Source organism: Natrix helvetica (assembly GCF_964273705.1).
Source record: "Natrix helvetica genome assembly, chromosome: 4".
Classification (NCBI taxonomy): domain Eukaryota; kingdom Metazoa; phylum Chordata; class Lepidosauria; order Squamata; family Natricidae; genus Natrix; species Natrix helvetica.
The window spans coordinates 95993478-96137656 of NC_138550.1; the positions used below are offsets into that span (position 1 = coordinate 95993478).

The 144179-nt window shown below is 39.4% G+C and overlaps 4 protein-coding genes across 12 annotated transcripts; 2 read left to right on the forward strand and 2 right to left on the reverse strand.

Annotated features, from left to right (window-relative positions):
• Positions 1-11845: 11845 nt before the first annotated feature.
• On the forward strand, positions 11846-39564 carry PRP4K (pre-mRNA processing factor kinase PRP4K). 7 transcript variants are annotated; one of them, XM_081952089.1, is made up of 20 exons: positions 11846-12015; positions 15078-16274; positions 21569-21739; positions 22382-22534; positions 23761-23842; positions 25142-25352; positions 27019-27092; positions 27482-27572; positions 28033-28180; positions 29337-29474; positions 32631-32784; positions 33630-33744; positions 34552-34703; positions 34972-35058; positions 35757-35852; positions 36402-36536; positions 37092-37137; positions 37635-37719; positions 38477-38522; positions 39383-39564. In XM_081952089.1, exons 1-16 carry the CDS (start codon positions 11903-11905, stop codon positions 36501-36503), a joined length of 3084 nt encoding a protein of 1027 aa, XP_081808215.1. In that variant the 5' UTR covers positions 11846-11902; the 3' UTR covers positions 36504-36536; positions 37092-37137; positions 37635-37719; positions 38477-38522; positions 39383-39564. The 7 variants fall into 7 exon arrangements, with proteins under 7 accessions (XP_081808215.1, XP_081808214.1, XP_081808213.1 ...); XM_081952088.1 differs by having other exon boundaries at positions 37092-37719; XM_081952087.1 differs by having other exon boundaries at positions 36402-37719.
• Positions 39565-41850: 2286 nt separating this feature from the next.
• Positions 41851-56064, reverse strand: FAM217A (family with sequence similarity 217 member A). 3 transcript variants are annotated; one of them, XM_081952379.1, is made up of 7 exons: positions 55590-56064; positions 53256-53364; positions 48758-48821; positions 48630-48655; positions 44226-44294; positions 44029-44108; positions 41851-43282 (listed from the first exon to the last, which is right to left on the reverse strand). In XM_081952379.1, exons 1-7 carry the CDS (start codon positions 55754-55756, stop codon positions 42451-42453), a joined length of 1347 nt encoding a protein of 448 aa, XP_081808505.1. In that variant the 5' UTR covers positions 55757-56064; the 3' UTR covers positions 41851-42450. The 3 variants fall into 3 exon arrangements, with proteins under 3 accessions (XP_081808505.1, XP_081808506.1, XP_081808507.1); XM_081952380.1 differs by lacking the exon at positions 44226-44294; XM_081952381.1 differs by lacking the exons at positions 44226-44294; positions 48630-48655; positions 48758-48821.
• Positions 56065-62766: 6702 nt separating this feature from the next.
• On the forward strand, positions 62767-78360 carry LOC309392186 (testis expressed protein 56-like; the record flags this gene model as incomplete). The annotated part of the gene is made up of 3 exons (XM_081953187.1): positions 62767-62875; positions 74150-74330; positions 77927-78360. 3 exons carry the CDS (start codon positions 62767-62769, stop codon positions 78225-78227), a joined length of 591 nt encoding a protein of 196 aa, XP_081809313.1. The 3' UTR covers positions 78228-78360.
• ECI2 (enoyl-CoA delta isomerase 2) lies at positions 78259-100689 on the reverse strand. Its single transcript, XM_081950921.1, has 10 exons — positions 100496-100689; positions 92086-92248; positions 91588-91686; positions 88880-89062; positions 86879-86948; positions 85266-85368; positions 84102-84222; positions 82021-82110; positions 81428-81571; positions 78259-78504 (listed from the first exon to the last, which is right to left on the reverse strand). Exons 1-10 carry the CDS (start codon positions 100567-100569, stop codon positions 78349-78351), a joined length of 1203 nt encoding a protein of 400 aa, XP_081807047.1. The 5' UTR covers positions 100570-100689; the 3' UTR covers positions 78259-78348.
• Between the last annotated feature and the right edge of the window lie 43490 nt (positions 100690-144179).

Below are 144179 nucleotides of genomic sequence, written 5' to 3' on the forward strand. Positions count from 1 at the left end.
ACAGAATCATAGGTAGGTGTTCCAATTGCTTTCTTGTCACCCAGCTTGGCAAGATACTTTAGACACACACATAGAGCGCGCGCGCGTGCGCACACACACACACACAACTTTTGAACAAGAAATGGGAATGGAAACAAATAAGCTTCTGTATTCATACTACGTAAACAACCCATGGGAAATAAAGGCAGAACTGAAAGTAGATCTTTGTTCCACTGTGGACACATTCGGGCAGGCATTCCAAAGCAGAGCAGCTTTCCGTTATGTAGCCCAACCACTCCTAAGTGAAAGTCACAGCGTCTATGGATATTCTCTTTCATCCAGGTTATGGTTGTCCCAAAGGTGATTTTTCAAGAGGCAACTGAACTTTCTTGTTTTTCTTTGAAGACGTTTCGCTTCTCATCCAAGAAGCTTCTTCAGCTCTTCTTCAGTTAAAGTCACAGCACTCTTTGCTCTGTAGCTCATTTGCCGTATGAGCTGGTAACTCCGGTCTTTCCTTTTGCTCTGATGCACCCTCTGCACTTTGACTCTATGATCCAAATGGAACATGTGAGTCTGATGAGGGAGATGCTGCACCGTGTGCTATCAGTTACATCCTAGGTTGTAGTGCCTTATGAGATGAATACATATGTTTAACTAGAGACAGGGTGGCAGCCTGGAGTTTTAGAATGGTGGACATTTAATTCTTTCTCCTCAATTCTGACCACGGATAGTCCAAACAAATCCGCTTGTCTGGTCATATCATTTTCCTTTTTCGTAGAAAGCCCCTCTTGGTGTGGATGGATTTCCCTTGAAATACAAATAGCAAATTCAAAAGAAGCCATTTTTTACATGGTTATATGAAAAAAGCTTCCAGGGTCATGAGGAAGCTCAGGCAACCCCACAACTGTTATTTTTAGAACAACAACAAAAAAAAAAACCCTCCACATTATATTTACACAATTAAGAATTCCTCTCCTTTAGCCATGGGAAGGCTTTGCACCATCTGGATGCACACTGCCACCCAGTGTTAAGTGTTTAATGTGCAGCTTTTGAGCATGTGGGAATTGCTAGGAAAAGAGCGTTTTTTAAGCTGCGCTGGAAATAAATTATGAGTGTGTCAGTGGCTGCACATAATCTGTTCTCTGTAGGTTGGTGGCAATACAATAGGCAAGATTTGTTTTTATTTTGCAGTCACAAAAAAACAAATGGTGACACAGTCAAAGCTGTATCACAGGAGGCTTTTGCAATTAATTTACATTTTGGGGTTGTTTTTTTAAAGAATGCCTAAAGAAAAGTACACACCAAAGTATACATTTTTAGAATATCTTCCCACGCTAATATACATACATATGGTCCTAGAATATATGATTTTAAAAATGTATGTTTGCTGAACTGCACCTCAATGTTCTTAAATGCAACTATTAAAAGACTACTGAAATTAATTCAGGGGTATTGATAGCAATTTCACTTAGACTTATATTCCACTTCACAGTGCTTTACTGGCCACTCTAAGAGGTTTACAGAGTCAGCATATTGCCGTCAACAATCTGGGTCCTTATTTTACCGACCTCGGAAAGATGGAAGGTCGAGTTAACCGTGAGCTGGCCAGGGTCGAATTGCTGGCAGTTGGCTGAATTAGCCTGCAATACCACATTCTAACCACTGCGGTGCCACATGGTACTGATCAGGTGTATACGTCAGCAAGTCAAGACAACCCATGTACCCACATGATACTCAGCCCTTTTTGTACATGCTAGTGCACACAGAGACAGGATTTTGACTGTATTGCGCATACAAGTTAGTAACACCCTTTGCACCTCTAAATATATTGAATCAGCAAATCGTATTTACTTTAGAAGTGGGGAACTCCTTATCCTATATTTCATTTGCTCAAAAAATCAGATTCCCTTCTTGTTTTATACATAAATGACTGTACAAATAAGGTTTTCATGGGGGTCTAGTTCTATGAACCTTTAGTAGTTTATATTCTGCCAAATTGATCTGGATGAACCCTAACATTAGACCAAGCTGAGCATTTACTTCAGCCAGTTGAAACTGGGAGATAGTAGAGAGAGTAGTGTGTTGTTTATCTGTTCAGCACTCTTAAATATTTAGGTTAAATAAGGTAGAACTAGAACAAGGTCAGTTTTCAAGAAAGATTCTACCACTAGTTCCATTAGATTTTGTTTGGCAAAGAAGAGGTCACACCTTCTTCTCTCTCACCTATCAAAATATTTGGAGATGGCTGTTTCTGTGGATTTCTGCCATGCAGAACTAAGCTACTATGAGCAGATTTGGGGGAAACTTAGATTTTGTCCTATTTTTTTCACTGAAAAGTTTGGGAACAGGGTGACTGTGTGTTGTAGTATACAGCTGATATTTCTTTGTAAGCTATCTGGTCAAGGACTTAAACAACCTTCAGAAGGAAGAAAAGGACCTTAAAGTTGGTCATTAAGGCAGGTAAAACTTAGACACAGGTTATCTGATCATTAGAATATGTATGGCATTTCTATTTAAATCAGGGTATTTATTATATTGGGTTTATATCTAGCCATTTGTTTTCTTCTTGAGTTATGTAACATATCCCCAAAACATATCTTCTGTACTTGGGGTGATGTAGTTCTTCTCCTTTTTTTGTTTCTGATAGAATTTTCAGTCACCATTCCAACTAAGGAAAGATATAAACATTCTCAGGATCTTAACATTTTAACCGTTTTATTTATTTAACTGAAGAATATGCTGCACCTCATTTTCAACTAAGAGCATAGTTTAAAATCTCACTTTATTACATTTGTAATAATCTTGAAGTACAGAGCCACAAATGGAAATGTTCCCACTCTCTCCCCAACCAGGGCAGACAATGGCTTTCCAAGGTTTTGTCCTCACTTTCCCCGGAATCAGCTTCTTATGTCAACTAAAGCTTGGTTTTCTGTTTCCTATATTACTAAACAAAGATAACTTTTCTCTGAGGTACTGAACACTTATTGATATACAGTGGTACTTTGGGGCTCAACTGCTTTGAAACTGATGGAATTTGGCACTCAATATATTTTAACATGAACATTTGGTGCCGGTACGCATTGTTTATTTGGCACTCAATGCACAAACTAGAACTTGTCAGTGCCAGCTGCCGCGTGATTGCATTATCAACTGCATTATTCCTTATGGGAAAAATTTGTTTGGTATTCATCATTTTTGCACCTCCCGGAACCAATTAACATTGAGTACCGAGCAGGAGTAGGATTCTGGTTCTCTACCCAGTTGATGGGTGGATGTGACCATGGTGGGAGTGGCCTACTTGGCCTCCTGCACCACGGTGGGGGGTGTTTTCAGGCTCTGGAGGCTTTCCTTAAGCCTCCAGGAGGGCGAAAACGGCTCCCCCGGGGCTCTAGAGGCCCTCTGAAGGCCGGAAATGGGCCGGTTTTTGACCTCCCAGAGCCTCCACATGGGCCCTGCACTTACCTGGCATCCAAAACGGACTGTGTGGAGACTCCTGGGAGAGGCGGGGTGGGTGGGGCCAGCCAGTCCTTGCAACTACCAGTTCGGTGAACCAGATATAAAATTAACATCCGGATTGCCCGAACCAGTCCGAATCAGCTGAATCCCACCCCTGTTACTGAGGTACCATTGCACAGTTAAGAGACTGCCAACAGAAAAAAAGGATAATTTTAAAAAATCAATATTGTATCAATGGCTAGTGCATTCAAATAGGACCTTTAAGTTCAAGTCCACCCTCAGCCAAGAGTGTTCAATAAGAGACTTTCGATAAATCACCCTCTCTCAGTCCAGCCTACTTTACTGGGTTATTGTTGGAAGGAATTTGTAAAGGGGGTGTTATATTAGTCATTAGAGGAAAGGTAGTATATAAATTTAGCGTCCAAATATTAACTACCTATTTTTTTTTAAAAAAAATGTATTTTAGCGCCATCAAATTGATAGTATTAATACTGAGATTTTAAATAAAGATTTACTATCGTAACTTTTGTCTTATGGAATCAACATCTGTTGATTTATTTATTCAGGCATACCCACCCACCCCCATCAAATAAAGGCCAAAAGCAACCTTAAGGAATTTCCCTAAAGTGTTTTTTTTTCCCATTAAACATAGAGGATCCTGCTTCTGAGTAAGCTACTTAGGGCTGAATGGAAAGCCACAGGTAATAAGGCAATGCAAAGTTTTCAGTTCGGTTTGGAAGAGGTGACTTGGAATGTATGGGATGGTGCGCCTGGTATTATGAACTCCTGAGGATGGATCTAACAAGGTGCCAACCTCAGGAACTAAAGGGGTAATCAACCAACTGAGGCAGACTCAGTGGGTACAGGAGAAATCGGCTACTGGCAAAGTGCCATGCCCCAGGACATGTCGGCAGCATCTGACAGCTGAGCAGAGACATCAGCAACCAGAACTGAGACACACTTGCATCTGGCCTAATTTAAGAAGAAGCCACCAGTGACAGGCCCTTTATTAGCAAGAACTCGCCAATCTCAAACCTGTGTCCCTGTATTCCTACTCTGTTCCTTGACTATTCTTTAAAGCACCTCAAGGCGGGACAAGAAGCAATAGATGGAAACTAATTAAGAGGAGAAGCTACCTAGAACTAAGGAGAAATTTCTTGACAGTGAGAACAATTAGTCAGTGGAACAGAAGTTGCCTCCAGAAGTTGTGGTTGCTCCATCATTGGAGGTTTTCAAGAAGAGACTTGACAGCCATTGGTCCAGAATGGTATAGGGCTGTGATGGCAAACCTATGGCACACATATCACAGATGGCACGGGGAGCCATATTTGGTGGCATGTCAACCATTAGCATGTGTGCGCCGGCCGGCTGATTTTTCGCCTTTCCAGAGGGCCGCTTTCGCCCTCCCCAGGGTTCAGGAAAGTCTGCATGCACAGGTGGCCTTGCACACATGCTCAGGTGGGTGGGGAGATTGAGTGGGCATGTGCATGGGTAATTGAGTGGGTAATGCATACACATGCAATTTTGGCACACTGTAAGAAAAAGGGTCGCCATCACTAGTGTTAGGGATGTAACCCTAGGCTTGGCTTGGCAATGTATATAAGCTATGATTACTTTACTGTTACTTTAAATGATTCAGAGATGTAATTGGTTTGTTACCTCAAGCAGCTATAAGAGGGAGCCAGAATGGCTGTTAGCTCTCTGTTTTGTTAGAAGCTGATCAGGTGTATACTGAGGTATTGTGGTTTGCTACTGTTTAGCTATACTTTGTGTGTTAGACTGACTATTTTGATAGCTGAATTACTGAACCGCGTATGACTTGGACTGTTAACCGGACTCTGAATACCTCTATATTTCTACATAGTAAATTACTATATTTTTATACTATTCAGTGTCTCTGTATGCTGGTTTGTGCGTGTTATTCCATACCATTCTCATTACGCTTCTCTGCATAATCGCTCTTCTAACGGGGAGCTTAATTACTTAACAACTGGTATAGGGTGTCCTGTTTGAGCAGGGGGGCTGGACTAGAAGACTTCCAAGGTCCCTCCTAACTCTGTTATTCTGCTACTCTTCTGTTCTGACATTCGACTTTTCAACTTGGACCGTGTTCCAGTGGGTGGGGCACGCACGCACAAGTTTGGCACGCCTTTAGAAAAACGTTAGCTATCACTGTCCTAGACTATTGTGGACCTCATTCCTTTTCTGCTGCTGCTGTGACCCGTTTTCCTCAACCTGAGCTCTATTTGTCTCTTACAGCTAGACTCTGAACGTACAGTAGAGCGGTAAAGTCAAGCTGACTCCCTTGCAAAGTCTTAAGCAGAGACATCACTCTTCGTAATGGCAAATAACATTCTAATCTAGCAAATCCAAATTAAATTATTGCACGAGATTCCAGGCGTTGAACTCTCTTCCATGCCACCCTTTCCTTGTCCCACAACATGATAGATTATATTCTTAGTTAAGGGGATTATTCCTGTCTTCAGTTTATTTGTATCACTGCCTTGCGGGATCAGGTTTATTGGTTAAGTACAGCATGACATTTTTTAAAAGAATAAACCAATGCTTGTAAGAACTTAAAGCTTCAATATTTGCAATCACTGCAACACTTAAAGGTACCATTTATAACAAAATCATTTTTTTTCTGCACATACCAGGCAGTTTTTACTAGAACGAATTAAACAGTGCAAGACAAAACATGTTTTCTTAATAAATGATTCTGAGTTAATTAATCCTGTCATTTCTCATTACAGTCAGCTATGTACATGCTAGAAAAGCACAGCAGTACTTATGGCCAAATTCATATGACAGCAGACCAGATACATCATACATATAATTTGTCTAATATTTTAAGATTATTGCAAGCCTCTGTCCAGGATTGCACAGATGGCTCCTAAAATCCCACTAATTTCTTAGGAGCCACAGATGGCTCCTAAAATCCCACTGATTTCAACTAAATTTAAGCAGCCCAATCATACAAATAGAATAAAGTGGAGTGGAGTGGAATGGAATTCTTGAGATATTGGAGCACTACTGTCATTATCACCCCTAATCCTCCTTTTCATTAAATTAGATATATACAATTCCAGCAATCGTTCTTTATGTTTTAGCCTCCAGTCCCCTAAACATCTTTGTTGTTCTTCTCCGCTCTCTTTCTAGTCTCAACATCTTTTTTTACATTGTGACAAGCAAAACTGGATGCAGTATTCCAATTGTGGCCTTACTAAAGGCATTATAAGCTGGTATTAACACATCACGTGATATTGATTCTATCCCTCTGTTGATTCAGCCTAGCAATGTGTTGGCTTTTTTGGCAGCCACAGCACTCTGCTGGCTCATATTTAAGTGATTGTCCAGTAGGACTCCACGATCCCTTTCACAGTAACTACTATTGAAAAAGATACCATCTATATACTGTATCCGTGCATTTGGTTTTTCTTGCCTAAAAGTAGAACCTTACTTTTTTCACTATTGAATTCCATTTTGTTAGATAGTGCCCAATGTTCAAGTCTATGAACAAAGATCCTTCTGTATCTTAAGTCTTTGTAAGCATCATACCCGTTGCATCTGAACCAACTCCAGACCTATGCAATCACATGACATTACTGTATTTTTCGGAGTACAAGACGAACCTTCCCCCCCCCCCAAAAAAGAGGGTAAAAATCTGGGTGCGTCTTATACACTGAATAAAGCATTTTTGGCTTACCGAAACCCCACCCCCTTTGCAAAAATGGACATGCAGAGGGTTTGGGCAACTTGCAAATTGCTCCTGGGGACTAGGGAGGGCAATAGCGAGCAAAAAACAGACCGTTTTTGCCCCGCCCCCCCAAGCATTCTACAAGCCTTCCAAAGCTCTGCATGCCCCCCCCTTTTTTTTTTTTTGCAAAAAATGAGGCGTATGGAAGGTTTGGGAGCCCTGCAGAGTGCAAAAACTTTTTTAAAAATTTATTTACCTCTTCAAAATCATGGTGCGTTTTATACTCTGGTGCATCTTATAGTCCGAAAAATACATTAGTTGGTTTTGAGAGTGAAATTTTTATTTTTTTATCTTCTGCTAGTTTATAACCTTGCAAAAAGAACACTAGTTGGGCTCTCATGTAAATATTATTTACATGAGAGCCCAACTAGTGTTCTTTTTGCAAGGTTATAACACTGCTAATTTTGCGAGAATTTCATTCTCTCATCAGCAAGAATATAGGATGGAACCTGTTGCCCTTCTACTGGGAATAAATGGAGCAAAACAATGAATACTAACTTCTTCCCTTTAAAAAAAAAAAAATCCAAACTTACTTTTAAAGAATGGATGAACTCTAGGTGTGTGTCTAGGAAAGGATCTGAAGCTTTGCCATCTGGGAAATTTCTCATTGTTTTGGAACTTATTTCTTTATTACAAAGGAAGTTATGTATGTATGTATACATACTGTATTTATGTAGTGATGCGTGTTTATATAATGGAAGACAATCCCAAAGAAAAACTGGATCTAATTGACAGAAAGGCTAAAATATATTACATTTATTAAAAGTGGAAAATTAGAAACAATTGAAATACACTATTTCAGCAGAGGTAGCATAAAAACCATGCAGTTACTGTGTACTGTATTGTTCCACACTTACACGAACTCCGATCAAATTCCCAGGCTTCTCTGTACATCTTCACTAGTCATATCCCGTGTGTGAGTGCATGTGTGTGTGTGTCTGTCCGTCTGTCAGCCTATATTCAGCTAAACCTTGTGAAGAAGCTGCTTGGATAGGTGTGGGTTGAAAAGGAAGTATAAAATATGTTGTGTTATCCAGGGCTGTCTTTCCTCAAAATCAGCTACGCTTTCAACAATGGTGGGGGTGAAGCTTTGACATATAGAAATACATGCTTCAGTTACCTGATGAAACTTGCAAATCAAAGGATGGCTGGAAAAAAAATCCATTTTCTTTAAAAAAAAAACCCTCCAATTTCACTTAAGGACTTTGTGGCTCATAAAAGAGCTGTTGACTCAAAGCTGGGGGAGGAAATGATGGAACCATCTCTTTTTGCACAACATTATTATCGATCTGCCTGAAAATCCAGATGAATTTTTTTTTAGCACTGAACTGCAATGTTTTGCAAATCATGAGAAAGACAAAACCATTACTATCCATTAAATAGACAGCCCTTCTCCGAGTAAATGTGTGTTGTAGCCAAGGGCTCAAGTGTGGTGACTGAATCAGCAGAAAGAGGATGGAGACTAATTCTCCATGATCATTTTTCCCCGCTGTGAGATTGCTCAGAAGTCTCCACTCCAGTGGTGGGTCCCGGTTGCAACGGGCCCAGCATCCTCCACATGAATGTACGTGGTGTGCACACACACGTGTGCAACACGCACGTGCATCGTACCTGCCAGCAACACCTCTGCAAGCCTCCGCGACTCTCCATCTGCTCGGCAGAGCGTCGCGCAGGTGCTCTATGCACCATGCGCATGCAGGGAAGCGCCAAAGGCTTTAAAGGGCAGGTAAGGAGCTCGGGCAGGCGGGTGGGCCCTCCGGAGCACCGTACCGGAATGGTACCCAGTGTTCTGGGCAGGCTCCATAACGCCTGTACTGGGGTGTACCGCTTGCAACCCACCACTGCTCTACTCTTAAGTGCAATTTCATGAGAATAAGAAAATGTGCATTGAAATGTCATTCCCAAAGGTGCTCTTTCAAGAAGCAACTGGACTTCCTTGTTTTTCTTGGAAGACATTTCGCTTCTCATCCAAGAAGCTTCTTCAGCTCTGACTGGATGGTGGGGAATGGAAGGATTTATATTCCTTGCAGACAGCTGGCCAAGGACCTGTCTACAAGGAGTAATAAATCCCTGACCAGCTGTCTGCAAGGAGTATAAATCTTTCCATTCCCCACCACCTAGTCAGAGCTGAAGAAACTTTTTGATGAGAAATGAAACATCTTCAAAGAAAAACCACAAAGTCCAGTTGCCACTTGAAAAAACCTGTTTGGGACAACCATGACCTGGATGAGTGAGAATCTCCGTAAACATTGAAATGTCATGATGTAAACAGAACTTTCCACAGACACATAAAACATTGCACAATGAATTTACAAAAAGGGAATTAGATAACAATGTTGCAATGCAAGTTTTGTCATTTGATCCCTTGTGCCAACAAGGGTATACCCAGAGGGTCAGAATTTCTTTATCACAGAAAATCTAATTATGAAAAAGCAGAGACATAGAATATTGCTGAATATGGTAATTATGGAATATTTATCAGAGTTGGCATTGCATTGAATAGAATGGGATGCTAGCATGTGGGGGAATAAATGCACAAAATTCCTTTCCTTCTGTTATGCAATTTATGTTATGTTATTTCTTTATCTCTCAATTCTTCCAAATCCTTTGGAATATGATCCATTTTTAAATATATATATACCCTTCGAAAGGAATGCCTGAAATTTCCAAGTAGAATTGTTGCCCAGATGAGAAACCTATTTTGATTTTTTTTGCATCTGTATTTCCAGAGAACATCCTATGCCCATTCAAAAGTGCCACGCAACACAGACTAAACCTTTTGTAGTTTTGCTCCACCTTTCAGTGTTTGTGTGAGTCTATCTTTGCTTATGATTCTCCTGCAGCAGAAGTTCCTGTGCCTCCTTTCCCATTGCAAAATTTCTCAGCAGTTTTGGTTCCCAAGCAAATAGCAAAGTTTGTGTTTCTTCTTTCTGACATGAAGGGAACTGATCAGGGAGGGCTTTATAGGAGCTACATTTTGAGCACAGGAAGTTACCCTTGGTAACTTACTTTATTACTTGGTAATTTACTTTATTTAAAATTACTTGGTAATTTACTTTATTTAAAAAAAATTGGTGATGCAGATTATTGAAGAAAGATTGCTTTTAGCTGCATACGAAATGTAGTCATTTCAATGGGGAGTTTGTTTGTGCTTAATTTACATTCTTAATTTACATTCTTAAGAATGAAGTGGGCAGACTGAATATAAGCAAGATTAGACTGAAAACAAAAACATTGATTTAACAGTTCTCTAATTTCCACTATGTAATCCCTTTACCGCCATTCAGAAGGGGTATCAGGACTAGATCACCTGCAAGGTCCCTTCCAACTCTGTTAACGTTAATGACATGCATATTGGTAGAGAGGGGAAGGAGGAAGGAACAAGAAGGCAGTCACAATTGTGTGGTTGAGCCTTTGACTTTTTTGAAACCTACTCCTCCCACCCTGCAGAACTCTTATTTTTGGTACAAAGAGGTTTGTACTTCATGATTGTATTGATTGTATCAGCTGTTAAGTGCACTGATCACTTTGTCTGTGAGGCAATAAAATGAGATTTCCATGTAGAAAAGTAAACCACCATTTTACTTCAGAAAAATCTTGCAACTAGAAAGACATGCCTAAAACAGGTTTTAAGAAAAGCAATGCCTTGTTTTGAAGTTTCGTTTGGGGAAAGGCACCCAGTCTTTCTGAATGGATTACCAAATCTGCATTTCTAAAAGCTGGCCTCCTCCTCAGTTTCTATTTGGGGGAGATTTGTTTCTGTCTCCCTTAAGATTTTTTTCCTTTAGGGGAAATATTCTTTCCTGCCTTTTTAATACTCCCCAAAAGGAGAGTGGGTGGGTGCTGACTTTCTACAGCTTCACCACTGGAGGTTTTTAAGAAGAGGATGGACAGTCACTTGTCTGAAATGGTACAGGCCAGGGTCTCCTGTTTGAGCAAGGGGCTGGACTAGAAGACCTCTAAGGTTGTTCCACCTACCTGTCCATGACTTCAGCTTCAACCACAACAATAAACGAGCACACAATACACTTAAGGTAAACCGCTCCAAACTTGACTGCAGAAAATACGACTTCAGCAACAGAGTGGTCAATGCCTGGAATGCACTATCTGACTCTGTGGTTTCTTCCCCAAACCCCCACACCTTTAACCTAAGACTATCTATTGTTGACCTCACCCCATTCCTAAGAGGCCTGTAATAGGCGTGCATATGCGCACCGAAGTGCCTACCGTCCCTGTCCTAATGTCCCCATGTATTCCCATCCATTTCACGTATTCATAATCATGTTTATACTTGTATCTGTTATCTTATGCATGCTTGACAAATAAATAATTTAAAAAATCCTATTCTGTTCTGATTCCTATCCCTATTTCTTTCCCATTCCTATTCCTGTCCTGATTCCTATTGCATTCTGCCATATCCGGGGCAAGAACATTCATAATTATGTGCGAAATGGAAAAAAAAAGGCTCATTCTTGCTCAAGGTATTTTGTTGCATCGGACATGCCTCGCTTTACCCAGCTCAACAAAGAGCCGGAAGCAGAGTCACCCATCCAGCCTTTTAGTCGTCCGAGGATCTCCGATTCGTCGGGAGTTATCGCCCTTCTCCAGGCTCGCGATATTTACCTCATTTCCGGTTTGCTTGGAGCAAACCAGCCAGTTTTTACGTCTTCGCCTCGCTGTCGCTTCGGGGGTTATGCATCCCTAGTGCGCATGCGCTACTCGCCAACCTGCTCACCGGCCCTCAGCGGTGGCGGCGAAGAAGGAGTTTGGGAGTTCAAAATGGCTGCCCCGACGTTGGTGGAGTTGGCAATACGGGGACACGGGTAAGGTTGCTTTTTTTAAAATTTAAAGATGGTAACTATGTTAGCCGCGTTTCATTTAGCTAGGAAATGGGAGGGAACGGAGGGGGGAGGGAAGCGAGCGGAGGGCCTAGAACGCGCCATCGACGAGCTGTTATAACGGTCGCGGAGAGGCCTTGGTCAGGCCTGACCCCGGAGTTCTGGCTTCTCCTCAAGTACGGAGGCAGGGATTTCCCCTTGCCCGAGCCGCCGTATTTAATCTTACGGTCCTGACCTTCCTGTCGCTTTATCGCTTCGCCGCTCAGTTGGGGGAGAAAGACAACACAAACACTTGGAAGCTCGTCCGAGGCTTTGCCTTCGCCTAACGGCTGTTAACTTCTAATGCCCTCCGCACGATCCTCTGATGAAGGAGGACGGGGGGGGGGTTAGGGGGGGAAAAACCCGACTCTTTGAAAAGAAAGTCGTCTTTGTCCTCATTAAACCGTGTGTGGAAGGATTGGAGCGCGTGTGTTTCCTTTCTAAATATATTCCTCAAATAACGTCTGTACACATGCCCTGAAGGAATAACCGTACCAGTGATCAGGTTTTTTTAAAAAATAGAAAAACCATATAACAAAAAAAAGAGAGCAAGTTAAGTGTTCGTGTGCACGCTTATTTCAAAATGAATTAAAAATGATTTTTTTTGAGGTAAATGAGACTTAGGTAAAATGGGAATGTGTGCCTCCATTTTTTTGGCAACAGTTAAGGTTGATACATTGTATCTCTATTTTTGTTCGTTAATCAATTTTTCCTTTTCACTGTTTATTCTAATGTGTTTCAGGTAACAGTCAGATTGCTTGTAAAGTGAGAGATATTGCTCTTTATGAAGGTTTGACACAAATTGTACTCCCCCATAAACTATGGTGGACTCCAGTAGCATTACGTAAGGTTAGAACAGGGGTTGGCAACCTTAAACTCTCAAAGAGCCATTTGGACTCATTTCCCACAGAAAGGAAAACACCGGGAGCCACAAAACCCTTCCTGTGCCTGACTATTTCCTGAGAGGCCACAGAACTAGCATATGTAGTTGAATTAAATGTTCTGTTTTCTTCTGAAACTTTTCTTTTCTTGGATTTATCTATGGTTGGGCTACCGAGGGTCGAAAAGCTCAATAAATCTTGTTCCGGCGGGTATCACACATTGGTGGTTGTGATGCATACTTTGAGCAAGAGGGAGCCGCAGCAGAGGGCTGAAAGAACCACGTGCGGCTCCAGAGCCACGGGTTGCTGATCCCTGGGTTAGAAGAATTTGATCCTTCTCCTTAACTGATTTAACAACTTGCACTGAGATGCAAGTGTGTTAGAGACCAGTCTGCATTATCCCACTGACTCTTTGCTATAATGTTGAAGACCAATGGAGGTGACCTCCAACAGCATAATAAATTGGCTAGTATTAGATTCCAAGGTGCTTTGTACACAATATTATAGAAGAAAATTTGCCAAATTCATTGAAATTGGCTGGGTTTCAATAGCTATAAACAATTTTAGATATTAAAATGACATACTAAATAAGTTTTTGACAGTGAGACAGTAAAGTACAGTGTCTAAATGTTAAACATCTTCTTTAAAGGTCTATTCCATTTGATTAAACAGTTTTTTAAATACAGTGAAACAATTGCAATGACTTCATCCCCCAAATAATGAATAATGATCAGTTTCTGAGCTGTCTTAGAGTTGTTCATTCTGCACATGCTTTGGTGTTTTTCCTTCTTTGCACATATTGCCATTCTTGTTCATTGTCCTTGAATCACTACCCATCTAATGTTTCAAGATGGAGCAGGAAGGGTAGACGAGATCCTGAGCTAAGCAACATTTTTTAGTGCTCCTTCTCCACCACCTCAATGATACGAAGGTGATATTTTGCTCCTTACCATTCTCCACTTCATTTCCCCCCTATTCCTTTGTCTACTGCCCTCTGTATTCCTGTCCAGCCCATCCTATAGCACCCCATTTGGATTTTTTTAAAAAAAAAATCAAGCTAGACTGATTTTTGTATTAGACATTAGTAATTTATGCATTAATAGTGCAAGCTGAATTGGACATGTTTACACTTACGAAATTAATTGCTACTTTATCATTCAAAGCTAGATTCTTACTATTGTTTTTATAAATCATGCCCATCATTTGGTCAGACAAAACTGTGAGGGCAGGATGGCATAAATATAATATTTGGTAGAGGTGGTGCCTATTCATTTCCCTCATTGTCTCCAGGGGTAAATATATTGATAAGGGGAGATTTCCGATTTAAAAGGGTAATCCACATATGTACTCTAGTCCTGCCTTAGGCTTGAAAGCCAGCTGGATGACTTTGGGCCAGTCACTTTCTCTCAGCCCTCACAGGATTGCTGTGGGAAAATAGGAAGAGGAAGGAGTGTTAGATATATTCACTGTCTTTAATTGTTTATAAAAATAATAAAGGCAAGTTGTAAATTAAATGCAAAAAATAAAAATTCTGATGTGGAGAAAAAATGTTATAAGAATTTTGTAAACCATGTTTCAGTATTGGAATCAACAGATTAATAAGCAGTTAAATAATATGCAGTTGCAAAGTATTTTAAATGTCAGGTTTTTTTGGAACAATCACCTGTAAAGCAAGCACCATATATCCTAATTGCCGGAGTTCTCTGTAATAGAACATATGGATCCCAGAAAATTTCCCATTCACATTTGTTAAAGACAAGTCAAAGGGAGAATGTTTTATACTGTCATAAGATGGCAAACCTAGTTCCCTGGCATTTCATTTACTCTTTTCTTCGTCATTTCTACTTTTTGGGTGAAATTCTAAATATTACACTTATATAACTGGAAACTATTTAATCCACTCATTTTCTAGATAGTTTGCCACTTGAATTCTATCATGTGATATTTGTTTATCTAAACAGTAGAAGTAAATATATGTACACCCAGTAGATCATTTTGCTATTTCTCTGCCTGAAAATGATTTAAATTTTGTAAATATCTTAGAATTGTCTGATTAGAAAATATAGCATAAAAATATTTTGTTGACTTAAATTTATTTAGATTCTGCTTTTTGAAATATATTTACAGAATTGAAGAAGCTGATATATCTGAGCGAAGTGCAAATGAAGAAAATGGAGATATTTCAGAAGCAGACCAACCACAAATTAAACATAGTCGACATAAAAAAAAGAAACACAAACATCGAGGCAAACATAAGAAACACAAACATTCTTCAGAAGAAGATAAGGACAAAAAGCATAAACATAGGCACAAACATAAGAAACATAAACGAAAGGAGGTTGCTGAGATCTCTGATAAAGAAGATGGGCCCGCAAAAAGAACTAAAATTGACTTCTTAGCTCCTCTAGAAGATTTAGAGAAACAAAGAGCATTATTAAAAGCTGAACTTGAAAATGAGCTAATGGAAGGAAAGGTTCAATCTGGAATGGGATTAATATTACAAGGATATGAGTCAGGTTCAGAAGAAGAAGGAGAAATCAATGATAAGGGGAGAAATGGAACTAGATCTGCAAATAAATCATCAAATGTTAAGGGAAAGCTTGAGATTGTAGACAATAAAAGTTCAAAGAAACGCAGTAAGAGCAGATCAAAAGAACGGACTCGACACAGGGCTGATAAAAAGAAAAGCAAGTCAGGAATTGATGGTATAAAAGAGAAAGCTACTAGAAGTAAATCAAAAGAAAGAAAAAAATCTAAAAGCCCATCTAAAAGAACGAAGTCTCAAGATCAAATAGGAAAGTCAAAATCTCCAACCCTTAAAAGGCGCTCTCAAGAAAAAAATAGGAAGTCACGGTCTCCTCCTGAAGATAAAACTAAAGTAGAAGATAAGATCAAATCAAGAGATCGTAAAAAATCTCCGGTTATTAATGAAAATAAAATTAGAGATCGTAGCAAAAGATCCAGATCTCCAATAGAACAAAGAAGCAAATCCAAAGATAGACAATCAAGATCGAAAGATCGAAAATCCAGGAGATCTGAGACTGAAAAAGAAAAGAAGCTCATCAAATCACCTTCAAAAGATATGTCATCAGGGAAAGAAAACAGGTCTCCTAGTAAAAGACCTGGTCGTAGTCCTAAAGGAAGAAGTTTATCCCCAAAACCACGAGATAAACTAAGACGCAGCAGATCACCCCTGCTTAATGATCGCAGATCTAAACAGAGTAAATCACCATCTCGCAATCGGTCTCCTGGTAGGAGAGCAAAGAGCAGATCAGCAGATAGAAGAAGAAGAGAATCAGAAAGGAGACGTTTTTCTTCTCCCAGGTAATGCTGATCGAAAAAAATAATGATTTTGGTTTAGACATTATTCACAATTGTGAAAGTGGGAGTGGGTGGAGGATAATTTTTGCCAATATTCCTCCTTGCATGCTCCAAAAATCTGCCTTTGGGATGGTATGTATTATTATGATATATTGGGGATGTAAGAAATCAGCAAAATTCATGTCACTTCCTGCCTGTTAGTTATATTACAAGCCGTCCATGAATAATGGATCCTGTTTTAGAATATGAAGTCTGGAGGGACCTAAAGAATGTGCAATAAAAAAATAAATGTTTATATAGGATGCAATAGAATGGGTGAGTTGGCAATGAATAGAAAAACCGTAGAATGTGTAAGCACATGATTTGTTTGTTTATTTATTTATTTTTGTAGTGCCAGTCTGTGACTTGTATTATTATGAATTGATTCATTTTCATTGGTTTCCTCTACAGTACTGTTATTTTCAGTAGAAACTACCTTCTTCTAATGACTACTATACAAAATAATCAACAGACTAAAGATAGTTTTACATAAGAATATATTCTACCAGTAATCAAATTCAAGGAGAAACATATCTATGGCAAGAGTCAGTTTACCTTGAAGGGATTAGAACAATGTATATCATATAACCGTTTTGGGGGTTTGTTTAAGATATCTGTATTTTTTGGGTTCAGTGAATGCAAATGGTTATAAGGGAGCCTTATTATCTCTTTGATAATAAGGGCAAGTTGCAGATGCAGTGCAATTCAGAGATTAACAAGAGAGGTATCAGGTGGATATCTAATTGGCAGATAAATTGCTGGGTTGTATGACAATCTGAGGTGTGGTTGTATTGTTCATAACGAAAAACACGTTGAATATAGTAATAAATATATTTGTATTTTGAGAATTCTAATTTGACTAACATATCTTTTGTTAAAGAAGGCTTGTTCTCTTTATTTCTCTGTACTTGTAGTTCATCAGCCAAATGTAAACAGGGATTAAATAACTTTAATTTAAATTAAAATATTTTTAGTAAACAATCCTCAGGTTGCTTAATATATTGGAATATAATTAGTGTTTGTGTTGCTATAGTTTTATAGTTTCAGTTCAGTGATAGCTGTCATGCTTTAATTAGTGTGCAGTCATTGAATATATTAATATGTCTTTTGCATTTTAAAATACAGCATATTTTAAAAGAATTTCAAATTCAGTAGAATTTATTTCTGTATAAAATTGTTATAAAATAAAATTCACAAATTATATGAAAAGTGAAAACCTGTTGAAGCAACAGATTCTTCGATTTTGAACCTCTTGACAGTGAATTTTGGTGATGTATGTTTCAGTTTTGGGTGACAGGCATAGGTAGAGAATCAAATCTAAAATACTGAGTTGACTCAAAACTTCCACATTTAACATAGAAATAATATCAGTAATCTTTTAATTATGATTTAATGTAAGATTTTCATTAGTTTGGATGGATTATAAGTAACCAAAAGAAATGTATTTTTATCAATATACTGTTTGTATACTTTTTCTGATAACTTTTAAATGTGATATTTTATTATTTCGTTATTAAATCATTAAACTGGGAAAACTTGTGACACTTAGGGATTTACAGAAAGGAGATAAACAAGGAGGGATATGATTGAGATATACAGAATTATAGATAGTGTAAATAAAATAGACAAGGAGAATTTCCAAATTTCTAGAATTAGAATCATGAAATTGAATACTGAAAGTATCAGCACAGAGAAAAGGATTTTTAAAAAACTCAGACCAATTCATTGAAGTTATAGGAAACAATAGCTATTAACCTTGATGGCTGGGTGACTGCCTCTGAAGGCCATCTGTTGCGTGGGGGACTATTAAGGTTCTTTGCTCAATTGGTTGGCTACTGTAAGAAGAAACCGCTGGATTAGATCTGTCAATGTCTGATTTAGTAGGGCATCTCTGTTCTTATGTTGAAGTCCATTTCACCATGACAAGAAGTCTGTATCCAATTCATCAAGTTTAACTTACCGTAGATCTAAGATACAGTAATGAAAAGAAAAACCTTTTCAGTGATGAGAAGCTTTTGAAAGTTGGGGAAAACAAAATTTTCAGGCTTTCCTTATGCACATTTTATATAGTATGATTAAGCTTAAGTATAGTGAATGTGAGAAAGCAAACTAATGTCTGTTGAATTAGTTGCAGAATTGCTAGAGGCAATAAAATAGGTGAGGATTAAGTGTACCCTGTTTCCCTGAAAATAAGACCTCGCTGGATAATAAGCCCAATTGGACTTTTGAGCACATGTGCTAAAATAAGCCCTCCACCCCAAATAAGCCCTCCCCAAAAATATTGCAACACAGCAGCAGCCATAAGTTGATCACACTCGCCGCTCTTGCACCTCAAAAATAAGACCTCCCCGAAAATAAGGCCAAGTGCTTATTTTGGAGGTCAAAAGAAAATAAGACCCTGTCTTATTTTGGTGGAAACACGGTAGACAGCAGCTAATATACTTTGCTAAAACCTAAAACTGCTGTAATATGTTGGATAATATGAAAGAATTATTATCTGATCAGGAGATTAAATTTGCTCATAATAATACACTTTGGTTATTGCAAGAATCTGTTTAGTAATTCTGTAAGTAAAATCACATTATTTTTACATTGTCTAGTGTACTACATTTCAAATATACGTGCTACCTTTGTCCCATAAAGTAGTGGATTAGAGGTCACCCTTTTTTGCTTACATAGATATGCTTATACTATAGCTTCAGTTTTGTAGTTCAGAATCATTATATTTCTGAAATGCAAGGCAGTATATTGAAAAGAAAAGAACTGATTTTTTTGCTGCTTTCTTAAATCATTTTTCTAGATTAAGCATTTCAGTTTTTATCTGCCACGCACCCAAATTATCGTAATAATTGTAAAGCTATCATTACAGATTCTGGCTTTACTTTCATACCTTTAAAGAAAAATCTTATCCGTAACATTTTAAAATATTTTTCTACAACCATTTGGATAACAGTGGAGCCTATTGTGAATTTTCACTTTATTATTTCCAGACTAGTTTTACAACTGTAAGTAATTAAATGGTAATTAGGTAAACTAATCCCTTCTGTTGCCCATTTTCACCAATAGCCAGCAGGTTAGGAATACAATCACAGTTGGAAATTTAAAATGTACTACCATGTTTCCCTGAAAATACGACCTGTCCTGAAACTAATGCCTTGCCACCTTTTTCGCGTGGGCAAAAATATAAGCCCACCCCTGAAAATAAGCCCCCTGGACAACCCCCCCTTCCGGCCAGGCAGAGCACCGCTCACTGACCTAGCGGTATCCCGAAGGCGCCAAGCCGCGGGAGCCGAGAGGGAAAGCGCTCACGTTGCTTGCTGCTTTCAGGATACCGCTAGGTTGGGGAGTGGTGTTCTGCCTGGCCGGAGGGGGGAGTTGCAGGCGGCTGCTCCCTTGTGAGCGGGCTCCCGAAGAGCCGAGCACAGCCTCAGGGGCGAAGCAGCCATGAGGTGACCATGCTCACAAGCAGCCGCCCGGCAACCTCCCTCTCCAGCCGGGCAGAGCACCATGCACTGACCTAGGGGGTATCCCTAAGGTGCCAAGCCACGTGGCGCTCTGCCCGCTCCCCAGCTCCCGCAGCTTGGTACATTCGGGATACCCGCTAGGTCAGTGCGTGGAACTCTCCCCGGCTGGAGAGGGGGGTTGCGCGAGCGCTTGTTCTGCCCCCACCGCACTCCAAGCATAACTACTTCTCCGGCTTCCAAACTCCAAAACTCGGCTGCCGAGTCTTCCAGCAGTGGCCGCTCTAGGAGTGTGCTCTATGGTTGTGGGCTGGCTACTGGAAGACACTCTGTCCGGCTGGAGGGGGTTTGCCGGGCGGTTGCTCGTGAGCGTGGCCATGGCTGCTTCGTCCCTGAGGCTGTGCCTGGCTCTTCAGGAGCCAGTTCGTAAGGGAGCAGCTGCCCGGGAACCCCAAAACAATAAGCCCTCTTCCTATAATAAGCCCAAGGCCATATTTCGTGGGGCAAAAGAAAATAAGACCATGTCTTATTTTTGGGGAAACAAGGTATGAGTAGTGATGGAATAAAGCCACCGCTTGAGATTTAAAATACATGTTAAAGGGAACTTTCTAGTGAATTGTATGTATCTTAGTCAATAATTACATTTTTGCTTAGGCTCTGGTTGGTAGAACTAGGTTTTTCTCTACCTGGACCGTCTCTGCAGGTAGATTCTAGTCCCCAGTCTAGGTTTCTGGATTGTACATGGTCCATTTGAGGAGCTACTCTTAAAATAAAACTGGTGACATTGATCCAGCCTCTCCAGTCCATCTCAGGATCAGCCAACATTGCCAGGCTTTCTAGATCCATTTTAGATTGTTAGTCACAAGTGTCCTCTATCAGAGTCCTGTTTCTTTTTACGGAGTTTTGTTTTTTCTTTATCTGTTCAGCAGCCCCCATTTGTTTTGGGAAGCTAACTAACATCTATTCTCAGGTTCTGCTTATCAGCTCACTAGAACAAAGTGATTGTGAGTTGTCTGGGCTCTTCGTGATAGATTCACAAAGAGACATGCCGCCTCTAGCCTATCATGCACATTAATAATTTTAGGATTGTTGGCATCACTGAAAACTTCAAAGAAAGAATCTATACAGTAGTGATATTTTTGCTTTGTTACGTTTTTTTTAAAAAATGTTCTTAATAACTACCTAAACACAAGTGCAGGAGTTCAAATTAATGTATATGAAGATACAGTTTAAACATTTCATGTAAATTTAGATGCTGATAAATCATGATGTTTCATTCTTTAGAAATAACACAGTCTTTAGTACTATTTAAGTTTCTGTTTTCTAGATTCTTGGTTTTAGAATGTAAACTAGGAAATAAGTCTTGAGTTATATTTCATTCCTTGTCAGCTATAAACTTACTTCAAAGATTGTGAAAATCTTTCCAGCCTAATATCCTCTAAAGCAGGGATGTCAAACTCGGGCCAGATGCGTCACATGCTGGCTTCAACCCCACCCGGTTTAGCAAAGGAGGGGAAAGTCCTGATACGTCACGTGACGCCACCGTGACTGCACAAGTTTGACACCCCTGCTCTAAAGCTTCTGAACTAGTTTTGTCAAATCTCAGTTAGATTGGTGATCCATCAGAAGATGCGATCCTAAGTCTGAGTTAGGTAACAACGTCATCCTTTTGTTTAACATTTTTCTTCTGTTTAAATTTATCTGTTAAATATTCTTTTCTAGTTTAATTTCAGATTGAACTTTTAAAGTGACTTTCATCTAAAATGAAATTCCTTTTTCTTTTTTACTTGCTTCAAGAACACGAACTAGAGATGACATCCTCTCAAGAAGGGAGCGATCAAAAGATGCCAGTCCACCTAGATGGTCTCCTTCAAGAAGAAGATCCAGGTCTCCAATTCGACGAAGATCTCGCTCTCCACTTCGACGTAGCCGATCTCCAAGAAGGAGAAGTAGATCTCCTCGGAGGAGGTATATAAGCTGTATAGTTTGTAAGCAAAATAAACATTGTACAAGTGGTATTTTCCATTAGCATGAGGGGGTTGATTTTCTCCATCTGGCTTCCACCTGCCAGCAAACTACATTGGTATCCTGAAATCTCTTGTCCCTCTGAAGTAGATTGTGAGAATGTGAAATGCTCTGCAATAGGGAAGATTGTGTTATCTTTTGTTACATGATGCAGTGCAATCATATCTGTATGCTAAAAAATAATGATTCTTTTCAAGATGAGTTTACTTTTTCCAATTTTGTAGCTGAAACTTTGTTTCAGATTATTCTATATTCCTTTTTTGTCAGTAAATATTTGAGTAAAAGTATGTTATCCTAATACCATGGCTGGTAAAATAGATATGGTTATTAATTTAGATGTTTTAAATTACAGATTCTGCAATTTCTGATTGCCTGCTACACTGGCTGTACTTGAAAAGTTTTGAAAGACATTACGATACCATGGTGTTAACTGCTATATCAGAAAAACTTTACTCTGGTATCTTTTCAGTGCTGTATGTGTGCCCCCTTTTAAACAATTTTAGTCTTTGAATTGTAAAATAATAGTTTCAAACAAAATGAATATGGTTGTTATAAAAGTACATATTTTGTTAAATCCATTTTCAGAGACCGGGGTAGGCGTAGTAGATCTCGTTTGAGAAGGCGATCCAGATCACGAGGTGGCCGTAGACGACGGAGCAGGAGCAAAATAGAAGATAAATTTAAGGGAAGCCTTTCAGAAGGAATGAAGATTGAGCAAGAATCTTCATCTGATGAAAAGTAAGTGTTGTATTTCAGTACCTCATATAGTGAGGTACCCTGGAATGATAAGAAGCCTTAAATTGTGAGTTTAAGCTAGTAAGTAAAGTATGTTGCAATGGATTTGCTTTTGTTGCTTTGGTCATTATGCAGTTCCAGTGCTTCTTTCATTAAGATGGGATAGAAACAGGTAAGGAAAATGATTTTTTTCAGTTGCTTTAAAAATCTAGAAACTGGATTGGGATTGAAGCGGTTTAATAATATAACTGAATATTTACATATTAACTATGAAAAATCCTGGGAACAGATGAAGAACTGGATGATTGTTGGATGCTAGATATCTGTATTAATACTTTGGGAAACTTTATAGTAAATCATAAGGAGAGCTCTTTTGTAAGCACCTTAAAAGGAGCACAGTGATCAGCATGGATTTGCCAAGAACAATTATTGCTGGACTAATCTTATCTTATATTGACCCCCTCCCCAACTAGATTTTTTTAAAAAATGATACAAACCGAATTTATCTTGATTGTATCAAAGGTTTATCAAAATATTAATAACAGCTTAGTTTGCTTAATGACTGCCCTACAAAAAAAACCACATAAAATAGGGTTTCTCGTTTACCATCACCATTTACAACCATAGTTCCAGGGTAAATTACCGTTGTAAATTGAGGACTACCTGTACCAGGGATACTAGTCTTCCCTATACGATAACTGAAATAAATATGTTAGGTCATGTAATTTTTATTTATTGTAATTTTTTTTAATCCTACCTTCATTATTTTTATAAATAACTCAGGGAAAACATATTCCTTCTTCCATTTCCCCAACAACAACAATCCTATGAGATGAGTTGACTGAGAGTGTGACTACCCAAAGTCGCCCAGGCAGCTTCATTTCATTATGAAAGAGAGAAAGTGTTTTCAGTTCCGTGGAATTCCTTAAAATGAAACAATTCTTGTCCATAAAAGTGTAGAACTTCCTGATAGTGATGGAGTTGAGAACTATCAAATGGACATGCATCCCAACATGAGAGAAAATCCACTTTTCCCTCTAACCAGCTTTCTTCAGCAAGACTTTCTAATTAAGAAGCTTGTAAGATAAGGTAAAGAAAATAGCTGCTGCCTAAGGACAGAGATGAAATTTTCTGTGAACTTCAGGCCAAGAATGTTGAATGTTATTTTGGAAATACGTGTTCTTGTCTCAGTACATACAGTACTAAGATGTCAAATGGTTAATTTATAGCCTTGAAGACTTCGATGTTGAAGAAGAAGATGAGGAAGCTCTAATTGAGCAAAGAAGATTACAGAGGCAAGCAATTGTGCAGGTTTGTTATGTTGCTAATTCTATTCAGACCAGACTAAAATTTTAAGTAGACTTATTGGAAGAAATGTCATTTACTTGTAACATCTGGGAGCTGTCCAGAGTTTTCTGTAAGATGGCTATATAAATGTTTTAAATAAAAAGTTTGGTAAATTCCAGATGTCGTGTACACAAAGTTGTAATTGTCAGGTGTTAAAATAGTCCTACTATTCAAAGTTGTAATGGCTCTGAATGGCATTTGTTAAAACATTTATAATGTAGGGTCTTTTTTTTAAAGGTTGCACCTTTATGGGTTGCACAAAAGAAATCTTTGCAATTTATGAAAACTGAGGAAACTTCTGTAACTATTGTATGTAGTTCATACTCGCTAGAGTGTGTTCAGATGTTAAAATAGCCTTGCATTTCCAAACATTTTCTGGCATAATTGGATGCTACTGTGTATCTTCCCACATATGTGGCAGCTGAAAGAAGAAAATGGTTAAGAAGAAATAAACTGAAAAAAGGGCTTGCATAGTAAATGCCAGGCTATTGCAGTTTGGAATGTACAGTATGAAACAGATTTCTCAGTCTAGAATTGACTGAATGCATAATATTTATAAATCAAATTTATGGACTGTCCATCTCACAGAGCAGCTCTGGGCAGTGTACAATTAAAAACATAAAATAGTATATTTCAATAAGAGGAGGCAATTACAACAAGAATAGAAAAAAGTTAAAAGGTGGAGGGGGGGCTTTTAAGGTACTTAAAAACTTCAAGATTGTGTGCTCTAAGGGAGTTGGCAGAGCCATGTATTCAAACTCTTCCAGAAGAGTTTGTGCCATGTAGTGGTTTAAAGCATATAACCAACTCCTTGAATTGGACTTGGAAGCAAACTGGCAACCAGTGCAACTTACATAACAAAACATTACATGCATCACCCTTGGGGCAACCAAATTTGCTTTTGCAGCCACATTCTATACCAGCTGAAGCTTCCAGATACTTTTCAAGAGTAAGCTCCATGTAAAGTGTATTGCAATAGTTCATGTGGGAGATGACCAGGGCATGAGTGGCTTTGAGAAAGGCCTCCATATCCAAGAAGGGACGTAACTTGTACACAACAGGAAGTTGATTTGCTTTTATAGCAGAATCTTAATTCTTGGGCTTCAGGAACTAAGCAAAAACATAGAGATATAAAATGCAGATATATAGTCCAGAAGGGGCAGTAAATAGATTCTTTAATAATGCTGGAGGAAGTGTAAGTAGCATTTTTATTTATCTCATTATCAAGTCCAATATAAATTATGGCTTTTTTCCCTTTTTTAGAAATATAAGTACTTAACAGAGGATAGTAACATGTCAGTGCCATCTGAACCAAGCAGCCCTCAAAGCAGTACTCGCAGTCGTTCCAACTCACCAGAAGGCATTCTTGAACGAGTCACAGCTGATGTTAAAGAGTATGAACGAGAAAATATGGACACTTTTGAAGCCTCAGTGAAGGCAAAACACAACCTCATGGCAGTTGAACAAAATAATGGTAACAATTACAGAGTTTTTAATACATTCAGCAAGATATTTACATTAGGACAGCTAGGTGAAGCAATTTATGTCTTTAATTTATAATTGAATATAATGTTGTTACTTGTAGCTAAATAGAAAATTAGCTAGATTATGACTGAAGTCACTGATGGACTTGAGACACTGAAGACACAAATATATTCATCTTGATAGACTTAGGTTTATACACTTTACAAATTCCTGTTAAGTCTTTAGCACAGTAGGTGAAGTGTACTGTGGTGCTGGGCAGACTTCTCTTCCTGCAATGTGATTTTCTCCTTTCATTCCTCTCCCCTTCCTGCAATATTCTTTTGTCCTCAAAAATGTTCTGTCTGGGAACCTTCTGAAGTGCATTTTCATGGCATATAGAGTTGCAAACGATAAGAGAAACTACTTCTTGTTTCTCTTTGCAAATCTTTTTATAGAACTAAATGAAGGAATTTCACCTACCAGTAGTTTAATTCACTTAATACAATATATCAGACAAGGACACAGTGTACATATTTCTAAACAGCACCATGTATTAGCATTTCAAAGTTTATTTAATACTGTAATAATAAATATAGTGGCATGTATTTAATATTAAGATTTCTTACAAACGAAAAGTAGAAAATTGAATTAAATGCTAATCTCTCTTAGCTAGTATGAGTATTTCCGCTCACTGTCATCCTTATATTCTTAAAAAGCAGAAAAACTGCCCATATGCAATGATCAATTGATGTACATTACCTAGTTTTACTGACCAGAGCTATAAAACATCCTTCTAGTTTAAAAATTAAGATGTACTAGAAAACCCATGCTCCGTTGGGTCACATTTCAGATATATTTCCTTTCCTAAACAGAACCCAAATGACCAAAAGCACTGGGAGCAGGAGCAACAACTTTCTGCTGGCTTGCCCATTGAGTTTTCTTGTGGGAATCTGGCAGAGAGTGTTGAAAACCTCCCCTCCCTTTTTCTTCCCAGCAAGGAAGGAGTAAGTGTCTGCTGCTGAGTAAGGCGGGATTGTGAGACTGGCTGGGAAACTATCATAGAACATTGAAAATGATTATGTGACCACAGCACAATGCAGCAGCAGCCAGAAACACTGAAGTAGTCATAGCTTTTCCAAGTTTCATTCCCTTAGGAGTCATTTATACTGAATTTTAGACACATTCTGTAAATTAGCCCATTAGAGAGACCTTGGTTCAAAAATTGTTAGCCTATGATGCACCATTACACCCAGTTCAAGATCATGTTGAGAGCTTTAGTAGTATATAGGTTGCAGGTTTTAATTTTGGAATCTCTAAAAATTGAAATGAGTGTATTCTGTAGTTTAAACTGTTAAGAAAAGCTGTTTTGGGATATTCAAGTCTTAATTCCTATTTTCTCTTGAATTGAGGTAGCACAGCTTTCTCCATTCAGAATTTTAAAATTAACCATCTTAACTGGTGCTAAATGAAAACCTTATTTTTCAGTCATTTCAAGCCCATAGATTTTAATTGACCATTTTGTTTATTGATTGTTGGTTTATTTATGGATTGTAATTATGTGTATGTCATCCAAAATGATCTCAGATTAATAACATTGTGTGTGTGTATGTGTATAAACTTGTTTATCATTTCATTTTCTTTTGTTCTAAGTCTAATTATTTAAATATTTGCTTAAGGTTCATCTCAGAAGAAAATCACAGCTCCTGATATGTTTACAGAATCAGATGATATGTTTGCTGCATATTTTGACGTAGGTGCACTAATAGATATATTTTATCATGCTTGTTGAAATGCAGCACTGTTTTAATGAAAGAAATATATAAAAACCTCTTAAAACTCACTGAATTATTTTAAGAAACAGTTTAGAATATGATTTTAAATATGATTCTTCAACCATTTTTACAATCTTGAAGGAGTGATTGTGCAATTTTTCAGTGGGATATAAATGGGTAAACATTAAAATATTTTTAACTTTAGTTAAATATGCACTAGTATCTTACTCTTAGGTTAGTAGAAGGTACTGTAGTATAGGTTGCTTAATACTACTTATCACAAATTATTGTATGCTGATGGATGGACGGATGGATAGATATGCTGTAGATATTTAAAACGTGCTGAAAAAGCTTGTCTTTATTTCAGAGTGCACGTCTTAGAGCTGCTGGCTTTGGAAAAGATTTCAAAGAAAATCCAAATCTCAGGGATAACTGGACAGATGCTGAAGGATATTACCGTGAGTACAGTTGCTAAATTTCTTTTGCGTTATCTGCTGAATAAAACTGGTAAATTAATGTGTTTTACTATTTTTTTCCCAAAAATTTTATTGGTTTTTATACATTTATGGGGAAAGGTAAGGGGGATATATAAAATTTTTTGGCAGCTCCCACACTAGTGATAGAAATCCATCCAAAACTCACAATTTTTACAATCTTAAAAACAAAAGATAAAAGATAAGCAGAAAACAAAGTCTTATTTATATTGTCAACCATGTGTTCATTCATTTTCCTTTGTCACTTTCTAGAATATCACCAATTTTATTTCAAATACTTTTATTTTTGTGACCTGTTTTACTATTAAAGTGTCTTCATTCTGCATAACTAATTTGTATGTAGCCATGCTCTCACTAGTTCTTGTGCTTTGTTTTGAATATACAGGGCATCTTACATGCTTTTCTTTTCCATTCCCTGTTCCAGGTGTTAACATAGGTGAAGTGCTAGATAAACGCTACAATGTGTATGGTTACACTGGCCAAGGAGTTTTCAGTAATGTGGTTAGAGCCAGAGATGTGGCGAGAGCAAACCAAGAAGTGGCTGTGAAGATCATTAGAAACAATGAACTTATGTAAGTGAGAAAGTTTAAATGCCTTTGATTGTATTGGATCATTCAGTAATAATAGCAAATAACAAATATGTATAATTAACTGAAATTAATGGACTTCAGCAGTTAATTCTAGTCACTAGAGAACAGGGTTTTTTCATATGTCATATTGCTTAAATCATTAATATATTTAAATCAGATGTTTTCCGTAATTTAACGAATAGCATGTGGGAAAATGCAAATTGTTTGGCCTCGTGTAAATATTTATTAGTGACTTAGCCATGTTACAGAAAATTTGAAATGTTGTCTATTTCCTTAACTTTAGTTGTTCTTCACAGAACGGAAATTATGTTTTGTTCCAAGCTTGGAACAAACAATCACTTAGAAGCTTGTTTGAGCCATATTGGGTCAATTGCAGTTTGGCAAATTGAAAATTTGTTGACTTTTAGGGTTATTATTATTTTTTTCCAGAGCAGGTTGCAGTGGAATCCTGGCTTAAATGTGCAGGGCAAGTGGGGCAACACTAGTACACATCTCCCATGCTACTCTCAGCAGCTTCTACCCTGCCAGATCCCACTGATCTGCTTCCTTTACCTTCCAGTGTCTTCTTTCCCTGCACTCCCATAGCTATTGCCTAGTGATATCCCCAGTAAAGAGCAGATTCTCATCATGGCATATCTCATTGGTTTTCTTAACTTTTGCAACCTCTACCAGGAACAGCCTCTTCTCAATGACATCCAGAATAAGGCAATCCTATTCTGTTTTATGGACCAAAATATGTGCAATGCATTTTTCCTCTTCCGTTCCTATGCTTGGAACACTGTATGCCTAAACAGTTTACATATCCCCAGATTTTGCTATATTTAATAGGAAAGGAATAAGTAAGAATTAAAATGCTATTTTTCATAGTTCTTCTCTCTCCCCCCCTCTCCCTCCCTCCCTGCCTCCCCCCCTCTCTTTTACACACACACACATTTCAGGATTTTAAAAAAAACCAAGTGTGCCCAGAATTTGCATTTTTATTAATTGATTTGGTTTTGAATGGATATGCACTTTAAATTGGAACGTTTTTGAAATGTTGATGGAAAACTATAACATTGAAAATTACATGATTGAATATACATGGAAGTAGACTTTGGTTTTTGTGTTCTGCTACTGTAATAAATACATATTTTTTCAGGCAAAAAACTGGTTTAAAAGAACTTGAATTCTTGAAGAAACTTAATGATGCAGACCCTGATGACAAATTTCATTGTCTACGTTTGTTCCGACATTTTTACCATAAGCAGCACCTTTGTCTAGTATTTGAACCTCTGAGGTATGTATCAAAAAGTAAATTTAAGCCCCTTTAAAAATAAGTTTTATCATAACATACTGATTTATGAAGTTTTACATTGTTATTATGCTTCTGAAATAGTTATTCCACCAGGTTAATGTCATTTTTCATATTTCATGAACATATTTGAGGATTAATATAAATCTGTTCATGTATTTACAGTTTAAGGGTACACATACACTTTCCTGTTCCAATCAGCAAATTTAAGACAATTCTGTCATATATTAGTAGTTTTTATCCAATAGTTGTAACATATAATTCTTGATTAAGTAATAAAATATTAACGTTGTGAATTCTGACAAAGAAGAAACAGTATAAAATCAATAAGTGGAGGACATAATTTTTTAAATGTGTATTTGAAACACTTAACATAACATCCTTTAATTTCTGTGCAAATATTGAAGCAGTTTGTTAGCTTGAAAAGATAATTTGTTTTCTTAGCATTAAATTTCTGTCAGTTTTATTTGAAGTGGACATTGAAAAATAACACTGCAGTTTCTAAGAAACATCCATACTGTAATTAACGCAAATAAGTTTTCACAATCACCCATCTGTTGCTTAGCTGCTTGGTTTTCATACAAATCTAGTTAATGAACTTAGCACATCTGCTCTTTTCAATAGTCTTTTACAAGTAATTTGAAGAATAAAAAATACTATGTAAACATTTTTAACATATATTTATAATGAGTCATTTTTAAAATATTATTCTACAGTTTTTTGTAAAAATGCATTTTGTGTGTTAAGTTTTGTTCTAGTTTCAAAGAAGATAAAGAATCTTATCTACTACACTTATGCAGCCACCCATCTCACGTAGCATCCATTCATTTATTACACTCCATCATGCCTATCACAAATTCCTCTTGTGGATTAATTGACCTAGCAGAGCAGCATGAAATGAGTCCAGAGTAGAGAAAGTTTTAACAGAACTACATATGGAAAATTTCCTGAAAGTTTGAAGCAGTTGGGAGAAATGTTTTTGTCTGACAAAAATAAAGTGAAAAAAAATCAAAATGCGACAATCCCTTTTAATATAGGTAGTCCTTAAGACCACAATTGAGACCCAAATTTATGTTGCTAAGTGAGAAATTTGTTAAGTGAGTTTGCCTCATTTTACGACCTTTCCACTGTTGTTAAGTGAATCACTACAGTAACACAGATGTTAAGTGAATCTTGCTTCCCCATTGACTTTGCTTGTCAGAAGGTCGCAAAAGGGGCTCACATAAGCCCAGGACACTGCAACTGTCATAAATCACGTGACCAAGGGGGATATAAATCATGTGACCATGGGGGATGCTGCAATGGTTGTAAGTGTGAAAAATGGTCCTAAGTCACTTTTTCAGTGCCGTTGTAACTTCAAAGAGTCACTAAATGAACTGTTGTAAGTCGAGGAATCTGTTTTTGCTTCAGTTATAAATCAATAAACACCATTGGCGTTGTCTATCCCATTCCCAGAAGAGTGGAGCCATTTTGAATAGCATCATTTTATGCATTCTGAGTTCTTACAAGTGCTGTGATTTAAGAGAAACTTCTCATATACCCAAGTGCAAGATAGTTCATGTTCCCAAAATTACAGATTGAGTATGGTGATTTGGAATTGGGGGGGGGGGGGGGTTATTAGGATAAAACAGCAGTTACTTAAGCAGTTACTTAGTCTTGAAGGTTCACAGTAGATAATATGCTTACTTGGTGAAACAAAGAGAATGACTGTTGCCATGAATACTAGTAACACTACTGATGTTATTATGTAAGCTGTAAATGTGAAGATTGATGCCAGTACTGTCAGGTATCATGTAGCAATCACAATTGGGACCAGCAACTGTACTTACTGTCATATTTCACCTTTGCTTTGCAGACCTGCGAAGATCATAAATGACAGACATTGGTTGCAGGGTTTTTTTCATCTCTGTCGTAACTGCAAATGGTCACTAAAGGGGGCAATTGCTAAACAAAGCCTACCTATGAACTGGCTTGTTGTGTTTCTAATGTATATGTAAAATCTGTGTAAAATTAGTCCTAGACTTAACAACCATTTGTTTAGTGAAGTTCAAAGTTATGACAGCACTGAAATAAATGGCTTATGATTGGTTTTCACCTTAACAATCTTTGCAGTATCCCCGTGGTCACATCGTAAAAATTCTGGCATTTAGCAACTGGCATGTATTCATTGTTTCATTCACCATTTGTAACCTTCCCCAGCTGGCGTCTGACAGACGAAATCAATGGGAGAAGCCAAATTTATTTAATCACTGAATGAGTCAATTAACAGCTGCAGTGATTGGCTTAACAACTGTGGCAAAAGGATTGTAAAATGGAGCAAAATTCATTTAACAACTGCCTTACTTAGCAACAGAAATGTTGGGTTTAATTTTGGTTGTAAATTGAGCACTACTTGTATTCCCTTGTGCTCTATTAATGTGCTTCCGGACGTATCTAAAACTGAAAATTTAATTATTAGTTTTGTATAGGTTTGTTGAACATGGTTTCTGGATGTGTCTCTCCTAGGTCTTAATGTTTTTAACCTTCAGGATACATTCAGAATTGCAAACCTCCATGTGTTTCTCAGTTATGATTAAAAACAAGCAATTGGGCAGTTTTTGTATGTGTCAAAAATAATATAGAAGAATTGTCACCATTTCTATACATGTGGCCCTGGGGAGGAGAAATAGAGGAACAAATAGTTTGTTCTCATTTCCTCTTTCTATGGCTGAACTTCTCAAAAGGCTTTTGGATGCAGAATACAGTATTTGAACTCTTGAATTTTGTTTCATCAAGTAATAGCCAATAGAAAATGTTCCAATGCAGACAGTCCTCAAGTTATGATATAATTGAGCCTGGCAATTACAATAAAAAGTCATGACTGTTGTAAAGTGGATCATCAAGAGACTGGACTCGATTTTATGACCTTTTTGTGGACGTTGGGCAAATGCTGCAGAAATTAAGTGAACCAATTATTCATTATGGATTTTTATGGCTTTCTAGCTCATAAGAAGGAAAGTAATTTAAGGAAACATCTTGAGCAATCTGAAGTGTTTTTCTGCTCATGCAAAATATTTATAAATCCACTATATTATAATTTTAACAAGTACTAATTCCTCTTTCCACCTCTTTTAAAAATGTCATTGTATTGGTTCTCTTTAGTATGAATTTACGAGAAGTTCTAAAGAAATATGGAAAAGATGTTGGTCTCCATATAAAAGCTGTGCGATCCTATAGTCAGCAGTTATTCCTGGCCTTGAAACTTCTGAAAAGATGCAACATTTTACATGCTGATATCAAACCAGATAACATTTTGGTAGGTAATCTCAGTTATAGTTCTATAGCATATTTCTTTGAAAGAGACAAAAGTATTATATTATTTATGTTAATTTTCAGCTTCTATGAGAATGAAAAATCTTTATCCTGCAAAATATCTAAAGATATAGAATATTTTAATGCAATAAAAGATACATTACAGTTGACTGTCTAAACTTCTTGAGTATTCTGCAAAAGTTATTTAAAATGCTTAGTATGATGGTTCTTCCTCTATCATCTGTAACATTACAGCTGAATTGCCATATCAGTTGCTCTTGTTGTCATACTGTCATTGCATTTTGTGTGTGTGTGGCCTCAACATAATCTAGGGATTACCCTGGCAGGTAAAAAAAAGGGGGGATTTCTATTGAAAGTGCAAAACATTGTTCAGATGATATGTAGAAGAGTATTTTGCCCATTATATGTCAAAAGTGGAAAAATGTGAATGGCTTATGGTTTGAATTATTGTGACTTTGTTTTTATTGAATTATCAAGTGCATAAATTCCAGATGTTTTTGACAATGTTGCTACAAACTCCTCTTTAATAGGAAATGTAGCACCTTCACAAGTAAGATCAATACATTGCAACATCATCAGCTTCTCAATATTTTGACATTTTTGCTTAGAAAGTATCCACCTGGATTATAGACCAAGGGGTTATTGTGTCCACTATTCTATTTTTAATAGCCTATAGCAGATCATTTAAGTGTAATGATTATCGTGTGTGTTTTGTGTGTATAATAAATTATCAAAAAAAGAGGGATTTCTATTGAATGTGTGTGTGCGCACACACGTATAGTAGTGCCACTTATTACTTTTATCCATAATTATTATTTTCACTTTTAGGTGAACGAATCAAAAACCATTTTAAAACTTTGTGACTTTGGATCAGCTTCACATGTTGCTGACAATGATATCACACCGTATCTTGTTAGTCGATTTTACCGTGCTCCTGAAATTAGTAAGTTAATCTACTCTGAATTTAGAATGAACTTTAATATAGAATTTTATGATTGATATCATTATTTAGTGTGATATCAGATATGTATAATCCCTAATTAATATGAAAATATTTATAGAAATTGGAATCTGAAGCTTAGATTACAGCTGAATGGAAGGTAGGGGACACTACCTCATGGTTTGGGGTTTTAACCTCTTTAATTTATTTAAGTCCTCTTTTTTTTTCCTTGTTGAGAACTATGCCACCACTTTTGCCTTTTTCTGCGATCCTTAGTTTGTTCGTCCCAATCTTTTTTTCCTTTTGGTTGATTCTCTCCTCACAACTTGGTTCATCTATCCTTTTTGGTCCTTCCTTCTGTTCACTGGAGGAGCCCCTCCATCATCTGACTACCTGCCTGACAGATAAAGAATTTAACATGGAATTTTGCATGTGTGTTATCGTATTCTTACCCACCCTGCTTTTTCCGATTGAATGGAAATCAGAGATGCACATTTGAAACAGTATAATGTGACTCCGACTTTGCTATATCATGCAGTATTATTTTACCCAATCTCTCTTCATGTCCCACTTAATAGTTGATTTTACAGAAGACAGCTAGTATTTCCATCAGTTATTTGTAAATGACAAAATAAGGAAGAAACGAGAAAAAATACAGTTAGTGGCATAGACACTTATCTGAGTGATAAAAATATAGAAATACTCCAGACATTATAATTCATTCTCTTTTCTGCTAGGCTGTTTTTAGAAAAAGTAATGATATTTATTGTAGTTTAATATGACCAAATATCTAAAATCATTCTCCTTCAGTTATAGGCAAAATCTATGACTACGGTATAGATATGTGGTCTGTAGGCTGTACATTGTATGAACTTTACACTGGGAAAATATTATTTGCTGGGAAAACCAATAATCATATGTTGAAACTTGCTATGGACCTCAAAGGAAAGATGCCAAACAAGGTAAAGAAATGAAATCCTTATAAAAATCAAGACGAGGTGGTTTTTTCCCCCTTGAAATATCCAATACTAGGTGGAAGGGTGGGGTAGACTTGTTTCAGTTTTCTGGAGTTAAACCTATAGTGTATGACAGAATGATTGAAAGTCTTTTTTCATTTAAAGAAAACATTCATTTTTGTGTTCACCAGTCATTAAATAAATGGGTTTACTGTTTTTAGGATGAACACTTAAAAGCCGCACTTTTAATATTTTTTAATGCTGTTTTTTCCAGATGATCCGAAAAGGAGTGTTCAAAGATCAGCACTTCGATCAAAACCTCAACTTTATGTACATAGAGGTAGATAAAGTAACAGAAAGGGTAAGTAATAGAATAAGCAAGATTGCTTTCTGTGGCATCCTTAATTAAAATGTTGCATGAAGGTATTACGATATGTAAGAATCTTCCACAAATCAAAGTCTTTGGTTTACAGAAAATTATGAGGTATAGTAAAGAATTCAAATATATGGGGGTGCGTATGTTATGAGTAGGATAAACCTGAGCTGACCAAAACATTTGTTTGGTTTGGTTGCATTTATTTATAAAAGATCCTTTTGTCTTTTTCATGCTATTATTCTTAAAGATCTAGGTTTTTTAACCCAAACATTATGGGAAACAGGTAGCTATGACTCTAGGCTATAAAGAAACATACTTTATGTTAAATTACGGTGACATTCCTGAAGCTCTAGCACTGCGCTTAAACTCTGAAAACATTAAGATCCAAGGAAAAAAAGATGCATTAAAGTCTTGTAATTTTGAAAGGTCACTAAAATGAACTGTTGTAAATTGAGAACTACCTGTAGTTATTATATTGTTGAGGTTTTGTTTTCCTCTTCCTGTTCTTCTAATTGACAGCACTAGGGCCATGGTGCAGTTATTATTTGGGGAAAGTATTTTGCTTTTAAAAGCCAAATTTCAATTGCATAATGTATAATCTCTTAACTGGACTGGCCATTTCATATTCTTTGTAATTTTACATTTATCTTGAAAATAAATGCTGGCTGCCCTTGTCTTGGTAGGAAAAAGTGACTGTGATGAGCACCATTAATCCAACAAAGGACCTGCTTGCAGATTTAATTGGGTGCCAACGCCTCCCCGAAGATCAGCGCAAAAAGGTTCACCAGTTGAAGGACTTGTTGGACCAGATCCTCATGTTAGACCCGGCTAAACGGATTAGTATCAACCAAGCCCTACAGCATGCCTTCATCCAGGAGAAAATTTAAATCCAGTGAAGATATTCAAAGGGTTTGAATAGTTAATATACAAAGACTGATGAAGTTTCACTGCAATTTATAAATGTACATATAACATATAAATAATTCCCCTGCAAAATTGAGGAAGAATTATATATTTCAATTAACACAAAGGTGGATTATTTCTTTTAGAAATGTTAGAGTAAATCTGTTTGTCTCTCGTGAAGATTTTTTCACTGTAGAATTATTTTAATTGCCAAGACTGCACAGGAGTACAGTGCTAAAATATATGGTTGCAGGTCCTCTCAAATAATACACACATGCGGACATGGACTATGTATATATATAAAAAAATCTGTGATGAAATATCAGTAAGACTGGGTGGTTGATTTTGGTTTTTAGCAAATTTGGCTTCATTTTTGTCTCTGAAAAATGGCCAGCATAAATGCTGTTTATATTACATTTTCCTAGGTGTGTGCGTGCAGGCCACAGCAGCATGCCCTTGGTGTAGTCAGTGCCGAAGGGGGTCTGTTCCTTCTTGAGCCTGCCCACAGGGATGGTCTCCTCTTTTAAAGCAGGTTGCGTACAACTTTCAGTACACTGAAGGTAAGCTAAACCATCAACATCACTGGTGTTTAAGATGTTAATTGTACTGGATCAACTGACAAACGAGAATCGGTCACTCTTTAGCAGAATTCCCTGCATGTTTTATAAAGGAGATATACCTATATATAAATATATATAAATATATATATATATATATTATTTTCTGGCATTACAACTGTGGCATAATTCCAGCTTGTGTTTGATCATCACATTCAAAGGAAAAAAGTGGAGGAGTGTGCACTTGATGGAGAGAGCGCCTTCAGTGTACTGTTTATATTACTTTTTTAAAAATATCAACTTGCTACATAGACTTTATACCTTTTGTTAAATACAGTTCACGATGGCATAAAACCAGTACTTAAGTCATTTTCATTTACTAACAACAAATGCTAAGCTCTGGTTCCAAAAGTCCTTATCTCCTCTTGGCCAGATAGAAAGCACCACAAATTTTTTTAGCTATTTGTATGTCATTTGAAAATGTACTGCTTTATGCTAAAGGTGTTTTCATTTGTTCATTGTTTTCATTATTTGTGATCATGTTGTCTTTCAATACAGGCATAAACCTTCCACTCTTGAACAAAGCAGCTGCTTTTTAAAAGCGGTAATTGCTTCTTTACCTTTTATTTCTTTTGTAAATGAAACTTTAAGAAATGTGACTTTAAAGTGTTGTCTCTTGCATAAAATAGTTGACATTCACTTATTGTAAAGTGAAGATTGTTCTGCTGCATGTAAAGTGGACCATGCAGATTTCTGTATGTTTTCGGTATGCATCATTAGATAATAAAGTCTTTTGTGAACAAGGCATTGGTAGCCCTTTTTAAAAGATTTTTGTCTCCCGCGTTGCCGACTCAGGTAAAGCATAAGAAGAACTTTCCTTTTTAATAGTCCTTTAATTAAAACAATTACTAAAAGAGGCGATCCCCTTTTAGACTATTAATTATTGACAATTCAATGTAAATATTGTCCCAAGCCCCCTGCAGATATTGTCTGCTTTCATTGTTAAGAAATTTATTCCTGTAGGTTATTGAATTAGATGCAGGTTTTAACTAATGTTTGTGCTGTTTTTCTTACTTTTCCTTTTTGATGGTGCTGAGAGAGACAAAGGAAAGCAAGTCACAGGCCACTCAACGCCTACTCCAGGGGGTCTGGTTTGCTGAGACACCATCTTCACCTTCCTAACAAGGTTATTTCTGACAGCATGTGTAGATAAACATTTAGCAACGACTTTAAAAATAGTTTGTTCATCATGAAGATACCCAACTGAATCAATTGTTTGCCAGCCCAATATTTTTTTATTAAAAGCAGTTCATAAAACAGATGATTCGTGTATGTTGCCTAGCTAAAACTTAGATGATTTATAATATTCCGAAGTTTATAAGGATTTTTAAAACCCATAAAGGCATGTACTTAAAACGGAATCATATTTAGTGCAGCCAAACCTATTGTTTGCTAATGGGATGCTTCCTAGGAGCTGTTCCCTACTATAATGGAATAATAAACTTCAACAATAGTTGATAATGTCTATTTTGAACCTCTACGCTGTCTCTCTAAAGTTACTTAAAAAGTAGTAAATGTGATTGTCAACTTATTTAAAATGTTTCTTGTTTGTGCAGGAAACAGAAAGCAACTTCACTGAAAGGAAGATATATATAACTTAATAATCTTTTGCACACACAGTAAAGGGGCATACTGTTTTGACAGTGCTATCAGCCTCCCTTGCACATCTAATGGCAATATGACATGTCATAAAATGTGATGGCCTTCACCATTTGTTCGTGTCCCTGCTTCCAAATAATAAAAGACAGTTGTCATGACAATTCCAGTAGCAGCTACAACCTCCCCCCCCCCTTCCCCTCCCTTACTTCACTTATGGCTACAAACATTTTAAACTTTCCTAAGAAAAAACAAAGTTGCTTGTTTACTTATTCTTTGTGTTATAGATGCCGTTCAAATGAAGATGATGGCAACCAGAAGACATGAACAAAGGTTTCTGTTCTCTAAAAGATATGCAAAACATTCTTATGTCTTTTTTTTTAAGAAAAAAATTCTTTTGTTCACAGCTCACAGATATATATTTCATTTACACTTTCTCATGCCAGCAGTTCTTAGCGTAGTACTCTTGTGGTGATGTTTTTTGGTTTTGGTTTTCTTTATAAAAATGTTTGCTTCATTTCTGGATGATAAGATTTTTATTGTAGTAAAACTGAGATAATAGGCAACTGATTATATTTTAAATCCATTAATAGAGCCTCCATGCACACCTTCAAAGTATAATCAAATGCTGTTATAGGATTGCCAACATAACTGCTTAAGACTTTATAATAGTATAGTCATAGAGGTAATATATTAAAGTATATTTGGGCTGCCAACCATTAATACTCTGTGACACTCTGTTAAAGTGACATAAATTATTCGGGCCTTTTGCATTGTTTTAAGCAACAGAGTTATGTGAATCTGGATGTCTGTATAAAAAGATCATTTGGATTCTGGTTTTGCTAAACTCTGCAATCTAATCCAATCCATACTGTACTGGTAGTTTACTTTTTGCCTTATCCAGCAATCCTATTAGATGTTATGAACAAGGTGGTTTCCCATGGAGGCCAATCTAAGTTTAACAAAAGATCCTCAAAGGGAGGTTATGAAGAAGCATGTGATGTTTGAAATTCCTAACTTCTGTAACAGTATTTCAGAGTTAGGAATATATTTTAAGTACTTTATGCTTTATTCTGTTCATTGGTGTTTTGTGCTACTGCATAGATTGTTATTAACACAAAAAAATTCTTAGGAACAATTTTGGTAAATAATATTGAATTATCTGCTAATAATATGTTTCCCTTTCTATATAGGGTAAGTGGAAAATTTGTGACAGAAATTAACATGGCTTGATGTGAGCTCAAGAAGCTGAACCAGTCTGAAAATTCAGGATGATGTCGTCTTTGCCACTGAAATTGACAAGCTGTAACACAAGAGTTTTGAATCAGCACAAAACAGAAAATTTCTTTAATAAAGCTTCATTTTCTATTTTTAACATTGCCTCTGATAAAGCTTATTTTTCAGTTTGTTTATTCTATATTGTAATAGGGTTCAGTAACTGTTTGTGCCAGCAGTCTGGTAATACAGAACCAATTTATTAATAGATGGTAAACAGAAAGATGTCACATTATTCATTTACTGTTTCTCTAGTGGTTGCTCCTCCACTCCCCAGTGAGAGAACTGAGATACTTTTTACAAACTAATCATGTTCTCCAGCTCACTATTCTTTAATCTGTGCTCCTCCAGTATTTATTTTGTTTGTATTGTATCTTTTAGTTGAGAGTTCAATTGGGGGGGTGGGGCATAGGGAATATAGGATAGGCATTCTCCCCTTTGGCTTCACAACAGCAAAAGCAACAAACTGAAATAGTTTGGAATGAGAGAATTATTGCCCTAAATTGCCCAGTGAATGAAGATGGCTTAGAATCTGAGTCTCCTTGGAGCAAGTCAACATTTTGACTATACTGCATGGGCTTACTGACCCATTGGTTGGGAAATTTGGGAGCTGAAATCCAAACACTGGGAAGACTCATGGCTGTTAACTCTCATTTATGTTCCTGTAAGTACCTGAACGAAAATGTGCCTGAAGGTCAATCTTACCTTATACAATTACATTTGTATACAGATAGCAAACCTCGGTAGAAACAAAGATGTGACTCTGGTATTGAGTCAGTTCAAAATTTCAAAAAAGCTTGGAAAAGGATGCAAGCATTATAAGGTGAACTTGTCTTTCCAAACATCTCTTCTGAATAATTTTTAAAGCATGACAACACTATCTGGTACTGGGTTCCAGTTCATGAAACATGAACATCACCATAATGTATTAAATGTGCTATAAGCCGCCTTATTTGAGTTTGAATGCAAACTATAGAAAATCATTTTACTGCTTATAAATATTTGGGAGGTGTTTTTGGTAGAAATTTGATGAGATGGCTCTTCAGAAATGTCTAAACAATTCTCCACATACCTACCAACATGGCCAGCCGCTAAGAATGCTGGTAGTTGCATCTTGGCAACATCAGATATTTTCTACTCCAGGTATAGCAGTGGAAAATGGGATAATACAATTTCTATTTAATTAAAAGGTTTAAAGCCACAGCACCTATTGTCACTTCCTGTTTTTCAGTCTTTAAAATTAACTAAAAAGACTGGGCTCAACCATTTTTTTCCCCTTGTGTAGAAATGATTACTGCCTTCCATGAAAACGGAAGCAGTGCGGTAAATTCTACAAAAATGACAAGTACTGCAGAATTCACACACGAACTCATATAGCAACTGTTCAAAGTTATGACAGCACCGAAAGAATGACACTTATGACAGGTTCTCAACCCAGTCATTGTAGCACCTCCACAATTGCGAGCATGATTTGGCAACTGGCTTGCAGTAAAATGGTTGCAGGATCCCGGGATCACGATTGCCATTTGCCATCTTCCCTGCCAGCTTCCCACAAGAAAAATGTCTAAAGTGGAAGCCAAAACAGAAGGTTGAAGTTGCTTTTGCCAACTTTTCTCCCAAGGGGACCTGCTGTGGATTACAAGATCCCAGGGTTTTGCACCCCATAGCAGGGGTCTCCAAACTTGGCAACTTTTAAGCCTGGTGGACTTCAACTCCAAGAATTTCCCAGCCAGCTCCCGAGCATTCTGCAACACTGACACACTTGCTGTAGCCTGTACTTGGTCTTTAATCCATCTATGCCTCAGCGCTGGCTCAAGTCACCCCCATAGCACAGGTTCCATCTTCTTACCCACCTCCAGCACTTCTTGCCTGGGATTCCCACCTCTTCCTGCTTAGCAAACAATGCAGTTCTGAGGTTACAACCGCAGCCAGGACTGCTGCTGGGATTGCCACCCAGCAATGCAGTCACACAAGGTTGCCCTTTACAGCTGCATTGCAAGCAATGGCGATTCTGGTCCTTGTTGAAATAGCCATATTTTATGGCTGCATGGAGTCCTCGACTTATGATCGCAATTGAGCCCAAGGTTTCTGTTGCTGAGACATTTGTTGAGTTTTGCCCCATTTTACCACCTTCCTTACCACGGTTGTTAAGGGAATCATTACGGTGGATTAGTAACCTGGTTGTTAAGTGAACGGCTTCCCCATTGACTTTGCTTGATAGGTCACAAAAGAGGGATCACATGACCTTGAGACACAGCAACAGTCATAAATATGAACCAGTTGCTAAGCATCTGAATTTTGATCATTGGGATGCTGCAAAGGTTGTAACTGAAAAACGGTCTCACATCACTTTTTTCAGTACTGTTGTAACTACACTAAATGAACAGTTGTCAAGTTGAACAATTTGCAGGTGCTTTTTAAGCATTCCTGGATGTTCTCTGCGCTCAAAGGCAGATTCAGGGTCACTTAAGGGTCATACAGATATAATTTTAAGAGTTACCACACTGGTTGTAAAATGAATCTTAAAAAGGAATAACGATATTTTGTCAGTAAAGCAACAGCACTTTTCCTCAAATATGGCAATTTTTTACTCTTCAACTTAATGTTTATTCCCTCTTTTAAACACAATGAGGTGATCGCTAAGCTGCAATATACATCTTTCAGATGGGCTGTGATTCTAGATTCAGAGTAGTCCAACACAGTAATGTCCATGAAAGCTTTGCCGGACCTGTCGTTTTATCCATACAAACCATTTAATGCCAATTTAAGGTCATCTAAGAACATAATCTTATGGAAGAAACAAGCAACTAAATCTTATTGCTACACAAATGTTTCTATTCCATATCCTAGACACCTCATTCCTACTCATCTACCATCATCCTGCGTTTGCTGAAAGTTCCCTTAAAGTTTTTTTCCCTTCCTCAGAATCCTGATGCGCTAACTCAATATTGCACTTTGCAATAACCGCAAAGTTATTGCATGATGCTCACGAGGGCTTTGAGGCTGAACGTATAGAGGTTGCAGAATTTTTGTGACCGTGACAGTGTGGACAAGTGCATTTTATAGCGTCTTTTTCTGGCCTAAACAGGCAACACAAGCAATCGAGTGGCCTTGGCGGTTTTGATTGGTGTAACTCTTTGGTAGGAATCGAACGACTGCTAGTAGCCGCAACTGCAGGAACAGCCTCTCTTTTCTTTTCTCTGGAGATAGTTAAGTGCTGTAACCTTTCCATTTCTACAAGACGCGAGACAATTTTATCAAGGGAGTCATTAAGTGGTGGATTTATAGATGATTTCCAACTGTCAGATTTGGATAACGACAATTTTTTAAAATCCAAATTATTATAGGGCGAAGGAAGAAAATCTGGGTAGGGAAACCTGTCATTTTCAAGCGAAGAGGGAGCATCTTCCTGGTACGCGAAAGGGTCTGTCTTTATGTTAAGATTTAGATCTCTGAAATATTTCAGCAAAGTTATATTTCTTTTCTCACTCTCAGTCACTTCCTTTTCTTCTACTAAATGCTTGTTTTCTGTGTTAACATTTCTTTTTCTCGATTTCCATTTACTTGCTGAATGTATGTCATCACTGCTACTATCCGTAGCAAGGTAAGAATCTGAAGTGGTAACTTCATTGGTCTTTTTGAGACAGTCTCCGTCATCTTTTCTGCAGTTCTTTTCTAATGTGGTCTTCTTAGTTTCTGGATAAGAAACAGGGTGGTATCTCTTCGTAAAAGAATGTGCCGCCGGATTAGGAGTGCCTACATTTATAAGGCCATCACTGGAGCCAGATGGCAATTCTTCATCAGGTTTACTGAAGTCTCTGAAAAGAAAAAAAGCTGAAATTGCGCTTACAGAGTTATCTTTATGAAAAGGCATCACAAAATCTGTATGAAAAACTACAGTTTCCCCTGATGTGCCTCATAGAAAACTCTGAAATAAGAGTTTACACTTATCTATTAATTTTTTCCCATAAGGGGCAAGAATCAAGCACACAAGTGACTGAAAAGATATGGCACCTCATCTACTTTATCACAGTTCACAAATCAGAAGAACTCTCAGATGAGAGGGCAGGATGTTGCTCCGGTCACCACAACAGACACCCACCCATAAAAAAATCATGACTTGGCAAATCTGTGTGACTTATCAGCAAAATGTTGTGCTCATCTGTAAGAACATCCAGGTCGGAGAGCAACTGGTTTTTCATCTTTTTAAGATAAGGTAATTGGCCTCTCAGCATTGCAGGATGACAACCTAACACATTTTCTGCTGCTTCAACTCTCTCAAAAACAGCCCCAAAATGGCCTGAAAATGGCCCAAAAAACAGCCGAAAACCAGGCATGCAAGCACCGGCCAACTGGTCCTTGGGGCTCCGCACCCTCACCTGTACGCATATGCGCACCTGTTCCAGTCTGGCCACACTGTACTACTAATCCATCCAGAAAAATAATTTCCCAAGAGTGTTTTAAAATGAATTCAATGATTGGTGGTTTATTAATGAAGATGCTTGTGCCCTTATTGTATTTCATTTCTTTTTCCAGAATGAGCAATATATATATACATATTTACCTGCTGACAGAAGTATTGCCTTGATTAGATACATGGTTCCATGAATGAAATTGCCCTTGTTTGTTGCTGTTGGAATTCAGCTGGAAAATGTAAAATGGTTTAAACAAAAGTAAGATTGGTATGCAACTTGGAAAAATCGTTGAAATGTAAGCATAAGTAAATTGTATTTTGAAAAGAGATTTGCAAACTTATACTACCTGTGCTATTCTAGAATTTTTTGACATATTAAAAGTTGTCAACTGTTCAATTGCAACTTTATAGTGGTCCTATAAAAGAACAGAGTCACTGTAATATTTATCAACAAAACATGCATTATAAAATTTAGTGACTATTTTGAGCTATGTGTTTCATCTCAAGCCTATACACAATTCCATATGTTGGGCTCAGAAATTCCACAGATGTGCAACTCATACTTAAATATTGTACAATTACTTGAAAGAAAAATCAAAGCTACCCAATGTTTCTCTGCCTCATTTTCCCCTACGGCAATTTGATAGTTTTCCTTTTAGAAAATACGGTATATCTTTTTTCAAATGATTGTATGTGATTCCAGAGTTCAATAAAATAATCTTCCTGGAAAGACTTAAGACAGATGATAGACAAATGGAGACACACATAAGAATCAAAGAGGAAGTATGAAAGTCTAGAGATCACATCCCACTTCCTAATAGTTTTTCAGAAGGGATAAAGGCTTTCTGGACTTTTGGCAAATTTAAATTTAAAAATCATTATTTTAGGATTTTAGTTAGTCAATTGCTTTTTCTCTGCTGTTTTATTTTATAATTATGTTATGATTTCATTTATGTTGTGGGTTGCTGGAAATCTCTAAAGAAGGGGGTCAACTTTGACAGGCTGGTTTATATGCTGAATGGGTAAGAATCACAGTTGACATCACAGAAATGTTTATGGGTGGGAGACATGATAAAAATACAAGAGGGACAAGGATATTCCATTTGTTCTCCCAGTTTTGGATGAGAGATTTTCAGAAAATCATTTTTTAAAGCCATATTTAACCTATTTTTAAGACTTATTCTGGGTATTTAGATCTTTGAGTCAAAATAGCATGACACTGCCATTAATTTTCAACAGTGATAGTCAGAGAAAGCTCCGGTGGTTACAAAATGGGCTTCGGCCTAGTATTAAGGTTTCAGGTTCACCACCTCTCCTAGGGAGATAAGTTGGAGATACATATTTAAAGTAAAGATGAATAAATAAAATATTCCTTGTTTGCTTGTTTGTTTGATCAGTTTGTACAGCTGCCCATCTCCACAAGTGACCCAGGAGGTGAACAACATTACAATAAGTGAAAAACAAATCCCACTACAAATACAAAACCTAAAATATACAGAAGCCAAGGAAAGTATCACAATCAACAAGAGATGGGTTCCTTCACACACTCAGGACCCCAAGCCTAGGCCCAAACCAGATCTTTTCAGCCTTATGAAAGACCAGCGAGATCAGAGCCCTCCAAAAATTACAGTTAGATCTAAGAAAAATACTTAGTGAAAAGTCCTAAGTATTCATTGGGTGGAATTCAGAGACCAATTTAATGATGGTTAAAGATGTACTATATTTCAAAAAAGAAAAGAAAAAAAAAGAAAGCATAAATGAAGAAACAAGAAAATATTTGTGTGGGTTCAACATAACAATTGTTGCTGAAATTGTTGGACTTACATGCAAACTACAATGATTGTCTATTTACTGTTAAAACAGCTTAATATACAGTAACCTTGCTACCAATACTAAAGTAATTCTACCTCTAAAGCAGAAGGTTCCAACCACAGAATGTTTTGATTGGTGTCCAATATGATTCCTTGCCAGCTGGCTAGAAATTAGGATAAAAATAAATTTGCGTCTTTCATCTTCCCTTTGCTCTAAATTCCAAACAGGATTGGGGGAAGAGGCACACAAAGACTTAAAATATATTGAACTCTTAGTGTCTGCCTGTCTCCATCCTCACTCCACATTTCGTTGGAATTTTCCAGGCTTTAAAACAGTTGGGCTCAAAAAGACAAGAGGGGCAATAAAATATTAGATTCACTAATAAGAGAGAATTGACATATGGCTCTTGGGATCCAATAAGAGGAAGCATGCCGGGGAGTCGACCGGATGTTCTTCAGCTGGACAGAAGAGGGAAGTGTGGGCTCTCAAGAGCCTCACATGAACTCTGTCTGACAAACCAATGCCGAGATCCTTTTGGATCAGAACCTCCCTGTGGGGGTGTGTGAAGAAGGGGCAGCTTCTCATCAGACCCAGAGGGAGTGCAACAGGTCCCTCATAGGTTGGAGATTTGCTCTCTGAATTGGCATTGGGGAGGCAGCATGGCAACATGGCTGCACAAGAAGCTGGCCTCTGGCCAAAGCAACTGAGTAGGAGCATGTAGGAGACGGGATGAAAAGCCTGATAAGAAGATTTAATCAACCAACAGTCATAAATCAGAATTTGGAAAAGGCAAAGACCCTTGAGAGTAGAAATAATATTGATGGACAGTTCGGGATTTTGGCAGAAAGAAAAAAAAAAGGGGGGGGGGGGAAATGGAGGGTTAAATCAAAAGCCCAAAAGGTAAGCTAAGTCAAGATATGGAAAAATGGAAGGGAAACATGAAATAAGCTTATAATGGAAAATTATTGAGATTATAAAGACAGAACTACAAATTTGGGGCGTGTAATGATGCATAACTATATAAATATAATGATGAGAATAGCTGGGAATCATAACCAGGTCTACATCCCGCCAAAAATAGGCTGGGGGGTGGGGGGGTTTAAAAATATGTATACTTTTTTATTTTAAAAAAAGGAGGAAGATATATGTTAAAATTAAATATGTATATTGAGATGGAATTATAAATACCATCAACATAAAATGGAGCTCGCTCAGTGACTGAAATACGCCAAGTAAATGAGATGAAGAATGCGGAGCAGAGGAGAAAGGTAAGGGAAGAAGAGAGGGATAGGAGAGAGGGCGGGGGGGAGGGAAGAGGAGGAGAAAAAGAAGGAGTGGAAAGGGGAGAGAGGAAGGGGAAGTAGAGGAGAGGAGAGAAGGACGACAGAGGGAAGAAAGGAGGTAGGGAGGAGGAGGAAAGAGGGAGAAGAAAGTTATGGATAGGGTATAAAAACGGTGTATGGAGAGCGAGCCAATAATCATTTTTGGGATTTGATGATAAGATGAATTGATGTAAACATTTAACAATGTAATATAATGTTGGTTATGTAATAGTATACATGTGGTTATTTGTTCTGAAAATGAAAAAAAAACGTTATAATAAAAAAGAGGAAGCAGGCCTCAGAATAAACATGCATGGGACTACAATATTGTGGATAACTAAAAGTCTAATATGTTTTGTGGATGTACTGGAAAACCAAGATTTAAATGGTTTAGAGCAGTGGTGGGCAACCCGCGGCTCGGGAGCCACATGCGGCTCTTTACACCCTTTAATGCGGCTCTTCTGTGTGCCGGGTGCCCGCTCCCCTCCCTCCTCTCGGGCTTCGGAGGGAAGCTTCTGCAAAAGCCCGGGCGAGTGACAACCAATTTTGGTCCTATGACTGCAGAATGCTGCAAAATACCATAAATGCAGGCCAGTTGTTGAGTGTTTCAAATGTGATTGGAACACTCAACAAGGTGACCACAGTGTGTGTGTGTGTGTGTGTGTGTGTGTGTGTGTGTGAGTGACACAGACAGACAGAGAGAGGAACAGAGAGAGGGAGTGAGGGAGGGAATCAGAGAGAGACTGACAGACTGACAGACAGACACACACACACACACACACACACACACAGAGAGAGAGGGGGGGGAGGGAGGGAGAGAAAGATAGACAGACAGAGAGACACACACACACACAGAGTGAGTGATTAAGTGAATGAGTGAGAGACACCCACACCCACATACACAGAGTGACAGAGAGAGAGGAAGGGAGGGGAGAGAGACAGAGGGAGAGACAGACACACACACACACACAGAGTGAGTGAGAGACAGACAGACAGACACACACACAGAGTGACAGAGATGGGGGAGGGAGGGAGAGAGAGACAAAGAGCCAGAGAGAGAGAGAGAAAGAAAAAGAAAAAAAGAAAGAAAGTGGGAGAGAGAGATGAAATTAAAAACAACAACATACAAACCTGACTTACTCAAACTATCCAAGGAAATGCAAGGCCAATGTTCACACTAGTGGTTGTGACTTTGTCAGTCAATGTCAGGATGTAATTTTCTCTACATTGTAAGGCAAATTTTACGGAATTTAACGTTATCGATAAATAATATCGTTCTAAAGTTTTTGTTTTATTTGTTGTGTTATTTGTATCCTCCCAACCTATGTGGATACTTGTATGCAGAATATTCTCAATAAAAACTTATTGAAACTAAAAACAGTGTACCATCCTATGTATTGTCGGTTTTAAAAATGTGGCTCTCAAAGTAAATTTCAATCGTGGTTTTGGCGAGATTTGGCTCAGTTGAAAAAAAAGGTTGCCCACCACTGGTTTAGAGAATACGGAAGTCAACTCATACCTGAATAATGTATGCAATACTTCCTTTGAAATAAAAATGTCAATTTAGCATAGGTTGCTATAACATTATTAAAGGAGTTCAATAATTTTTGCCTTTACCTTGTAAAATGTGCTTGTAAGAGTACCTGCAAAAGAGTAAGCGTTATCTTTATTTATATATATATATATATAAATTTCTTAACATGAAGAATATCTGCATTTGAATGCACCTCCTGTGGCAAGCTTACCTTCTGGTGAATGAAATTTCTTTTCAGGAGAACAGTCAGTTTCCAGACCATAGACGTGTGATTCCTGTAATTAAAACTCATGTTTAGTTTTGGTAACTGCATATAAATGAACTATACGTTTTACTTGTCTTATTTTGGTAATAATTGTATTACCACATGCCATCCAGAGTTATCCTGGCGTTTGTTACTCTTATAAATTAAACATTGCTACAATAGCTATGACGCAGTCTGAAAAGCATTAAACAGTAAATTTGAGACGGCATTTTAGGAAAGTAAAATAGCTACCTTATTTTAGAACGTGGCCCCTTCATGGATTACTGCCTTGTCTTGGCAAAGGGGCTTGTGTAGCTCAATGAAGCTATGAGCTATGCCATGTAAGGCCACCCAAGACGGACAGGTCATAGCAGAGAGCTCTGACAAAACCTGATCCACTGGAGAAGGAAAACCCAATCCAGTATCTTTGCCATGAAAACCCCATGCAGAATAGCAAAAGGCAAAAGGATATGATGCTGAAAGATGAGTCCCTCAGGTCGGAGGTTGTCCAATATGCTACTGAGGAAGAGCTACTGGGGAGGGCTATTACTAGTAGCGCCAGAAAGAGTGAAGCGGCTGGGCCAAAGCCGAAACGACGCTCAGCAGTGGCTGTATCTGGTGATGAAAGGAAAGTCTGATGCTGTATAGATCTATACTCCATAGGAACCTGGAATGTAAAATCCATGAATCAAGGCAACCTGGATGTGGTCAAACAAGAGATGACAAGACTGAACATTGACATCTTAGGAATCAGCGAACTAAAATGGACAGGAATAGGTGAATTAAATTCAAATGACCATCTGGTATACTACTGCGGGCAAGAATCCCTCAGAAGAAATGGAGTAGCCCTTAGTCAATAAAAGACTAGGAAAAGCAATGCTGGGATACAATCCCCAAAATGACAAAATGATCTCAGTTCGAATCCAAGGCAAACCATTCAACATTACAGTAGTCCAAGTCTATGCCCCAACCACTGGTGCTGAAGAGGATGGAATTTTTCTATGAAGCCCTACAGCACCTTATAGAATTAACACCAAAAAATGATGTTCTTATCATCATGGGGGGTTGGAATGCAAAAGTAGGAAGGCAAAAGATAACCAGAATCACAGGCAAGTTTGGACTTGGAGTACAAAATGAAGCAGGGCACAGGCTGATAGAATTTTGTCAAGAGAATACAATGGTCATAGCAAACACTCTTTTCCAACAACCCAAGAGACCTACACATGGACATCACCAGACAGTCAACACAGAAATCAGATTGACTATGTGCTCTGCAGCCAAAGATGGAGAATCTCTATACCATGGGTCGTCAACCTGGTCCCTACCGCCCACTAGTGGGCGTTTTGGGATTCCAGGTGGACGGTGGGGATTTCAGAGGTTGAAACCTCCTTTTGTGCGAGTGGGCAGGCGAGCGCAAGCACGTGCACAAGCAAACAGTGGGAAGAAGAAGGGGAGGAGTAGAAACTGATAGCAGGCACAGGCAGAAGCGGAGCAGAGCAGTTGCAAAATAGGAGAAAGAAAAGGCAGGAGAGAATTGTTATTGGCTAATAATAATAAGTGGGCTACCTAGCTCAGCCTTACTTTTGTATATAGCCCTAAGGAAGATAAAAAAGGAGATAAAAAGGAAAAGCACCGAAAGAGGAGACCTTCATTTGTTCCTTACGAAAATCGAATCAGATATCAAATATTTAGTCTCGCAGCATCAGCCTCAAAGATCTCATTAATCACTAGTAAAGCTAATTTCAATTTACTTTATTGTTTTCTAATTAAATTTTATAAAGTTAAAAACATTATAAACACGCATAAAGTAGAAATAAAAAGATAAATGTATGTACATTTCTTTCTTTTTTTAAACACCCTCCTTTCTAAAAAATATTCTGCACTTGCGCAAAAACTGGTGGGCGGTAAGGAAATTTTTCCATCAAGAAAGATCCATTAGTGGGGGTTGGTAGAAAAAGGTTGACTACCACTACTCTATACAGTCAAGAAAGTAGGGAAAAGCACTAGGCCACTCAGGTATGAACTAAATCATATCCCTGGTGAATATGCAGTAGAGGTGACAAATAAGAGTTAAGGAAATAGATCTGATAGACAGAGTGCCTGAGGTGGGCGGAGGTTCACAATATTGTATAAGAGGGTATCAACTAAAACCATCCCAAAGAAAAAGAAATGCAAGAAAGCAAAATGGCTGTTGAGGAAGCTTAGCAAATAGCTGAGGAAAGAAGGGAAGTGAAAGGCAAAGGAGAGAGTGGAAGAAACACCCAATTGAATGCAGAATTTCAGAGAATAACTAGAAGAGATAAGAATGCCTTGTTAAATGAACAGTGCAAAGAAATAGAAGAAAACAATCGAATAGGGAGGACCAGAATTCTCTTCATGAAAATTGGGAGATATGAAGGGAATGTTTCATGCAAAGATGGGCATGATATATGACCAAAATGGCAGGAAAGTAACAAAGGCAGAAGAGATTAAGAGGTGGCGGCAAAATTACACGGAACTATACAAGAATGAGCTTAATGTCCCTGACAACCGTGATGGGGTGGCCACTGACCTCGAGCCTCACATCCTAGAACCGTGCTGGCGAACCTGTGGCATGCGGAGCCATTTGTCAGGGCACGTGAGGCGTTGCCCTATCAGCTCCAGCGTGCATGCGCACACTGGCCAGCTGACTTCGGCCTTCTTTTGAGGCCATTTTTCGCGTGAAAAAACGGTCCTATGGGCAAACCGGAAGTTTGGGAAAGTACTTCCGATTTGCCTGTAGGGTTGTTTTTTGCCCTCCCGAGCCTCCAAGGAAGCCTCCTGAAGGCTCTGGAGGGCTAATACCGGCCCTATGAGCAAACCGGAAGTACGTTCCTGAACTTCCGGTTTGCCTGTAGGGCCGGTTTTTCACACTCCAGACACTTCAGGAACTTCCCTGAAGCCTCTGGAGGGCCTCTGGGAGGGCTGTTTTGGCCCTCCCTAGGCTCCTAGAAAGCTTCTGGAGCCTGGAGAGGGTGAAAAAAGCATGCCAAAAATGGGGGGGAGCGTTGGTTGCACACGCATGCGCGCTGGGCTCATGCACATAGCATTATGGGTGTGGCATGGCCGCACACGACCCCCCCTGCGCTCCCCCCGCTTTTGGCATGAGAACCAAAAAAGGTTCGCCATCACCGTCCTAGAATGTGAAGTCAAATGAGCCTTAGGAAGTCTGAGTAACAACCAAGCTACTGGAGGTGACAGTATTCCAGCTGAGCTATTCAAAATCTTAAAAGATGATGCAGTCAAAGTGCTACACTCAATTTGCCAGCAAATGTGGAAAACTCAACAGTGGGCACAGGATTGGAAAATGTCAGTTTACATTCCATTTCCAAAGAAAGCCAATGCCAAAAAATGTTGAAAACTATCACATCACTGCACTCATTTCACAGGCTAGTAAAGTTATGCTCAAAATCCTACAAGCTGGGTTCCAGCAGTATGTGGATCGAGAACTACCAGAAGTACAGGCAGGATTTTGAAGAGGCAGAGGAACTAGAGATCAAATTGCCAACATATGCTGGATCATAGAAAAAGTTAGGGAGTTCCAGAAAAAACATCTACTGCTTCATTAACTATGCTAAAGCCTTTGATTGTGTGGATCACAACAAATTGTGGCAAATTCTTAAAGAGATGGGAGTTCCAGACCGTCTTATTTGTCTCTTGAGAAACCTATATGCGGGTCAAGAAGCAACAGAGAGAACTAGACACCGAACCACTGATTGGTTCAAAATTAGGAAAAGAGTCCGGCAAGGCTGTATACTATGGGTCCTCAAACTACAGCCTGGGGGCCACATGTAGCCCACCAAAGCCATTAATCTGCCCTGCACAGGACCACAAGGCTGCCCTGCCCAAATCGCTCCGCCCACCCTTCGGCCCAAGGAGCCCCCAAAACGGGTCCAATCGGCCTGTTTTTAGCCAAAGAATGGGCCATTTTGATCTGTTTTTTGCCTACAGAATGCTTCTGGAGGAGGGTGACGTGAAGAATGGGGTGCATAGATGCTGCAGGAGGCCAAAAAACAGGCAAAAATGGCCAATTTTTGCCCCAAAAATGGGACCATTTTTGCCCATTTTGTGCCTGCATAATGCTTTTGAAGGCAAGGGAGGTGAAAAATGGGGTGCACATTTATATGCAGTTGCCAAAACTAAACATGAGTTTAATTACAGGAATCACATGTCTATGGTCTGGAAACTAACTGTTCTCCTTTTACTCTTTTGCAGGTACTCTTACAAGCACATTTTACAAGGTAAGGGCAAAAATTATTAAACTCCTTTAATAATGTTATAGCAACCTATGTGCTAAGAACGTGGAACACAGTTCCCCTGTGCTCTGAAACATCTTTCTATAGCTCTAATTATATGACAAACCATCAACTTATCATTAAACAGCAGACATGGTATTGAACGGGTTCTGCATACAAGAATAGATTAATTTACTAAGAGATTGATGTACCTGGTGAGTGAAGGTGCTGATTGGCAGAGTTGTCCCATAAATACCAGGAATGGCTTCTTTTTTTTCCTTCAAATTGGCAAGTTTGTCAACCTGGCTTTTTTCACCCAGCCTGTACGTAGATGAGAATTAGGAAAGACACAATAATATGCACATCAGGATGAACAAGTAATGAAAATAATAATATATTGTTAATATAGGACAGCGCGAAATTATATTTTACAAGGTTTAGCATGCAAAGTTAAATTTAAAAAGCCCTCTGGAGTAGTGAGAGGATGTACAGAAATTATGGTCAGGAATGACAGGCTGCAAAACAACAGCCAGAACAGTTGTTGAAGTAAAATCAGAGGAAAGGCAAAATTGAAGGTTTTGGGTTTCCTTCCCTAAAACAAAATATTCCTTACTTTAGCCCTCTGAGTCATAAATCACATTTCTTCAGGAAGCACACAAAACCTTGGCAGGTTCTGGGTTTCAGCAGAGCATTGGAGAAAGTCAGGTTTCAAGAACTAAAAGAGCATTTCTAAAGGATTATCAAAGTCTGGAAGTTCTTTTGGAGAGAAAAAGAAGCATAGTGTTTGTTCTTAAGGGCAATAGTGTATTTAGGTGGTGTGATGGATGAGCACTTGGGTTCTAAGAAACTTAAATGAAGCAAACAAATCACAATCTTAAAAATGAATCCAAAATAGTGGGAGGATCCATGCTGTCCAAAATGGAACATTTGATAATTGTTTTCCATATAGTACTAATAGTCACATTGGGCATTATGGTAAGAATTCAACTTTGTTGAAAGTGCATTAGAGGATTGGAAAATTGCAACCCTGCAACAAAATGACTTCTGCAAAGATAGGCTGTTTCTTTCTCCCACAACTGCTGAAAATAAACAGTATACTTGTTTAGTAACGAATTGGGAATAAAAGACAAGATATTGTGTGTATAGTAGACAAAAGAAATACCGGTAAATGAGATGTGATAAAAGTACAAACCCTACTTGATTTCCTTGGCTTCCTGAAAGGGTGAAAAAAAGATTATTGTATTTAGGAATGAATTAATTCAGAAAATTAGACTGCAGTGGTCATACTGACGGGAAGAGGCAGAGCTAGAAAAGAAAGGACAATATGGCATGATAAGTACCAGGATAATAAACCAGCAGTCCCAAATGTTTGGGATTATAATCCTTTATATTTGCATGCTTGTTAGAAATGAGACTATCTATACTTTCAAGTATGCAGAAAGCACTAGGTTACCTATCAGGTGGAAAGGTAAACCTTTAATTTTATAATATCTCTGTGACTATTTTTAAAACACAAATTATGAAAAAGCAGTAGATTAGGATTAAATATACTTTGTCATCAAAATACGTTTTACATTCTCATTTATGTTTGACTATATACCTGTATCTTAAAGTTTACATGCATGCCACATGTAAAAACATGAAAGTGGGCATATAGAATGGAGGAGCTGAGATTAAACCTGTTCCTCCTAACACCTGTGCCTGACTGCGCAATGTTTGAAAAAAGTAGCCCTTAGACCAGGGGTGTCCAAACTTGGGAACTTTAAGACTTGTGGACTTCAACTCCCAGAATTCCCCAGCCAGCCATGCTGGCTGGGGAATTCTGGGAGTTGAAGTCCACAAGTCTTAAAGTTCCCAAGTTTGGACACCCCTGCCTTAGACACACAACAATAAAATGTCAGTCATGTCAAGGCAATGGCTGAACTCGCCTTTCAAGCCAGAGCACTTTCAATTCCCACACATGTTGCCCTCTTCCAAGTCAAACTTGCCAGCAGAGCTTCCTAAAAAAAACCAAGATTTCATGCTCAAATAAACCTGGATTCTACACACATACACACAAAATATAATAAAGAAATACAGTTTAAACTAACTTATTTTTACCTAGTTAATCATGTTTAAATAAACCTAGATTCTCAACAAAAAAAACTCAAGATAAGGGAAAAAAGCCACATTTTTATTAGCTAGTTTTTATTAAATTTTTACCTATTTAATGTATTAATCTATTTAACCCAGATTCAATAGGAAAAAAAACCTAAATATCAAAAACACAATAACTCAGGTTTAAACTAACTAATAATATACTACTATATTACTAATATAACTACCTAATACTTTCATGTGATGTATAGAAAAACATTACATTTTAAAATGTGAAAAATAAATAGATCTTGAGACCTAGGGAGAGGCAAGCGCTAAGCCAAGGGCGGCCCGACCTGGCCATGAGGCAGGCAGGAGCAACTCTCTTTGGGGAGCGCTGATCGCTCGATGGGCGCTTTTTTTGGGGGGTGTCGGGGATTCCCACCCGGCCTTCCGCCTGGGTTCCCTACCCTGGGAAGTTTGTGAAACTTCGCGGCGTTTCTTTCTTAGGAGGAGAAGCGGAGCGCCCACTCGATGGGTACATGCTGGGGCAGGAGGCGGCGGAGCGGAATTTAGGTTTAGCGCCTTGCGCCTCCGCCTCGGCCTTCAGGGTGCGTGGCGGGCCGCTACTCGCCATGGAAATAGCCCAGTCCCCGCCGCAGCCTTGCCAGGACCTTCGGGGTTTTCTCTTAGGCGAGGCGTCGGCCTCTTCCTTTCCCCTGGCGTCGCTTTTTCCCGCGCCCCCTCGGGTCCTTTCTGGCCGCTCGCTCCCTTCCTAATCCTGATTGGGGCGCATCCAGTTGCCCTCTCTTTCTGGGGAGGAAAGAGCAACGGGAAAAGGTAAACTCTCGGGCCGAGGCAGCCCTGCTCTGGTGGTGTGAAATGCTCCCTTCGCCTGGTTAGCTGGGTCATAATGAAGGCAAGTGTAGTGGTGTTCCCTGACGCGGTATGGGGATTGTGCGGTGGAGATATATAATCCATTGCGAGGTCTTTATAGGCGCCTTCAGCTCGGGGGAACCTGTTTGCATTTGGCAGGGAAGACTGTACTCTAGTTAAAATCTATGCCATAATGATCTTTGGAGTTGGAGAGGCCAATGTTTCCTTGCTTTTTCCTAGAACAGGTTAGCTCATGCTATTCTTCCTGAAGCCGTGCAACGTTTTCCCCCCCTCTCCTCCCAACCCCTTGTTTTTTATACCAAAATGAAGAGTTTGCGGAATATTTTACGAACCTGCGATTTAGCAGAGGTGACTTTTTGAAATTCTAACTTTGGTTATAGTCGGTCAGAGTTGGAAACACGTTTTAAGTATTGTAGGCTTGATTCTGTTCCTAGATGTTTTGTGCTACTGCCTAGATTGTTGTAATGCAAAATAATTGTGATAATACAAAAAGATGTTTGGGAACAATTGGCTAAGTGATGTCGAATACTGCTAATAATATCTTTCCCTTCTTATATAGGGCAAATGGAAAATCTTGGACAGAGATTTATAAGGCTTGATGTGAAGGCCGAACCAGACAATGAAAATCCAAAATGAGGTCTTTGCCACTGCAATTTATAAGCTGTAACACAGAGCTGTGAATCAGTGTGAAAGATAAACATTCTTTAATTCTTTAATTTTTTTATTTTTAATATCGTCTCTGATAAAGCTTACTTTTCAGTTTATGTATGTATTCTATATTCGAATAGGTAGTTCAGTAACACAATATCTGTCAGTAGCTTGTTTGTAATGTTAGTTTTTCTATCACAGTGAGGAATAGGATAATCTAATTTCTATTTAATTGGAAGCCACATTTATTAACACTTCCTGTTTTTCTGTCTACTTAAAATTAACTAAAAGGAACCCTGCTCAATCATTTTTTCCAGGTGTAGAAATTATTAGGATTGCCTTCCTGTAAAAATAATGTAGCTTGTGCTGCCAAATTCATGCAAGAACTTGTATACAGGTAACAACTGTTTAAAGTTATGGTAGCACTGAATGAGTGACATTTATGACCGATCCTCAAAATTCCAAATGTTGCAGCACCCCCCACAGTCATGCGATCATAATTTTGCTGCTTGACAACTGCTTCACACTTAAGATGGTTGCAGTGGCTGTTTCACCTGCCTCTCTTATATAGGGGACATGTTTTCTTGGTCACTCCTGCCCATTTAACTGTATAGTTTTTAGCATTTTTTAATGTTTTTTTTCTCTCAAATTTAACATATATTGTTATGGATGAGACAAATGTAAAGACACAGATAAAGGACTTTTTGTGGACTTGAATATGGGAAAAATTCAAGAAAAATGTCACCAGCCTGGATTCTCCTTTTACCAAAGTTAGCTAAACAACCAATGATAGAAGAACACTGCACAAAAAGGATTTGTAAGTAAAATAAATGCTCCTTTTATTTCAAACAAAGTTGATGTCTTAGCATGACCTTCAAAGAGAATTGGAAAAACAACTCCTGTCAGATCTTTTCGTATCAGATGGGGAAGAACTAAATGGGAGTCATTATGCTTTCAAATCTAGACAGCATACTAAAAAGCAGAGGCATCACCCTGCCAATAAAAGTGTGTATAGTCAAGGCTATGGTTTTCCCAGTTGCAATGTATGGCTGTGAAAGTTGGACCATAAGAAAGGCTGAGCGCCAAAGAATTGAGGCCTTTGATCTATGGTGCTGGAGAAGACTCCTGCGATCCCTTGGACTGCAAGGTGATCAAACCGGTCAGTCCTAGAGGAGATCAACCCTGACTGCTCTTTAGAAGGCCAGATCCTGAAGATGAAATTCAAATACTTTGGCCACTAATGAGAAGGAAGGACTCACTGGAGAAGAGCCTAATGCTGGGAAAGGCTGAGGGCAAAAGAAGAAGGGGACGACAGAGAATGAGATGGCTGGATGGAGTCACTGAAGCAGTAGGCATGAGCCTAAATGGACTCCAGAGGATGGTAGAGGACAGGAAGGCCTGGAGGAATGAAGTCCATGGGGTCGCAATAGGTTGGACATGACTTCGCAACTAATAACAACAACAACAAATGCCTTCACTTGGGTGTCATTATTACAACTAATTAGTCCATCTACCAGCCTCTGGGAAATTAAAACAAGCTTAAAGACAAAAACCAAAATCAGAAGGAGAAGCTTCCTCTGTGAAAACAGAGTTCTTATTTATTTATTTATTTTTGTATTAAATGTCTATGCTACCCGTCTCACTGTTGAGCAACTCTGGGGAGCTTGCATTGGTGAAACAATGACAATTTATAGTATTAATGCATCATCAATCACCAGGTTATTATGACTCAAACTACAAAATGTGGATGCAGTCTGAGCAAAGCAAAATAAAGTGAAATGAACAGTTTTTATGACTTGAAAACTATGCTGTTACTGTATGTTTAGCAATTATACTCAATTTTAATTACATGGTAATATTTAGATAGTAATATTTAGTGCTGTAAAACACCAATCATTGCATTATTGGGAAAATAATACATACTAATTTTGAGAGAAGGCTGTGACTCTATTTCAGTAACAAGAAACTCAAAATAGCTCCTTAAATAAGAGTGTTTCTTTGAGCCAAAAAGAAGTAAAATCCCTCCCCTCATGGGAGCGATGTCCTCTAACAACAAGAAACAAAATTTCTGCATGGGCTCCCATCTAAGAACTCTACAGATCCTGGATGTTGATGGTTTATTTTTATTTCAACAACTTTTACATGCTCTTCAATTTTGCCAAAATAAGCACCAAATGGAGGCAGTGTTTGGGGGGGGGGGGGCAAAGCATTTGCCAGCAATTGGCATGAGGAAGCAGCCCCCTCCTTCATTTCTCCTGACCACATGATCAAGACGCAAACCTGCCTCAGCACACAACATTGGAAATTTGATACGGTACGTGGACCAATCGTGCTCTCCCTCAGGCCTCAGATTTGGGGAGATGAATCACCTTTCAGCTATATCTCACATCTTTTGTGAGCACCCTTGGTACCTATTGCCATGGTTGAGAAATTGTGCATTTGAACCCAATGATTAGAAGTCTTTGCAAAGGGAAATATTTTAAAAGAACTGGCACAAATTGATTTTCTGGAAAACAAGCTAGAAAAACATTTCAGTGTTCGTGTGAAACTGCATAAAAACTTCTTCCAAAAAGAACTAAGCTTTTTTAAATCAGAGCCATGACTTTGGGGAAGAGCAGAGAATGGTTTATAGGCAAGGATGTGCCCAAGGATGTTGTGATTTGCCTGTATTTTGTAAGGCTTTAAAGCTGTGATGGGAAACCTATGGCACATGTGCTGGAAGTGGCATGCAGAGCTATCTCTCCAAGCATGTCAGCCATCACCTGTTGCCCTTCGGGTTCTGGTTTGTGCATGCGCGCCGGCCAGGGGTGGGTTTCAGCCAGTACGCTCTGGTAGGGGTGTACCGGTTGGTGAAATTTAGTGTGCCTTCCCATACCCCTTCTTCCAGAGGGCCCGTACCGTAATGCTCCCTCCCCTAGCCTGCCCACCCCTGCTCGTTCCGCCTGCCCGGTCGCCGCTTGCTTGCCCCGCCCATTCACACCATGCTTGGCCCGCCCACCCACTTCCTTTGCCCGCCCAGCCGAGGCTCCAAGGCTGCAGGTGGCCATGGAGGGGGGGGAATGCTGCCCGTCCGCCTGCCCCCTCCAGAAGAAACCAGGCAGGCCCTGGAATGGTCAGCAGCCAATGCGCCACTACCATGTGACCGCTCTGGGGGTGCAGCACCTGCCCGGACACGGCTGCAGTTGGCAACAGGACGCAAAGGAGAGGCCGTCCATCAGAGTGTTCCGAGGCAGTGGGTTGGTGGGGAGATTGCACGGGCCTGGACTGGAGAGGGTAGGAAGGCCTCCGTACCTGTGAAAAAAAGAATATCCCATTCCCGCCTTCCCGGTACTGCGCCACGAGGTAAGGAAAGCAGGTATTGGGAGAGACCTTCCCTCCCCCTTCAAAGTGTCCGTGTGGGGAGATAGGAGGCCGCCTGGTTTGAATGCGGGCGGGCGGCAGTGAAGGAGGCATGCAAGAAATCACCTCCACTGCCCGAAAGTGTGAAGGAAGGAAGCAGCAGGCTCCTTTGCCCTTGAGCACCTCCTTTCATTCTCCGCCTGCCTCCTTTACTCTTTCGGGCAGGCAGAGAACAAAAGGAGGTGCACGTAGCCAAGAGGAAAGGAGCCTGCCGCTTCCTTCCTTCACATGTGCAGGTAGTGGGGCTGCTTTCTCGCACACCTTCTTCCTCCAAAGGCGTGCGAGAAAGCAGCCCCACAGTCCGAAAGTGTGAAGGAAGTGAGTGGCAGGCTCCTTTGCCTTGGCTACGCAACCTTTCGTTCTCCACCTGCCTCCTTCACTCGTTTGGGCAGGCGGAGAATGAAAGGAGGTGTGCTTAGCCGAGGGGAAAGGAGTCTGCTGCTTCCTTCACGTGTGTGGGCAGTGGGGCTGCTTTCTCGCACACCACCTTTCTACAAAGGCGTGCAAGAAAGCAGCCCCACTGCCTGAATGTGTGAAGGAAGCAAGCGGCAGGCTCCTTTGCCTCGGCTACGCAACCTCCTTTCGTTCTCCGCCTGCTCGAACTGAAGGAGGCACTCACTGGCTACTAAACCATCCGTTAGCCATCTTTCAAACCAGCCGGCTTCCTCTCTCCCGGCATGGGCTCTCTGGAGGGGGAGGGAAAGTCTCTCCCAAAGCCTCGCTTGTCCTGGTGGCACCCCGGCAATAGCAGGGAAGCGGGAATTCTGGGAGTTGAAGTCCACAAGTCTGTTAAGTTTGAACATCCCTGGGGGTTTTTTTTCCTAAAGGGTTAGGGGTACAAGAGTCTCGTAACTTGACAGCTTTAAGACTTGCACACTTCAGTGCCAGAGTTCCTGAGCCAAAATAACCGGAGGAGGAATACTGGGAGTTGAAGTGCATAAGTCTTAAAGCTGTGAACTTTGAACATCCCTGGGGGTTCTTTTCTAAAGGGTAAGGGGTGCAAGGGTCTTGTAACTTGACAGCTTTAAGACTTGCACACTTCAGTGCTAGAGTTCCTGAGCCAAAATGACCAAAGGAGGAATTCTGGGAGTTGAAGTGCATAAGTCTTAAAGCTGTGAAGTTTGAACACCCCTGGGGGTTCTTTTCTAAAGGGTAAGGGGTGCAAGGGTCTTGTAACTTGACAGCTTTAAGACTTGCACACTTCAGTGCTAGAGTTCCTGAGCCAAAATGACCAAAGGAGGAATTCTGGGAGTTGAAGTGCATAAGTCTTAAAGCTGTGAAGTTTGAACACCCCTGGGGGTTCTTTTCTAAAGGGTAGGGGTGCAAGGGTCTTGTAACTTGATAGCTTTAAGACTTGCACACTTCAATGCCAGAGTTCCTGAGCCAACATTTTGGTTGCTAAGCAAGAGCATTGTTAAGTGAGTTTCACCACATTTTACAAGTTGGCCACTCCCACCCAGTCACATGACTGCCAAGCCACTCCCACAAAACAGGCCACACCTACAGAATAGGTTCTAAAAAAATTTTGAAACCACCACTAGCGCTGGCCAGCTAATCTTCGCATGTGTGGGAGCACCACAAAATATAAGAGCAGCTTCCTGGCATACATGTGCGCACTGGGAAGTTGAGCTTCCAGTTTTTGGCCTGTGCATGCACACTAGCTGGCTAGTCTTTGCACGCACATGCTTGCCAGAAACAAAGACCAAGTGACCGGCACATATGCGCACACCGGAAACCGGAAGCTCAACTTCCCAGTGCATGCATGCACGCTGGAAAGCTGCTCTTCTGGTTTCTGATGCGCCCGTGCCCCCACGCTCCCGTTTTGGCACTCGGTGCCAAAAAGGTTCACCAACTCTGCTTTAAAGACTTAGTTTCTAGGTTTTCACTTCATCTCCCTTCCTTTTACCCCATGTTTTTATTTTTGTTACTTTAGGGAGGGGAATCAGTGATATGATCAGTGTTTACATCACTGTGGAAGGTTCAAAGGACCATATCCACTTCTCTATTGCCCTTATTTAATCTCCTTCCGGTGTAGCTATATATGTCAACTAAAAATTGAGGTAGCTGCACAATTCAAACAAGGCCCTATTTTTATGGAGACATTATAGAATATCTCTATGATCATGGAAAGGAAAGATCTTTATTTGAATGATATGTCTCACTGGAGGAAGTTAATTTAACTTCAAATAGGATGGGGGTCTGGGAATACAGCTAATCCTCTCCTAATTAATAGGCTTATTCATTTGATCGTACTTACTCTTTGAAACTTCATCCTAATTCTTGCAAATCCAGTTAATCATGTCAAGTCAGCAGTGCCATTAAATACATTTTGATAGTATAGTTTCTGTCTCATTATTGCCTGTGACATCACATTGCTGTTATGACACTTGGTTTACATAGTGATAGGGGCAGGGAAAATGGCTTTTCACCACCAATATAAAGAGTTTGCTTGATAGGTAGAGAAAGTCAGAAGGCCGTTGTGTTCTGTATTGATAACAACTCCTTTCCTTAAAAAGAAAAAAAAACCCAATACTTTTCAGAATGTTTTTTGGGAAAAGATCATGTCTTCACTTCCCACGACCACCCACAAATCAGCAAACAGTAAAGAAAGGAAGCTTTCTCTCAAGGATCAGGCCTGTAACAAAATCTAGTTTGAATTTACCATCGCTGGTCAAGTCTCAGAAGGTGAAACGCTGTGATAAGATGGATGAGATAAATGAAGTATTCCTAAAGCTTTCTATGCTTCACAACAATTTGCCTGATCCACTGAGAGATATATTGCTTCAAAATGCATGTGAAGATCAAAAAAAGCGTAAGTTGTTATCACACACACACATATATCCATTTTAGATAATATTTCTATATGAAAATATGATTGCTGATATTTTTACAGATTGCAGTTCCTCAATTTTAATGAAACTGACCCTCCGTGAACGTATTTGCTTCTTGGGATGGGGAAGGGATGGGTGAGGTAGAAAATCTAGCAGGTACAAAGTTTATTTTAAAAAAAAATGTATTTAATGGAATCTAAAACAAACCTGGAGGACTCTGTGTGGTGCAACAGCAGTGAATAAAAACAGAAAACATCACAATAAAAACACAAAATCAGAGTTAAACTGAAGGATACATGCCACAACCAGTCAAATGGATCCAGATTCTTAAAACTGCTTTGTTTCCAAAATATCTGCAAAGTGGTAGCTCAGCCTGAACTCAAGGTTGACTCAGCCTTCTAAGGTCGTAAAATGAGGACCCAGATTGTTGGGGGCAATATGCTGACTCTGTAAACCGCTTAGAGAGGGATGTAAAGGACTGTGAAGTGGTATATAAGTCTAAGTGCTATTGCTATTTATATATCGGAGGGGTAGAATGGTAATGTAATTCAATGGGATGGAAACTACCATAGGGGCACTGTCTCTCCCACATATTCCCATGTGCCTTGAATGTGAAGCAGTGGGGAGAAGGATGACTGCACCAGATAAGTGGTTTTAGCACTGGTATAAGTGGTGCCTGATATATCCTCCCAATACTGCACCACTTAGGACTTAAAGATACAGCAGGTTGGGTTCAGAAGCCTACTATGTCCCAATGCATGTCAGGGTTCCAAATAGCATCCAAAAGTAAATCAGAATCTGGGGCAAAGGATTCCTTAAAGTTCCAATTTATTAAGCGAGCCATGTTGGCACATCTGGGAAAACCCGAATCTGAAAGCTTCCCAGTTTTCCCACCCAGTTGAAAGTTCAAGATCTTGCCCCCTCACCCACAAGTCCATCGCATGGTCCAATCTTCCACTGCAATGCTGGCAGCTTCCACCCATCCAGTTCCGGCCAGGTGCAGAGACAAAGGATGATGTTGGCTTTCTAGAAAGTATTTTGTTATGGCTGCATATTATCCAACTCTGTATAATCCCCCCGCCCATTATCCCACCATAGAAAATGCATAGTAGAATAATAGAAAGTATGGCAGGCCAAAGATCCAAAAGAAAAGATGGCTGCAGGCCTGACAATGCAACAGTTTTAATAGAGGCACAATTCTACACTGGCATCTCAAGAAATATGTGTGTTCCTTGTGTGTTGAAGTTTCAGAAGCAATTCAAAATTCTGCTCTAAGAAACTTTGGACCTCACTTAACTGGTTGTGAGATGCCTATCTTGAGGTAACGTTTGCCTTTTACAATACAATACAATAGTAGAGTTGGAAGGGACCTTGGAGGTCTTCTAGTCCAACCCCCTGCCTAGGCAGGAAACCCTATACCGTTTCAGACAAATAGCTATCCAACATCTTCTTAAAGACTTCCAGTGTTGGGGCATTCACAACTTCTGGAGGCAAGCTGTTCCACTGATTAATTGTTCTCACTGTCAGGAAATTCCTCCTCAGTTCTAAATTGCTTCTCTCCTTGATTAGTTTCCACCCATTGCTTCTTGTTCTACCCTCAGGTGCTTTGGAGAATAGTTTGACTCCCTCTTCTTTGTGGCAACCTCTGAGATATTGGAATAATGCTATCATGTCTCCCCTAGTCCTTCTTTCTCTTAAGCTAAACATACCCAGTTCCTGCAACCGTTCTTCATATGTTTTAGTCTCCAGTCCCCTAATCATCTTTGTTGCTCTTCTCTGCACTCTTTCTAGAGTCTCCACATCTTTTTTACATCGTGGCGACCAGAACTGAATGCAGTATTCCAAGTGTGGCCTTACCAAGGCATTATAAAGTGGTATTAACACTTCACGTGATCTTGATTCTATCCCTCTGTTGATGCAGCCTAGAACTGTGTTGGCTTTTTTGGCAGCTGCTGCACACTGCTGGCTCATATTTAAATGGTTGTCCACTAGGACTCCAAGATCCCTTTCACAGTTACTACTACTGAGTATGGTATCACCTATACTGTACCTGTGCATTCCGTTTTTGTTGCCTAAATGTAGAACCTTACTCTTTTCACCATTGAATTTCATTTTATTAGATAGTGCCCAATGTTCAAGTTTGTCAAGATCCTTCTGTATCTTAAGCCTATCTTCTGGAGTGTTGGCTATTCCTGCCAGCTTGGTATCATCTGCAAATTTGATGAGTTCCCCATTTATTCCCTCATCCAAATCATTGATGAAGATGTTGAAGAGTACTGGGCCTAAAACAGAGCCTTGGGGTACTCCACTGCATACTTCCCTCCATGTAGATGCAGTTCCATTGAGAACTACACGTTGAGTGCGGTTGGTCAGCCAGTTACCAATCCATCTGGTGGTGATGCTGTCTAACCCACATTCTTCTACTTTATCTAGTAGTAGGTTATGGTCTACCTTATCAAAAGCCTTACTGAAGTCCAAGTAAACTATATCAACGGCATTCCTCTGGTCCACTAATTTTGTCACATTATCAAAGAATGCAATAAGATTAGTCTGGCATGATCTGTTTTTGACAAATCCATGTTGGCTTTTGGCTATTACTTTGTTTGCTTCTAGGTGTTCGCAAATTCGTTGCTTGATTATTTTTTCCAGAATCTTTCCTGGTATTGAGGTTAGGCTGATAGGTCTGTAGTTTCCTGGATCTAATTTTTTCCCTTTTTTGAAGATGGGAACCACATCAGCTCTTTTCCAGTCCTCTGGTAGTTCCCTGGTGTTCCAGGATCTCTGAAAGATATAATTCAGTGGTTCTGAGATCTCGTCTGCTAGTTCCTTCAGAACTCTGGGGTGTAATCCATCCGGTCCTGGTGATTTGAACTCATCTAGGGTAGACAGGTGCTCACTTACCATTTTCTTCCCTATTTCAATTTGTGTTCCTAATTTTGTGGTGCTGCTTTTGATAGGTTGGACTGTTTTATCCCTTTGTGTAAAGACAGATGCAAAACATGAGTTAAATAGTTCTGCTTTCTCCCTGTTGCTTGTCACCTTCTTGCCACTTTCTCCTAGCAATGGACCAATTGTTTCCTTAACTTTTTTCTTGTTTTTAACATGTTGGAAGAAGCTTTTTTTGTTAATTTTTACTTTTGTGGCAAGCCTTTCTTCATTGTGAGCCTTAGCTTTCCTCACTTCATCTTTACAGGCTCGGGCTATTTGCTGATATTCTGCCTTAGTTATGTCCCCCTCCTTCCACTTTTTATACTTACTTTTTTTGTCTTTCAGTTTGTCAGATAGTTGTTTATGCAGCCATGCTGGTTTCTTTTGGGAGCTGTTGTTTTTCTTCTTCATTGGTATTGTGTTAGACTGGGCTTTTCTAATCTCATTTTTCAAAATTTCCCAAGCTTCTTGAGTTGTTTTCCCCTCGAGGATTCTCATCCATGGAATTTTTCCCAAGCTCTCTCTAAGTTTATTGAAATTAGCTTTCTTAAAGTCCAAGACTCTAGTTTGACTTTGTTCTACTACTTGTGTTTGGATAATGTTGAATTCCAATATTGCATGGTCACTTGCCCCCAGGGTTCCTATGGCTTCAACACCTTCTATCATTTCCTCTCTGTTAGTGAGAATTAAGTCCAGTATGGCTGATCCCCTTGTTTCCTTCTCTACTTTTTGGAAAACAAAGTTGTCTGCTAGGTTTGTTAGGAACCTGTTGGATCTTCCACTTGGTGCAGAGTTTGTTTCCCAGTTGATGTCAGGGTAGTTAAAATCTCCCATTACTATTGTGGTGTGCTTCCTACATACCTTAGTTAGCTGACTAGCAAAAAGTTCATCTTCTTCCTCTGCTTGGTTGGGTGGCCTGTAGTATAGACCTATGGCAATGTCATTTCCCCCACAACCTTTAATATTGACCCAAATGCATTCAAGATAGTTCTCATTATTGTTGTGCTCTATTTCTGTAGAGACATAGTTATTTCTTATATATAGTGCGACTCCACCTCCTCTTTTATTTGGTCTATTTCTTTTAAATAATTTAAATCCTTCTAGCTGTATGTTCCATTTGTCAGTTTCATCCCACCAAGTTTCTGTAATGGCAATAATATCATATCTGCCCTCTTTTACTTGAATTTCTAATTCTCCCTGTTTATTCCTCATACTCTGTGCATTGGTATATAGACATTTGAGTCCATTTTGATTGACCTTGTGTTTACTGTCTACATAACCTGTATTATGCCTGACTGCCCCTATTTTCTTGCCACTTGTGTGATTCATGCACATGGTATGACAATCACTATTACATGCTTGGTTTTGCTTGACAGCAGGAGTGATAATCTTACCCACACACACATCTATGTTACATGCATTTATAACCCTATGAATTTTAGTTTGCTGGGGACAGAGATGTTCTGTATCTATTAATTCTCTGTCCCCGCTCTTCAGTTTAAATGTTTATCAAGAAAATCTGTGAATTTAATGCCAAGTAACTCAGTTCCTTTCTTGGATGGGTGCAACCCATCTCTTTTGTACAGTTTTTCATTGGACCAGCTACAGGCTTCATGACTAATAAAACCAAAGCCTTCCCTTTTACACCACTCCTTTAGCCAAACATTAAACTCTGCTACACGCTGGCCCTTCCCTTTTTGTTCCTTATATACAGGTAAAACCTCTGAAAAGATAAGCCTACAACCTATACTATTAAGTTCATACCCCAAGTTCTGGAAATCATTCTGCACAGAAAGTACATCTTTCTGGGATAGATCATTAGTGCCAAGATGTATAATAGCATCAACGTCACAGTCCTTACTTGCATTCTTGACTATCTTAAGAATACGCCTCTTGTCTCTGCTGGCAGTAGCACCTGGCAGACACCTGACCTCTTTTAAAACCTCCTTATCCTCTCCTAAATTAACATCTCTTACGATTGAATCACCAACCAGAAGGTGACTTCTCTTTTTACATACCTTGATCTTCTTCTGCGACTGATGTGTGATACCTGGTTCCCCTTTTCGCCTTTCCGAAGAAAGTTCTTCGTTTTGGACCACGATCCCCTGCTTATTTGAGTCATCATTATCACAACTGCCTTGACCTATCTCTTTAGTGTCCCCATTAAGGTCAGCAAGGGCACTATATCTGTTTTGCTGGGTCACAGCAAAAGCTTTGGGTTTATGGTTCACAGCTCTCAACCTGCCAGATCCCACAGTTGTCCAGACAGCTCTTCTCCTGCAAGATCTTTGTGGCAGAGGGGGCTGATAGTGTGGCTTCACCATAGAGTGGAATGGCTGACGTAGACACCTAGTTTCTGCTTGGAGAGCACAGATTACAGATTCTAGATAGGTAATCTGCCTATGTAGACTCGTAATTTGTTTACAAAGGGGACAGTATCCAAATTTGAAAAGAGTACTGCGAAAGACAGGTGCAAAACAGCTATTACATTGAACTAAGCCAGTCATTTTGAAATAAATAAAATCACAATCTCAAACACACTAATCCAGAATGTATTGCTATTTTGGTTTATAGATATATGATTCGCGCGCCGTTAGGCGCGCGGGCCCCCACCTCAGTGTCTTTGTCTTGTGACTCACCCCCTCCTTCTCTCCAGCAGCTCCAATCCTAGCTTCAGGAAGCTTCAAATGATATGGAGTTTAAGGGCCCCCACCTCAGTGTCTTTGTCTTGTGACTCACCCCCTCCTTCTCTCCAGCAGCTCCAATCCTAGCTTCAGGAAGCTTCAAATGATATGGAGTTTAAGGGTCCCCACCTCAGTGTCTTTGTCTTGTGACTCACCCCCTCCTTCTCTCCAGCAGCTCCAATCCTAGCTTCAGGAAGCTTCAAATGATATGGAGTTTAAGGGTCCCCACCTCAGTGTCTTTGTCTTGTGACTCACCCCCTCCTTCTCTCCAGCAGCTCCAATCCTAGCTTCAGGAAGCTTCAAATGATATGGAGTTTAAGGGTCCCCACCTCAGTGTCTTTGTCTTGTGACTCACCCCCTCCTTCTCTCCAGCAGCTCCAATCCTAGCTTCAGGAAGCTTCAAATGATATGGAGTTTAAGGGCCCCCACCTCAGTGTCTTTGTCTTGTGACTCACCCCCTCCTTCTCTCCAGCAGCTCCAATCCTAGCTTCAGGAAGCTTCAAATGATATGGAGTTTAAGGGTCCCCACCTCAGTGTCTTTGTCTTGTGACTCACCCCCTCCTTCTCTCCAGCAGCTCCAATCCTAGCTTCAGGAAGCTTCAAATGATATGGAGTTTAAGGGTCCCCACCTCAGTGTCTTTGTCTTGTGACTCACCCCCTCCTTCTCTCCAGCAGCTCCAATCCTAGCTTCAGGAAGCTTCAAATGATATGGAGTTTAAGGGTCCCCACCTCAGTGTCTTTGTCTTGTGACTCACCCCCTCCTTCTCTCCAGCAGCTCCAATCCTAGCTTCAGGAAGCTTCAAATGATATGGAGTTTAAGGGCCCCCACCTCAGTGTCTTTGTCTTGTGACTCACCCCCTCCTTCTCTCCAGCAGCTCCAATCCTAGCTTCAGGAAGCTTCAAATGATATGGAGTTTAAGGGTCCCCACCTCAGTGTCTTTGTCTTGTGACTCACCCCCTCCTTCTCTCCAGCAGCTCCAATCCTAGCTTCAGGAAGCTTCAAATGATATGGAGTTTAAGGGTCCCCACCTCAGTGTCTTTGTCTTGTGACTCACCCCCTCCTTCTCTCCAGCAGCTCCAATCCTAGCTTCAGGAAGCTTCAAATGATATGGAGTTTAAGGGTCCCCACCTCAGTGTCTTTGTCTTGTGACTCACCCCCTCCTTCTCTCCAGCAGCTCCAATCCTAGCTTCAGGAAGCTTCAAATGATATGGAGTTTAAGGGCCCCCACCTCAGTGTCTTTGTCTTGTGACTCACCCCCTCCTTCTCTCCAGCAGCTCCAATCCTAGCTTCAGGAAGCTTCAAATGATATGGAGTTTAAGGGTCCCCACCTCAGTGTCTTTGTCTTGTGACTCACCCCCTCCTTCTCTCCAGCAGCTCCAATCCTAGCTTCAGGAAGCTTCAAATGATATGGAGTTTAAGGGTCCCCACCTCAGTGTCTTTGTCTTGTGACTCACCCCCTCCTTCTCTCCAGCAGCTCCAATCCTAGCTTCAGGAAGCTTCAAATGATATGGAGTTTAAGGGCCCCCACCTCAGTGTCTTTGTCTTGTGACTCACCCCCTCCTTCTCTCCAGCAGCTCCAATCCTAGCTTCAGGAAGCTTCAAATGATATGGAGTTTAAGGGTCCCCACCTCAGTGTCTTTGTCTTGTGACTCACCCCCTCCTTCTCTCCAGCAGCTCCAATCCTAGCTTCAGGAAGCTTCAAATGATATGGAGTTTAAGGGTCCCCACCTCAGTGTCTTTGTCTTGTGACTCACCCCCTCCTTCTCTCCAGCAGCTCCAATCCTAGCTTCAGGAAGCTTCAAATGATATGGAGTTTAAGGGCCCCCACCTCAGTGTCTTTGTCTTGTGACTCACCCCCTCCTTCTCTCCAGCAGCTCCAATCCTAGCTTCAGGAAGCTTCAAATGATATGGAGTTTAAGGGTCCCCACCTCAGTGTCTTTGTCTTGTGACTCACCCCCTCCTTCTCTCCAGCAGCTCCAATCCTAGCTTCAGGAAGCTTCAAATGATATGGAGTTTAAGGGTCCCCACCTCAGTGTCTTTGTCTTGTGACTCACCCCCTCCTTCTCTCCAGCAGCTCCAATCCTAGCTTCAGGAAGCTTCAAATGATATGGAGTTTAAGGGCCCCCACTTCAGTGTCTTTGTCTTGTGACTCACCCCCTCCTTCTCTCCAGCAGCTCCAATCCTAGCTTCAGGAAGCTTCAAATGATATGGAGTTTAAGGGTCCCCACCTCAGTGTCTTTGTCTTGTGACTCACCCCCTCCTTCTCTCCAGCAGCTCCAATCCTAGCTTCAGGAAGCTTCAAATGATATGGAGTTTAAGGGCCCCCACCTCAGTGTCTTTGTCTTGTGACTCACCCCCTCCTTCTCTCCAGCAGCTCCAATCCTAGCTTCAGGAAGCTTCAAATGATATGGAGTTTAAGGGTCCCCACCTCAGTGTCTTTGTCTTGTGACTCACCCCCTCCTTCTCTCCAGCAGCTCCAATCCTAGCTTCAGGAAGCTTCAAATGATATGGAGTTTAAGGGCCCCCACCTCAGTGTCTTTGTCTTGTGACTCACCCCCTCCTTCTCTCCAGCAGCTCCAATCCTAGCTTCAGGAAGCTTCAAATGATATGGAGTTTAAGGGTCCCCACCTCAGTGTCTTTGTCTTGTGACTCACCCCCTCCTTCTCTCCAGCAGCTCCAATCCTAGCTTCAGGAAGCTTCAAATGATATGGAGTTTAAGGGTCCCCACCTCAGTGTCTTTGTCTTGTGACTCACCCCCTCCTTCTCTCCAGCAGCTCCAATCCTAGCTTCAGGAAGCTTCAAATGATATGGAGTTTAAGGGCCCCCACCTCAGTGTCTTTGTCTTGTGACTCACCCCCTCCTTCTCTCCAGCAGCTCCAATCCTAGCTTCAGGAAGCTTCAAATGATATGGAGTTTAAGGGCCCCCACCTCAGTGTCTTTGTCTTGTGACTCACCCCCTCCTTCTCTCCAGCAGCTCCAATCCTAGCTTCAGGAAGCTTCAAATGATATGGAGTTTAAGGGTCCCCACCTCAGTGTCTTTGTCTTGTGACTCACCCCCTCCTTCTCTCCAGCAGCTCCAATCCTAGCTTCAGGAAGCTTCAAATGATATGGAGTTTAAGGGCCCCCACCTCAGTGTCTTTGTCTTGTGACTCACCCCCTCCTTCTCTCCAGCAGCTCCAATCCTAGCTTCAGGAAGCTTCAAATGATATGGAGTTTAAGGGTCCCCACCTCAGTGTCTTTGTCTTGTGACTCACCCCCTCCTTCTCTCCAGCAGCTCCAATCCTAGCTTCAGGAAGCTTCAAATGATATGGAGTTTAAGGGTCCCCACCTCAGTGTCTTTGTCTTGTGACTCACCCCCTCCTTCTCTCCAGCAGCTCCAATCCTAGCTTCAGGAAGCTTCAAATGATATGGAGTTTAAGGGCCCCCACCTCAGTGTCTTTGTCTTGTGACTCACCCCCTCCTTCTCTCCAGCAGCTCCAATCCTAGCTTCAGGAAGCTTCAAATGATATGGAGTTTAAGGGTCCCCACCTCAGTGTCTTTGTCTTGTGACTCACCCCCTCCTTCTCTCCAGCAGCTCCAATCCTAGCTTCAGGAAGCTTCAAATGATATGGAGTTTAAGGGTCCCCACCTCAGTGTCTTTGTCTTGTGACTCACCCCCTCCTTCTCTCCAGCAGCTCCAATCCTAGCTTCAGGAAGCTTCAAATGATATGGAGTTTAAGGGTCCCCACCTCAGTGTCTTTGTCTTGTGACTCACCCCCTCCTTCTCTCCAGCAGCTCCAATCCTAGCTTCAGGAAGCTTCAAATGATATGGAGTTTAAGGGCCCCCACCTCAGTGTCTTTGTCTTGTGACTCACCCCCTCCTTCTCTCCAGCAGCTCCAATCCTAGCTTCAGGAAGCTTCAAATGATATGGAGTTTAAGGGTCCCCACCTCAGTGTCTTTGTCTTGTGACTCACCCCCTCCTTCTCTCCAGCAGCTCCAATCCTAGCTTCAGGAAGCTTCAAATGATATGGAGTTTAAGGGTCCCCACCTCAGTGTCTTTGTCTTGTGACTCACCCCCTCCTTCTCTCCAGCAGCTCCAATCCTAGCTTCAGGAAGCTTCAAATGATATGGAGTTTAAGGGTCCCCACCTCAGTGTCTTTGTCTTGTGACTCACCCCCTCCTTCTCTCCAGCAGCTCCAATCCTAGCTTCAGGAAGCTTCAAATGATATGGAGTTTTGTTGATGTTGGCTATGATGTGACTTGTAGCTTAGCTTCTGGATCATCTCCAAAGGCAGCACCATGTAAAGTACATTGTAGTAGCCTAACTGGGCATTCATAGAGGTGTGAGATAATGGAACATGAAGATAGGTACTATTGCATTAATTTGGGGATAAAGCAGATGCAGTTGTTAGTATGGAGTTCATGTCTACTGTAATTGGCTTAAAGTAAAACAATACTATTTTAAAATTGCATTGTTGTAGTTTTTATTTGGCTGACTTGGATTCTGAGATAGTGATTGCATTGAGTTTATTTGACTCCTAACTCCTTAATAACTGCAGTCAGAAAAGTTGTACCTACTTTTAAAAAGCTAATGTGCAGAAGAAAAATAATGTGTGAAGTGGGATAAAGAAAGGATTATATTTCAATAAAATTAATCTTCTCTTGCAAGGAGAGCTTTTAATAGTGCCCAACTGTAAAATCCAATTCAGTGTTTTGGAAGAAAAGATAATTAAGATTTTTTTAAGAAAATGTAATAGCAGAATAAGAAAGAAAATATTTGAAATTAGATTGAAAGAGGAATTGGGAAAACCAACAGCAAAAGATATTGAATTGCACATTACCACAATCCTTTTCCAGTTTTGACAGTTATGTTATTTATAAATTAAAAATTTAGGTTTGTTAAATGCAGGTTAAAATGTGGGTCTGTTTCCAATTCAACTTTGGTGTACAATAAAAAGCTATCATACAATTAAATGTAATGGCACCTCCCTTCCTTTCTGCCCTCTACTCTAAGCAGTCAATACCATATCAGCCAATTAAACATTCAATACAAAAAAAATAATATTTTTTCTTTTAAAAAATCAAGACACCCATTTTCAATTTGAGCAAAAGTCACCATTTAAAAAAAGTAACTTATTTTCAAAAGAGTAGAAATGTAGGTGATGTACTTCTAGATGCCGATAATTCCATAAATTAGGAGGCTACTGTTGGAAGGACTTGTCTTCTTGGTTCACACCTGATGTACGTGGAGAAGTGGAGGGATTGTCAACAGGCCATTCTGTGATAATAAACTAGATGTGTAAATTCTGAGTCTGGTGTAACTGGAGTTATGCTCTAAGTCTTAAAAGGGATGGCTGAATTGAACCTGGAAGCTGACTGGTAAGCAATACAGCAATTTCAGAATAGAAGTTATCCTGTGCTGGTGGGGTTGATGTGCCAGCACTTAAGTCAGCTAAACTTCCTGGGTTGTGCCAGCGATAGCTTTCAGATTGCCTCCAACGGCAGCCCCATATAGAACGTTACCGTATCCAGTAAAATGGTGACCCAGCTATTCCAGACATAACCAACAAAGGCATAGTTTCAAGGCCAGTAATAAGCAAGGGAAAGCGTACCAAACCACCAATACATTTTAAATTGCAGTCAATTCTCCCCTTCTCTTCAGGTTATAAGGCTTCCTACTTTGACAATTTCTCGATGAATTTGATACCTAAAGAGGCATATTGTTCACCACCGCCAAGTCATGTGCCCCTAACAAAAAGAAGGGTTTCTAATCACATTGCCAAGCAGCCTAGACCTTTTGGAGTCTATAGACAAGATATACCGCTAGCAACTATCATTGTAAGGTGAGATACAAATAAACAATTATTTTAAATCATTGCTTCTCCTACATTCCATTCAGTCTCTATTGTTCTTTTTCTCCAAGTTTTGTCTACTGTTGCTCCAAAATCTCTTATTATTTTTCTACATAGACAATTTCTTTTCTAATACCAAGCAATATTAGAGAAACAATTTACTAACCTATACAAAACATAGTATGACAAAAGTAGAGAATATTTATGCATAGCTCAGTGTTGAACTGTTGTGTTTGTGGTGTTTGAGTTTGACTGTGTTCATGCAGCCTTTCATTACCTACTAAATAACACCACCAGTTCATAGTAAAGTTTGCTGATTGTTTACATGTAGTGGCTTGCCCTGCCAGCCTTGGTTGGTTAGTGTGTAGATTCTTCCTTGAAATTTCCTTGATTAGAGTATTGTTTCTACTTTTATTGTTTATCTGGGCTATTTTTTGTTTAATTGGGTACTGGTTGTTAAGGACAATTGACTTTTTAAAAAAACTTTTGGTTTTATCTTTAAAATGGTGCATACGTGATATTTAGCTTTATGTGTCTCTTGATGGTTGATTTATCAGGAATTCCCAAGAATTCCTAACATTTTTGGATTTGGGTGGCTCTAAATGTCAAATTGAAATTGTAGTTGAATTCATTTATTTATCATCCAATTTCTATAAATGCCCATTAATATTTGTGACTTGGGGCAAATCAGTTTAAAACAGTTCAATAACATAACTAATTAACAAAATATGGGAAAACAGCAAAAACAGACCTTAAAACCAAATGAAAAACCTAATTAGAAGCAAAATGAAAAAAAACCAAATACAAAAGCAGGCAATGCAAGTTGTGGATCAATTTAGTTAACTTGTAGAGCCGTTGCCCTTAGCTGTAATGTCTCGGATGTTGGATTCAGAGGTAGTAATTCTAAGGCAGGGGTGTCCAAACGTTTTGCAAGGAGGGTCAGATTTGATGAGATGAAAATTTGTGGGGCTCATCATTCAGCCTGACCTTCTTTGAACCATTAACATGAAATGCAAATGAACTTTTTAATGAAAGACTAAACAAATAACTCCGGCAGGGAGAAGAGACTGCGGGCTGCTTGAAATTTGAAAACCGCAATTGGCCCCTGGGCCAGACTTTGGACAGGCTTGTTCTAAGGCATAGAATTAAACGTTATTTTTAAAAAAAAACTATGAAAAAGTGTGGAAAGAACCTAGCAATCTGTGGTTTTGGCTATAGCTATGACTGTTGCTATAATTGGCTTGAATAAAAAGGCACTATTAATTCTAGCATGGGCTGTGCTGATTCATAGGGCGAAAGCTTCTGCCTATATACCCAAGACTGTGTCTGATGTTATTGATGATAAAATAAAAAATAGGCAGAGCGCCTGTAATGTGAAGGATAGAAATACCGATATTGATTGGATTCCTTTGAGTCTTGATGAATATTCACAGGCTGATGGTGTAATAAGTTTTGAACATAATCCATTGTCCTATCAACCTTTTTACTGAATAATTGATTTTCTATGGGAGATCTATGGAAGAGGCAAGCCATGGTAATGAACGCCATCAGAACCGGACACTATTTCTGCAGCAAAATCCTCAGAGTAAAGTCTGCTTATTTAACGCTTTGCAATACAGCGAGCTTCAGCATGGAAAACGACAAGTAGTCCTCAACTTACAGCCATGATTGGGAGTGGAACTTCCATCGCTAAGCAATGTGGTCATTAATTAAGTTATGCCCAATGTTACATCCTTTTTGCTATATTCATTAAGTGAATCTGGCTTGTTTGTCGAAAGCCTACTGAGGTGGTTGCAAATGGTGATCACATGACCTCGGGATGCTGCGACAATTGTGTATGAATCAGTTGTACGTCATTTTTTAAAGCACCATCGTAATTTCAAGTCACTAAATGAAGGGTCGTTAAGTCAAGGACACCTACGTTAAGTCAAGTAATGATGAGCTGCTTGTCATCATCTTGGATGGAGAATATTTTTGTTTCCCCCACTCCCAATTCTGATATTTGGCATTATAGGATTAGCAATTGTTTCTGAGCAAAAGAGCACCACATCTAACAAGGAAACACAACCATCTTCCTACATCTGGTGCAAATTTCCAGGTGTTTGGTAGGTTGGGAGCCAATTGTGGAAGGAGAATACAGGGATCCTTATCCTTATTTAGCTATGCTGGTATGCCTAGAAATTTTTTATAATTTAAAAATTGTGTACCAAGCCATATGTTTTGACTCATTCTGGAGATCAAGAGATTGAATTACTATATTAGCTCAATATAGAATTTAATGTCCTCAGAATAGTTTGCTCTCCAACGTCTGCATTCAGGGTACATAAAAACATGGGAATCTATGAATTACCAGTTGTATAAGAGAAGAAGAGCAGAAAAGAGAACTACAACCACATTAACAGTTTTAAAACCATATAGGCCAAATATGTGATATAGATGTTTCAAATTCTTCCTAAGTTCCCAGTTAATATAGAAGTATAGTGATTGTGATATCTTGAGAAGATATAACTATATTATTTTATATAACTATATTATATTAGCAATAAAGCCTAGAAAGTTATCGGATAAAGCTAAAAAAATAATTTCATTTCTTTGCAGGATGAATAGTTTGGGGAATTGGTGTGATGACAACAATAGTAGGAATGTGGAATGGATGAATATTTTGGATAATAACATTACTAAGACATATACAAACAGGTCAAAAACAAGAACACTGTCACATACCATTGTTTATTTTAATGGGGCATTTTAATAAAATACTCTTTTATTTAATAAAAGATTCATTACATATATAATTTACCCCCAAAAAGTAGTTAGTAAAACAGAATTGTATGTCAGAACTTTGCAATTATGCTAGCTATTAAAAAAGGAAGTTGTCCAAAAGTCTCCCTCCTTCCCACAGAACTAGTCTGTCTTGGAATCACAAAGTCTCAGCTCTCCAAGTCGTTTCCTGCAGCTCACAACAATACTTTGTAGGCTTGGGGGGAAGAAAGGTTGTGCACTCTAGGGAGAAGCATGCCTGGTATGCTCCCCTTTAATACTTACCTTACTATTAACATAGATCTCTCAGCAACAATATGGCCTGTTAGGTGAAGCTGCCTCTTGTTCCAAGCAGCACTTTCTTCCAGAAACTTGAGTTAAGGCATTAATGTGAGTAAGGCAAACAATAACAGGATAAATGAGATTTTTCACCAGGAAAATACTGCGTATAGAAAGAGTCCTTCCTTCCTTTTTTCTGCATGTGATCTTAGTTTGATCATACATTCATACTTGTTCTTAGCCAATGATAACCTTGTTGACGCCTTTTCTTCTCACGTCATCTTCAGCTTTTACTGTTTAAGAAGCCACCGTGGAAAAAGCCCTTCAGGGTTCCCTGAACATTTTAGGGGAGACATTTTCCTGACTCTGCAATAAAATCTGAATGCCATTATGCGTCAGCGATAGTTTTTTAAAAACTGTATTCGATGGCATATTTACCGTTGTTAAAAACTGTGCAAAATACATCAGAGAATAATGAAGTGGTAAAGTATTAATCCTTATTGAATGCATTTGAAAACAGACATTTAATCATCTTTTTTCTAATATAGGTACCGTACCGTAGTGCCATTATTTTGTTTTTTTTCCTTTCTCCACAATAGATGGATACCGAAGACCATGTCATTTCAATACGACCAGCAATCAGCTATTCAAGAACTTGCAAACTTTGGTGACATTGAATCCCTCATCCCTTGTGGAAGACAAACAGTCATTGTCACATTCAAAGAAATTCGCTCAGCGTGCAAAGCAGTGAGTGCTTTCCCGCCTAATGGCCCAAACAGGCATCTCCAGTGCTTTTGGCATCATAAATTCATGTCAAAATACAAAATTCTAAAAGACAAAGAAAGCTAAGCTCTAGCCAGAATGAAGGGACCATCTGGACATGTATCCAAGGTATTCATTTAATGACAGTTTTTGCAGTAAGGGAACAGAAACAACTTACAGCAATTTATTTTGCATGATTGGCTAGAGATTAGAGCTTTGATTTCTTCTGCATGAAGCTCATTATGGCATTCATGCATTCTTCAGATAGCCATCTTTCTATGAGACATTCACATTCCTGAGAATTAACTTCGTACAGCTTCTCTTTTTCCATGTTTCGTATTAGCTGCTTGGAGACTGTCAAAGTCTGGAGAGGTAAAAGAAATCAGTAACATCTGATTAATATGGACCACAGCAAGCCCATCTGGCTGGTATTGCTAACCGAGAATCAAGGAGAGAATTTATATAGAGAACTAGAGCACAACATCAGGGCCTGTCCTCTGCCTTCTCTCTGCTCAATCATTTTCCCCTCAGCTAACTTCCAAACCCAAAACAATCCCAAGGAAATAATTAGGTACTTATCTCCTAAATTGCTATGATATAATGTTTTCTTGGGCAAAAATAGGTCTGAATCACAAATTTACTTAAAATTATATATACTATATAACAAAAAAAAATCTGAGTGTTGTTTCATAAATGAAGCAGATTACATAACAGATTTTATTTTTATGTTATTTAAGAAATTATAATGGAAATTGTCTTTGTTTATAGATGGTCAACAGCTGTCTCTCTACATCACAAGTGAAAAGCAGGAGGAAGGTAATTAGGACAAATAAAATCAGTCATTCCATATCTTTTTGCCTTTAATACTCATTTCTCTCAGTATATGTTAAAACCATCCGCAATACAAAAATAACCGTATCAATTTGTATTCGTTTACTGCATTTGTTTAATGTCAAACACTGCTGTAAAAGCTGTTTTTATGAGCTCTGTATTCTTTAACATGAAGAGTCTTCAACATAAAGAGTTAGGCAGATATAACTATTATTTGAATTCAACATTTTAAATGCAATTCTCTTCATCTCCACATACATGCAGTCTTTCTCTATAAATATGTATTCAGAAATAAGTTGTAATTGGTTGTTCAGAGATTTAATACCAGAGAGGGATGTATAGAACTGTAGCATGGATATAATTCATAGTTTGATTGTTTCCAGGGTAAGAAAGATAGACCACGATTATGTCTGAAAAATGTTAACAGACATAGAGACTTGTTAAATGGATAGTTTCAAGCTGCCACTATTGTTTATCTTGTAGAGTTCTACAACAGAGAGAACACAATGTAGCTTAAGTAAAATAATTTCTGACTGTGAAAGGATACAGATTTAGGTATTTATCCACGAGTAAGATTTGAAACAAATTAAATGCGTAATATTTTTATTATATTTCTTTTCTTCCCTAGTTTGTTGTACCTCCAGAATCATTTTTCAATATCCTGTGGGTACCAAGCTAGTTCAGATTCACTGAGATGTTTTGGAATAACCCTTACGTTCCTTTCTTTTTTTCTTTCCTTTTTCTAGTTCATTTGTTGTCTTGCAACCTTCTTCTGGACTTCCTTATACTTTCCCTCTTGTGAATTGATGATGGCATTAGGAATGTACAAAATGTTTCAGTCTTACAACATTCCAAAGGAAACACGTATAGCTCCAAGAAGAAAACGTTTGCTTCAAGTGGTATCATTTCAAGTATACAATTTGTTTTGAAATTCTTACAGGTAGTCCTTGACCTACAACTATAATTAAGTCTGGAATTAAAGCCATAGGTCGTTGCGGTTGTAAGTTGAGGCATCACGTGACTGGATTTGAAGTTACAACTGTTTTTTTTTTACAATGGTCATTAAATGGAGGGCACACTTGTTAAACAAATCTATCCCACTCAATGGGCATCTTATGCCAGAAAGCAGAAGTAAAAGCCAGAAACCAGCGAAAAACACTGCAAATTGTGATTGTGGGCCATTGCAAATGGCCATAAAAGTGAACCAATTGTCAAGTGCCTAAAATGCAATCATGACCGTTGGGGGTTTGTGGCCATCATAGCTATGAAAACAGATCATAGGTAGCTCTGGAGAGATTCGTTGTAACTGTGAACATTTTTTAAGTGATTGGTTATAAGTTGAGAACTAGCTGTAATTTCTCTTTTGTGATTGGAGACTTTTACTCTTTCCAGTTCAGCCAGTACTGTAACAGGGACCTGTCTTGTTTCTGCTGCTTCTGGTTTACCTTGGATGGAATACTATGGGATTGGAATATTAAGGGAAAAATAGATGTTCAACATAAAAAAGTTTGCTTGCACCTCCATAGTTGCTGGTGTGCCTGGTTAAAGTTATAGCTGTTGATATTTTATAAGCTATTTGCTCTGAGAAGCTAGGGTTGTGTCGATAGGTAGGTTGCAATTAAGAGTAAGCTTTGTATATATTTTGAGTTGTGCCTTATTTTGTAAGCAAATAATGTAAAGCTTTGTAGATACACACAGTGCTGTGGTCAATACTCATAGCAATAGCAGTTAGACCAGTGGTCCCCAACATGGGGTCCACGCCCCACAGACGGGCAATTTGATTTTTAATGGGGCAATTAGAACCTGGTTTAAATCAAGTTAACAGCCTTTTAGGCTTCTTCGCGTGCGTAGAGTTCACTTTTTGAGTAAAGTAAGAATTGTATGTTACGGGGGTGGGGGGCATCAAGATTTTAGATGGTTTACAACATAAACATATTTCCCCCAACAATCTGGGTCCTCATTTTACCTATCTCAATAGAATGGAAGGCTGAGTCAATCTTGAGCCATGTCAGGATTGAACTTCAGGTTGTGGGCAGAATTTGCCTGCAATAGTGCATTCTAACCATTGTGCCACCAGGGCTCCTACTGTTATGGCTGAATAGAAATAGAAACGAATAAAATTTTGGTTGGTTGCTTTTTAGCTTTGGTATGCAGGTGCACTTTGTGCAAGCTCATACTCTCACTACACTTCCTTTTAATTCCTAGAGTGCATTTTAATTTTTACAAAAAACAAATGAATCTATTTTGGTTTGGGATTGTTTATTAACCTCTCTTGGTGAGGTTCTCTTCTATTAAAGTGTTACTCACTTGGGCTACATAGGATGTAGGTTCTTGCCCTATTATTATTTACTACTATTTTAGAATACATTCTACTGGGTTTCTTGCAAATCATATCTTTAACTTATGTTTTAAAGTTTAATTCAATTTATTAGATAAGCAATTTTGCTAACACTAACCTTTTTAGGAAGATTGGCATAAGCCTTCAGCCTTGCCCATACTTCTTTTTGGAATGTACTGTTAGGAAAAACCTCACTCACAAGTCCCTGCGAACAGGCTTCTGCAGCAGTTAGCTTCTTGTTGAAAAGCAGCATTTCAGTGGCCTGATTAAATGAGAAAAGAAACAACAGCTCATTCTGACTTTCCACTAATTCTAGTGCATGTATTACATATAAGGGATAGACGAACACTTCAGTGTATCATTCATAAACTATCTTAAAGTTCAGTCATTGACATCTACCCACGACTTTGATAGGCAGTGTAGGAGTAGGCCATTTGAACAGGACTAATCAAGAAGCAGTTTTGAAGTGTGACAAGGCAGATCCTTATGATATTATTACAGCATTTATATATTTTTGTCAGCTAACTGCTCTGAATATTAAAATGTTATTAAAATACAGACCTGACCATACCCCATATGCCACATAAGTGCCCATCATTACATAAACTGGCCCTGTTCTTCATTTCTAACATGTATTCTTTCTTGAACAAAATCTAAGAGCATTTTTTTTTCTAAATCAACCATCAAGCAGATAAAATGTTCATATGCTACCTTAGTTAACCCCATGATTTTGGGAAATGTGTATGAAGAACATCCTTCTGGACTTTGACCCAGGTTGCTAAAAGGAGTATGAAAGGTAGCCTATGGGAGAAAAAATATTGTTAACATACTTTATTTTTCCTTAGAAGAAAGAATATAGCGTCATTTTCAAATGATATGATAAAAAAACTCTTGTCATGATAGCTCTAAGTATGAACTTTTGTGATCCATTTATAGTACAATTGTTATCTACAACAAGAGTAACTTTAACATGCACTGGATAGTCCTGTATTTATAAGGGGTTTTTTGTACGAGTGGCAAGACTCTAATGCTGAGATGTGTAAGGTTTAATGATTCATGGATGGAATATTCTATGTTAAATCTCCTCTGAGCCATGCTATCCCAGATGGAAACTGGCAGTTTTCTCAAAGTAAATTCCCTAAATCTGGTTTAAAGTGTCCCCTGGAGTAAATACCCTACTCAGATGTAATTATAGTATGTTCTTTAAACCAGAATTATCCACAACATTGAGGTTTTATGAGACTGCTTAAATGAAAAAGGAATAATGTGATGGTCATTACTTGTTATTATTTGATGGTGACACTCCCTTGTGTTACAGGGCGAGCTGCGTATATGGAAACTGGAATTTTCTTTGTATGAGTGTAGTCTTCCATATTAAAGAATCTTATTTCTGAGAGGGCTGATGCTGGAGGCAAGGAAATTGACATGTAGGCAGGCAGGAGAAAAAAAAATCCCTAACCCCTCTGCAAGCTGGCAATGTAAGAGATGGGGTACATAAGACAAGGAGGAAGAACATCAAAAACAGTGTTGCCTGGGGATGGGAGGAGGGAAGGTCTTTCGGGTTCTGACAGAGATGCTGCCCATGAGAGAGGCAACTGGATGAGCACGAAGCTTAGACAATCCACAGCTAATCAGCAGGAAGGACCCGGGGACCTCTGCAACAGACGAAGAAGAACTAAAACAGTACTGAAAAGGCACCCTTGAATAATGCAGTGCAAGACCCAGGTGGTTCTGATGCAGGAGTTAAGAGTTTGAGGAAAAGGGAAACACTCTTATCCCCCTTACACTCATGTTTTTTGGGGAACTTCAGTTACCAGTCTAGTGAAGGAAAGTGATTAGTATCCTAAGGCAAACATTTAAATAAGTAGTGGGGGGAGGGGAAGAAGTTATCTTGTATTTTACAAGTGAAGAACTATTAAGGTTTTTTTTAGGACTTTATTTTTCCACTTAAATATACAATTTCTTTGTATTTTTGGAGTTATAAATGAGTGCCAGCTTATATGTGCTTCAAGAGAGGTTTTTCTTTCTTAATTCCATGCCTACATCTCTGAATTCCAATACAAGCACTTTCAGTAAAAATGTAATTCAATTTTATGAAGAAAATTCCAGTTCTCATACATAGCATCTCACTTTGCCATACTTTGATTCTCAAAGTAGGAAAAAGGAACTCAAGGATCTTGTTCAAGGATCTTGAACAAATAAACATTATTACAACAAAAGCCTACCGTATTTTTCAGGGTATAAGACGCACCTTTTTCCTCAAAAAAGAGGCTGAAAATCTGGGTGCGTCATATACATTGAATACAGCATTTTTTTGCCTCCTGAAACCCCGCCCCTTCACCAAAATGGCTGTGCATAGCTTGTAGGAGGCTTTCAGAGAGCTCCTGGGAGCTGGGGAGGGCAGAAATGAGCAAACCATGAGCCATTTTTTGCTCAATTTTGCTCCCCCAACCCCCAGGAGCACTCTATAAGCTTCCTAATACCCTTTTTGGGGGCAAAAAATGGGCCCGTTTTTGTGAAAAATGGGCCGTTTCTTGTTCGTTTTTGCCCCCCTCTTCCAGGAAGCCTCCTAAGGGATATTCATACCCTTTTTTGAGGAAAAAAACGGGGCCGTTTTCGCGAAGAACGGGCCATTTTTGGGAGGTTTGCAGAGTGCAAAAACTTTTTTTTAAAAATTTGCCTCTTCAAAATCTTGGTGCATCTTATACTCTGGTGCGTCTTATACTCCGAAAAATACGGTATATCCACAATGATCTAATGATAGTGACAGGAATTAAAGAGAGAAAACTTACCTGGTCCGTAGCGTATACGATGTCAAACAGCCCAAGCACAGTTACAGAGATCCCAACAGCTGGCCCATTTACCACAGCAATTAATGGCTTTGGAAAGTCAATAAAATGTTGAACGAAGTTTCTGCGAATAGAAAGGAACAGGAATTGATTTACAAACATAATCTTTTGGAATGTCACAACATGTGAACAATTTTTCTGTTGTGGGGGGGAACCTTAACAATTTATTATTAGATATTCCTACAGCTGAATTTCCCTGGGAATGTACATCTTTCTGGAGTTTTAAATATACAATATTTACCTTGAAATCATTCTGTGAGGCATAAAGTGCCTTTAGTTTTCCCACTATACCATTCTAGTACTGAATTGGTGAAAAGTACATCAGAAGATTTTGTTTAAAACAATTTTTCTGTAATAATTTATTTCTAGATAGAGATGCACAAAGTATTTGACATCTTTCTGCACTAGGCACATAAAAAGGAACTAAGATGTACATTTTGAATAGTGGAAACTGGCCTCTTTAAAATTATTATTCAATTCATTGTTTGTATCTCATTTTGATACGTATTTAAAAAATAATTTGAGATAACATTTTTCTTCCAAATCTTAAGAATATTCTTGGGTAGAAATATTTCTTAAGTATTATTTATTAAATTTGTTTGCCACCCATCTCGCCATAAAGCAGCTTACAACATCAAAAGCAATAAACATACATACACACCTTAATAAAATAAAAATAATAACTAAAAGATGGTGAGGAAGGGAGCAGGATGTAACTGACAATAGGGAAAAAGTGGGGGGGGGGGGGGAATACAATACAGGTATCATTGAAGCAGAGGCTTTTGAAAACTGAACAGAAGAGGAAATTCTTTCCAGTTCTGATTCCCATGCTGCACTCTGGGCAGTGATTTTCCTAAATTAACTTTACGTGCTTCTGTAATGGAACTGCATAGTACAGGGGTGTCCAAACTTGGGAACTTTAAGACTTGTGGACTTCAACTCCCAGAATTCCCCAGCCAGCCATGCTGGCTGGGGAATTCTGGGAGTTGAAGTCCACAAGTCTTAAAGTTCCCAAGTTTGGGCACCCCTGGCATAGTACCTTTTTCTGCTTATCATCCATTGTGCATATTCATTCTACATTTTAACAAAAATGAAAGCAAGTCATACTTGAGCAATTCTGCACTATTCTTGGCAGTCTCTTCCATTCCACCAGGTGAAATCTGGGTAAAGTTGTTCAGGTCATTTCCACTACAGTAATAGTCCCCATTACCTATACAGAAGCAAATTTTTAAGAAGAATGAAATAAATACAAGTAGTCCTCACTTAATGACTACAATTTGAATCAGCCACTCCATTGGGACCACAGCCAACTCAACCTCAGTTCCTCTGTGGTCATTAAGCAAATAACCCATGACTGTTAAACATAAAGTCATATGACCACAACTTGAGACATACAGATAATTCTCAACTTATAACCAAAATTGAGCCCAAAATATCTGTTGCAATAACTGCAATAGCTACAAATTCTAGGCTTGCTCTTAAGTCTGCTTTTTCAGTGCCTTTGTAAATTCAAACAGTTGCTGAACAAAGAGGTTACTAACAGAGGGCTATGTATTAGTATTACAATAAAAAAGAGCATTCTGGGCAGAACTAATCAATTTATTTCAACATTAGTTGAAGATTATTACCCCACATTGATTTCAATGGATTATTAGTCGTATTTATTTTTAATGAGAGCCAGGGTGACGCAGTGGTTGGAGTGCAGTACTGCCGGCCACTTCAGCTAACTGCTAGCTGCAGTTTGGCAGTTCAAATCTCACCGGCTCAAGGTTGACTCAGCCTTCCATCCTTCCAAGGTGGGTTAAATGAGGACCCAGATTGTTGGGGCAATATGCTGACTTTGTAAAACACTTAAGAGAGGGCTGTAACAGCACTATGAAGCGGTATATAAATCTAAGTGCTATTGCTAATCCCCTTATTACTTTATAAATAACTCAATGTGACAAACATACATGATGCCCTTTCCTTGTCCTATTTCCTTAACAATAACCCGGTGAAGGTGTGTTGACTGAGGCAGTGACTGGCCCAAAGTCACCCAGCTGACTTTCATGCTTAGTTCTTTCCAGAAATCAGTAGCGAAATGGGAGCAATAATTTTGGCAGCAGTATGAAAAACAAGCATTCTGAAGAACCCTAGATGCTGTGACTGCATGTGAATGCAAGTACTACATCTAGAAATCATATTCTTCCCTGCGCTAACTCAAAATTGATTGAACAAGATAGCCTGTTGAGTTGCTTTTAGCTTCTTCGAAGACATACCAGTAATATTGCTGCCATCCATGGACCCATCTATCATTTTTGCTTTTTTCAGCCTTGTCAAGCAGTCACATTTGTTGTCCATCATCCATTTGCATCACATGCTCAAATATATATGAGTTTCTGATTCCTAATGCTTGTTTTAATGGTACAGTTTTTTATATTCTCAAACCACCTTAGCTCTTTCTGCTGAATTGCTTTCACTCTTCTGATATTTGTTATCACTGAAATATCTCTACTCCTGATTTTGCCTGTTTCTTTTAGCCCCTTTACCTAGTATTCTCCTTGATTTCCCAGCACGCTGCCCATCTAAAATTAGTTTTTAACCAACTATCCAACACCTTCACTTCTTTATTGTCAACTGTACATTTACTATGCATTTAGGTTGACACAATTTAGTGTATTGCTATTTTGTTAATATTTAACATCAGCACAGATTTTTACTTTCATGGTAAAAGCTAATACCTGTAAGAACTGTTATAGCAGAATCATCTTTTGCAGCTTCCTCAAGTGCTTTCATAATTTCATTGTACATCTGCACAAGAGAATTACAAATGAAAATAAATTCCCATTCTATAATTCAGAAAGTTAGAGGAAAAGCATTAGTAGAATTACTGAATCCTTAGATTGTCAATATCATCCAAAGAATGACATTTTTTTAAAGAACTACTGTAGACACAGAATGTTTCCAACAAATAAAATTGAGAATAATGAAACATAAGATAAAGATTAAGGGTTCCCTTGCACATATGTGCTAGTCGTTCCCAACTCTAGGGGCAGTGCTCATCTCAGTCTCAAAGCCGAAGAACCAGTGCTGTCCGAAGACATCTCCGTGATCATGTAGCTAGCATGACTAAATGCTGAAGGCGCACGGAACGCTGTTACTTTCCCACTAAAGGTGATTCCTATTTTTCCACCTGCATTTTTACATGCTTTCAAAATGTTAGGTTGGCAGAAGCTGGGACAAGTAATGGGAGCTCACTCCGTTATGCGGCACTAGGGATTCGAACCACTGAACTGCCGACCTTCTGATCGACAAGCTCAGCATCTTAGCCACTGAGCTACTGCTTCCCCTTCTAATGAAACATACAGAATATCAAATTGTGGTTTCTGTGTGTTTCAGAATATGTAAGTAACTTTTTTCATATATGACAAAAATGGTTATGATCTTTGTAATGAACAAATGCAGTCTTTAGCCATGCATAACATGATGCAAGCTTCTGGTATGTAGATGACCACAGAAGTGAAGCACTCACAACTTCCCCTAATGTCCCTAAATTTTATTCCCTTGAGACTGATAGATCACTGCACTTTTGTGTTATCCCATTTGTGGTACCTTGGTTGGAAAAAAAATTACCCTATGATGCACGGTTTCACCCAGTTGAAGAGTACAGATACAACCGGTTTGGTAGTATGCAAATATTATTAGCTGCCTAGAGCTTGACAAAATCGTAAATGAGGAGGTGATAAGCTGCCTGGGAAAGCAAAGGGAAATAATCAAAGCCATTAAAAAGCGAACATTAGGATATTTTGGACATGTGATATGACACCAGAAACATACGCCATACTTCACTTATTCCTCCAGGGAAAGATTGAAGGCAAATGAGGTCCAGGCAGGAGAACATCATGGCTTCAAAACTTAAGGGACTGGTTTGGACAAAACTCAGCAGCACTTTTTCATGCGGCTGTTGACAAAAATAGGATTCCCAACATGATCGCCAACGTCCAATGACGGATATGGCATAAGAAGAAGAAGAGGAGCTTACAGGAATGAGCAACATAAGCAAAAGAAAAACAAACTCCCAATTATTTTGAACATTCAGAGTTCTAAGAACATTTGAATGGCTGTTCTAAATGGCTGCTGAGAGAACACTTGACAATAATATAGGTGACTGATTATATCAATCAACGATTTCAAATAACCGACCCACCAGAATATTGCTTGCTACTCCAATTTGCTTCTTCAACCTGAAAAACATTGCCTAGTGCAAGTACAAATCTTTTTTCTTGTTACTGACAGATAGATACGCTTCCAAACAAAGCACTGGGCTGGGCCTGTTCATTGTGTTTTGTTTTCTTAAAAAAAAGCTTATGGACTTATTTGGATCTCCAGACCTCTCTGTGGTTGGCAATTTTCCATTTTTAAAATTAAAATAATTCTTTAAACGTAAAAAAAAGGGGGGGAATTAGTAGTTATCATAATGAATATGTGTAGCATTCATGGTGAAATTTTGTGGATGCCAGGTGAATACAAAGCAAAGTCCATGTGTACCTGATTCACCTGTGTTTGAAAAATGGCGAGGGGAAAAAAAAACCTGAAACAGATGAGGAAAAGAGAAGACAGGGAAAGAATCCTAAGAAAGCGCTGGGGCAACTTTTCCTCAGGTGTCTGGGGTTGGTCTTTGAAAAATTGCTGTCCTTCTCTGCTTTCATTTGCTCCCAAGCTACAAAATCTACAAGCTTTACCTTGACAGTGATAGCATTTTTCTTCTTTGGCCGGTTGAACATGATCTTTGTGATATTGTCTTTAGTAGTAACCTCAAGTGTCTCATAAATGGATTTGCTGCCAGGGGGGATTTCATTATCTGGAGAAGTTTCTGCAGGAACCAAACTCGATACTAGTTCAATGTAGCTCTGTCTGGCATTGTCCTGCAATGAGAAGTCAGTATTAAAATAGAATATATATAGAATATATAAATGATATCAAGATAGTTTGGCTTTGCTATCAGTTGATTAATCATCACGATGGTCGTTTACACTTATTTATTTTGAAGATGTTTTTATTTGTTTCATGTTCTTTAAATGGTTTAAACTGATAATTTTTGAATTGTAAGCCATCAGAGTCACTTGCTTGAGTGGGGTGGCTATAGAAGTTGAATAAATAAATGAATAAATATAAACAAAGTGAAGGATTCAAAATTAGAAATACTGTATTTTATTTTCAACATTTTAAAGGACAATAGAGCAAATCTACTTGCTATGTTTTAATTTTTTTTATTAATTTGTATCTTTAGAAAATCCTTTGATGGTATATGTTGAATGATATTATTTCTATGGATTTTTCAGAATTAGAATACAAATATCGTATTTTTTTGGAGTATAAGACGCACTAAGGTTTTGAAGAGGCAAATTAAAAAAAAAGTTTTTGCACTCTGCAAACCTCGCAAAAACGGGCCCATTTTTTTCTTCTTCAAAAAAAAGGGTATGAATGGCCCTTAGGAGGCTTGTAGAGTGTTCCTGGGGTGGTGGAGGAGGGGGGGGGGCAAAAATGAGCAAAAAAGGCCTTTTTTTTTTTTGCAAAAATGCCCCAATTTTTTGTCAAAAAAAGGGCATTAGGAAGCTTATAGAGTGCTCCTGGGGGCTGGGGGGGGGGGATTTGAGCAAAAAAGCCCAATTTCTTGCTCATTTCTGCCCTCCCCAGCCCCCAGGAGCTCTCTGAAAGCCTCCTACAAGCTATGCACAGCCATTTTGGTGAAGGGGTGGGGTTTCAGGAAGCAAAAAAATGCTGTATTCAGTGTATAAGATGCACCCAGATTTTCAGCCTCTTTTTTGAGGGGAAAAAGGTGCATCTTATACTCCAAAAAATACGATAGTTTAAATTATTTTAAAATATATGCAATTTTCTTATTAAAAATACAATTTGCACTGCAGATCATAATGAAACAATCAAAACAGGCATTCGATATGGTATAGCAAAATGAAACATTTTAACATCATATCAATTTTAGTGGCACATTTCAACATTATTTCTTCTCAATAATATTATAAATTCCCAGTAATTGTGAAGCTACTAAATGGAATTATTTACTCTCAGTATGGGCCAGGGGATTGACCTTTTATTTATTATTTATTACCTTTTTAATTTGACCTTGAAATGAGTAATTTTTACTATTAGTTCTGCACAGTAGTATATATTCCTGAAGAAAGGGCATATTACCCATAGATGTTGCAGTGAAAAAGCGGGGGGGACTATTCTGATAGCATATGAAGACATGAAGTCGCTCACTGCCTCTTTACAGCATAATTATAACACAGTCTTAAAATACATCAAAGACCATGTGCTAGTACTCTAGACAGCAGAAAAATATGCTGGCAATGCCTGGCATAAAATTTGTTGCCTTGTCATTATTTATTTACTTGACATTTAACCTGACCATATTACTTCATAAGTAATTCAAAGCAGTGAAAATATCCAATATTCCTTCTTCCTCCTGTTTCCCTGCAACAACCCTATGAGGTAAGTCAGATTGAGAGAGAGTGACTTGCTCAAGGTCACCCAACCAGCTCTCATGTCAAAGGTGGGACTAGAACTCATGGTCTCCTGTTTTCTAGGCCAGCATCTTAACTCTATTTTATCACATCAATGACTACTCAAGTGCTGCTATCCTTATATTTTTAATATAGGAAAAGTTAAATTGGTGGATTTCTCTTATTTTGTTGTCTCCGCCATCAAATATCATCTATAGTAGAAAAAACAATCAACAAATGTTCCTGAAGTGGAAAGCACTTGCATCTCATGAGTGGACTCCTCTAATGTGCTCCACACTGATTTCCCCTTGAAGGCCACTTGGAAATTACCAAAAAACTGAACACTGTCTTTTGATGTGCAATACAGAATCCTTCATCAAGAAGCGCTCTAAATTAATTTTGTTTCTAATTTAACAGAATTCATTCACTTTAGATCAGGTATGAATCTCCATTACTTATGAAAGGTTTTACAATGCAGCCTTGAGTAAAACAAGAAGGTCCTTTTTTCCACCCTCCAGTGGTGACATCTTTATTAAAGTCGCTATAGAAATTAACATTTTCCTTTTGTTCCATTTTTGCATATTTTGATAAGAATCAAAATGTGTGTTCCATGGGCATCTTCATATAAAATGTGAAATAATGTAAATGGTACTCATTATTTTGTAATATTTTTAAAGATTATTAAACAAAATTTAAGACTAAAATCCTGAAGCTACATACATATCAATTCATCATTTGCATAATTAAGTAACTGATGTAGCTATATCACCTGAATATATTTATACTTTTTGCAATTATGCAGATTACATATTATCTCAAATTATGTAAATTACATTATTATATTAACATGGATATAATGGATATTTTGTTTTAAAGGAATCTTCCCACCCAAAATGTTAAATCAAGGTTTTTGAGAGTATGCTTACCTGTGTCATACTGCCAAGTGAGTTCCAAGCATCCCATTTGGCTTTGTTGACAAAATCCAACATACTTGGTTTTGGAATATTACATGAGCCCACAGTAGCCTGTGTTAAATCAAATCGTTGAAAGTAATTAGATAATGATTAAACAAACTAAAACAACCACTAGACTGCAAAGTATAAATTATACTATAATTTATTATAATTATACTTATAAGTTATACGTATACATTAATATTTTATTTAATTCAAATTATGTCTATTCCAAAACTTATAGGAAACTTTCTGCTATATTTCAGGAGCAATTATGAAGAGTATAAAAACAGGTCTCTCCCCCTGTGTGTGTGTGTGTGTGTGTGTGTGTGTGTGTGTAAAGTGTTTTTCTGGTGAGACGGAGCATACTGTATGTGAGTGAGTGAGAGAGAGAGACAGACAGATAGGCAGAGAAAAAAAAAGATATTTTTCAAAAAATTACATATTTAAGGAGGTAAATTGTTGGAATACCTGCTTAAACAATGCATAAAGCTTCAACTTGATCTCATTGCTTGGCTCATCGTGCAAAAGGCTTACTTGCTGTTTGGCCTTCTCAAAATCTTCCTGACTGAACTGCATGGTAGAATTAGTTGTGTGTAATTGCACCACAGGAAAATGAACACCAGGCACTTTACTGTGAACAGAAAAAGGAGAAAAATAAGACCAAATAAAATAAAATAAAAAACTCAGATGAACTTGTCATACGCTCAATATCGTTCACAATCACCAAAGATCAATTTACTAATAAGAAGAGCTAGTGCTCCTTTTAGCATAATTAACCTTTGAATAAGATGGTTCTTCTTCATTCTTCTGTTAAACATTATGCTGTGAACTTCATTCCGATGCTACCAAAAAGGAATCCAGATGTAAAGGTTTAACAATCAACCACAAACAGAACACAACTTGGCTGGCTTTAGAAAGCAAAAGGCAAGACAATTTCTTCTCTACTTGATGTTATATAAATATGCCTATATCAACACGTAACTACTTATCGCTAGTTATTCACATGCATATATGCATACACACACCTCTCTCTATATATATATGTATGCTCACATATAAATACTGTGTATTACCTGAACCAAATTGGAAAAGGCTTATTAGAAAGGGGCCTGTGCTACAGAAAATGAAGAACCGTTTTTAATTTTTGGTGTATGAGGCCTCTAGAAACATGGCTGCAGAGCAGCAGGGTAATATACTAAGGTGCTGGCAATGGCATCTCTCTGTGCCATTACAATATTCCCAGATCCCACACCCCATCCCTGGGCAAACAGTTAGCCCAGGAACCTCAAACTTAAATAGTCATGAATATTGCATAATCACTAGTTACACAGAAGGCTGCAATACTTAATCCTTTCCATACATTGGCAGAAAAGTCTGTATAGTCAAAAATAATGTAGGAGTATCATAGTTTGTCATTAAACAACTATGTTTGATAATTTAATAAACAACAAAGAAACAGTTGTGCAAAACAACAGCTTGGAAACAGCTGGGAAACATTGATTTTGGCTGCTTATGTAGCAGTGTTTCTCATTAACCAGAATACCAATATTTAGTTATTCAACAACTGTATTTATCCTTTTTTAAAAAATAAAGCCTGGATTAGTTCAGATTTATGGAAACTGCTTTAGATGTTTATTTTATTTTGGATTGTTTTGGAGTTTTTGACTGCTGTGAATTGTATGCTGCAAAGGGTCACATGTTGTGAGATGGAAGGGAATAAATCAATTTTCCTACTTAAGTGGACAGGGACTGGCATAAGCAATTTATTAGTAAACCATCGTTTCACAAGTGAATGGTTCCCAATATATGCTATCAGAACTGGAAGAAGTGTAAAAGAGAATTCTAATATTAAACAAAATGGCAGGTTTCCATCTACACGAGTCTTCCTCCTATGGATGAGAATGGCATAATTTGGGGGTAGGTGGGTGCAAATCCTATTGTGACCTTTGGGAATACTTTCAATTTATGCAGATCAAAGTCACCACATCATTAACAATATGCATGAAATTTCTAAGCAATTCTAAATCTTCCACCAGGTTGGAAACACAGAAGGCAGGAATTTAAAGACGGGAGGGGGACAGTTTCCTGATTGGGATCTTCAGCAAAACATGCTTTTCAAGAGTTATGCCTTAGACTGTTTTTACAGTACATATTAAAATGTTCTTCTCCTTGATACTTGCTTCTCAGAGAATGTTAAGTTTTACAAACTAATAATGAATATATAATCTACAGAGATTCAAGCAATGATAGTTCAGGCAGCTTTTGTTTCAATAATAGCATGAATGACTAACTGGCTGCAAGAGTGCATGAGTGGAACTGAGGAAATGCATGCCTACTTTCTAAATATCCCTCTAATGACATACTAGGCTGGAGGACTATTAAGTATTTGGCTTGTTGAGTCATTATATACTGCTAATGACAGAAGGCCGCAATTTGACCCCAGGGTTCTGCACCAACCCTGCCGGTTTTTAAAGGAGGATTCTTTTAAAATGTAAGTCTGGTATCTTTGGGGGGAGCTGGCAAAGAGGGTGTAGGAAGAAGACACTGAAATTGGCTTCCAGTTTTGCCTTGTTAGAAAAACTAGAGTCAGATAAAGAGATGCTGATAGCTCCACCACCCTCCCAAACCTTGAGGCTCATCTTTTGGGATGCCAAGGAAGTAACCCAGACTGCGAGGCCCATGTTCACTGTTAGCCACAGCTTATCAGAAACTTTACTAGAAACATTGGTACCAAGGGGTGCACCAGAAGTAGGGGCACCTGGGCCTCTACCACAGTCACTGGCATCTGGAATCCAGGCGGTTCCTCACATTTCTTCAGCCTCTGTTGGTTGCTTGATCCTATGCCGCAGGGAGTTTTAATATTGGAACCACCTTCATTGCAAGTACTATTATTTCTATCGCCACTACTTCTACCTCCACTCCTATTGTTAACCTGTCAATAGCACCTAGGATAGAAAGAAATTCTGGCATTACCAATTCTAATTAACCCTCCTCAACTCCACGTTTACATTTGACGTGAGTGAAGGGGATCCAAAATCTTGCAGTGAGTGGACACCACATGTTTAACTTTGATCCAAGTTGTATTGTAAGACTGTACAGAGTGAAGAACAGCACTACTGAAGAAATTGGCTAAAATTGTTTGGACTTACGCAATACTGAAGTTCCATGCAAGTTGCTACTCTGTTTCAACATCCAATTTGAAATGTATGCTGTGATAGTAAGAAGCATGTTACAACTGTTTTCATTTACATGAGATTGTCAAAAGCAAAAGGAGTTAAAACAAAAGAAGGCAAGAGCGCTTTTAAAGGTGCCAAGCAGATAAAAATTGCTATTGCTGAAAAATGGCTGAAAATGCATTTTTTAAAAATGAGATGATTATTCCCTTAACAACTGCATTGCATGTAAAGTATAAATTGCATATAAATTAACAACCACACATATAAAGCAATTCAGGAATTAGCTGCAACCAAGCAAGCTACAATCCTTAGCAAATGGTGTTTCCAATCTCTTAAATTGCTTGTAGCCAAAGCATGCAAGTTTCTCCTTGTTCATCACTCCACAAAGAAACAACCCTTTTAGGAACGATCTTCAAAATTTATAATTCAAAAGTGCAGCTTTTTTACTTACGTCTTATTATTGTAAATATAACTACTTTAACTAAGCTTTGTTTGCACTAAAATGTTATTCTTCATGATTTGGTCTGTCATAGTCTTCTTCCCTAGGATTAATCAGTATACTATTGATATAATCAATTAATCCTTTGCTCTGAAAATAAAAGTATCTATTCTAAAATCTTATTGACTGAGTTTATTAAAATGTTAATTCATATTAGCTTTGATTTCACTTTCCATTTTTATTTTCGTAGTGAATTTTCTGTATTCTTTACTTTCAGCTAACAAAGTTGTCTAATCTACATCTTAAATTGGTATTTAAACCTCCAGTTTTCATTCTAGCTGTCGTTGCCTCTAATGTTTCATTCTTATATTTAACTTCTTAACAAATTGTGCTTCTTAAAATGATGTTCCTTTCAGATGGATTGCAAGTACCACACTCCAAATGTATATGGAAGTCATTACAGTACTTCAACCTCCCATTTGTTTGTTTATTCTCTAAGGATTTCAATATTATGAAATAACTATTGCCCCTACAGGAAAAACCTCCAGTTAGCTCTGTCAGTGAAAGTATATATTCAGGATGAGATCAATGGTTTCATGCCTCTTGATGCTTAGATTCTAGATATTTTATAGGGGATTATAAAATACCTTTTAAACATTGTTATAACCAGATGAGTGAAATAGTTACTTGTAAAAGGAAATTTCTGCGAGAGCACATTTAAACTGAATAGTCTTGGATCAATTTTAGAATTTAGAGCCAAATTATATATTACCTGTAAATCCATGCAGTGGTAATCTGGTTTTCCCATTACGTGGAAAAGGTACTTAAGGAAGGGATTATTTCAATTTGCAACTGATTGTTTCAGAATACAAAGAGACAAACCAACAGAATTCATGTAGGATAGTGTTTTACTTAAAGAATCTTTGAAATAAACTATGTTTGAAGGCTTTTGTTTAGAAACAATCCCCTTTTTCTTTGGCAGGAAAGTGAGATTGAACTAAAGACTGTATTTTCCCCCTTTTTCTTTGTGTTAAACATTAAAAAGTAAATTATATGTTAAATCCTGTTTTTTTCACTGTGATTTGGAATACATATCCTACAATTACTTTTCTTAAGTATCTGTAGTCTTTTTGCCATAATTATGCTCTGAACTGTTTGCTTAAAATAATCTTGAAATTAGTCAAAAGATTAGAGTATTACTTTGTTTTTAGAAGACAATGCTAAATCAGAGGGCTAGTACAATTGTCACAGGATTACAAAAATGCATACAAACTTAATGTTCTTGAAAATGCACTATTCTTATTAGAGATTTCACCCTTTTTATATCAGATATATATAATTATAATTACTTATGGTTATGGTTATAGTTATAGTTACATATTTAGTCATAGCACCAGAGAAGCTGACTTTCTCAACTACTACATATGTCCAAGAAGTCGTGATGGAAAGTGAACTACATTCCCAAACCACATGGATGCTTGTGAAAAGAAGGATATTTCAGTTTTCAATTTCTTATGAAACTGCCAATTTATATAATGGTTGAGTTGCCACTGCAGGTGGGCCTCACCATTACTGCATGAAGACATCACCTCTGTGATCACATATAAGCCATTATTACGATCACCAAGACTCCATTTTCTCTTTGCCTCACAATGTACATGTATAAACTGAGGCAAAGAAAAGAGTCTTCTATTTCTATTTCTGATATTTCTATGCCACTCTGTCCTAAAATAAGTTTGATCAGTGTACAACTGCATTATATAATCAGCAGAGGTTGGTCATAAATAAAAATGTAACATCCCCCATATGCTGTTGTCCACAATTAAAGTGCCATCTATTTTTGTAACTTAGTAAAGAGGAGCTCTGGTGTGGGCAAGCTATGTGTGGGCAAGCTATGTCACAGGAGAACTACCATATTTGAGAAAACCCTGCTCCAGAGTCCCCGTAAAATCCTTTGGAGATGGGATCCTCAACAGGATTTCCTCTCAGAACTTGCAGGATGAGCTTGCACTCATCTGGAAAAAAATTGTTTTGGAGATAGCCAACTTGCACCATGTAATGCTTTAAAAGTGACAGCCAATACCTTAAATTACATTTGGATGTTGGCTGCATGTTAAACCTGGTGGTCTTCAAGAGCAGCCCCATGCAATGTTTTGCAGTAGAACAGTTGAGAATTGTAAAAAGCCTGACTATCCATAACACCTCCTGGCCCGGGAAAGGTTGCAATTGGTATATACACGTTAATTATGCAAAGGACATCCAGGCTATGATCTCTACTTGCTGTTCAAGCAGGAGTTATGAGTTCCAAAGAACTGCCAAATTATGAGCCTATTCAGCCCAAGGGAACATGGCCCCATTCAGAACTAAAGAAGGTACCATATATCTCTGGTCAAAAGGTATCTATCCACAGCCATTCTGTCTTGCTAGGATTTCCTGTTCCAACGTATCCAAACCCCAACAGCCTCTGGGCACCAAGTCAGGCATCTCAATTGCAAGATCTCTCCAACCAGAGGTGAAGACGTTTTATCTGCACATTGATACGGTATTTATTTAGTAGCTCCATATAGATATTGAAAAGTAGAAGATTGGACCCTATTGTAGTCATAAAATAGCAAAATGGACTTGTTTTCTCTTCACCCACCATCTCAGACTGTTATCAGTTGCTTAGGAAGGGGGGTAAACCAGTGATGCGTGGTGACTCCTACTCCAAATCTTTGTATACGGAAGGTTATCATGGTCAACATAACTGAAGATCAGGACAATGACTCTTCCATCCTAGTTTTGCCAAAGATTCACCTGAGTTCCCTGCCACACTGTTGAATGTGATAAGTTTCTCCTATATTAAATTACTTTTATTTACCTGTTTTTGCTAGCTTGTGCCACATCCACAAAATTTTTGCAAAAGCGGCACATCTTTTACACTGTGCCAAAACTATGGCAGGGGGAAGAGTTCAGGCTGAGAAAAATGTTGTTCAGTGAAAGCCAAGAGTAGCAATTCTGAATTGCAAAAAAAATCTGAACAACTTTAAGAAGGCAGCCAATTTTGCAGCCCAAGAGGCTCATTCTGAGCTCCCCTTATTGTTACATCAGAAATTGTTAGGTTTTGTTTCAACAAAACAATGAAAGGGCAAATGTTTTTTGTTTTGTCAAGCTGCAGCTAATTCAACTGAACTTTCAGGATGCAATTTTTTTTTCATAGGCGAAACAGATATCCAGTTTGTAGCCCTCAGATTCATATCCATCAGGAAATTCTGGTTACAACTGTCTTGCCTGACTGTTCACGGTGAACAGTATGAAAAAAAATACATCATACAATATACTTCATTGCACAAGAACCAGTTTACATTTGGTGCATAACTTGCACAAGAACCTAAGTACAGTATTACATGGCTGCATAGGAACTGGTTCAGAAACCAGTTCAGATACATATTCTGTGACTATAAAATCTATGCTAACTGCAATCTGCATATCAATACAGACTCTTTGCAGCTATGCATCTTTGATACGTTTAAATGATTGAATCAACAACCCTACATAAGCCTAGGTCAGTATACTCCAAGTTTATGAGACTTCAAGCACTTACAATTATACATCGCATTGCCTGTGCATAGTCCAATAATAGTGTAAAAATTGTAACATTGTCCCTGGAATATACACTATGCATGGATGGAACAAAGACAGTCACTTTATGCTTCACATTTAGTACAGCACTCCCACCATCAACGGAATTCTAACAGAATGGCCATCTAAAGTGCGTTGTGTTATTATTATTGAAGTACATTTCGTTTCTTACTGTTTCACAGCAAGATAAAGTTTATTTATCTGGCTGCATACTGTCTAAGAAGGGAAATTACTGTGTGCTGTTTGTAGCGATATCTGTTTGCTTGGTGTACCATGCAGAGACAATAGGGCACCTCATCCTAAAGTGGACAAATATAGCTATAGCACAATGGGCTGAGAATCAGGCTCTGTGTGACTAAAATACTTAGGATCATTGCTGAGATCAAATTTTCAAATATGTACTTCCAAATAAGTAATAGAGATGTTTGATCCCTGGATGTATTTGTAGATTCATCACAACACAGCAGCCAAAAACTGATAAGAGAAAAATAGGATCCTTTAAAGTAAAGAACGAACATATTCCCGCATCTCATCTTCCTAATTATTACCTCTATTGCTTTGACAGACCTAAACTGGCCTAAGGAATGTATTTATTTACTGCATAAAAATAAGCTGTTTTAAAACCAGGATTCCCCCCAAAATCTGGATTATTAAAGGGACCTTTCTTATATCTATATCCAACTCTTTCACTATACACAGGGGGAGAGAGATACACAAACACATACACAAATATATAAACCATACCTTTGAACATAGTTTTGAAACCCATCATAAATAACAATTTCAATATCATTCAAAGTTTTAGTGTGATGAAATACTAACAGTTGAGTAGAGTCCAAAAGGATCTTGATGCTACAGTTCCTGACTCTAAAACACTTATTTAGTAGGTAGGAAACTTTTTCCAGCAGGCAAACACGTTTTAAAACAGTAAAAAAAGAATTTCACACTGCATCTTTGGAATATGCAGACATTGTGCAAATGTCAGCACTGTTTCTGCTTATTTTATTTCCCAATACAAACGTAATAAACCCCCTTACTCGATCCTGTTAGTTACTTTTAAGCCAGCTCTTAAACACACCCTTCTAGCACCCAGCAAATACTACTTTTCCCTTTACTCCACGTTATGGTGAGAAAAAAAAAAGAAAATGAGCGCCTGCTGTAACTCCTGGCCTCTTTGCAAAGGGAAACCCTTATTTTCAGGCAGCGATGAAATCCAACATTTTAAAATAGATGGACTACTGCTATCTGTCAGAAATGGTGTAGTGTCTCCTGCTTGTAGGGGGAGGTTGGACTAGATGACCTACAAGGTCCCCTCCAACTCTGTTAATCTGTATCTGATGAAAATCAAGACAGCTAGGGGCGATGGGCATTGTAATCCGATATATTTAGAAAGCACCGATTCGGGGAAATCAGCTGGCATACAAGGCAGCAGAATCGTTAACAGGGAAAGAAGCAACGGCGTTTTAGCCGGCAGGTGCGGAAAAAGCTCTTTCTCTAGTTTCTCTCTTACAGGGAAGAAAACAGAAATACTCGGGCAGGGCTTCTTCTGGCGGGCCCAGCTTCTCCGCATGAGACTCTTTTTTCTCTCCTCCAGCTTTCCCCTTTAGGCAGCTCTTCTGCTCCCCCAGACAGCCGCTCTCACCTGATCCCCCAAAGCGGTCTGCAAAAACACAGGGGGTTCGGCCTCAGGAACTTCAGGACGGCAGAGGACAACATATCCCGAGAAAGTCAGCCAAAGAGACTCCGCCTCCGGCCGCCCGGGCGAGAAAGCCAAGCCGACGCTCGCGTGTTTTAAGAGAAGCGGCCAAGGCCGCCAGGGGGCATCGTCGTCGCTCCTCCCACTGCTCGGGAGGCGTGTACGCGAAGGGGGAGTGGAGCTGGAAAAGAGAAAGGCGGGGCTTCTTCCGGGGAGTCCATGGTGGTTCTCCCGGGTTAACGCGGGACAATTGCGCGAGCGCCCTCTAGAGGGAGAACGGCGCGGAACAGTGGGCGGGAAACGGCAGCGGATCTAGGGTGGATGAGGCAGGGAAATGAGCGCGTAGCTCTATGTTAATGTGGACAAGTGACGTGGTTCGCGTCTTCTTAAAGGTTCTGCGTTTATTCTGTCATTTCGGATGCCCTGACGTCATCTACTGGTCCTGCTCATGCATGACATTCATCTGCCCGCTTGGGAGAAGCGCTCTTGAAATGTGGAGCACGTGTTTCATTACCCAACTAGGTAAACACGTTCAATACTATCTGGGCAAATGAAACGTCTGTAAATAAACAGCCAGGCGCAAGAGAGCACCAAGGACTCTGAGTTACACGTATTCTCTTCCATGGATTCCTTAGAAGAAGTCTTGAGGAATTGCATACCCAAACACTACAGGTAGTCCTACACTTAAGTAAGAAAAACCAAAAGTATAAATAGAGATTGGGAGAATCCAGGCTTAATTGCAGTGACTAAGAGAGGGATCTTGGAGCCATAGTGGACAACCAGCTAAATATGAGCCAGCAGTGTGCAGCGGCAGTCAAAAAAGCCAGTGCAATCCTAAATTGCATTAATAGAGGGATTCAATCAAGACCAAGTGAGGTACTAATACCACTCTATAAAGCTCTAGTAAGATCATACCTAGAGTACGGCATCCAGTTTTGGTCACCACACTATAAAAAAGATGTTGAGACTCTAGAAAAAGTACAGAGAAGAGCAACCAGGATGATTAGGGGCTGGAGACTAAAACATGAAGAATGGTTACAGGAACTGGGCATGGCTAGTCTAGTGAAGAGAAGGACCAGGAGGGACATGATAGCAGTGTTTCAATATTTGAGGGGCTGCCACAGAGAGGAGGGGGGTAAAGCTATTTTCCAAAGCACCTGAAGGCCAGACAAGAAATAATGGATGGAAACTGACCAAGGAGAGATTCAACCTAGAAATAAGGAGGAACTTTCTGACAGTGAGAATAATCAACCAATGGAACAGCTTGCCTTCAGAAATTGTGGGGGCTTCATCACTTGAGGCTTTCAAGAAGAGATTGGACTGCCATTTGTCAGAAATGGTGTAGGGTCTCCTGCTAGATGACCTAAGGTTCCTTCCAACTCTGCTAATCTGTTAATATCCTTGACTTACAACAGTTTGCTTAGTATAGGATAACAGAGTTGGAAGGGTCCAGAGGTCTTCTAGTCCAACCCCCTGCTTAGGCAGGAAACCCTACACCACTTCAGGCAAATGGTTATCTAATTTCTTCTTTAAAACTTCCAGTGTTGGAGCATTTACAACTTCTGGAGGCAAGTTGTTCCACTGTAATCGTTCTAACTGTCAAGAAATTTCTCCTTAGTTCTAAGTTGCCTCTCTTCTTGATTAGTTTCCAACCCATTGAAGCTGGGAGTCTGTGAGTTCTGGTCCTGCCTTAGGTGCAAAGCCAGCTGAGTGACCTTGGACCACTCTCTTAGCCCTTGGAAGAAGGCAGTGGCAAGCAATTTCTGAAAAAAACATACCAAGAAAACTTCCAAAACTTGGCCAGGCACATACTAAGAGTTAAGACTGACTTGGAGACATACATATTAATTAATTAAAATAGTTAATAATTGAGTTTTGGCCCTGCAGCAAACTAATGAAACCTGTTTGGGCTATAGATATATAAGGTGTTTGGTGGCATCAATATTTACCCTGCTGCCTTTCCTGTAGTCCTCTGGATGCTCACATTTTGATTTTTAGGCATTTTATTTAAAAAATGAACTAGCATCTCTTCCTTTTGGTATTAGTAACTCGTAGGCTCTATAATGTGGAATGATGGAAGAAAATCACCATTTAAAGTATTTTTGCATATTATGAGATACTTTTAAATGGATTGTACTGATAATGTCTGCATACAAGTTTATTCATGATTAATTCTACCATGGTTTACTAAATAAGGCAACTATTAGGTTGGTATAACATTGAAAAACTAAGACATTGATAGATTTGGCTCAATATAGTAATATAAAGAGATTTTGGCTTCTTTATGGAGCAACACGTTGTGTTAACTCAAGAAAACTAAAAAGTTAGGCTGGAACTGAATTTAGCTACAGAGCACCATAATCAGGGGAGGGGTACTACAGGTTTGCCCAGGTTTGCGAGAACCTATAATTAATGTTATGGCTGGGTTCAGAGAAGCTCCAAATCCCACCCCTGATTCGCCCTGCCGTTGCTGAAATTTTTTAAGCCCACCCCTGACCATCGTGTCTTTGTGTCCATTCTTTTAGAAAAAGTCAAGTGCTGTTTTTAATGTTATAGCTTTTTCAAATGGATTTCAATTTTAATCATAACAAGACTAGCCTTAGCCGAGGGAAATTCTGTGCTTCTTTGGCTATCCATCTCTCAAACTCTAAGGCTATCCAAACTCTGAAGGGCAGAACCAGCATTTTGAATTGTTTTCTTTTCGCTATACTTCTAAGTAGGTCAATGGGTTTATGTGTTGTGGGAACACCAAATAGGGCTCAATTGACCCAATCAAGCAACCTTCGGCAGGTTAAATGTAACGCCAAAGCTTTTGATTGAACTGATTCCACATAGCATGCTGTGATATGGGATTGCCTACCCTAGACTGAGTTTTCATAAAATGTTGCTTTCAGATGAAGGAGCTAGAAAGAAACACCAGCTGAAATGAAAAGAAAAGCAATTCAATTATAGAACTTATTTCTAAGATTTGATCGCACTGGATACAGCTTCCAACATAATTGGCTGTAGTAGCTAAATCTCATTTTGTTCAACTTGTGGGAACAGGCAACCAATATCAGGAAACTTTGTCAATATACCTGGCAGGAGCTCATGAAGTTCTAAGCATTTTGCAGAGGAAAATTAGGAGAGGTGTCAGTCTGTATTGCCAAAATGGTGGGTTTTGACCATCAATATGATTATCTGTTGCAAGACTATGCAATATATACTTAATACAACTGTAATTAAATAGATTAAGCCTGTGGTGGGAACAGGGAAATCCAGACTCATCCAGGTATAGATTGCTTAAGTGAAACAGTGTGTTTACCTATGAGTTAGACATGGGAGTTAGCAGCAACTATCAGCTTCATCAGAATGATAAATTACATCTTCATGAAAATATGAAATGGATAGAATTAATCCCTTGCCCCCCCCCCATCCCAAACTCATATGTTGAGAAATATTTACATCTCAGTGTCAGCTATATTTGGATGGTGAGTTGTCTAGAATTCCCCTCCAATGGCAGGTTGGAGAAATCCAGCAAGAGAAAACTTAGAAGAGAATATTTGTAGCTCAGGATTGAAATGTAGGGACCTTGGTGCTCTCTGAACTTGGTTGTTTTGATTGCAGACATTTTATTATCAAACTAGGTAACATCATCAGAGCACTGATGAAACAGCCAAGGTCATAGAGCACCAAGAACCCCACAAAAGGAAAGAGAGGCATGGGCTTGTGACAGTGTTTTATCTCATCAAACAATCCACAAAGACCTAATTAGTTCTTAGCATTACCTTGTTTCTTCCCGTAGAGTTAACACACTTCAAAAAGAACCACAGCTTTATTCACAATTTAGTTAAACTCTGTAGAGTCTAGCATAATGACAAAAATATGAGTTAATGCATGTGTTTTTGTACTGCAGAAATGTGTGATAATCACTGGTTTCATCCATCACTGGAAATGTTGAAACAGTGAATTGTTGTTCATTTATAATCAGGAATGACCTTATTAAATAGAGAGAGAAGAAAAACCTACCTATAAAACTACATAAAAAGTATTACTTTAAACAGGTTAAAACTATGTATATTTTTTATAATTTATCAACATTGAGTATTTCATAACATTTTGCAAACCTTTTTTTAATATTTATTTCATTCATACCCTACTTTTCTGTCTGTACCAGATGGCTTACAAAACACAGTAACATTTCTTATGCTTAGGAAGTAGAATATTAGCTTATTAAGGCTATACTCTTAAATACAATTTAGAATAAGTAAGACCCATTGAACATGATAGAGGTATGGAATTGCTGTGTTCCTTTGCAACTTTCTATGAGCCACCTGGTGATACCTTTTTGCATTTACTACCAATTTCTCCCACCTTTCTAAAACTTCAAATAATCTGCCTTATTTTATGATTAAGACCGGATGCTGAAAGTTTGGGTAAATTTTGATTGCTGTTTTTTTAATTGTTCAAGACGTACAGATTGTTACATTTATACCTTGCGGCAAGCAAACTACTCTTGGCAGAAAAAAAATGGTTATAAATATCTGAATTTTCATGGTAGAAACAAAATAAATGTGAAAACAAGACAATGTAACCAAAAATAACTAACAATATCCTCAGAAGTTTTTGTGGCATAATAAGTTTTTGAATGTCCATATGAATTACTGGAGACCTTGTTGCTTGATACCAGGCAGAGTAACAAGGCTCAGTATTTGGAGATGGTGACTGTCTTGGTAAAATACCATTCTTTAATCTTCTCACAAAAATATGCTGGTTTTATGTATATGTATATTCACATATAATCCAGGGTAAAACACCTCAGGATCCCTAGAAAGTGGACTTTTCTACAGACTCACCAGAAATAGAGCTACTTAATATATTTAAATCAAATGTTAATGTCAATAAATATAGTCTCCAACCTACAGTAATAATGCCAGTTTTGTTTTATTTTTTTATACCTCTGTGAGCTCTCCCCATAATATGAAGAATATGGAGCATCAAATTGTCGTAATAAGGCCTCATCATTTGGTCCCATTCTGGCATTAAAATCACAAATCATAGCAAAGTAAAATTGGGATGGTGCACTATTGGGTCACTAAGCCAAATTTCAAAACAGCCCCAACAATTAGTAGTTTGAGGCATCCAGGGTTTAAAAAAACATTTGTCAAAAGAAAAGTAACTAAATTAATTAGTATAGACACTGTTGTCCCTAGGCCTAGATGATCACATATACAGATAGACGCTACTTAAATGAACCAGATCGTGATTGGCCTCTCTTCAGACTTGTATGGAATGATAATGAATGATATGAGAAACCTTTGAGTTGTAAAGATTCAGTGTCCCATGATTGCTGCAGAAATATTGTTGAAATTTGATTTATAAATTCTTCAAACCCAAGCTAGAGTACTTGACATGCTATCCAGCAATGTTTCAGGAGATTATGCATGTGGGAGAGTTTGAAGATGTTAGAAGATGGAAAATCATTCTTAATGTCCAGCATAGAGGCACTGGCCAGAGATTGGGCATATGTACTACAGTGGCCCTGTAAATTAGAGTCGACCAAAAAGTTCTCTGCAGCTTTGGGGCCCGTACCCTGTATTGGATATATGAATCATCTACCTGGGAGAGAGAGAGGTACAAGCGGGGTGTTGTTCTTGACTTATACACTTGGCTCTGCATTATAATCTTCATTGAGGAGCTTAAAAGAGTACTATTCAAGAGTGGAGAACCCCATTTGAGTGCGGCACCATTGTGGCACCTTGACGTAATAGAATGAGATTGATCAATGTGAACAAGAATTCATATGACAGGTAGTCCTCGATTTACTTCACTTCATTTAGTGACCGTTCAAAGTTACGTTGGCATTGAAAAAAGTGACTTATGGCCATTTTTCACACTCACAACAGTTGCAGTAATCCCTGTGGTCACATGATTGAAATTCAGATGCTTGGCAACTGGTTCATATTTATGATGGTTGCAATATCCCACGGTCATGTGATCACCTTTTGTGACCTTCTGACAAGCAAGCCCAATAGGGAGGCCAGATTCACTTAACAGCTTTGTCAGTAATTTAACAACTGGAGTAATTCACTGAACAACTGTAACAGGAAAGGTCGTAAAACAAGACAAAACTCACTTAACAAATGTTTTACTTAACAGAAACTTTGGGCCCAATTGTGGTCATAAGTCGAGGACTTAATGCAGCTAGATCAGGACGTGCTTTGCGTTTATTAGGGATCTCAGCAGAAACAGCAGAATGTCAGGGTTCCAAATAGCATCCAAAATTAAATCAGAGTCCAAGGCAAAGCATTCCTCAAAGTTCCAATTTATTAAGAGAGCCATGTTGTCACATCTGGGAAAACCTGAATCTGAAAGCTTCCCGGTTTTCCGCAGCCAGTTGAAAGTTCAAGATCTTGCCCCCACACCCACAAGTCCATCGCATGGTCCAATCTCCCACTGCCATGCTGACAGTTCCACCCATCCAGTTCCGGTCAGGTGCAGAGGTGCAAAGACAAAGGATGACCTTGGCTTTCTAGAAAGAATTTTGTTATGGCTACATATCATCTAACTCCGTACAATCCCCACTCCCATTTTCCCACACTAGAAAATGCATAGTAGAATAATAGACGGTGTGGCAGGCCAAAGATCCAAAAGAAAAGATGGCTGCAGGCCTGGCAGGAGGGCTCTCCTCAGAAGGAAAGCATATCCTGTAAAGAGAATAATGTAGGGGGTTAACATAAGCATAACTAACCACCACTCCCCCTTCCCCCACAAGGGGAGCCCTTTGCTGAGTAAAGTAGCAAGATCTTTTAGCTCCTCCAATCTCTAAAGAACAGTGACTTGTTCATTCTCAGACAGAAAGGCAGAAGAATCCACGATATCAGTTTCTTTCATTAAAACTGAAGAAAGTGAAGGGTTAAGTCATTCACAAAAGCAGTCTGCTCTCAGCTGTCCAAGGGCATCATCTCCAGGCAGAAAGGCCAACTCTTATCCAAGTTTTGTTTTACAAGATTACAGCTGGCAACATGCCCGGACTTGGAAAGACTCAGCTGAGGTATTATTATTATTATGTCTGAGAACTTAATTGGGAAAAATTGAAATAAAGATAAAATAATTTCTCACTTTAAGTAGCATAGATAGAATTGTGCATGTGTTAAAGGAAAGCCAGCTGGCTGACCTTGGGCCAGTTACTCTCTCTCAGCCCAACAGAATGGTTGTTGTGGGGAAAACAGCAGGAGGAAGTTGTGTTAGATACGTTTGTTGCCTTGGGTTATTTGTAAAAACAATAAAGACCGACTATAAATAAATAGCATGTAAGTAAGACTGGACTCAAGCCATTGTTTTCAAGTTCACCTGAGAGAGAAATATACAACAATAAGCTGTGGGAAAGGATTATTTTTCTGTCAGTATACCATTTATCAGTATTCAGTCTATTACTGTAATGGCGAGCCTATGGCACGTGCCGGAGGTGGCAGGCAGCGCCCTCTCTGATGGCGCATGAGCCGTTGCCCTAGTTCAGTTCCACTGCACATGTGCGCATGCCTCCCACTGGCCAGCTGGTCTTTAGGTCTCTGGCGTGCATGTGCGGGGGCGAGACACATGCGGGGCCCATGAATGTGCAGGGGGACATGTGCGCATTGCATTTTGGAGGTTCGGGCATGCACATTCACATGTGCGCGCACACGCTTTGCGCACTCAATGCGGAAAAGGTTCGCCATCTCAGGTCTATTATTACAAACGATGAAGTCATTTGGGATGGAGGAGAAAGTATTCAAGGTCGCTTGAATTCTTTGTAAGAGGAAGTTTGATGCTTGTTAGTCATTGTGCGGTTACTTTTGCATGGCTGTAGTACACCTAGAGTCCAGTTTATCATTAATTACATTCAATTCCTTATAAATTAAATAGACAGTTTTTGCTGTTACCGTACATTGTCTAGCCCATAATCAGGCAGTTGACAGAGAAGGAACTTTCTTATCCTGATTTTTAATACAACGTTTTAATACGACAGGAGGTGTTGAATCATTTTCACTTTCTGTGTTCTCTCCCTCCCACTTCAGTACTAGCTCATCTTCTAAAATGACCAGGCAGTCATAATAATTACCTAACGTGAATAAATCAGTGACATCTACAGCCCTACTGCTTTATTCATGGACCAAGATATCAATTTTCATCTGCTTCAGACTTTTCCTGGTGCTTGTATTGAATCACAATCTCTTCTTCCTCCTCTCCTCCTGTTATGAAAACCAATATTCAGGAAATTTATAAATTTCCTTTCAAGTGCTCACTGAGAATTCGGTTAATTTGTTTAGTCTAAAATACAGAGACACATAAAGTCGTTTGAGCAACTTTATACTTCTTATTTGAGCTTATGTAGACCTTAATGCAAGTGAATGCTTCACTCTTTGAGTCGAATTTTAACATTGAATGCATTTCTTAAAGGGCACAATGCACATTTTAGTTTCTCTCCAGATCATACTAATCTTTCACTTTCTATTAAAATAACAAAGAAGATCAAGAAAAGCGCATTCTCCTTCTCCAGATCTTGTTAGAAGTCATCACTGAGAGCGATCAATGTCATCTCCATCTCCTATCAAGGCATGAACCCTGACTGAAAAGGCTTCAGACAATCTACTTCAGGGGTGTCAAACTCAAGGCTGGTGGGCCGGATCCAGCCCGTGGGGTGCTTAAATCTGGCACACGGTGCCTCTGCGCCAGAGGTGGGTTGCTGTTGATCTGGGCTGAACTGGTAGTAGTGACGGCAAGAAGCTCTGCCCAGCCACCCAGACACTTCTGCACGAGCACAAGTGCTCACAGGAGTGTGACCAAATTGGTTGTAAAGAAATTGGCAACCCACCTCTGTTCTGTGCACGGGGCCCCCTAACACCCCATTTTTGGCCTGGACAGTTTCCTGTAGCACTATTCTGGCCGAATTGGGCCTGGGGTGGGGGTGGCGTGTGGAAGACTCCAGTTGAAGAAATCCAGTTTGACACCCCTGATCTACTTTATTTACGGTGCTCTACAGATAATCTGTGACTGCCATCTCAATAACTTTTCCTAAAAAGGAAAGGTTGGAGATCAGGTGGTAATTATATGCAACTTGTGTTTTGAGGGATGGGTATACATGAGGAGCCGATATATTATAGGGGGAAAAATTCCCTCACCCAAAGAGATGTTGAGATTGTCCCAGATCCACATTACCAGTCTGAGCCAGGATAGGCATGGATCAAGTCTGCTAATTGGCAGATGATAATCTAGAGAGCATCCTGTCTGCTTCCTCAGAGTTCAAAGCCAGAAGGAGTGTCAGGAATGTAACAAGAGAACCCAGTAATCACTAAGTTTCCTGCCCACAAGGAATCAAGATTCTGCTGAATCCGAGTGATTTTTGCAAAATGCTGTGCAAATTGAGCAGAGTGGCTCGGCAAGAAATCTTGGTATGGATTTTTCCCTAACAGAACATTAGTTACTTCAAACAAGACTGCTGGACGATAGCCTGTAGATATTTTTTATAGAGTATATATATCCTGTGTGGTGTTTTCATTTATACTGGCCACCAAGAGGCAATGTATGATTGGTTATTGGAAATCATCAGACCTATATGTCTTATTTATGGCATACAGACGCTCCTTATGAAATGTTTTTCCACTTTAAAATAATATCTAAAATCATAGAATTAAGGTTTAAAATAAAGCATGTAAACCTTAACATTACAGTGCCAATTAAAAAAAATGCTGTTAATCCTGTTTCTGGTCACTGCTTTTTAGCAACATATTTTGATAGTCTAATTAAATGCTTCCAGGCTGAAATGTTTAACAACTTTATTGATTTGACATTTTAAAAGCTATCATGACAATCACAATGAAATTAATAAGCATTTGGTATAATTAAATAATTAGGGTTATGTACAGACTTAAGTTTTTCCCTGTTCAAGGTAATGAACATTTTAAAGCACACACAGACACACACACACACATACAGACACACGCACTATATCAAGACAGTATCTAATGGTGTAGAAAATGAATTATACATCCACTACATTACTTACAGCAGAGCAAATGGCTACTTTTTCTGACTAGGCATGTATACTACAGGGATGGGTTCCTGCCAGTTCTAACCTCTTCTATAGAAGAGGTTCCACAAATCTACAGTGCCCTTTAGAACCGGTTCCAGCTCCCTCCCCCCGCCCGTCCGCACATCATCAAGATGAAGAGCGAGAGGAGGAATTCTGGGAGTTGAAGCCCACAAGTCTTAAAGCTGTCAAGTTTGAACACCCCTAGGGTTTTTGTATCCTAAAGAGTTAGGGGTGCAAGGATCTTGTAAACTGACAGCTTTAAGACTTGCACACTTCAATGCCAGAGTTCCTGAGCCAACATGACTGGAGGAGGAATTCTGGGAGTTGAAGTCCACAAGTCTTAAAGCTGTCAAGTTTGAACACCCCTGGGTTTTTTTTTCTAAAGGGTTAGGGGTGCAAGGGTCTTGTAACTTGACAGCTTTAAGACTTGCGTGCTTCAAATGCCAGAGTTTCTGAGCCAACATTTTGGTTACTAAGTAAGAGTGTTGTTAAGTGAGTTTCACCACATTTTACAAGTTGGCCACTCCCACCCGGTCACATGACCAGCAAGCCACTCCCCTCATCATCATCATCATCATCATCATTATTATTATTATTATTATTATTATTATTATTATTATTATTATTATTATTATGTGGTTAATCTTTGGTGAGATTTACAGCCTTTGGGGCTGGTTGGTAGCCTAACAGCTCGAGTCCTAACCAAGGACCTTGGAACTGTTAAGGCAGTGCTTCTCAATTGTTTTCTGTCATGCCCCCCCTAGGAAGAAGAAAACACTTCGCGTCCCCCCACGCGACTGTAAATAGTATCATTTGTCTATAAAATTGTTATAAGTACACCTCTGCATAACACTGTATTGAATAATGCAACGCTTCCGACGAGAAGTCAGATGCTGGGTGACACTGTTGTGTCTTATCTACCAGAGAGTTAAGACCCACTAAAATTGATTGGCTTTGCTTCCAATTTGGGCCTTCCAGTGAAGCTGCAAAGCAACGCGGGCTGCCCCGGTGGCATCCAATCTTTCTTTCATGTTTGGTTTCTGAAGTCCCGCACAGCACCCGGGGCCAGGCCGGCCTTTCTGCCATCCTTTCCTTCGCTGGATGGGGGCTGCCAAAAGAAGGGAGCGCCCCCTCCGCCCGACCGCTTTCCTTTCGCTTTGGGATTGCAGGTCAGTCATTTGGTCGGCCGGCGGGCTGCAGGGTAGTCCGAGCAAGAGGCTGGTCAGCGTGAAGGGACGTCTGCGCCCACCAGGCGGCCTCAGCTCCCGCTTCCCCTCGCCCGCCGCGGCCAGTTGCAGGGCGCGGATCCCGCTCGGAGAAGGCGGAGCGGCAGCTCCTCCCTCAGCCAGGAGCCAGCGGGGGCTGGTCGGACAGGCAACCTCGTCAGGAAACTCCAGTCCGCCGCCTTCGCCGCCGCCGTTGCCGCCTTCGCCGCCAGTTAGCCCAGAGGAGACGCGAGCGAGGCCACAAAGACCTCTTTGTGCACTGGCGGCCGTGGCCCCCTTGTCCCTCGTTCTTGGCCGGCGCCAGCATGGGCGCAGCCAGCACCGCCTTCTTAATCCTGCTGGCAGCGTCCAGGCTTCTTCCTCTGATCGCGGCAGGTAAGCCCGAAAGCAGCTCCGACGGCTCAGGGCGTGCGAGGGTTGAGCACCCCCTTGCAGCCGCCCGCTACTCTTCCTCCCCAGAGCAAGCGAGGGTTGCAAGAGGAGATTTACACACGGGCTGAGCCCACTTGAAAGCAAACTGTTGAACGTGGTGGCGGGACCCCGCCTGTTACTCCTGGCTCCTCGTTTGCACCCAGATGGAAAGGGAGCCTTCACGCCCCCCTTTACGGAGCTTCGCGCCCCCCCTGGGGGGCGCGCCCCACTATTTGAGAAGCACTGTGTTAAGGTAACATCGGAGGATATAAGTTGTTCCAAGTAGGGTAGTTTTTTGTAGAGTCAGAATGTTCAAGTCAGGTAAATTTAGAATTTTCAAATAGCGAGGTAGCCCTTTAGGTATTGCCCTTTAGGTATTGCTCCAAGGGCTCCAATTACAATTGGGACAACACATGATTTCTTTTTCCACAGTTGCTCAACCTCAATTTGCAAGTCCCGGTATTCTGTGGTTTTTTCTTGCTGTTTATCTTCAATTCATGCATCACCAGGTATTGCAATGTCAATGAACCATACTTTTTTCTTTTCAATTATTGTTATGTCAGGTGTGTTGTAGGCCAAATGCCTGTCAGTCTGGATTCTGAAGTCCCACAAGATATTGCCTTTCTCATTCTCTAAAACCTTCTCAACCTGATGGTCCCAGTGGTTTTTGCTGTACTCAAATCCAAACTTTTGGCACAATTTCCAGTGAATAATCTTAGCAACGGGGTCATGGCATTGTAGGTAGTCAGTTTGTGAAATTTTGCTGCACCCGCTGATCAAGTGGTCGACTGTCTCGTCTTTCTCATTACAGAGGTGACATTTGCTGTTGGTGGTAACATGTTGAATTTTTGCCTTCATGCAGTTTGTGGCTAAGGCTTGTTCTTGAACTGCCTGTTGTTGTTGTTGTTGTTGTTGTTGTTGTTGTTGTTGTTGCACAGTCAGCCAGATGTTCAAACTGGATGTGGCCTGCTTGTAATTAGTTTATGCTACATTCAAGTTGATCTTCCTTTTCTTGCAGTTTTCCAGAATCATCTTGCCAGTTAGGAATTGATCTTTTGCTCTTCTGCTGTTTAGGCAGTTTCCCTTCTGGTGGAAAGAGCTTGTTTTCAACTAAATGCTGTTGGATTGCATCAGCTACTATACCTGTTACCAATTTGAAAGTTTTTGGTTAGTAAGTAATTGGCCTGTAATTGCTGGTGCTGCCCCTTTTGCTGGATCTTTCATTATCAGATGTTAGCCACTCTTCAATTTAACCTCCTTGCAGTTTGTTGTTAAACTGCTTGGTAACAAATGAGTGTAGACCAGTCAGATTTTTAAAATTATTATTTCTTCTTCCTCTTCCTCCTTAGCACTTACAACATAATAAAACATCCATGATAAAATTAACTCACAGTCTCAGCATGTTAAACAATATAAAATTCATAAATAATTTTTTTAAAAACCCTAATATATGACAGTTATAGTACACAGTACAACAATTATAGTTATAATATGCAACATTAGTCATTGGTTTTAAAGGTACAATTAGCAATTGTAAGAGAATATTTTTCTTGAATCATTATCCATAAAGACTGACAATGACAGCTGACAAAGTGCTTGTCATATACTTTGTAACATAGCATTCTTTTCTGTGACTTATGCTAATTGAAGAAGGTTAATGTTGTCATTAATTTTCCTATGCTGGAACAGCTGCAAAATATTTATTTGGCAGTAACACTCTAGAAATTAACTTGCTACTCCAAAGTTATTATTTTTTTCAAAGGCACATATTCCTGGAACAAGACATGAACCTACCTTTCTCCCATTGCAGCATTCTAATGTTGCAGATAGTGGTTGCTTAGTGACCACCCGCTCAGCATCCATTCGAAAGTTACGAGAGCTCTGAATGAGGCTTACAACCAGTCCTCAAAGTTGTGGCACTTGCAATCCTCCAGTTACATAATTGTGTTTTGTGTAATTGGCAGTCAGTGCATACTTATGACAATTGTAATGTCCCACAGTCACATGATCACCCTGTGACATTCACAGCTGGCTTCTGACAAGGAAAATCAATGGGGAAGCTGGCAAGAAGTCATATGTCACGTTTATGTGGAGTTACATTCAACAACCACACATTGCTGAAAAACTGCAAATGGGAACTGCCAGACCTGCTCTTGTAAGTTGATGCAGTCATGTGATTTTGGTTTTGTTTTCTTTACAACCACTTTACTTAGCAGCAAGGTTGCTGGCCCCAATTACAGTCATTAACTGAGGACTACCTATAAATAAATTTTAAAAAGTGAATTTTTCTGCTCCATAATCATCAGTACTAGTCTGTGCAGTTATAGACTGTCAAATACTCAAACATTATCTCCATAAACAGAAAGTTTATAGACTATATAAAAAAAGTTACTAAATAAAAAAGCTAATAAGGAAATTATAAATTTTAGGTGTGACATGCATAGCATCAGATGCTGTGTACTGTGGGTTATATTCAGTGGTGGGTTCTGGATTCCGTTCCAACCGGTATGGTTGGAACGCCCCGGCGTCATCTACATGCATGCACAAGGTGCGCACATGTGTTTTAGCATCAAATGACGCTCCCGCAAGCCTCCGCGATGTTCCAGCTGCTCAGCGGAGTGTCACATAGGCGCTGTATGCACCATGCACGTGCGCGGTAGCGCCAAAAGCTTAAAGCACAGGTAAGGAGCGCTGGCGGGTAGGCGGGCCCATTCAGAGCACCGTACTGGAATGCAGTGACGTGCAGTCAGGTGAGGCAAGTGAGGCACAGCCTCACCACTCTCATCATGAAAAAAAAAGTAAAAGGAAAAAGCTGAGCTAGTTACTGCCTCACCGTGGATGACTCTGCTTAACTGTTAAAAAAAGCTGGAAAAGGTATGTGTGGGTTGGAGGGAGGGGGAGGAATTCAAACTTCATCCTCCTGGTGCTGTGCAGGGCTTTGGGCAAAGGCTGGAGGGAAGGACCCTGGCTCGCTTGTGCTCTCCTTCCCCAAGAGTAGTTTGATTGCAGGCAGAGCCACGTTGTGGGGCCAGTGTGTGTGCTACAGCATGGCTCTTTGCCTGGCTTCCTGCCTCCTCCTGTGGTCTCCTCACTGGTGCTCTCCCTCCCCAAGTGTAGTGACTTCCTCCCCAGGCCCCCATTCATTTCTCTCTCTCACACACACAGCTGGATAAAACTATATAAAAATCTAGCCCAGCTTCACTGATTACAAGTTTGAAAAGGCAACGTGGCTCCGCCTGCAATCAAACTACACTTGGGGAGGGAGAGCACAAGCGAGCACTGAGGAGACCACAGGAGGAGGCAGGAAGCCAGGCAAAGAGCCATGCTGTAGTACACACACTTCCCCACAGCCTCTTTCTTTTGGAAGGCTCAGATCGGCTCCCCTCCGGCTTCTCTGCCTCTCCTCTCACCCCAGCCTGCCAGCAGGAGGTGGTGGGTGGGCTTTATTGTGTTCCAGGCATTTCCCACCCAGACAGCAGGCTGCATTTGCAATGGTGGAGGTGTTTGGGAAAGGCAGCAGGGGAATGGGGGGGATGGCAGAGGAGCTGCTTTCAAGCCACTGGAAAAGATATCCAATCCAACTTTTGTGTGTGGGGGGGGTTTGTTTGAGAGTGAGTGAGAGAGGGAAGGGGTAGGAGAGATAGTCCAATCCAACTTCTGTGTGTGTGTGTGAGAGAGAGTGTGTGTGTGTGTTTGAGAGAGGGGGAGGAAGGGAGAGAGGGAGGAAGGAGGGGAAGGAGAAGAAAAAGAAAGAAGGAGCAAAGGAGAAAAACAAATGCTGTCGCTTTAAATTAGAACTGAGCATGCCTGGCTGTGGAATTCTGGGAGCTGAAGTCCACAAGTCTAAAAATATTTGAAAGCCAGCACTGTGTCAGTGCCTCACCAGTCATAAACCTCACCGCATGTCACTGCTGTAATGGTACCTGGTGCTCCGGGCAGCATCCAGTACACCCGTACTGGGGCATACCTCCTGCAACCCACCACTGGTTATATTTAGAAAAGACAACGTTTGTCTATTAAGCTATGTCATTTTAAAGAAAGGTCTTAATCGTCACTGTAAGACTACCTCATAATTATGCTTGGAAGAGAAATACATAACATGTTATAAATAACATATGATGCTATTTATTTGCTTTAGAAATAAATAAATTTGCTTCAGATATAAAAACGTACCAAGACACAAGGGAAAATGAAGAAAAAAGAGCATGATCCTAAACCAGGCATATAAAAATAGCTCTCCAGCTGGAGAATTCTGGGAGTTGAAGTCCATGTTTGAAGACCTCTGATGTAGAGTATTATTGATCAGTCTTTTCATTCATTCAGTAGAGAGTCAGTTCATAAGCTGAGAGATCAATCTAAGTTTCTTTTATTGTAAAAAAGTAATTGCTCTTTGTTCAATAAATCTATACTTCTTCGCATCAAGATAAATTCCAAATGTTTGACACACTATTCAGAATCAAGCTCATCTCTTTAAAACAGTTTATTCTCCAAAGTGGCCCTTAAGAAGCTGCTAGCAGAAATAGCTTTTTTTTGAAGAATATTTTGAGGATGGAAGGTAAGTACAAATTGAGCTATTATAACTTTGATTTTTAATGCAATATTTTTATTGTTCTATTGCAGTGATGGCGAACCTTTTTTGCCTCGGGTGCCAAAAGCACATACGTGCGCGCTATCACACGAACTCGAGTGCCGACCCACATAACGTAATGTCCCCGCTCACCTGTGTGGACCGTGCATTTTTGCACAAGGCTTCCTTGCCACTCCCTGCTCTGGCTGCTTCCCCTTGGCTAACACCCAGTGAGGGGAGAAGTTGCTCTGCCACTAACGGGCAGAGATTGGGGTGGGGGTGGGGGGATGCTCAAGTGTGCTCCTGTGTCAAAAAACCTTCCCTTATCATTCTCCTGTGTAAAGATTGGGCCCTTTTTACAAAGGCAGGTGTGAGTCCAGTTGCTAAATTCTCCCCTTCTATTAAAGAGGATCCTGGGCACTACAGTCAATAGACAAATGAGGAAGGGAGCTGCTGGCACAGGGAAAAGAAAAGCAGCAAGAAAAGAAGAAAAAGCAGCTTTTTCCCCTCAAGGTGGCTGATCTGTTCCCCCCGCTCCCCCGTGCTAGCACAGAGGATCCTGCCTGGTCCCTGCAATCCAAAGGGAAATGAGGAAGAGACCAATCTGCATGAGGGAAAGACAAGTAGCAAGGAAATAAGGAAAAGCAGCTTTTTCCCCCTCAAGGTGGCTCCTCTGTTGCCCTTTTCTCCATTTCAGCACCACTCCATGGAGCCTGCCCCACCCCCCATTGCCCAGGTCCTCGCTTCTCCCAAGCATTTCTTTGCCTATTTAATTTCCCCTCCGTAGCATTTTTCCATCGTGTTTCTTGCCGTTTTGGACAGGAAAACAAAGTTTGTGGGACTAAAAAAAACTCCTTTCAATCAATCAATTCCAACTTTGCAAGATCTCTTCCCCCTCCCCAAGTTGTAATTGATTGAAGTTTTTTTTAGTCCCACAAACTTTGTTTCTCTGCACACGATGGCAAGAAACGCGATGGAGCTGGAAATCAGGTAGGCAAAGAAATGTTTGGGAGAAGCGAGGACCTGGGCGATGGTGGGTGGGGCAACCTCGATGCCCTAGCACTGAAATGGAGAAAAGGGCAACAGCAGCCACATTGAATGAAAGAAGCCTCTTTTCTTCTTTCCTTACTAGCAGGGGGGAGGGGGGAACACAGCAGGCAGCACGGGGGAAAGAAGCCTCTCCTTGCCGCTTGTCTCCCCCGTGCTGGCAGCTCTCTCAGCGATCGGGCAGGATCCTTTTTAGTAGCAGGGGGGAGGGGGAACACAGCAGGCAGCACGGGGGAAAGACAAGCGGCAAGAAAAGAGGCTTCTTTCACTCGTGCTGGCAGCTCTCTCCCTGTGGATTCAAGCTATCGGGCAGGATCCTTTTTAGTAGCAGGGGGGAGGGGGGAACACAGCAGGCAGCACGGGGGAAAGAAGCCTCTTTCCTTGCCGCTTGTCTCCCCCGTGCTGGCAGCTCTCTCAGCGATCGGGCAGGATCCTTTTTAGTAGCAGGGGGGAGGGGGGAACACAGCAGGCAGCACGGGGGAAAGACAAGCGGCAAGAAAAGAGGCTTCTTTCACTCGTGCTGGCAGCTCTCTCCCTGTGGATTCAAGCGATCGGGCAGGATCCTTTTTAGTAGCAGGGGGAGGGGGGAACACAGCAGGCAGCACGGGGGAAAGAAGCCTCTTTCCTTGCCGTTTGTCTCCCCTGTGCTGGCAGCTCTCTCAGCGATCGGGCAGGATCCTTTTTAGTAGCAGGGGGGAGGGGGAAACAGAACAGCCAGCAGGAGTGAAAGAAGCCTCTTTCCTTGCCGCTTGTCTTTCCCCGTTCCGGCAGCTCTCTTTCCATTGGGCTGTTTTTCGCCCTTTGGAGGCTTCAGGGAATCCTCCGGAGATTAAAAAAACTATCGAAAATCAGCTGGCCAGCGGGTGCATGCGCACTGGAGCTGACAGGGCAATGCCTCGCGTGCCCTCAGAAATGGCTCCGCGTGCCGCCTGTGGCACGCGTGCCATAGGTTCGCCATCACGGTTCTATTGTAAGACAGCAGGAATTGGTACAAAACAAACCCACACTGTATAGGAAGATTTGAAAAGTCTAATGTGTGAAATCGAATAAATAGTATACTCTTGCTATAAAAGATCTGAAAATTAGCATGCATCCAACAAATTAAATTCCAACATTTAAAGTTTTCCAAATACAAGAATTAAATTTAGCTGGAACAGTATTGTATTAGTTGTCCCAAAGGCGCATCCAGGACAACCATGACCTGAATGACTGAGAATCTCCATAGACATTTACTGTATTAGACCTAACGAAGATTCTAAAACTGATTCTCTCTCCCCCCACTCTCTCTCTGTCTCTCTCTCTCTCACACACACCTAGTTAAAAACTGTTCAAAATGTCTATGTAAAACCTCTGGAAGACCCTTAGTTGGATAAGATACAACTCTGTTCTGAGAACTGCTTGGCAGTTTTTTCTGTTACAATCATATAATAAAATATTCCTAAAACAGTCTATGTAGTAAAAACAAATGCTCAACATTTTATACAAATGAAACATTACATAGAGGCAGTGGAATATTTTTGGAAGGAGGGAGATTGAGTTCATAATTTTGATTTTTTTTTTCAGGGAGAAACTTTAATGCCTTTTATCTACTCATCCAATATTATTATTCTTCAAAATGGTCACACTGTGGTAAACTGATTGTATGCAGGATTTCTTTTTCCACACTATTTGGAGAACAGAAAAGACTGCTTGGAAATAAAATAGAAAAATCTATTTTTTAAAAAACAAAACCCTATGTAATATATACATATTTTAGTCAGTAATAACAAAAAAGCAATACCCGCTATATATTTTGCTGGAAAGTATTTCAGAGAAAACATTATTAAAATAAATGGAAACTGTGCAAGAATTTGGTGCTCTGTGCACAAACTGACAACTTTCCACAGCATTTCAACAAAATTCTTCACAGGATGACATTCTGCATATTGTTTTTATTTGTCGGTAGTCTTGTTTTATACATTCAGTATTCAATTGAGAGCAAAGTTTTGTTTTTTTTATTACAAGTTTAATTAGTCAATATAGTGAAAACTGTAAAATGTATTTGTATAAAACCAAAAGAGTAAGCTAGAGTTAATTTATTCTTTAACAAGAACAACTAAAGGCTTAATTTTAAACATGCTTAAAACTCAGTTCCTTATGCTGTTTTTAGAAGCCAGGATTCTTGCTAATTCTTGAAATACTTTATTGCTACAACTCAAAATTCTAATTGGAATCCTATAACATCCTATTTCCCCTGCAACAATTGTTGAGAGGTTTATTGCCTGTGAAGCTGGTGATAATTGCTACTACCGTAGTTACAATGGTTATATAGTGTCATTCACAACTTTCTTCCTCTTACAGCTGTCCAAGTTGGGCTGATGACTACCTTTCATAATTACACTCTCTCCCGCCTACGCACACCACCATTTCATGATCAGGAGGAGGAAGTTCTCTTGTGGCAGCTGCTCCTTTAACAAACGCGTTGCATCTCTCTAAGGTTGCCTAGAGACGGTGTTTAATGGTCAGGGATGACTTTGATATGGCCTGCTTTCTAAAGATTCCAAAAGAGAAATACTTTATTCGACATGTTCACCTGAACTATAGTATGGATGAATTTGTTTTGGGCTGTTTTCTGTCAAAATAGTTTAGTGCTTTTTTTTTTGAATTTATTTTTATTTTAATTAAACAAAAACACAAAAAAAGAATCACCCTTCATTACATCTTGTAGAAAGCGTGTCGATTGGTTACAGATAACTTTCGTGCATTTCTTCCACAGTCATTACTTGTAGTTCATATTAGATTATACACTTTAAATCAAAAATCTCTGTATATCTTACTATCAATGTACCACAATTCTCATTTGACTACAATTATTTGAACATGCTTTTACCTCAAATTATTCATACTTAAAGACACAACCACATAATGGCATTCATTCGCTATTTGAAAAATCCTCCAATAACATTACACTTTTATGACATATTCTAAGTAAAAGTCAATTAATAAAATTTCTAAACCTTCCCCCCCTTCCCCCCCAACTCGCTGTTTAGAGTTTGTATCCAAGTTGCTTTTACCAATACCAGAGCATGTATATATCCATTGACATTTCCTTGTTGTTATTATAATTGGTTAAAAATCATTTACTATTTCTATCCCACCTCCTCTTGTCAAACCCAAAAAACATTACACCTTTATGACAAGACCGAAATAAAAGTTTGTTAATAAAATTTATAGGTCTTTTTCCCAGATTGCAATTTGCAATTTATATCCAAATTTCTTTTACTAGTTTGCCAGTACATATATATATCATTAAGCTGTATCCATTATCATTTCATTATTGTTATTATAGTTAATTATTTGTTGACGAATAAACATTTAATAACAATCTAATCTAAAACAATTTAAGAATTACTAAATTCCTACTTATTGATCAACCAAAATTAACTAATTTTTTATTATCAACTTTCATTGTCAACCTGTATCTTTCCAGTAACAAAACAGTCTTATCTCTCTTGCCAATTGTGTTGTCAGTCTTCTTTTTATCTCCTTTATAAGGTTTTTGTAGACTTCTCTCCGCACTTTGTTGCTTGAAGGATCTCTCAGGTAATCTCGTTGCTCTCCAGTTGTTATTAAAATTAGCTTGTCTTTGGTTGTCAATCATGTTTCTGAAAAAATGTCTCTTCTTAAATCCATCATTATTACCCTTTTTTCTTCTTCTGTATCTTGGAATCTGGGGTAGAGCTCCAGTTCGTCGTTTTTCCAACTTCTTCTCAATTCTCCCATATCCTTCCAATACATTTTGAATTCCAGCCAAGATATTTTGGAATTTAATGTTTCCTCATCTGAATATTGATCCATGTTTCCAAAAAAGAAGAAGGAAAAGAAAAAAAAAACTAGTAGCCACTGCCACTCTAGCCTTCCAGGCCTCTTTTATTTTTTAATTTTAGGTTGACTTAATACAATACAATACAATACAATAGCAGAGTTGGAAGGGACCTTGGAGGTCTTCTAGTCCAACCCCCTGCCTAGGCAGGAAACCCTATACCGTTTCAGACAAATGGCTATCCAACATCTTCTTAAAGACTTCCAGTGTTGGGGCATTCACAACTTCTGGAGGCAAGCTGTTCCACTGATTAATTGTTCTAACTGTCAGGAAGTTTCTTCTCAGATCTAAATTGCTTCTCTCCTTGATTAGTTTCCACCCATTGTTTCTTGTTCTACACTCAGGTGCCTTGGAAAATAGTTTGACTCCCTCTTCTTTGTGGCAACCCCTGAGATATTGGAACACTGCTATCATGTCTCCCCTAGTCCTTCTTTCTATTAAACTGGACATACCCAGTTCCTGCAACCGTTCTTCATATGTTTTAGTCTCCAGTCCCCTAATCATCTTTATTGCTCTTCTCTGCATTCTTTCTAGAATCTCCACATCTTTTCTACATCGTGGTGACCAAAACTGAATGCAGTATTCCAAGTGTGGCCTTATCAAGGCATTATAAAGTGGTATTAACACCTCATGTGATCTTGATTCTATCCCTCTGTTTATGCAGCCTAGAACTGTGTTGGCTTTTTTGGCAGCTGCTGCACACTGCTGGCTCATATTTAAATGGTTGTCCACTAGGACTCCAAGATCCCTCTCACAGTTACTACTGTTGAGCACAGCACCACCTATTCTGTACCTGTGCATTTCGTTTTTGTTGCCTAAATGTCGAACCTTACTCTTTTCACCATTGAATTTCATTTTATTAGATAGTGCCCAATGTTCAAGCTTGTCAAGATTCTTCTGTATCTTTAGCCTATTTTCTGGAGTGTTGGCTATTCCTGCCAGCTTGTTGTCATCTGCAAATTTGATGAGTTCTCCATTTATTCCCTCATCCAAATCATTGATGAAGATGTTGAAGAGTTCTGGGCCCAAAACAGAGCCTTGGGGTACTCCACTGTATACCTCCCTCCATGTAGATGCAGTTCCATTGAGGACTACACATTGAGTGTGGTTGGTCAGCCAGTTACAAATCCATCTGGTGGTGATGCTGTCTAACCCGCATTCTTCTACTTTATCTAGTAGTAGGTTATGGTCTATCTTAAGCACAAGTTCTTTTGTGCTCTTCAAAAGAGAAGGGTTCTGTTTTGTTTCCCTTTCTCTCCGCTGCCAAAATAGTTCTCAAAAGCACCTGCAAAAACAATTCATGCCCTTGGCTCTTTATCAGTTTCTGTAAACAAATTGCAAACCCTTCAACTACAAAGTCAGTAAGATCAAAGAGGAAAAAAGAAGAGATACATTGTTTCAAAAACTCCAGCCTCTGACCTCCAAGTGGCAGTGTTGCTACATTTCACTTTCTAATATTTATCTCTGGCTTATAGGAAACAAAGTTCTTTAATGAAATTTAATAACAAGTAATAGGAAGAATTGTTAAAATAAAAAGGAAGGTTTTAGTCCAGAAGTCAAAAAATAAAGGAACAAAAAGCAGAAGAAGAAAAATTGGTTCACTTTAAGAGGAGAAACGAAAAACATTGCGAGCACTTCAATCCACAAAGTGTAGTTACAAAGAAAAAAAAATCTTTCCAAAGCAATCCAACATAAGTTAATTTTGCCCCTTAATTCTTTTGCTTAAGGATATAATTTGGCTTTAAAAAAAAAACGGGCAATCTTTCTCAAAATAGAAAAAAAATACCTCACAAGATGGACTCACTTTCTCTTTTCACTTCCTTCCTTCCGGAGCTGTCCCGACTTCATCAGCCTGGGGCTGCCTGTTTACCGCCGGCTTGAAGAGCTTCCCTTGGGTCAATCAGGGACTTTGTGGTGTCCCTGAGACCAGCAAGGCTTTATCTTCCTGATCACCATCTCTATGGGATGGTTTAGGTCCAAATGGACCGTCCAGCGGCAAAAGTGCCAACGGCGGTCTCAGAGTGTCGAGACCGCACATTGTATCAGCGCGATGTTGTTCCTCCTTCCCAAATTAGTTTAGTGCTTTAACTAGGACTGAATTAGAGGAGAAATGCCTCTAAGAGGCATTAAGAGGTTTAAGGCTGCAAGTGGTAAGTGCTGTTGGAAGAAAAGTCCATCTGGGTTCAGTTCCATGTGGGGAGAAAGACACTGAAAAATGGAGACCACTTGGAAAGATGGTTTAATGGTGGACAGGACCCCATGGGTTTTTGGGGTCCTGGGCAAAAATGAGCACATAAAAGATAGATGGCTGGCTGGCTGGATAGATAGATATACCCTCTGATGGGGCCCGCCTTAGAACTTCCTGTTCCTGTGTAAGGGCAGGTATCCTGATTGGTTGTCAGACTCCCTTGGGACCATGCAGGGATAACTTTAGGTTGTAGGTTGTCTTGAATCCCAGGCTTGGTTGAATCTTGCTGGATGATGATGTTTTGGGCAATTCCTATTATAGCTGAGGACTAATCCTACCTTTGTTGGATCTTGGATGAGGGTATTTGCAATCTCTTTATCTCTTAAGTGATGACATCTGCTGTGGGCTATTGAGGAGGGTGGGGCTATTAAGAGTGCTTCCTGCCTTAAAAAAACATGTTTCTCCATTTCTCATCCAGGGAAATTTAATATTCTTTTTTTTTTTTTTACTATTTCCTAGAATATTTCATTCTTCTAGGAGAGGGGTAGGTAAGTGCTAACTTCCTACAGTGCTGATACCAAGAAATAAACATTGATTCAGTGGGGTTTATGTATCAGTGCAGTGGTTCTCAACCTGTGGGTTGGGACCCCTTTGGGGGTCGAATGACCCTTTCACAGGGGTCGCCTAAGACCATCGGAAAACATATATTTTCGATGGTCTTAGGAACCGAGACACCAATTTGATGGTTGGGGGTCACCACAACATGAGGAACTGTATTAAAGGGTCGCCGCATTGGGAAGGTTGAGAACCACTGCATTAGTGAATGTGCACAAGATTACACCATAACAGTTAATGGTATTTGCACAACATTCCCCAACTGATCGCTAGGGTATATATTTGAGCTTTACCCAAACTTCTAAAAAGTAGTGTAATAAAAAAAAACCACAAATCCATGGGAGCTTGCTTCAGGTGCATTATTTATTTATTACCATTTTACTTGCTTAGTGAAAAATAAAACCATTTAGTAGCAGTAAAAAGTGATATTTTCTTCGTTTGACAGTATGAAAGACCGCAGAAGACAGATGCAATTTATAATAACTGAGAACATGTTGGTCAGGAATTTTACAATCTGCTCAAGAGAGATTCAAACTAATTCCTCCGTGAAAAGTTTTTATAAAAGGAAACCTAAATATTGAATCTATCAGGGACTAAAATATGAGTGACAGAAGAGTAATCAAGAGCAGTAATAAAACTAGTATAATGTTCATGAATGAAATATGGAGAACATGAGAATTGTATGCATATGTATGTATGCGCCTTGACCTCAGTTTCTATCTGTCCATATTAGGCAAATGACTTGAAGGCATAAGATTTCATAATATTTGAAAGATATTAAAGATAAATAATAGGTACTCAGATACCATGGGTTGTGTTCTAGCTAGGGAGAACTCGGGTGGACAGATAGGAGGCGAGCCAGGACTTCTAGCAGCTAACAGCTTTAATAGTAACAGGTTGCCAAACGCGGCAATTCACACTTCGCGCGCTTCAGCTAACAGGCAACAGCTGAGCCCTGCTTTGACAGCCTTTATATATTCCGGCTGTCAAACAGGTAACCAATCAGCAACGAGCACAGCACCCTCTAGTGGAACGGCCCAGAGGGAAAACTATAATACATAACATGGAGGGCCAGAGATAGGGGTTGTACGGGTCTGGATGGATGGCAACCGACTAAAACTCAACCCTTCCAAGACGGAGTGGCTGTGGCTTCCGGCCCCCCGGTTCAACCAGGTGCTTCCATCTCTGGCCATTGGGGGCGTGCAACTAGCCCCCATGGAACAGGTGCGCAATTTGGGCGTCCTCCTAGATGCCCGGCTGTCCATGGATGACCATGTAACAGCCGTGGCAAGGGGGGGCGTTCCATCAGGTCCGCCTGATGCGCCAATTGCGCCCCTTATTGGACCGGGATGCCCTACGCACAGTCACCCATGCGCTAGTGACGTCTCGCCTGGACTACTGCAATGCTCTCTACATGGGGCTTCCCTTGAGATGCACTCGGAGACTACAGTTGGTCCAGAACGCGGCCGCGCGGGTGATTATGGGGAGGACTAGATACTCCCCTGTAACACCTCTCCTGCGCGAGCTGCACTGGCTTCCTGTGGTCTACCGAGTGCGTTTCAAGGTTTTGATTATGATCTTTAAAGCGCTTCATGGCATAGGACCTAGTTACATGCAGGATCGCATCCTGCCCCACACATCCCTACGACCAATTCGCTCACACAGAGAGGGACTTCTCCGGGTGCCGTCCGCCAAACAGTGTCGGGGGGCGACACCCAGGAGCAGAGCCTTCTCTGTGATGGGCCCAGCCCTGTGGAATGACCTCCCCCGTGACATCAGGATTATTTCCGATCTCCGCTCCTTCCGTGTACAGTTGAAGACCCACCTCTTTCAATTATCTGGCCTGGCTCAACTGTAATTTTTTCATATTCCTCCTGACTGTCTTTTTTAAATTTTAAATTTTAAATTTTTATTGTATATTGGGTTTTTATTAAACGGGGTATGTTAATGGTTTTAATTGTCTAAATGTTGTAATCTATTACCTCCTCCGTGCATGTATGTCTTTGTATATATGTATGTTTATATATGTCTTAGTGTACGCCGCCCCGAGTCCTGCCTGGAAAGGGAGCGGCTAATAAATTCAAATTTATTATTATTATTATTATTATATAACAAAGATTTGAAATATGTGATTGTAAATGTTTTAACAGCAGCTAGAATTGTATTTGCACAAAATTGGAAAAATGAGAAAATACCAACGCAGGAGGAAATTATTTGAAAAATAATGGAATGTGCTGAAATGAGTAAATTGACATTTGAAATTAGAGAATAAGAAGATGTACAATTTTATAAGGTATGGAACTTGTTTTATCAATGGCTAGATAAAAAAACATGGAAATGAAAAATGTTGGAGACATTTTCATATTGTAAGAATAATAGAATAAGATAGGTGATACTATAAAGACATATTATTAAATAGACTAACAATGATGTAATGGAATATTGGTATATACATGAATCGAATATCTCGAACATTTTGTTTAAAAGGAAGGAATAACAATTATAGTTGAACATATGATGTACAATGATAACAATGAACCTATGTATACTCGATGGACAATCTGTGATTCTATATACAACTGAAAGTAGTGATGCATAAATATAAAATGTTGGAGAATTCTTTCATATTGCAAAAGTAATCTAGTGAGATAGGTGATTTTATAAAGACATATTATTATTAAATAGACAAATAAGGATGCAATGGAATATTGGTATGTATGTGAATCTAGTTTCTGGAATATTTGCTTAAAACGAAGGAATATCAATTATAATTGAACAATATGATGTACAGTGATAATAATGTATCTATGTATGCTTGATAGAAAATCTGTGACCTTATATACAATTGAAAGTGGTGATGCACAAATGCTTGTAACCTAATGGCATGCTATATATGTAATTGATGAGGGTTTTATGTTTCATGTTTTGTTAGTCTTTGTTTGAAAATAAAAAACCTTTTTCAAAAAATAAATAAATAAGTAAAAATTATTTTACTTTTTGCCATTCACATTTCATTCTGTCCTTTTGCATCTTTTCTTTAATGATTCTATTCACTATTTCATTGGTATTAGTATAACTCTTGTCTTGCAGTGCTTTGTCCTACAGCGGGTTGCCATGGAGAGTTGGCCGTGGAGAATTGTCCTAAACACACTGGAAGTGCCATAATTGCCATTTCTAATTGCCGCATGGTCATATGACATGTTTTGCAACTACATCATTTAGTGACAGAAATTGGGTCCCAACCACCATTGTTAAGTGAGAAGGTAATTAAGTTGTATATAATAATAAAGTTTCAAGAAGAGAAAGACTCACTGTATATGTGATACCAATTTATTAATCCTTATTTTAGGGAAACAAAACAGCAGCAACGAATGAATTCCATCAGTTCCACAATGCATCCTATGGGTTTAAAAGTCCATGAAAGTGACAGTTATGGAAAAAATAACGTGCACATTTTCATGTCAGCCTTATTTTTGGAAATCTAGCAGAGTTATGTTTTACTTGGGTATCTACTTTGCCCAGATTTTTATCAGTACTCTGGCATGCCTAAGAAACAGTGACAATCTTGGTGAGTTACGGAGGAGACGATACTGGAGTACAAAATTGCAGCAAGAAAGCAGAGAGGGAGAATTTTTATTCTTCTCTTGGAGAGCCATCATCAAATGAAGCTAAACTGTCAATGATCCACACAGGGTATAATTAAACTATGAAATATACTGCCACGCTTGTTAGGAAGGTCACTGATTTTTCATCACTTTAAAAGAGATTAGACAAATCAATACTGGATGGAACTGTTAGAGGCTTCTAATCATCCTAACAGTAACCTTCAGACTCACAAACAGCCCACTTCTCTGTATAAATGAATGGGAGGGCAGTTGTAATAGCAATCTTGTCAGGACCTTGCTGGCTACTAAGGAACAGAATGCCGCTGGATCAGTGGTGTGTTGCAGGTGGTACGCCCCGGTACGGGTGTACCGAAGCCTGCCCGGAGCACTGAATACCGTTCCAGTACGGTGCAACGGAGGACCCCCCCAACCTGCCCTCGCTCCTTACCTGTGCTTTAAGCTTTTGGCGCTTCTGTGCACACGCATGGCGCATATGGTGCCTGTGTGACGCTCTGCCTAGCAGCTGGAGTGTCGCGGAGGCTTGCTGAAGCGTCGCAGGCAAGTATGATGTCCATGTAGGTGACGACGGGGCCATTCCAACCGTATTGGTTGGAACGGAATCCGGAACCCACTACTGCGCTGGATTCATTAGTAAGTAGGGCTATACCGGTTTCTAAAATGACTAAGAAGAGCTGCTTTGGAAGATGCAGAAGAGCAAGCGTAGCAACTTTTTAAAGAAGATGTAACCTTTTTTGTAGGCTTGTGTACCGCTTCGTTTTATTTAATGGCTCCATTTCTAAAAGCAGATACATCTTTAATGTGATCCTTAATCACAAAAGCAGATGCATTTTTTTTGAAGCTCATCAGGAAGTCTGCGAAAACACACACACACATGCACACACACACACACACACACCACCACCACCACCACCACCACCGCTTTTGGGAGCTCCTCTTCTCAATTGTTTCTAAAAGACTCACAGCTTTATTAGTCAGTAGATCCTGATAAAATAGGCTCAACATGGTTTGCAATGCATATTTGCATGAATACTCCTTCTTGGGGGGGTTGAGAGAGTTACATCTTTTGGAAGAATAATTTCACAGGCTTTCCCAACTATATACAGAGACAGACAGACAGACACAAAGACAGAGAGGTGGGGGAGGGAAGGACGGACAGACAGGCAGACAAAAAACATTAGGTGGAACTATCAGCAAAGCAACATGCAGTAGCTATGAGCGCCTTGAAAGGAATTTCATCAGTCTCTTTTGAGAATGTGCCTCCTCAGTGCTTTGATGCCACTGCACGTTGCAAAGCAGCCCTTTAATAATAATAATAATAATAATAATAATAATAATAATAATAATAATAATAATAATAATAATTTTATTTGATTAGCCGCACCCCTCTCCCGAAGGACTCGGGGCGGCGTACAATCAAGCAGATAAAAATACACATAAGACAAACATATATACAATGCTTTGCAAAACCCCACAATTTTATTATGTAGCTATATTCCAAAATCAAGTTTTTTTTAATTGAAGAAACAGCATAATTTTAACCAAGAGAAAGGGATGGTATGTGAACATTTCGGTCCTGGGTAGGTAGGCAGGGATTAGGTGAGTTAGGTAGATAAGCAAAAAGAGATGGCATAAAGTTGCTTCCATCCAAGCAGCTGGTCAAAGAGGGGAGAGGCAGAGCAAGATTATGCTCTGGCATCTCTAGTTAGGATTGGAAAAAATGCTCCCCCGTGTACAATTTGTGTATTATTTGAAATTCACAGTTCTTCCTTGAAAAACATGCATAAGCCGTGACTCAGAAGGCTGTTGCACACATCCATCATGTCTGCCAACTTCACCAGGTGAGAAAGCCCAACTGATGGTCATTCATCCCATACCACCCTCTTGTCTGGATTGTTGCAATGCACTCCACATGGTAGGTCCCAGAGAGCCACTCTAAAGTGACATCTGGTCCAGAATGAAACACCGTGTATAATTAGGGATATGCTACAGTACACACATGTAACATTTCATGAGCTGCACTGGATGCCAGTGGTCTTCCAGGTACAGCTTATGCAACACAAAGGATGCCATCCAGTGGTTGGATTCACTTACCTTCCCTACAGGTTCGAAAATGTGAGCCCACAAGTAACGTCTGCGCATGCGCACCACCTCCTGTGCATATGCAATGCTCACACAGTATGTTGGTGGGTGGGTGGAGCCTCCTGCAACTACCGATTTGCCTCAACTGGAGAGAACCGGCTGAATATTATCTTTGATGCCATCCTAATATGCATTGCCATGGTAAAATAATTGACAGGAACTCTGATGTTTTTAAATATATCTGTTTTTCCCCAAATAACAAGAAGTTGGGTGTAATTGTGGTTATTTTTGTGCTCTTGTGAATTTCCAGTATCTCCTGTATATCCTTTCACAGCAATGTTCTTACGGTGTTTACCCTCCTACATTGCCTGCAGAACAGATACAGATTAGGCTGTATATCTGATATTATATTTTTTGTGCTCTTGTCAGAGCTTGTAAATATAGCTGAACTCATGAGTATCTGAATCATGAATGTGATCTTTCCAAGCCACAAGCTGGGGAAGTATTACATGAACTTCAGAAAATTCAATCTGGCAGCCGTGAAAAAGAATAATCAAGATGATGAAAGAGAGACATGCTGCTAGGAACAGAGTTCAAATATTTAGATGTCTTTAATATAGAATTCACTGGCCAGTGCTGTTCTAGCAAAATGTTCAGGAAATATAGGGGGAAAACACCTTAAAATCTGCTGTACAAAAATAGAATTTGTCTTAGTACAGACTGGAGACTTTAAAATTTAAATTACAGCCAAAATACATTTTTAACAGAAAATGTTTTAAATAATATTTCATACCAATTTTATTCAGAAGCAGCTTAATCTAAAGCTTCCGTTTGATGAAAATATACTCAGTTTGTGCCACAATAAGCTCTATAATAATAAATTGTGGTTTTATTCTGTATGTATTTATGCTAACATAGTTAAATTTAATCTAATTCAGGAAATTTTCTCAAGATTTCCTTGTTTCTTAGCCTTACAGGTTTGATCAATTTGTCTTCTAATGATAATAATCACATCTGTTGTCTAAACTTTTCTGTGATTTTTTAAAAATAATTGTCTTTTGAAATGGTAGATTTCTGTTTCTAGAAACTGTCTGGAAAGAACAAGGCTTCATATATCATAGTTATCATTGTGACAAAATGAGATAGTGGATTTTGATAGAGTAGATGTGTCTACTCAAAAGTAACTGCAATAATAAGATCCAGATAAACACACACACACACACACACACACACGTTAACAATCTTTATTTGTTCGAATTTACTGGCTGCCCAACTCAGTGGACTCTTAAGAGCTGGCCTATTAAGTGTAGTAGTACATACTTTTGAATAGTCAGGGGTTGGATTCCTGTCAAAGATCCAAAAATGTATAATAGCAGCCCATTTACATAAAACATAGTCAATCTGTGCCCATCTAGATGATGTTGAATTAAAATTCCAAGCATCCCTAAATACTTATTATATTGGCTAAACTTGAAGGAACTCTTATGCAGCTGCCCTGCTTTTGTTAAAATATAATTTTCTTTTTTTTAATTTTCAAAACAAACATAAAAACCCTCCTTCTTTACATACTGTAGAAAGTGTATCAGTTGGTTACAAAAGATTTTTGTGCATCTCTTCTACCGTCATCAAGTATAATTCGTATTAACACTAGTATCTTAACTCAAATGTTTATACATATTACCATCATCATACCTCCACTTTTATTTGACTATAATTGTTTAAACATCCTTCATCATAAAATATAGCAAAATTTAGTACATAACCACATACTGGCATTTCATTTACTTATTTATAAAATCCTCCATTAACATTAAATCCTTATATCCTATTCTAGCTAAACATCCATAATACTTAATAACAAAGTTTTCTAATCCTCCTTTCCAAATCACTGTTTACAATTTACATCCAGTTCCCTTATATTATACCCACACATATATATAGATTATTATCATTATCCTTTCTTTATTTGGCTATATCCTATATCATAACATTTCCCCCCTAATGATCAAAACTTAACTGTGTCTATTTTAGTTCTTATTTTTTATTGTTATTATTATTATTGATCTTTATATATAATCCAAAAGGATTTCTAGTCTTCCCTTCACAGGTATCATTCAATATTCATATCCAATTATTGCTTATTATAACACTACACATTGTATACAGTATTGTCATTATCAATTTTTTATTTAACTATACCTATTATCACTAAATTTCACTAGGTTTAGCTTGTAATTTTAAATTATACTCTTCCATCTATCAACCTGTATCTTTCCAATAACAAAACAATCTTATGTCCTCTGCCATTTGTGGTATCAATCTTCTGAACTTCTTCTTGATCAGCTTTGTATGGACTACTCCTAGCAACTCCTTGCTTGTAAAATCTCTCATATAATCCTGATGCCCTCTTTCTGTTTCTTTATTCTGCTTATCTTTAATTGTCAGCAGTGTTGTCCATATTTTTGCTGATAAAGTTTCATAGTCTATAAATTCTTTACTTTTTTCACTTTCTATAGCTTGCCCTTTGAAATAGATTTCATCTCCATTTATTTCCTCTTTCAATATTCCATTCTTTGCATTTTTAAAAACAAATTGCCATAAATATCAGCAAGTTTAATTGCTTTATATTCATTTTCCACTTCAATTCTTTGGATTTTAATCCCCTCATTTTACATTTGGTGAACATCATCAAATTTTTCACCACATTTTTCTGTTAGCTGTTCCAAATATTCCAGTTTTTGCTCAATTCTCTCATTTATATTTGTTCATTTTAGTAATTCTGAAAATATTGTCTGCAAGCTTACAATCTCTATATTTTCTTGACATTCTGCCATCTTAAACAAAAGTGCTCTTGCTTGGAAGATTTTTTAAAGTTAAAACGTGGATTCACAAAAGCCGTTTTTCCCCCTCTTCTCTGGTTGAAAACACGCTTCAAAGGGACATTTGGCTTATCCCTATCGCTCTGTAATGAGCTGTCAAAACAAACCATGAAGAAAGGGAAAAGTTCCGCTTGAATACACAAAGCTCCAATCAACAAAACCTCCCAGCCCGTAGTGCTTTTAATATATATATATATATATATATATATATATATATATATATATATATATATATATATATATATATATATATATATACATACATACATACATACATACATACATACATACATACATACATACATATATATATGTATTTATGTTACAACCCCTGGTATGACTAATCCCAGTAAGGGTATGGCTAGCTGATGAGAGCTAATTAGCTCGAAATAGATCTATCCTAGTCTCCCTTTATTTATTTATCAGTACAATTACAACACAAATATATATTTGTAGTCCAGTCTTTAAATGAATTTAAAAAAATACTAACAGCGATGAAAGAGGAAAGCTTTAGTCTATAAATCACAGAGAGTCACAGAGAAAAAAAAGTAGAACAAGAAGACTTGATCCATCCATTTTAAAAAGCTTGTAAAGATTCCATCCATGAAGATAGCATATAAAGAAATGGGATAACCACTGTCCAGAACCGTTACAGGTTTAATTTCGCCACTTGATTCTTCTATTCTTCAATTTAAATCAATTTTTAAGTTTTTATAGGCAGTCTCTCTTTTAAAACAATAAAGATTCCTCACCAGCTGGAAACACATTCACTTTCCATTCCTTCCGTTTTGGAGTCGCCCCGACTTCATCAGCCTTGGCTGGATTTTTTGTCACCAGCTTGAAGAAATTTATCTTGCTTCTTTCGGGGATTTTGCGATATCCCTGAGATCAGCAAGACATATTCTTCCTGTTCACTGTCTCTTCAGGACAGTTTAGATCCATTTGGACCCCCCCCCCCCCCCCAGTGGCAAAAGTGTCGACTGCGATCTCAGAGCATTGAGATTGCACATCGTGCCGTCGCGACTTTGGCCCTGCCCTCCAAAATATATGTTTTTTCTTGCTTATATATTGTGTTAATGGAAGCCGGTTAGGAGATAGTGGATTCTTTAGGCGTCTTGGACAACAAACTAAGACCAGAATAAAATGTCCAAAAGGATTTCATTGAGAGTTACAAAGAAACATGTATCCCATTCCTGTCTTTTCAGTTTATCAGTAATCCCCAATGTGCTACCAGACAGGTTCCTGGAACTGGCCAACAGTTATGCAATTCCTTTTCTTCCAGGATTTTAGGTCTATTTGGAGGTTCAAGCTACCTGGGGGCTTTTGCCTCCATTCCTAAGAGATAGGACTATAGGATTATAGACAATAATATGTGAAGATGGCTTGATATCACATCTTACCAGAGACTTGGTCATAACTTCAGACAGTAGACTTTTTAAGAGATATTTTTAAGCAAAATGATATCCCTAGAAACCAATGTGATATCTCTGGTCAATAACTTGGAAGCACAAATAATTGACTTTCTGCCAAAAATAAGGCATCATTTCTAGCAGACGAAACCTAGGGATAGTTTGGTATCTCCAATCAATAATCTGGGAACCCAGAAAAGTGACCCTTTGCTAAAAATATTTTATGGGAATCATTGTTTTTTAGTGTGTGGCCATTGCTCTTGTACCTAGCTCCCCCCAAGAAATAGAATAGAATTATTTATTGGCTAAGTGTGATTGGACACACAAGGAACTTGTCTTTGGTGTTCTCCATGTACATAAGGAGAATAAAAATACATTCATCAAGAATAAAAAGATACAACACTTAGTGATAGTCAAGGTTACTAATAAGCTATCAAATAGTACTAGGACACAATAAAAACAATATAAATTGAAAGATACAAGCAACATGGTCATAGTCATAAGTGGGGAGAGATAGATACTACAAAAGAAGAGAAGAATAATTGTAATACATTCTTGGTAAATTATTGACAGTGTTGTGGGAATTAGATATTAAGCAGAGTGATGGCATTTGGGAAAAAACTGTCCTTGTGTCTAGTTGTTCTGTTGTGCAGTGCCCCATAGCATGCAAATCAGATTACACGCTGGTTTTATTTTAATTATTCCAACTATGAATTTACATAAAAGGCTCACAGGTAAGAGTGAGTTACAATACAATGATGTCATCTGTAAAGCTTGCTAAGTAACTTTTTCTAAGCATGCATGATGTCACGCTTTTAAAGCAGACCAGATCAGAAGAAATACCGCATACTTTATTGAAATAGGCTATAGTAGCAGACTTCTGCAAATCTGAGACCAAGCCAGTCTGGGATGAGTCATCCTGAGTCTCTTATTAATGTTACTTCCCTTTTCAAAGAAAAGAAATGTAAAAAATGCTTCTGCCCTCTTTGTTTACATAATTATTTCTGAATATTTATTTCAAGGCTATCTCCCTGGCTCTATATGTAAGTACTGTAGAAGGGTTAAAATTAAAGATGTATTATCTCTGCTGGCTAAATAATTCTTGCTATGCAAATATTTCTTATGTGTGCCAGGGCGGGAAATGGTTTAGATTGCTAAGCCCACCAATGTTCTGTAGTACCACTTGCCACATTGTTTTTTCTCATTTGGTTTACTTTTAAGAATAAGTGACAATAGAGGATATTGGGGCCAGTGATCTTGGGATATCCTTGCCAGGTGCCTCTTTCTATAAAGAAGAATCAACTACTTACCTTGGTCTGGGATCTACTTATTTATATAGAGCTATGACCAAGAGGTGATTGATTGTTAGATAGAGAGATGACAGTACTCAGTTGACTACAGAATTTTTAGCTAGTATAATTGTTTGAGGGATTTTTCTTAGCAGGATAACAGAATCATATCTGGACATGCGAGAAGTAAATCAAAGACCATTAAGAAGATTATTGTAAGTCAAAGTGGTGGGTGCCTTTTGATTGATGATGACGAAGGGATTGTTATATTTGTTAAGAATGGAGTACATGAAAGAATTACAGACCAGAAAAGAGGTATTGCAGTTTCAGTCTCTGGCCTGAGTAAGGCACTGAGTAATCCTTAGACCAGCGATGGCGAACCTTTTTTGGCTCGCGTGCCACAAATGGGGGGAGCGCAGAGGGGTCGTGTGTGGGTGTGCCGCCCCCATAATGCAATGTGCGACCCCCCAGTGCGCATGTGCGCACAATGCGCGGCCCCGCCCCCATTTTTACATGCTTTTTTCGCCCTCCCCAGGCTCCAGAGGCTTTATAGGAGCCTGGGGAGGGCAAAAAGAGCCTCCCCCGCCCCCCCCGGAGGCCCTCCGGAGGCTTCAGGGACCTCCGGAGGCTTCCCTGAAGCCTTCGGAATGCTTAAAATCACCCTCCGAGCAAACCGGAAGTGACTTCTGGGTTGCTCAGAGGGTCGTTTTAAGCACTCCGAAGGCATCAGGGAAGCCTCCGGATGGTCCCTGAAGCCTTCGGAACACTTAAAACGACCCTCCGAGCAACCCGGAAGTGACTTCCGGTTTGCTCGGAGGGTGGTTTTAAGCGTTCCGAAGGCTTTAGGGAAGCCTCCGGACGGTCCCTGAAGCCTCCGGGGGGGGGGGAGGCTCTTTTCGCCCTCCCCAGGCTCCTATAAAGCCTCTGGAGCCTGGGGAAGGTGAAAAATAGCTTTTAAAAAGGTGAACTCAGCTGGCCACCGCGCGCATGCGTGCTGGCCAGTTGACAGGGCAGCGCTTCGCGTGCCCTGACAAATGGCTCTGCGTGCCACTTGTGGCACGCGTGCCATAGGTTCGCCATCACTGCCTTAGACTCTTCAAACTGCAATAAGACTGATGAAAGGCAGTGAGATGCACAGAGATGTACTGAGCTAGTTGGCCACAAGAGGACAGAAGTTGTGCTGGTTGCTATTGTCCAAAGACTAACATACATTAGACATTGAGTTGGTTGAAGTGCCCACATCCAGATCTAAGACTGTGAATGTATTATCTCCAAAATGGTTATTGAGAAAGGCAATGATACAGGTGTCAAGTAGAAAAGAGCCAGCAGAGGGACAGTTACATGTAAGGAGTGCTCTGTGGAAGAACAGGAAAAGAAATAAAGTGATATGAAGGGGAGAGAGATGGAGGGAGGGAGAAAGAGAATAATGCATACTATCAAGCACTGGTATAAACTCATGTCCAAACTTAGTCAGTGGCAACTAGGGTAGTGAAGCATCAATACTTTTTGTTGTGGCCCACCAGCAGCCAACCTGGGGGTTGAGGAAAGCTCAGATGAGGGCTCTGTGTCTGAGGCAGAGAGGAAGTTAGACAGCAGTGAAGCAGAAGAACAGCTGGAGCCTGTTCCCAGTGTACACATGCACAGAGCTACCAGAAGACAAGAACAAGTAAGAAAGCAGGGTCGACTTAGGAGTAAAGCCACACCTTGGAGGTGATTGGCCCCTCCCATAGGAAACAGAAGAGGAACAAACAGGGAATGTGCTTTTGCAGGAAACAATTTGTTCATTGGGTTGGTTCAAGAGTGGAAAATTCTGCATGTGACTTTAAGAGACTCTATGCCAAGTTGCCTTGCACTGCGCTTGGAAACTAGTTATCTGGCAGGGCTCCAAACGAGATAAGGTCTGTGGGGATAAACATTTCTCTGAAATACTGTTTACAAAGCCTTGCTGACTGTGAATGAAGGGAATTGACAGTCGTGTAAATAGAAAAGGTTTTGCAGGGACCAAGACTTTGCTTCTTGCTTTCTAAGGAAGCCTGAGTCAGAACACTTTTCCTGGTTTGTGACCATGTGCTCCACTCAGAGTGAGTTAAATCCTTAAAAGGAAAAAAACAGGTGTACCAAGTCAATGATATTTACTTTTGTTTGGATGCTACTTTGCCAGTATAAAGTGAGGTGAGCAGTGAGATTATGATTGCATAATGACTTGGGATTCCTTTCAGCAAGGAGATAGCTTCTCTCTAGTATGTGCCATCTGTAAGGTTGATCCATGTCCCTCATAGCTCCTTCTGGCAACTGGACAGATCATCAGCAGCTATATTTAGGACATGCTCAATGCTTATTTGAGGGAGAATGTCTCCCGAGTGTCGCCAATGTCTCCGAAAAACATTATTTATCCTGTCCCGAAGAAGTCATTTCTCGATTTGGCCATCTTTGTTGACTTTCACCCTGCCCTAACTTCCGCTTTGGCATTTAGAGAAACTGATAGCCAGTATACTTTATAGGGGGTCCTCAACTACCTCAAATCGAAGTGTTCAAGAACAAACCAAGAATTCAATCTAGCCTGCCCTCTTTGATCACAACTCTTCTTCTAAATGTTTACACAGCTAGTCCTCACGAACACAGTTGAGCCCAAAATTTATGTTGCTAAGTGAGAAATTTGTTAAGTGGGTTTTGGCCCATTTTACGACTTTGCTTGCCACATTTGTTAAATGAATCACTGCGGTTGTTAAATAAGTAAATTTAGCTAAATAAATTTAGCTAAATTTAGCTTAAGAGAAAGAAGGACTAGGGGAGACATGATAGCAGTGTTCCAATATCTCAGGGGTTGCCACAAAGAAGAGGGAGTCAAACTATTCTCCAAGGCACCTGAGGGTAGAACAAGAAGCAATGGGTGGAAACTTATCAAGGAGAGAAGGACAGTTGTTAAGGGAATCTGGTATCCCCATTGACTGTGTTTGTCAGAAAGTCACAAAAGGAGATCACATGACTCTGGGATACTGCAATGGTCATAAATATGAGTCAGTTGTCAAGCCTCTGAATGTAAATCATGTGACCATTGGGGTGCTGCAATGGTCATAAGTGTGAAAAATGATCATAAGTCACTTTTTCTAGTGCTGTTGTAACTTTGAACGGTCCCCAAAAGAACTGTTGTAAAATGAGGACTACCGTGCGTTATTTAAAAATGAAGATTGTTGATAATATTGCAGGAAGGTTAGCATCCTTTTTAATTTTAACAATATATTCTTCAGTTACTAATATAAAGAGGAAAGATTTCAGCAAGCCTTGTAGAGCAGGAGTCTCTAACCTTGGAAATTTTAAGGCTTTTGGATTTTGCCAGCTTTGTGGAATTGAAGTCCACAAGTCTTAAAGTTGCCAAGGTTGGAGACCCTTGTTGTAGAGCATGGGACTACTTTACAATGAAAAACAGAACAACTACAATATATAGACAAAGGTGTTCATTTTTTTAAATGTTAGGCAATCTCTAATAATACGGATGCTATAAGAAATCATGCATTAAAGTCCATTCAACCAATACGTCTGGGCTGAAATATTTCATTTTTGCAGTTATTATTTCTGTTTTCTTGCTCTAAACAGACTTTTTGCTTAATTCTTCCTCTTTTATAATTCATAACATTTTTTCCAGGTTTCTTTAGCTGTATTACCTAAATTCATATTTAAACAGAAGGCATAATTAGGTGACACAAACACTGGACTTGCAAGAGTGTGAAATCAAAGTGTAATGTTATGCTTACATAAAATATGAAAAGACAAAAGTGGAATACTGTGGGTGAAAAAAAAAATGCAGCCGGGAAATATTGCCCTGATCAGATGCCAACAAGCTGCAATTAGCTCAATTTAGCAAAATCGGGAGGAGGGTCTAATGTAAATTGAAAGAGCTTTGATAAAGTAATGAGAGAAGCAACAATCTCAGGTGATTTTGGAATTTCACACACACACACACACACACACACAATCCATCCAAGCTGAGACCAATATAACTGTTGTTACATATTCTTGGGAGAGTTCTGGTTTTAACCCAGATGCTTGACAAAAACATGGCTACCCAGTTTGACATCTGGAGACATTCACTCAGAGGTATGACTTAGTTAGCACTAAATTTCAACTCATTTCTATTAAGGGATTAAAGGAGACAAAATTGCACAGAGCAACCAAAGATAAAAATAAGTTAATATGTTAAGTGAGCATAACGGAATATCATATTAGTTCCAATGTTTCATTTGAGACAAGGAGATAGAATTCAACAATATTGTAATTATATTGCTCATTGAAGTAACTCGCTTAATCCACCAGTGATAGTTTTCCTGGAAAGGCTACCAAGAGCTACTTTTGACAGATATTGCAGTTGTAACAAGAGTTCTTGGCAGCGCTACTGAATTATATCTTTTCCACTTTGTGGTGAAATGTCTATGTCCAAATAAATTTAGTTAATCTTGGCATTAATCTGTGGCAGCTTTTACAAAATTCGTTGATGTGATGATGTTGAGAAAGTCACTAACAATAAGCCTCGGCATGAAGTTGGTACTACACATATGTATGCAATTGGCATTGTTAAGCTCATTAAACGAGTGTCTGGGGGATCTTCTTTATGGCCATTTTAATGTACATTTCTCTAGTCTTTAAGTTACAAAAAAAAAAAATAGACATATTTTGTGCTGCCCTGACAGCTGAATCTAATCTGCTTTAGTAACAATGCCTGTGAGGGGTCTTATTTTTATAGTTTCATTCCTGAACAATTTAAGAGAACTGACTTCTTTCACTTGGCAAAAAGAGGAAATTGGCAGTTCCCCACTATACTCTATAAATGTGGTGAATGGTGTAGCTGGCTGTGAGTGGCCATATAGTGAATAGTAGTCAGAAGTAGCCCATGAAATGTATCTAATTGGTACTAGAGTAGGCAAAATTGAATTTTTTGCTTCCCAAGGTAATAAATACAACCAGACAACCCATGTACCATTGGGTCATTATTTAAAAATATTTCCTTATGTAAACAAAGAAACAGAATGGCCGCAAGTAGGCCAAAAACCCGTAGGAGCAGGAGCAGTTTCTGATTTCCTGCCAGCTTCCCCATTGAGTTTTCTTGTGGAAAACTAGCATGAAGCTTCAGAAATCTTCCTATCTTCCTCATTTCCTTCTTTCCCACCCTTTTTTCCCCCTTTTGGCAACTGAGTGGCTGCTGCTTGATGAGGGAGGGAGGGAGGGATTGTGAGAGCATCTGGGAAACTGTCATGATATGTTAAAAATGAACATCATGTGACCTATCTGACCACAGCAGCACCCCAAAGCAGCCACAACGTCTCCAAATTTCATTCTCTTCGGAATCATGGATCCCAGATTCTGCCAGTTAGCTTTCGGAGGTAACTTGGTTCAAAATTTTTGCTCTGTAATTCACAGTTTTGCCCAGATAAAGATCATGATAATGAGAGTTTTTGTAGTACATAGATAGAAAGCATGGCCATACAAATCCACTTGTTGGAAAAATCAGCAGAAAACTTTTAACACACTAATTTGAGACAAAACTACCAATACATTTTTTAAATTGACTGGCCCATTCCTTTTTTGTTTAGCTGTCAGTCACTTTTACAGGCCTTTTGAAAGACTATTAAACACGTGTTTAATAACAAATCTAGCAGATGTCCAGTATATTTGAGGAGCTCACGTAATATCCGAATGGTGCTTTGTTGTGGTTGTAGTTAACAGGTCTCTTTAAGACTGCAGTTAGCAGGAGAGATGATAACACTACCACGTGCCACAGAAGATTTAAGACCTCCAGAAGGGAAGTCAATACAGAACATACCAAATAACTGTTTTTGAAAAACAAACGCAGGTGAAATATTTGTGTAATATTTAAAAACTAAACAAACAATGAATATATCCCCACTTGTAATTTATAATGTCACCCAGACATTGCTGTGGCAATATAAAACCTGTCTCTATTAATGATGTATCCCCAGAAAAAATGCTCTATAAATTCCTAGTGTGGAAATATTTAGTGATTAATAATACAATTCTTAGATATACAGGTAGACATTCTGGATAAAATGAAATGGAAGGACAAGAGGAAGGTCATATATTCCTTTACAGGAATTGCAGAATTGCCATTATTGCTAACTGAGAAGAAAAAGAAAAAGAGGGGGGGGGGAGAGAGAGAAGCAGGTTGGGTTATGTTAAAAAAAGAATCTGAAACATAAAGCATATCCAAGGTGACACTGATAACTTTTCAGCCAGGTAAGTAAACAAACAAAGAAAAATCTTTTCACACTTATCTTTTTCACCCCTTTACTTTTGCTGTACTAAGTAGTAAGTCCTGAACTAGACATTTTAATTGTGTTTGCTCAAGCATGAGTTCAGTCCCCCCCCCCCCCCCCCCATTCAGCCAGGATCCTGATAAATCAGAACTCCTGGTCATAGAGAATATTCTACTTAGATGAATGCATGTGGAATCCTGCTTCAAATCTCCCAATTTCACAGAAATGAAAGGCTGTGTGAGGCCACACATTTCTCCCTCTATGGCCAATTTGGATTGAAAGTATTGAGCTTGTGGTAAAACTGAGTTTATTTAGTCAGGAGTGTCATCATTTCATATACATTTATTTTGTAAAAAAAGGAAATACAATTTAAAACAGTTTAACATGCCTCACTAACAATAATCTGCTACAGGTGGTCCTCAACTTACAACAGTTCATTTAGTGGCCAAAGTTACAACGGCACTGAAAATAAAATACTTATGACCATTTTTGACACTTATGACCTTTTCAGCATTCCTCCCCCCCCCCCCCACATCATGGGCATGTGATTTACATTCAGATGCTGGTTCATATTTATGACAGTTGCAGGGTCCTGGGATCATGTGATCCCCTTTTCAACCTTCTGATAAGTAAAGTCAATGGGGAAGCCTGATTCACTTATCAACCGTGTTACTAACTTAACAATTGCAGTGATTCACTTAACAACTGTGGCAACAAAGATAGTAAAATGGAGCAAAACTCATTTAGCAAATGTTTCACTTAGCAATATACATTTTGGGCTCAATTGTGGTCATGAGGACTACCTGTGTAAACATTTAGAAGAAGAGTTGTGATCAAAGAGGGCAGGCTATGTTGAATTCTTGGTTTGTTCATGAACACTTCAGTGAGAGCACTAGGGTATCAGTGACGTGCAGTCAGGTGAGGCAAGTGAGGCACAGCCTCACTTCTCATCATCAGGGCAGCAAGTCATTCGATGGGAAACTTGCCTCTTGGAAGGAATGACCTGGCTTGGCTCCCGCTTTTGATCTGCCACCCAACAACTGAGCGGAGAAGCAAAGAGGCAGGAGAGACGAAGCAGGAGCCAAGCCGAGTCATTCCTTCCAAGAGGTAAGTTTCCCATCGAATGACTCGCTGCCCTAGACTCAAGGCTCCAGTCCAGCCTGCGGCGCTTGCAGCCCCCACCAGCTCCTCCAGGGACTCCCAGGCTCGGTGCCAGAGAGCCGCCGCAAGAGAGGCCGGCCAGGTTGCCCAGGCGGCGGCAGAGGTTCCCTTTGTTCTTTTGGGCGGGGGAAGCAGGGAGGGGAGAGGCTTCCTCCGCTCCGTCCGCGCCCCACCTGCACTGCCCTTGCCTGACAAGCACGCCCCGGATGCCGCACAGCTTTGGCGGGCAGTGCCATAGCCGAATCCCGGGGCGGAGGGCGGCAGGTCGGAACTGAGCATGCCTGGCTGTGGAATTCTGGGAGTTGAAGTCCACAAGTCTACAAAAATTGCTGCCTCACCAGCCATAAACCTCACCGCACGTCACTGCAGGGTGTACACTTACCTTTCCTACCGGTTCGTAAATGTGAGCGCACACGCCACCTCCGCTCATGCACAGATCCTTTCGTGCATGCTTAGATCCTTCCATGCATGCACTTTTGGCAAAAAAAGGGCCTAAATGGGATGCCATAGAGCCGGGGGTGGGTTCGCAGAGCCATCCACGATTTCTGCTACCGGTTCGGGTGATCTGGTCCGAACCGGTAGAATACCACCTCTGGAGAGCGCTTACTGAAATGAATACTGAAACTGAAAGGTTTTCTCATATCCATTACTGGTAGTTCCTCTTTCTTAGATTCAGTTGAGGTATCTCCTACTACTTGGGGGGGGGGGATTATGGTTTAAAACTTCAGAGGGTCATAGCTTCATGGAGTCATTTTGTAGCAGGAAAATTTCTCTTGTGCTGGCTTCTTAAGCCTTATCATTTGCATTCATGATTCTTGTTCCATCCGTTTGTTGCATGTAATAGAAAGGGGATGTTGAGCAGAGGTTGCCAAATCCTGTTTGAAAGAATGGGAGTTGGCAACTTCTTACAGCTGCTGGGATCAACCTTTTGTGAAAACATAACACTGGAACCAG

What these genes read in the sequence shown, in the direction of transcription:
- PRP4K (XM_081952083.1), top strand. Translation starts at nt 11,903, where the DNA reads ATGCGCTACTCGCCAACCTGCTCACCGGCCCTCAGCGGTGGCGGCGAA. An exon ending in AGATGCTGAAGGATATTACC is followed by an intron (nt 27,573 to 28,032) that starts GTGAGTACAGTT and finishes TCCCTGTTCCAG; the next exon opens with GTGTTAACATAGGTGAAGTG. An exon ending in TTACCGTGCTCCTGAAATTA is followed by an intron (nt 33,745 to 34,551) that starts GTAAGTTAATCT and finishes ATTCTCCTTCAG; the next exon opens with TTATAGGCAAAATCTATGAC.
- FAM217A (XM_081952379.1), bottom strand. Translation starts at nt 55,756, where the DNA reads ATGGCGAGTAGCGGCCCGCCACGCACCCTGAAGGCCGAGGCGGAGGCG. An exon ending in TCAGCACCTTCACTCACCAG is followed by an intron (nt 48,822 to 53,255) that starts GTACATCAATCT and finishes TTTTAATTACAG; the next exon opens with GAATCACACGTCTATGGTCT. An exon ending in AAAATTCTAGAATAGCACAG is followed by an intron (nt 44,109 to 44,225) that starts GTAGTATAAGTT and finishes TACATTTTCCAG; the next exon opens with CTGAATTCCAACAGCAACAA.
- ECI2 (XM_081950921.1), bottom strand. Translation starts at nt 100,569, where the DNA reads ATGTTGTCCTCTGCCGTCCTGAAGTTCCTGAGGCCGAACCCCCTGTGT. An exon ending in CACTTGGCAGTATGACACAG is followed by an intron (nt 89,063 to 91,587) that starts GTAAGCATACTC and finishes TTCTCATTGCAG; the next exon opens with GACAATGCCAGACAGAGCTA. An exon ending in TGCTATAACAGTTCTTACAG is followed by an intron (nt 85,369 to 86,878) that starts GTATTAGCTTTT and finishes GCTTCTGTATAG; the next exon opens with GTAATGGGGACTATTACTGT.